Source organism: Argiope bruennichi, chromosome 3, assembly GCF_947563725.1.
Source record: "Argiope bruennichi chromosome 3, qqArgBrue1.1, whole genome shotgun sequence".
In the NCBI taxonomy this organism is placed as follows: domain Eukaryota; kingdom Metazoa; phylum Arthropoda; class Arachnida; order Araneae; family Araneidae; genus Argiope; species Argiope bruennichi.
Window position 1 is genome coordinate 73,115,079 of NC_079153.1, and position 124,006 is coordinate 73,239,084.

A 124,006-nucleotide genomic window follows, 5' to 3' on the forward strand; every position below is an offset into this window, starting at 1 on the left:
CACCGGTAGCAGAACTACAGTGGAGATCAATATAAAATTTCAAGAAGATTAATTGAATTTAGAGCATTGGTTTCTTTATGGAAAGAAATAAACTTATATTATTGCATTGCAGGAGAAATTGTTGCTGGGACATTAAATAAAGACACTTAACATTTTTTTCAACATTGCTTGATTCTGATGTTAAACCTTATTTGTAAATACAAAATAAATAACTACACAAGTAAAAATTTAAAAAAAAGCCAAAGAATTTATTACAGGGAACCTAATACTTAAACCTATTCAACATGGAAAAATAAACCTAACCTTCATATCCTGGTCACAATAATAGAAAAAAAGTCAAGAAGAAATATTAGTAGCAACATTGAAAACGGTTTTGAGTTTCTTTTCATCAATGAAGTATATTGTTGCAAAATATGTTCTAAAATATTTCAAAAAAAATTATTAAATACAAAAAGAAAAATTATATGGTAAAAAATTTGGTATCATTAAAGAAGATAATGTTTAGAATTCCATGATACAGTAAACACTTTTTTCTACTGAAATTCTTTTTAAAAGTTATCATGGCAAAACGCCACTATTTCGCTTAATTTTTGATTAATTATAATTCAAATTAAAAATTTTAAATTGCTCCCAAAAGCACATTTTTACCCTCCAAAGTATATATTTGCCAAATATGCTAGATGTAAATCAAATGGTCTGGTTTGTACAGCGCCAACACATACGCACTCAATCAAATATAAGTTTTTTTCTTATATTTCAATATCAAAATTTAGTTAAAGTACCAATGCATTTTCCCGCCAAACATTCTTGCCAACAGTTAATCTGTTTGTAGCAAACCTAGACTAATCACTCCTTACCCCCTTTCTTCAATGAGCTTTGTATCCCATCCGGAGGAGTCCCATGCCGTTTTGTGATACTACGGCGGCAATTAGTCGCGCACTTAAAGAAGGTTCATTTTGGAAATTAATAGGTTCAATTTATGCTCCTATAACACCTAGAGTGCGCATCTCCCATTAATATTTGGAATCCATTAAGCATCTTCCACTGTTTATTAGTATTGTTAAAAGCAATTTTTTCGAGCTAAAACTTAGTCTTTCATAATAAACAAATGATAAATAAAATAATAATGAAAAAGAAAAAAACGAGTTTTTAATTTTAAATCTTTGAAAAGAGAATCTATATGGAAACACCACACCATGGCAATTTTTGGAACTGTTTTCTCTATCTTTATATTGTTTTTAAAACTTACTTTTAATAATAGCAATGATGACTTTGTGCATTGTAGAATGTATTTCATATCATTGCCACGCGCATTTATATAAACGCAGTTACTGAAATATTTAAAAATATTTTACGAAATATAAAATATTTGAGAACAATATGATCACTTCCCTTTTAAATTAAAATTAGGATGATTGCAGTAATGCTGAAGAAATGGAAAGCTTGTGGCAATTATTATGATCTGTTCATTTTAAGTTTTTAAAGAATATCTTTTCACTTCGAAATTTAAAATTTTACTAGATCATTTCTTTTTCGAAGATATGGCCAGTGAATATAATTCAGACATTCTCCCATTTTTCTCAATTAATTCATTTTAGCAGAGTTTTATTTCAACTAAGAATATGAGATACTTAAATAAATAAGAAAATAATAAAAATAAAATTTAAAAAAACACAGAATTTTATTAGTTTTACAAAATATAACATTTATTTCTATTTCAACAATAACAAAAATGAATGCTTATGTTTCGGCTTCTTTCTTGACGTTCTACAAAACAGAGCAGCAGACTCTGCGTGCGAATCTATGCCTGCAACGGGATAAAATGATAGACATAGAGATATAACCTAGACCTGGAGACTTAAATTATTTTTCCATTAGCCGCTTTGGCAATTCAGTTGATTCGTAATGATTTACGATTGTTAAAATTTTTATTTAAATACTTCCCGTAACTTGCACTTGATGGCTTCTTCAGCAAAGTATTTATACATTTTATAAATATGTAACACTTGCTATTTTTAAAGCCTCCCACCGTCCTCTTCATTTTGCAATGCATTTTTCTAATTTTCCTTCACACTTAAAATATGAATTTTCATTTAAAAATGGAAATATTTAAACTTCAACTAATACATATTTATTTAAAATATTAAATATATTTATTCAAGCAATTAAATATATTCATTCAAAATATAAGAACGTATAGAAGAAACGTTCAGCATTGAAGCAATCTGTGTGCTGCAAAATAATTTTCATAATTTGTGCACTAATTTAGAGAGTAATCCAATAAAAAAATTATTTGATGTAACAAAAATCTTTAGTGCATTAAAATAAAAAAAAAAAATTCTCAAGCAAAGAGAAAAATAATATATTTTTACACATCCAATCGTATTACATTAAAGGGTAGAAATGTTTAAAAATGAACGCATTTTGAACAAATTTCATTGTTGCTTATTTGTGAAATTAAATAAGAACACATTAATTGTAAGAATAACACTTTTCAAAAAGTAGGATAAAAGCATACTTTAAATAGATAAATAATTATGGAAAAATATGCTGTAACTCCATACTTTTATCATTAACAATAGGGGGTAAGCCAAGAGAACTAGCAATAATTTTAGTTTTATTTCAACAAGAAAAATATATAACTGCAAGATACAATTAAACTATTTTTTTTAAAAAAATAATTAAAACTTAAAAAAAAATTATACTGTAAAGAATTGGTATAATAGAAAAGATAATTTTTTGAATTTTAAGATGATGTAAAAACCATTTGTGCACAATAATAATTCAGAAGTTGTCGCGGAAAAATGACAAAATTTCGCTTAATTTGTAATTAATTAAAATTTTCAAAAAACATACATTCTCACCTTTAAAAGTATTTATATGACAAATTTGATAGATCTAAGCAAACATTTTGGTCTGTAGAGCTTCAATGAACACACACGTACACATTCTCCTTTTTTATTATTAGAGATAGTTGATTGTTGATGTGTTGAATAAATGACGTTACAGCTAATTGGTTCATAATTAGGATGTATAAAAATGTATTATCCTTCTTATTGATGAAGCATTTCTTTCTTATTGCAGTGCAGTGAATTTATTTTGTTAAATAAGAGAAGTTTTTTGAATAACCCTCTGAATTATTATACAAATTAAGAAAAATATTCTGTAATATAAAAACTTTAACGTTTTTACTTTTGTCCTAACATTTTAAATAAAAATGTTTAGTTTCAACAGGTAATTTTTGTTTCAGGACTTTAATTAGTGCCATTTTTAAAAAATTAAATTTCAAGTTTTAGGTGTGATAACAGAAAATAAGAGAAAGTTCACAGCTGATAGAATAATGTTTTAATATAGTATTTTATGCAATTTTAAAATACTTTGCTGAAGAAATCACCAAGAGAATAATGCATCAAATATTTAATTGAAAATTTTAACAACCATTATACCCGGTGAACCAGCTGGTCGCCACAGGTAGCCAGTAAACAATAAGAAAATGAAGTTGCAGTACCAAAAATGTTAGCAGATAGGTGATACGAGCAGTTAGTTTTTAACAGCACTATGATCCATTGTGCTCCAATGTGACCACTTGTTTCCATTAGAATTATTTTTGGGCGTAATGAATTGGGCACAAGTAAAATTATTAAGAAAATTACGTTCTTTTTGTACAGCCTGATGCTTAAAATTTTTTTCTTGAGAGCATCATTGATAACAAGCAATGTATAAAAGATTTAATTTAAGTAAACACAACCAGAATTCTAATGAACCAGAAAGGAAATGAGCAGTATATTCCGTCGAAATGTTAACAGAAAACTTTATTAAATGTTGTAAAAAATTTAAATGATCAAACAGTTTGAAATAATCTAAAGAACACGAGATATGTCAGTACAAAAATAAAAATATTCCTGAATTTTGAATAAATAATAGCATGTAGGAGTTGCAGTCACTTGTAACCATATTTTTATACAATTATGGTTATGAAAATCTTTACGATTCAGGAAGCACAATAAATGTTTTACGAAAATCCGTCATATATTATTCAAAAGAATAAAAAAAATACATCAGATTCATTTCAAAAATTCAATAACTACGTACTGAATAAATATACCTTTTCCAATAAAAGTTTAAACTAACGCTCAAACCATACAAGAGCCATATTAGCAACACTAGTCGTATTAATTTCAGATATATAATTGATAATATATTTTAAGAAATTTATTAAAAAATAGTTTTATGGAAATAAAATTGCTATAATTGGAAAACTAATTTTTGAATTTTAAACTAGGGTAAAAATGGTTTTGTGCGCTAATATATTCAGAAATTAAGTAAAAAACTAAAATTTCTTTTCATTTGGATTTTTAATTAAAATTTTGAAAAGTACTTTATTAGTAGACATGTAGCATCCTAGATGTAACAATATCCCCCAAACTTGGGAGGAAAAACAGAACCCCCTACTTTTTTTATGATTTTAGAGCATTCCAACTGCTGCTTTAAGGAAGATCATCTAATCAGTGGACTCTCTTTTCTCGAAATGTCTGTTATTTGATCTAAGATAATGAAATTCAAAGATTCATAATTTAAATCGTTTTGTAACAGAAGAGTGGGACATTTTTGTTTGAAATATTACTGAATCAAGAATATTTTACTAAATGATTCATGAGATTGAGAGATTGTGTAACTATTCAGATTTCATAATTTTTTTCCAACAGTGCATCTATTAATGCAAAAAAAAAAAAAAAAAAAAAAGGTATGATTATTTACATTACTTAAAGTACTGTTTCAGTTGGAACTATACATCTATCATTAACAATTTAAAAATAATCTGTTTGTCCACGATCAGAGAAAAAAGTCTGTTAAAAAAGGCTCTGTTTAAAAAGATGTATTGCTTATAAATACCAGCGGTGTAAGAATGCCCATATTTATCGTCACTATACACGCTCAGGTGATTTAACATATCGGAGCCAAATCTGATGCCCTCATGGATCATCAATACAAGTGAGAGCTAACGCTTTAGATATTATTTAAAATACTTATAAATTTTTCCATTAATTAATATTAAGTGATAAATTCACGTGTTTTTTTTTTTTTTTTTTTTTTTCATATTTTTGGACATTTTTTACTTAGATTATTATTCGACAGCTGTAATATTCATATCATTATAAAGTCCAGAAAATTCCATTTTTAACAGGTATATTTGAATTGCCGTGTGACCTTCCTCATTTTTAACGCTGTTTTAAAGCTTGTAGAAGAAACTTTTTTCCAAATATCTAAAACATTTTAATTTTTAATATAACCCAAGTCGTGCGAAACAATTTTCATAATGATTATTGCCACATGTTATATGTAGAGAGATAGATACGATATGATTGTTAAACGATATAATATGCTACAGTGCTTGAATTAATTCGTTGTTCCCCCTCCCCCCCTGCTTAATGCTTTGTTTTATAACAGTTACAAAATATACTGTTGAAATGCTTTGTTCATTCTGAAGACTTTAATTTTCTATTTTTAATCAGATAAAATTAAAATTTTATTATTTCCTTCATCACTTTTACACATAAGAGAAAATACAGCTTGAATATAGTTGCCTCTGTTTCTAAAATCCCCTAACTCTAGTCTATTTACAAGAAAGAGTTGAAAGGTCCAATTCCATAAGAAAAAAATTCGAAGGAGATTTATGTTTGTTGGGGGGAAGTTATCAATAATATTTTCAAAAACCAAACCACACACACAAACCAAACAGAGGACTATATGAAAAATTTTTGACCTCAGGCAGCATCGGGTTATCAACTACTTGTATCTAATCTTATCTTTCAAGATAAGGGTTGGGGATTTTAAAGGATGCCGCCTTAAGCTTTTATTTTCCTAATGAATGAATTTTATCCTGTTTTAAAGTATTGTGTTACAATGATTTTATCAACACGTTTTTGATAAATGAGTAATTCCAGGAGCAATGAGTAAATTTTGTATAGTTTAAATTAGTATGAAATAACTGTTGAGATCTTAAATTCAAATACTATTTAAAATATATTTATTAATTAATTAAATGATACATTTTCATTACAGTTTAATTAAATAACATGACGACGAAAATACAAATGAAATTGAAAACAAATTAAGATTAATTGTTAATAAAAATGAAATACCTTTTAATGAAAAAAAAATTATGTTGAGTGACTTTTATATTGAGTGATTAAATAATTTTTTTCTTCACTTTAATATAAAGTACGTGATAACATTTATTATCACTCTACCAAATGACAATAATTACCAAATGTCTTGTGTCTTTTAATTAATAAAATAATGGCTTGCCCCATATTCGAGGCAAGTTGTAATAACCGGCAAGTTTTGAAAAAAAAAAAAAAAAACTTCTGTTAGAATCAACAAACTTTTCGATTGTTTTTTAATACATATTACGAATGGATAATTAAGCTATTAAAAAGTAGTTATAATTAAGGAATTGGAAACACATTTAAAGAAATAAGAATTTTTCCAAAGATTGTTACAACTAGTCAATCAACCTGTTCTCCTCAATACATGATATAATTCCTCTCGCTAAAGGAGAGTAACAACAATAGTTTTTAACGGTTAACTGAAAAATCTAGCTGAATTGGACTAAATAGCCAATAAAATACCTGAAGTTTCCAATTTCTCACTTCTGTTCGTGAAAATTTTGCTGCAAAATTTTCCCATTTATTCTCTAGACAAAATTTTCTTAAACAAAAAGTCTTCTATTTGCTTACTTCTTTCAGAACCTTCAACATTTATAAATAAAGATAGTGAAATGAAAGCTTTGAGAATACTTTATTAAAATTTGGGAAATAATAAAACATATTACATTTCCTTTTATCTAAAGTTTATCGGGAAGAGGGGAGGGTAGATATGAAGAATTAAAAAAAAAAAAAATTAGAGCGAAATTGGCGGGAGGGAATTTTATTTTCTTCAATATTAAAGAATTTTACTATAATAAAAGAATTAAAAATGCTTTGCTCAAAGCAATATCTCCGTGGAGAAAGTAGCAACCGTATTTCTTAATGGAAAGACAATATTCAAGATAAAAATAAAGTATTCAGATACTTAAGATAAATAAAAAAAGCGACCTCCCATCTATTTTTATCAATGTAGATCTATCTAACAGATAAAGACTTTCGGCTACGACCTAAGCAGAACGCTTAACTTATTGATTGACATTTGTTTCGGCGCCGATGGAGGTTAATCGCATTTCCTGTTATCCGCATACCATAACTAATACTACACGCATTCATTCAGAAATAGTTTCCTGATTATATTACAACTTCCGCACATCTGATAATTTAAGAGATTTGTGCCTCCATCATTAATGATTAGAGGGGTAATTTGAGAAGTTACTTCCGTTTGATAATGAGTGCTAAATTTTTGATCACACAGCTGCCTCTGAGCTGAAGGGGGAGGGGGAGGGAGGTGCGGGAAAGTGAACTAAAAAGTGTCATTAGCTTAATTAACAAACAAATAAATTTGTAAAAATACAAATTCTATAAATTATAAATAATTAGGATAACATTAGCATTTTTTCAAATATAAGTGATTGGGTTTCCATCTGTTTCATTACTTTCAGTTAGTTATATTACAATAATTATAAACACAGAGTGTCTACATTAAGTAATAATTGTATACAAATAACATGTGTGCAATCATGAATCGTAGTAAATAAATAAATGCATACATTTTCGTAAGTTATTAAAATTTAACATAACATAAACAATGAAAATAAATTGGCCATTTTATTAAAAGAGAAGTCTCATACTGTGCATTATTCAGATACGCAAACTGCCAAAAATTGTCGCTGAGGGTAATGCTTTCTCCAAGAGTCCTTAAACAAGCTCAATTCCCACATAAGAAGGGAATTTCGAACAAAATAACTGATGATTACAGATGCTCGAATTCAATAATAATATTTGAGAAGTGCCTAATTACAAGCATTTAGAAATATCGAAAAAAAAAAAAGCATTTTTTTTTTTTTTTTTTTCAAAACTAGATTTGATTGGGCCTATTATTAAATTCTAAGTCCCAAACTATCTACTAGAATTTGGATTCAATATTTATAAATTTACAATGTTAAAATCGTATTCAGAAATATCAACGGTATACTTATTTATAACTCAAAAAGACAGATTTTAATAATGGCATTGAGATATATTATCTAATGCGAAAGAGAACAATTACAAACAATCTTTTCAGTCTTTCAAAATGTAGTGATATAAATTGAATTTCCAGTGGCATAGTGAATTTAAATATACTATCTCAAAATTTAAAATTTATAACTGTAACAGATATGAAATGAGCGTCAATGTGATTGAATTAAAACATGCATTGGCAAGTTTACAACGCTTCACGGATAAGTGTTGCGTCTTAAATCTCATTACTTATTTAGGGAATATTTTGCTTCTTTCTGAAAATGAAGACAGAATAACTATAATGAATATAATGAGTAGTTGAGACATTTTTTTTTAATGTAGTTGTTTTAATTAAGAACATTCGACCGACTTCTGAAAAAAATTAAACTTTTGAATGAATTTATTTCATTTTGAAATGTTTTGGTCATTTTCATAAAAAACAGGAATCATACTATTAAACTTAAAAACATTTTTTTTTTTTTTTGGAAAACGGCATTTAAGTAATTGCGTTCAATTATTAAGTTTATTGTTTTCTAATCATTTTTTAAAACTCATGATGAAGTACATTTGTTTATTATAGATTTTAATCTTTTTAAAACTTTTTCCCAGAGTAATGAAGATATAAATATCAGAAAAACTCAACTGCATATCCTTTTTTTTAGGTAAATTCTTTCTATCCAAATAAAAAAAATTGCATCATATTGAAAATTTGAGAAGGTTTTATGCTAACAAAATTAATTATATCAACAAGCTTAAATAGCACTGTTTTCCTCCACTCTAATAAAATGAAAATAAATGCCACGGAATTTAGTAACTACAATGACTTTCCATGAATTAATTATTTTTAATTGTATCATATATTAATATGATACAATTAAATAGTTTACGTATTGATATGGTTGCTAAAAAATATAAACGATTAATTTATAAATAGCCACTTTAACTATTTATTTTGGAAAAACTGTAACTTAACGGTTGACTTTTTTTAAATTTTACTTTTTAAGCTTAGGTATATTAGTTTTCAATTTCCAATTATATATATATATATATATATATATATAGATATACAAAAGTATTAGAATCAAGTTAATAGGAAAAAGTCTTCAGGCCGGATTCTTTTTTTATATTTTTTTAATAACTTTTTTGATTTAATTTTTATTTGATTTTTGTTTTTCCTATTAACTTGATTCTAATACTTTTGTATCAATTCATCTGTGTTTTAGAAGTAGCTGCAATTGCGCTCTCTAAATACTATGAAGTTCTTTTTTGGTTTTAGTTTAAATAGGTAATAAATTTTAGTTGCGATTTCAAAACTGTTTTGTTTCGTTTTCATTTTAGTTTCGTTTTCAAACTTTTTCTTACTTTAGATTGGTTACTTATATATATATATATATATATATATATATATATATATATATATATATATATATATATATATATAATATATATATATATATATATATATATAATATATATATATATATATATATATATATATATATATATATATATATAATATATATATATATATATATATATATATATATATATATATATATATATAATATTTACTGATATGCAATTATGTCAGTAAATATTAATGAATATTTCTTTTGCTAAAGGCAATAGTAGATTTAAGTATTGTGCGGCCATAGGCATCGCGCATTAATTCATTCTTTTAATAAATTTACAAATTTTGTTTCAAATTTCGAAACATATTATTGACTACTTAAAAAGTTAATTCGAATTCATTCATTCTATGTTTGTATGTACAAATAATAATAAAAAAATAATTTGCTTCACAAGCAGTTAATCAACATGTTAATGATTTATTCTAGGTAACTTTTTATTTTAGCACTTTTGATAGTACGCATATGTGATCATTAATTATCACGCATAATTATGTGGCAGTTACATTTGTTCCAATATTATTTAAACAGACACTCAGTATTTATAAATGCTATAATAAAGTGAACATCATGAAACAGTTAGAAAACAGAGTAATTATATTTGATGAAGTGTTCATATCTTTCTAATAATTATTAGAATAAGCATTTATTACAAATTTATTAGTTTGGCAAGTAAACCAATAACATTCTTTTAATTAACTTCCCCCGCCCCCCATGACTGACGGCCCTATTCTGCAGCCTTATCGAAAATTCGCCGCTGCCTGGGGGCGCCAAGAATTGTGGGGTCAGTCTGGATAATAATCACTACCTTCTCTTGGTGGCATCTTACTTACTAATCGTTTTATGATACGATCATCCTCCATGCCCGTGCTTTTGTACACGCGCCAATCGATTTCGATTTCATCCAAATAAATAGGGGTAAGGTGGAAGGGACTATGTTTATTTTTTTATAAATCAATATTTAGGAACATCCCTTGATTTTCAAATTAAAGGAGGTGTGTGTGAACAACACGCTTTTTTTTAACACTTATATTGTTTTCCAGATTGAAAACCTTATTTATTTTGATCATACATATTCAAGATCTTTTTTTCTCGTATTGCGACGTTTTTCAATTCCAGCCTTCCATTACTTTAAATATAAATTTATCCTTAAAGCTACAATTATTCAGGTTGATAACTGTAGCATTGATACTACTTAATAAAAGGAGTGATATTTACTTTTTAAAGGGATTAAAATAGAAGGGAGTTTAAACTTTCTCATTAGACAATGTTTATCAAAATGTATTTGAAACTTGTAAAAATTCAATTATCAGAGAAATGTCATAGTTATGTCCAGCTTTAGATATATTTCTTAATTCCATTTAATTTTTAGAAAATCTTATTGCTTCTTTTATTATTTTACCCTATTTAAATGTTTTCGATGTATTTCAATACTTATCAAACTTAATCTGAACATTCTAAGACGTCTAATAGGTCATTTTACTCTTCAATTATAATACACTTCACATTTAAAAAAATGTAAACAAAAACTATATATGCAGATAGCATGAAAATCTATGCAAAACTAACTACAAAAAATATAAGATTTTTAGAAGCAGAGTACTCAAGTTATAAATTTTAGAGCATTCTACACACAAAACCATTGTAATTTCTGTTTCTTGATCTAAGAGATAAACAAAAGCTTTATGTAATTACATTTATAAGATTTACTTTTTCGGATAAACATTTAGAAATTTTCCACAGTTTATTCAATATTTATTTAAATAAATTCTGGCTTTATAATTATTGAATACAATAAACAGTATATGATTAATCATGAATAAGATTTATGTCCAAAATATTTGTTTCAGAAGTGTACAGAATAAATAAAAGCCGTAAAAGTATCACAGTTTGAAAAAATGTAACTTTTTTGAGAATATTTAAAATCACATACTTACACATACACATGCCAATTTAGTTGTTATAAAAACTCCTTAGTCTAAATTTAATTAACTTTTAAACATATTTAAGGTACAAAATAATTCATTGTTTAAATATATTCATTGCTTCATACACAATATTCATTTCACAACAATAATTTCATTGCTATGAATAAAACCGAAATCATTTTCATTGTTTCATCAAAGATTTGATCGCTTGCTTTCCTTCCATTAATGAAAGCTGAACAAGGATAGTGTTTAATATCTATACAGTTTACAGGACTAATAAAAAAGTGAAGTTACGACACCCCTAAATAAATTTAGAAATTATCCAGATATAATAATGCTAAAAAGTCACGGAACCGGTCTTCAAGAGAAAAGTTCTATGTACAATGAACACAACATGTTTAACATGCAAGATTATTAAAATAAATAAATGTAATGATATCTTTTAACCTAATTTAAATTCTAATTAATTTCCTATTTATTATTTTAATTTAGCCAATATTAACTTCATTCTAAAAGGTTCTTTATTACTCGATCAAATTCTTACTTTTTATTTCATTAATTCTACACATGCTCAATAAAATTTCTAGTCTCAGTATTTTCTCACACTCCGAGTGAAGGGATAAAAATCCCTAATGGTTACAACATTTGTTTAAAGATACCTAAAATTTCTTTTCCTAAATTGACACATGTAAAGGAAATTCCCATCAGAATCTCATTATAAAACCACCAAAGAGAAAAAATTTAGTATCTTCTGCTCTTGTGTCGCGATGTAGACTGACGTATTTCTTACCACTTATTCTATGTTCGTAAATTATGACTCCTGGGGTGAAATAAATCGAAGTTTAAAATTTTCAAAAGTTTCTTCTTCTCAGCCATGCAACTGCTAAAATTTTTTTACATACATATATAAGACTATTAAAATAGCATAGCTTTAATATCCGACAATTTGATGGAATCATGGACATGAAGTTTTATCTAATCAATTTAAGAAATTAAACATAAACAATATCTCAGGTGAATTAATTCTTCGGGAAAGGCGAGTAGTAAATAAATAAAAAACGCAAAAAAAAATAATTATTAACTCTCTCAAGCATGGTGGTTTATTTTCTGAACCATTTATATAAAAGTATTTAATTAAAAAAAATACATTTTTAAAGAATAAAAATACTTTCTTCATTAAGTGATTTAAAAACAGAATCATTATGCTTTAAATATTTTAATATAAGTGGCTCAGGAAATAAACCATGATGCCTGAAACAGTTAATAACAAATCTAAGACTCTTCTGTTATAGAAAAAAAAAAAAAAAAAAGAAAAAAAAAAGAAAGAAAGAAAGAAAGAAAAATCCGTTTAGCAATCATATTATTATTATTGGCAGTTATGCTCAGCTATGTATTTTTCAAATTCTGACCATAGATATTGCTGATAAATGAACATAAGTAATGAGGTATTTAACATTTGCAATGATCTAAAGAAAAAAGCATAACTTGAGATAACATTTTTTTTTCACTCATCAAATGTAAGAATTACTAAAAAATACAAAATATTGTATAAAGTATATTAAAAGGCATTGTTTTCCTTCGAGAATATATAATTTATACCCAAAATGGATAAAAATAATAGCAATTTTAATGACTATTAAGTAATTTTATATTCATCTTACAAGTATCAATAGAATGAAGTTGCAACTTTCTTCCATATGTGAATGTAAATTTCTGTATGAGGATAAATAAAAAATAATTAAACCACAATAATTTATAAATAATCCAATACTTTATTTGTATATGAAAAATATTTATTCAACATTACATACAAAAATAGATTGCTGCTTTTATATATAGGGTGTTTGTAGGAAATAAAGATGAGAATCGTGGCCTCCAAAAATATTTTTATGACTTTATCCTTGAAGTCACGAAATATTAAAATTCCGAAAATTTTAATCTGATATATTTAAATAACTGCATAATAAACTTTTAATGATAATTCATATAACAATAGTTTTAAAGTGAAATTAACATATAACAATATGATCCATTCTGCATTAAAAATGCAATATTTCCTATAAGAAAAATAGTAGTAGTAGTTTCATTAAGAAAAGTTTTCTACTTTTCTTATAGATTATATTCTATAAATTATAGATTTTAAATTCTTTACAATAAAAATGAATTTGATAATATTAAAACATTTGTTCTAATGGCTGCTGATTTTTCTTGGAAGACAAACATTATAGATTGGCATTTTTTAAAAATCCTTCAATTTAGATTTTTCTCCCCTGTGATTTAGATCTTTTTTTATTTAATGGAACGATAAATTGTAGCATAATATTTTTTAGAATTGTGGTGAGGAGGGGTAAAAGTGTGTTACAATTGATTAAAATTTCAAGCCAATAAAAAATTGGCAAATTTCAGCATACACAAACCTTATATATAAACAAATACATTTAGAATGCAACTAAATTTCACTTAGACACTTCTTCATTTACTTCAACCAATTGAGCATTTTTTGTTACATTGGCACCAACATCAAAATTGACTTTCTGGACAGTTCCATTGCAGTGTGATTTGATAACATACTGAAATAAAAAAAAAAGTTCTAATTTAAATATACAGAAATTCATTCACAGCTTTAAAGATGCTACAGTATAACTAAGTAATAAAAACAGGAATTACACATCTAATCTTTATGTGTTTAAGTTTTAAGTTTATATTGATAAAAAATATTAAACAATTTTCTTAAGACACATGTTTAATTCTAAATATAGCAAGAGATAGCAAAGATGAATATATATATATGACCAAAAGGGAAAACAAAAGAATGATAAATTCTTATAGTATATGAGTAGTTAAATAAACATTTATTGCATTTCTGTAAACACAATAAAAAATGTTTTCTCCAAATATAGGTTTGTAATTTAAAAAAAATATCGGAATAAATATTTACAGCAAAATTCAATTACAGTAAAAATCCTTTTTTTTTTTTTTTTTTTTTTTTTTAAATCAACAACAAAAAAAAAAAAAAAAAAACTTTATGTATACATAAAACAGCTTCTGGTTCTGCAGAGAAAACTATTTAAAAAATAAAAACACATGCATATTTTTTCTAACAACTTAATTTCAACTTTAAAAATCATTTTTATTTCTGATTTGCGGGGTTTTTTTCTTCGGATTTCCCACAACATTTCAATGTTTAATAACTAACTTTAATCATCTGTCATGAAAACAATTCTTTATTTTAAATTTCAGTTTCATTTTCGAAATGGGGTTCTCAAAACCAAGCTGACAAAGTTTGCTAACTTAATTTTTCACTCGCTTTCTACTTTAAGAGTTTCACCAGTGAAACAGGCATGTCACATTTCACTCAAATTCTCATAGCTCAGATTCACTAAAAATTATTTCCTCTGAAATACAGCAAGAGACTATGCTTTATCTTTAAAATAAACAGCTTTATGACTTTTCCTCTTGATTATATTATTTTCAAATAAAACTCTTTCTTTTCCCTAATTTTTTTTTCTTTTTCTTTCCACTAAATTTTAATAACTTACATTTTATAATAAGGATAGAATAATTTTTAGATTATCAATTAAAGCATTTTATTATTCAATAGAAAAAAATCAATTAAGATAACTGTTTGATTATAAAACAAATACCATTTTCTGATTTGAATTTTCCTTACAAACTTGGGACTCCATTGAGAATGTTATGGTGGCAGAAGTAGATATATCCAGGTAGTTTTTCAAATGAATATAATAAATCCCTTAATAATATATCTATAATTAGTTTTATTAATCTATTTATAAGTAGTTTTATCAGCAGGATTGTTAAGATAAATTAATTTGGAGAAATATTCTATTACAAGAAATATGCAATCAGGCAAATTCTCTTCCAAGCATAAGGAGGGAATGGGGGGGGGGGACCGAGACTGCATTTCATTGTAGTTGTCCTCAACAAAATGCTGGAGCAGTGAAACTTATCTTTCGCCCTTCCATGTCAATAAAATGGCCATGCCATAATATATTATTGTTGCAATTCCAATACATATGCTTCCAACATTGGATGCATTTGTGCATAAAAAAGAAACATATGCTTGCATATTTTTATGATGTAATTTATTCATGAATTAATTAAAATTGTCACCAATTCATTAAATACATCAATAAAGTTTCTTTCAATATATGACGAAATTCTTATAATATTAACGGCATAACAATTTTTTAAAATTTGAAATCCTCTGGTTTAGAAAGTGCATGAAGCTATAATAGTGTGGTTCCTCAAATATGGCACATTACATTATTTTTGGTAACATAATATTTACACAGGAGATTCAACTTAATGTTCGAAAATGAATATAAAATGATGTTTCTTTTTAAATTTTACTTAAATTTTCAGATTTTATATATATATATATTTTATTTTTTACATCCCTTTCCCTTAAATAGGGGCTTATGGCAGCAGTCACACTAACTATAAGTTACAATGCTGGGAAAACTTTTTTTTTTAATTTATAAAAAGATGGGTCAGAAATTTTACTATGGATACTGTGTTACATAATATTTTAGTTCAGGAAAGATATCAGTTTTTAATTATTTTATGTGATAGAAGTGCCATGAATGTTTTAGAACAAGATTATTTATATGAACTTTTGGTTAAAAAAAGGCTGAATACAAGCATATTTCCGAAAAAAGCGATTGCATTTCTAATGTTTCAATAATCACACCTTTGTGGAACTCAGTTTAAAGCCATGTTTTTAATTAATAATAAATATAGGACACAATTTCTAGAATTTCTCAAATGTAAATAGAACCTAATTTACATTTGAGATAAATAAAGACAAGATCCCAATATATGGAAACTGATTACAACAAACTAGCCTCATTTCATTCTCATTAATAAGAAATCTTACTATTTGCTATTATGTATTACTTACTCTAATATATAAAATACTTGTGTATTTTATAATAATTTTCATTTTTTAATAATACATTTAAAATGTTTTATTTTTTGATTACGAACACTTCAAAATTTTATTATGAATGCATTGGTTTTTAATCAAAAATTGTTTTTATGATGCTCCATATATTTTTGATTCATATTTATGTGGCTGGATTATTGAAAGTGGAAATTCCTTTAATTAAGAAGTGTATTATTATCAAAGCAATTGCATGAACATAAATCTCACATACCTACATTTTGAAAGAAAAGATTAAAATAAAATTGCATAAGCATAATTTAAAGAGTACATAAGCTTAAGTGCACAATATTTACCTCCATTTTCATGGCTATAAGGACCACAAGTGGATCACCTTTCTTGACTTTATCCCCCACTTTTACATTGATTTTTTCGATGACTCCAGGCATGGGAGCAATAGCCCCTTTATGCAAAGTCTCAGCAGCAGATGCTGACTGGAATTTGGGAGTTGGCAACAAGAACTGGTAACTAGAATCCTAAAGATGTATTCATCATTATTTATACTGAATGAAGCATCAGTATATTCAAGAGAAAATACGAGTTTTAAATTATTTAAAAAAAACACATCCATTTTACATTTTTTTTTTTTTTTTTTAGAATCCAATCTAAATGTTCAGAATATTTTTGGTTGATAATATACTTTTAATATACCATATCTCAATCTTAAAATATGCTGAGATGTTATTGATTTAATTTAATTAATTTTCTATATGATTTTAGAAACCAAAGATTTAATAACTATATATACAATACTTTAATCTATATATATATATATATATAAATGTTGAAGTGTCACATTTCATTCTTAATATAAAAAGTAAACTGTTAAATTTTCTCTGTTAACTAAGAGCACTTTTGTCATTCCCATAATATGAAGATATATAAAGAGAAACACTGTACACTAACTGGATTAATCAGGAAAAGTACTAACTAAACTCCAAGATTCTTTATTGTATTAATTTGTAAACATGAATTTATGTAAAACAAAAATTACGGAAGGCTTTATAAACAAAACTTCAGAAAGTTTGCTTATATGAATCAAGAGTAAATATTAAATAATAATATTAATAATAAATAAATAAATAAAACAGAAAATCAGATAAAAATAAATCAAAGTTTTATTTTATCAAAAAAAAACAAACTAATAATTATCTATTAAGTAATTAAAAGATTATTTGAAAGCGTAAACTTTTAAAAAAATTAATGAAATGGCAACATTAAAAAATATGTATTTATATTCAAACTTGTTTTCTAAATAAATACTCACTTATAGTTAAGTTATTTATAGTAAATTTGTTTGTAGTTATTTATAATAAGACACACAGAAGTAAAGCACATTGTTCTTTTCAATATACCTTAGAGAATAGATGAATTTCATTGTCATGAATCACTGCTCGAACAGGAAAAGATTTATTACTTTTTGTACAATGTAGTACACTTGGATCTTCTTTAGATGGAGCAACTTGCATTGAATACACCTTATCTTCAATGAAGAAAGAATAAATGCTATTTCCTTCATAATGAACATCTAAAGAATAATCTGCAAATAAAAAAATAATTTGATTACTTCAATCTTCAAAAGACAAAAATCTTATTTATTACACATTTACTTTGAGGGGAAGAGGGGGGGGATTACAGAAGCAATTTTAATATGCATTAGAAACTAATTCCTGTTCTGTTACCTGTTGCATTTTTCAACACTGTCTTTAATATTCAAATCACTGTTTTTTTTCATCTAATTTGCTTTCATAATTTAATTGCAGTCAAAATTATCTTATGGCTTTCCAATAGATTTCAAGCAACATCTGACAATGTAGTTGTCACTTCAAATCAATCCAAATTGCTCTGGATTCCAATCCAATCCAATGTACTCCATACAAAAAAATGTTAAACTCATTCTATGGAAAAATGACTTCCAAATATTTCCTTACAAGTGCAGCAAAAAGTTCCACAAGTGTCAATCATAAATTCTGGCTTAAAAATGATTGGTCAATTATCTATTTCAAAATGACGTCATTAAATAATGTAGAGATAACACAATATGAATATTTTTAGGTACAATTGAATACATCATTTTGAGATCAAAGGATTTTGATAACAAAATGAATGATGACATTAATCACGGTCAAATAAGTGATGTCCAACGTATTTTAATGGGGACAATCAATCAATATTATACATGATATTTGCCCTCAACTAATATTAATTTACCAGCACTTCATTTGTATTTACTTCTACCAAAATATTTAAAATGGCTATCTGTTTAGTTACTATAGCTGTATTCACTTAAAAGGAATTCTGATAATTTATTAAATTTTGAAAATATATTTGCTATGTACGAGATCAAATAATTCAACCGCATAATTTTTTTTTACTATTACCTTTATCTTTGAACACAAGCTTAATTTTCTTCGTGTATGTCAAATTTGGTACCATCCCATCTAATTGTGTAAATGGAGAATTTTTGTCTGAAAATAAAAGAAAGAAATTACTAAAATATACAGAAAAAAAACAAGAGCAATTTAAAAGGGGGAAATCAAAAACTAAATTACAAAAAAAAAAAAAAAAAAAAAAAAACAATATTAGGAATTATAAACTATTAAATTAATTACCACGATTTCTTTGACTGGCATCTAAAGTAATGGCACTTAACACAGCAGTACATACATCTTGGTGAGATGGTTCTTTAAAAGTCAATATTTCCTTTTCATGCTGAGGTATGAAATCAGTATGAACATTTCCAAGAGCAAATTCTTCATGTTCAGCAAGTTGCATGAGGAACTTAACATTAGTTTTCACTCCAACTATCTGTAAAATAAATAAATAAATAAAACCCATATATGTCATAAAAGTGAATGATAGTTAAATTACACAGACAAAATAAAAAGTATTTAGTTTGAAAATTGTTAGATATAAAAAAAAAAAAACCATATTCCAAAAATAGTTAACAAAAACTGGCTTTATCTTTTTTTTTTTTTTTTTTTTTTAAATTTTAATCCTTATATTTGTTGTTATTCTATTAATCTTCATGATTTTTAGATACAAACCCAAGTCTTTCTAAAGACAAATATTTTGGATCAGAGCCTATCCTGGGGTAAAAATAATAATTATAATAATAATAACTTGGTCAAATAAAAAAAACTGTTACATAAAAAGTACAAACTATAGATAAATACCAAAATATATAGAGTTTCATGTTTAACTGATTATAATGAGCAATTATTTAAAATATTTAAAGCCATTGCTACCATCACCATTCTAAACATTTATTAAAAATTATTACAAACATTAAATTACTTAAATAATGCCATTGGAATCAACAAGATAGATTGATATCTAACCTCTTAAAAAATAAAATGAAAAGATGCAAGATACAAATTTGTATATTTTAACAAACAGATTCAGTTTGTTATTCGTATTTTTAATTCATGAGAAATAACTCAAAGTAAACACACTTTCATTCTGTCACTAAAATTATGCTATTAAATATAACAGGTTTATTAAAAAACACAGAGAAATTTCAAAACCAACTTAATACATCGATTTATTCAAAAAATTTTAAAAACTATTAATTTTTGAAAAAGATACAAAAACATTAAGAAAGTTATTAAGAAAAGAAATACTTGAAATAAGAAATTATCTACAGTTAAAAAAAAGAGAGAGAGAGAAGAAGATACTCAAAGTTGTGTAATATTCCTCATCACGTTATCCCAGCATTTGCTCATATTCCATATCAAACTTCAACTGCTAAGTACTTTTAAGTTATTTTGTTCACAGAGGCAGACATAATGCCAAAAATGTGTTTTTCAGATTCAGTGAGGTCTCAAACATGGAGATTCGTCAAAATCTCGAGTTAAAATTGTTTGACGATTATGAAACTTCTTTTGTACTTTACTAATGAGAAGAAGAAAAAAAAGAAAAAAAAAGGGGGGGGGGGCTAAAAATTTTATAAAGAAAAGTATTTAATTTATAAACCATTAAACGATTTCCAATTTTAAAGCTTTCAAGAGATTGGATCAGCAGGGGAAATAATAATAATTAAAAGCATTAAAAAATAATCAGCATTTATTTAATGTATAAAGAAAATTTTGTTTAATAACATACACTGTGTATAAATAATATTCACATAAATATGAAAATAGTTTACAGTATTATGAATTTCTGCTGCCTGTTTTCAAATATGGAAATTCTGTATTCTTGAACATCAACTAGTCAGCTTGATTTTATGGAAATAGAAGCATTAAAGATGATGATGATATTTACTTTGTACTAAGCAATATATAGAAATATTGTACAATATGGGTATTTGAAGGAAAAGAAAAAAGTGCTCAACAAAAAATTTATGCAAAATACATTTCCTACACTCTGTATATAACATTTTTTAAAAAATGATAGTAACAGTTTTCTGAAATGCACAGTAGTTCCCATTTCTTAACAACAAGAATTATATATATCTCTCTTCTTTTTATCATGTAAATTTCAAATTATATCGGATTCTATAAGCAGCATTTAAAATAACTAAATCTAGCTGGATATTTCATTAACCTTGTGAGAAATGAACATTTTTTTTTTTTTTTTTTTTTTTTTTTACATTTTCTTATTTAAAAAAAATTATTTATTAATCATTTTGAAAAATTCAGTATGTATCATTAAAACAACAATCATATCAAATCTATTTAAAAAAGCATTACAAGATATATAGATTTAAAAGTAGAAAAACAATATCAAAATAAAATACATATTTACAAGCTATTTTGATTATATGAAATACCATTAGTAAAGCAGTCATTTGAATTTAAGTAGATGAATGTTTCTGACCAACTTTGTATTGATTTAATTTTGAATAAATGCAACAAAAATATGGGCTTATAGATAATTGCTCTGTAAAAATAGTAAGTGAACAATGAATAATTTAAATAGATACAGCATGCAAATTTTTATGAATTAAGCAAACACAAATACCTTAAAACTTTGAATTGCCATTTGTTCAATTATATAGCAGTGATATTTAAATATAGTGTTCATGCACTTTCTAAATGAAGCATCCAGGAAAAACAATTAGGTGAAAAAAAAACAAGGCTTACATTGTATTCAGATAATGCAGAATGAAGTTTCATGAGTGCACACCTGCGATCGGGACCCCAAACAACCAGTTTGGCAATCATTGGGTCATAATGTACAGATACATCATCACCTAAAAATGCAAATATTGCATTTTCATAAAGACTTGAGCAAAATGAATTTTACAATATATATATATATATATATATATATATATATATATATATATATATAGAGAGAGAGAGAGAGAGAGAGAGAGAGAGAGAGAGAGAGAGAGAGAACTAATTGAGTTTCATAGAGAATTAATTGTCATGAAACATTCCAGTTCACTTCTATGATTCCCTTCAATCTTTTAAAAATTGTATCTTATTATGTATGTGTATTTTCTGTAGATGATTCAAGGTCACATTTTCTACCTCATTACTGGTTGTCTGCCTCGCAAGGATAACAGTGTCACTCTTTTTCTTACACAGCTGTTAAGGTACTCTGAAGGTAAGGTATTCCCAAAAGTACTGGTGTGGAAAAAAAAAAAGCTTTGTCGAAACCATGGCAATGGAGAAGGAGAAAGGGTGAAGAGTAGGGAAAACGAGTGTCCTTGAAACGCCTACAGAAATTACACAGACTATAAATACATCTACCCTAAGTTACAATATAATTTTTCTGGAATTATTTCATTTAATAATTATTTAATTGCATTAATTTAATTGCTTATATTTAATTGATTTTTATTTGTAATTGGTTCTATTTCTTTGCAAGCTGTCCATTGTTATATTTTCAGACAAAGCAAAAAACACACTATTATAACGATTATCAATTACCAAGAGTTATAATCTATTCAAAGAATTAATATAGCTAAGCACCTTCAGAGGAACATCAGCTCTAGATTTAAAGTTCAGTTGGCAACAGAAGAAATATTTGCATCCGTGAATTCAATGCTGAAATTTAAATTATTAAGCTTTTTTTACTAAACGTATTGATATTCTTTTGTATGAGAATAGATATTATTGGTCTTACTTTATATGCAAACAAACTTTGGTTATTTCATGTTGATATGTGATATATTCACAATGTTTTTATATAGATTTTTACAATCCCCCCCCTTTTTTAGTCAAATGAATTTTTCTGAAGTATTCCTTTTTCTAGTAACTATAAATATTCCTTGAAGCTGAATGATCATATTCACTAAAACTCATTGAAGCCTTAGTGATTTATGAGGAATCTAACTCTTGAGTAAGCTAATTAGCAATTTGTGTATACATGACATATAGGATAGGAGTTATATCTCTTTTCAAAAATGGAATTACATATATCTGTGGATTTTCGAAAATGCTGCTCAGTTTGAAATAAAATTAGAAAACAAAGATAATCAAACACTAAATAATCATAAAATTCAACCATTGTGCATTAGATATCAAAAACCTGCATTCTTTTGATAAATCATAAAATTTATTTCCAAAGTTTTAATTTTTGATATAAATAAGAGAAAAACCTATTTAATATCATTTCATAAAATTCTGTTCATAGTAATTCAGTCATATGAGTTATGATATAAATTTTTTGTTTTCCATTCATCGACGAATTTATGCCCATAGTATTTAATGTTTTTATGCAATAAATAGTTTCTTGAAAAAATTTTTTATAACCAGTTGTTTAGTAAAGTGGGGGAGGTAGGGAAAATAGAATAACACTAGTTTTAAAAGGCAAGGAAGAAATTTTGTATGTGTGTGTCATATTCTTAAACCAAAATAGTAAAAGGAAATATATTTATTTATTTATTATTTATCTTGGCTACTATTTATTTTCCTTATGATACTACCAAATTTACTCACAAAAAAAGTCATATGATCACCTATCAAGAGGATTTTTTTCAATAATTAAGGATAAATAAAAGGTTAAAATAAACAAAACCCATCTTTACAATATAAAAGGAAAAGAATTTAATTAAATAACACAGATTGCAATATGCAGAAAACATTTAATTATGTTATAAAATATTGCTTTACACCAGAACACAGCAAAAAGAGAAAAAAAAAAAATCCTTAAAGGAAATATTTGGTAAATGATGTCATTTTAAATAATGTAATCAGTTTCAATAGTCAAATGTAATTTTGATAGTAACATAAAGAAAAATCTTAAGATAAAGAGGGGTTTTAAAAATTGGTAATGTATGGAATAATAAAGTTATTCATCTCTTTACAAACCTTTTAACTGAAAATATTTTCATCTGTGATTAATTTATGGTTTTTAAGCAACAGAAAAGTATACTTTAAAAAAATAAAAATAATAAAAACACAGTGCAAACAATTTTATATTCTTTTTACATTAAAAAAAATTTTTATATGCACTGTGAAGATTTTAATTTGAAAGACTGCCTACATGGAATAAAAATACTATTTAGAAGCAACTGAACAATTAGATTGTGAGATACTTTATTATTACTAAGCAAATTTTATATTTCAGTAAGAGATTTTATTAAAAAAGAAAGTGTAAATTAAGCACATAAATAAGGCAATTTACCTTCTCTAACACCGGTTTCTATCCTAACATCTTCAGATGCCTGTGGAGTAAAGAGACGAAACAAATGACCAGCACCAGGCATAAAATTTTCTTCAGGATCTTCTGCATAGATTCTGGCTTCAAAAGCATGACCTCGGATTTTCAAATCTTCTTGAGTTACATGAAGCTTTTCTCCAGCTGCTATCTTCAGAAAAAAAAAATCTCAATAATAATTTGACTGCTTATTTTATTTAGACACTATGGAGCATATTTATGAATATTTTCACAAACTGATCTGTCTTATTGAAACTATTAAATTGATAAGATTTAAACTAATTCAAATAAATATGACTTTAATCCATTTTCTATAAATGTTGAATTAATTCTGTAAGTAACTTTGATTCAACGATAGAGAAAATTTATTTCTTAAAATTAAATATTCTTAGATATCCACTTAAAATTTTCAAAGATTTAAAGAAGATTTGATGTATTCTCTCTAAAAAATATCCTTAAAAATTTTGTTTTGAATGGAAATATCACAAAAATGTAAATTTGTTTTAAGGTATTAGTATGTTCCAACTTCAAAATATGTTATTATGTCATTTGTTAATAAATGGAAATTTCTAAACATATAACCTAATTGTGAAAAAACGATTTAAAGTTTGAATGTTTAGTTATTAGAGAAATAATCTGCCATACCTCAAAATAATTAGTATTTCAAAATCTGTGTTAAGAAAGGAGATTGTTCTATTTTCATAATATCTGTTTTTTCTGGAACTGAGAAAAAAAGGGCAGGGCCTCGTTTTTACCTGACAGCAAACCCTAGTATAATTCTTTCTCTTTAACATCTTCAACTATTACTTAGAACCCATTTTTAAAAGGTAAAAAATATGTTTCCAAAGAAAAAAATTAGAGCCATCTCCTATTAGAAAAAGGTTTAATTCATTCTATTTATCTGAAAATTTAGTTAATAACAATATTAATATAGGAAATCATAATAATCAGAGGGTACATAATCTCAATAATAATAATTTTTCTGCTTCTCTTAGTTTTCAAAGCATCAGCATGACATCTGTAACATTGGGTGAGGTTAAAAATTTCTCCTCTCATTTTGTCTGCATCAAATCCGAACTTTTATTTCAGCATCTAGCAGCCCAAGCAAGTTTCTTTAAATATTTAAACTGCCTGATTTATCATGATGCAAATGTTACAACATATTTACATCTAAATTGTGGCATAAATTATATTTTTTTTCTTTTATTTCTTTAGCATTTTGCCAACATGCATGTTACTTTCTAATACAACTTTTATTAGTTAATCTATAACTATCAGATTTAAATAATATTAACAGGATAATAGCCCATCTAAATGAGCATATCTCTTAATAAAAGATCGTCAACATATATATCTCTGATTTTATTTATTTTACTTCATTTTTTTACAGTAATTAATTTAACACAGAAAGAAAATGAAATTTCTTGACAGTAATCTGAGGAATACTTACAAGAATTTAAAAAACTGAACTTACTCGTAACTGCCACTCAACTAAATCAGTGCCTGTAATCATTTCTGTCACTGGATGTTCTACTTGTAAGCGGGTATTCATCTCCATAAAATAAAATTTCCTGTCTTCATCCATAATGAACTCAACAGTTCCTAAAGAAAGAGATCATCTTAAATTTATTCTATTTTATTGGAATAAAATATTTCTTTCCAATTATAAAGACTAAAGCATTATATAATATCGGGGAAAAACATATATGAATGAAAAAATAAAACATTCTGAATTCATCAAATGAATTAAATTAAGTAAAGTTATTTTGAATATATCATAGGGAAAAAAAGCAAACAAATGAACATTATTTCATATTTTTGAGTTATAGGGCAACTAGAATTAAAAAATCCATATTTTATCTTGTCTTGAAAGGTTTAATAATAGTACTTTCTTGTCATATAAAGTAAAAATATATTATAGTGCTTGAATTTTGGCTTTCTATCTAGAAGGCATTTACCTTTTTTTTTTTTTTTTTTTTTTTTTTGAATTAGTACACAAAAATCTTCTGATATACTGCATAAATTGAGAAAAATATTCAAAAGAGTATAATAAACTTCATGCTGAATAATTATATTTATGTAAGTATGATTATCATGCTAAATGTTGAATAATTATTCTCATATTTTTATGCACATGTTTCTACTCATCAAGCAAGCTACTGGATTAATTCAAGTTTAATCATTTCTTATTTTAAATTAAAGTTCAAATATTCAATATGGTTGTAAAGAATTATGGAAGAAGATGGTACATCTCGAACAATATAAAAACCTTGTCACAGTCTAAAATTTAAAACTATATTGCTGAAGAAGTTATTAAAATTCAATTTGATATGAAAGTTTTAATAGAAGTCTTTCAAAATAAATAAACCTAAGATAATTATTGGCTGCCAGAGGCAGCTTGTTAAATAATAAGGTTGAGAAACACAATGTTACTTATATAAGGAGAACAATTCTAATAAATAGGTAATTGAAATGGACAAAGGAATTAAAATTCGTACCTGCGCCAACATAATTAACTGCTTCTGCTGCTCTAACAGCAGCTTCACCCAATGAACGTCGAGTTGCTTCATCTAACCCAGGCTGATGAATAGTATAGAACCGCATATAAATATATTAAACAATTTTCCTAAATCTCTTTTATTAGAAAATGAAAATAAACAAACAATGGGGGAAAAATTACTAAATGTAACAGTAATACATCAAATTTTCAGCATAATAATATTGATTAAAATACAGATAATACTTGAATGTAATTTAACTGCAATTCAAGTGCAAATTTCTTGGGGAAATACTGGTAATTCTAATTCCTAAAATATGGAAAATTATAAAATCAGATGATGTAAAATCGGCTAGATCGATCAACAAGTAACTTAATGAGTTAGCCAATATAAAAAAAAGCATACCAAATTTTTAAAACAGAAAACTAATCAAAAACTTAGTCAGAAATCATGCATAACAAATTTATCAGATATTCTAAGTTGAAGTCTACAGATAATTGACATATAATTTGAAAAACGCAAACTAATGATGAGAATACTAATCTTTGTAATACCTTCACTAGTAATAAATGAGAATATGTACATTAGTGCTCTACAGGGCAGACTGTTTAAACAAGAACTACCAAATTTATCACAAGTATACTTTAAAATTTGAGAATGTGCACCTAGGGGCAATTTTTGAAATTTTTAATTAGAAATTGAATTAATTAAAAAAATAAAGCAAAGTTTTGGCATTTTTCTGCAATAACTCTTGAAAACATTATTGCATAAAATAAATTTGTATGCTATTTTAAAACCTTAAAAAAATTGTCTTTTTAATTATACCATTTTAATTGCCTTGCAATTTGTTTCCCAATTTCATTAATGAATGGAAATTTAAACTCTTATCATTGCTCCAGCAAATATTTAGTCACCTTATTTCTATATTTGTGCAATTTACTTGAGGAATAAAATAGAAATATCACATGTGAAGATACATTATCAGGACAGGTTTTAAAAGTAATATAATGTGATAAGACGATAAGACTTCACCTTATTAGAACGGTTCTTACACACAATGAACAGAATAAGTGTAAAATTAAAATAACACCATTTTGGTGTCTGTCTAATATAACACTTAAAAATATTTTCTTGGAAGAAATCCAGAACCTTAAATTATGAGTAAGAAATTTAACTGAAAGTAAACGTAACCAATATTTCAACCAATGTTAATATAATCATCCAGTCTCCAAAGATTGCTAATAATGAATAAATCAATGCATTAAGGAAGATGCAGAAAATTAGTAAAAACCATACATGTGCATAACACAAGCAAATAAAAAAAATTGATAATCTCTAAAATTTACTATTTCTGGCTTTTACTTACATACTCTTATTTTTTTACACACAAAAAGAATCAGTCAGAAAAAGATATTTAAATTGAATATTTATAAAAAATAGAAATTTTAGCTTAATACTTTAAAATATAAGATAAAGATTCTTCTTAATAAGCAATATAAAACATTTGAGTAACTTGTCTTATTCTGATAGTGCCAATAAAAAGAATATCTTCTTTTGAATGAAAATGTTAAAAAAAGTTTTTTTTTAAATGATATATCATTTCATGTCTTCTCTCACTATTTAGAGTACAAATAAGTTTGAAAAGTTTCGCACTATTTTGAAGAACTCATCATAAAATGTTTATATATATATATATATATATAATTTCCAATTGTATATATATGCATTTATATATACTTCATAATGCTACTAAATCTTTTAGAGATTTCCAAGTCACTGAAGCTTATAATATCAATGAAATTATAAAATAATATCAATGAATATTATAAAATAAAAAGACACAAGTGAAAATTATTTTTACAAGTAAAACTTACAGCTGGAGCTTCTTCTATAATTTTTTGATGCCTTCTTTGAACACTACAGTCTCTCTCAAACAGATAGACATAATTTCCATATTTGTCACCAAACACTTGAACTTCAACATGTCTAATTTTATGAAGAAAATAAATTATCAGTACAACAAATAGAAATAGTTCATGCTCTTCATTATTAATTAAATATATATAGTCTTTATGAAAATTGCAGCCTTATTTCAAAATTACAGTCCTACATTTTTCTCTTTTGATAGTTAAAAAATATTTAAACATAAATAAATAGCAAATTATTGACTTTGATAAGATATAATATATAAAAACATATAAATAATGATAAAAAAATCAAATTAATTTATAAAATTAAAAAAAAAGGAAATTAAATCACAATTGATATACACCTAGGTCTCTTTACATATTTTTCAACAAGCATGGCATCATTGCCAAAAGATTTTTGAGCTTCACGTCTAGCAGATTCAAGCTGTGCATCAAATTCTTCTAATGAAGATGCAATTCTCATCCCCTAAAATAAGAACATGATAATTTAATTAATAGCAGATGAAAGCAACAACAATTAATAATACTCTGAATCATTTGCAGAATTACCACATTAAATAATCTTTACAAAATATATGATCATTAACCTACTTCTAAACAGGATTAAAAAATTAAAAGTATCATCAGAGTTAAAATCACATGCATTCATTATAAACATATATACATGCCCTAATTGTATATTATGGACATTTTTTTCCATTTGTGGTTCAACAGCTAATTCCTAAATTGTTAGAATAAACATATCCTTCCAGTCAGTAAAATGTTTCAAATAAAATAAAGAATTTAATGTTGTGTTAATTGAATCAATAAATAAAATAGTTGACAAATTTAGCAAATCTAAATTTTTATGCATATTCTTAATTTTATCAGTCATTTTTAGCAAAATATTCTTTATAAACTAAATTTTTAACTAAAAAAGTTATATCTCCAGATATTTATATTGACTCATAATCCTTTTCTTATTATTTAATTTTACTGGGGGGGGGGGGGGAAGGAAGGGACAGAAAAATGAATATGATTGTCAATTTCATACACATTATAAAAAAAACTAATTTGATAAACTGTAAGCAGGTAAAGTTTTGCTTATTATTTGTGCATACAAAAATAAATTTAAAAAGAAAATTAAAGAGATCCCCCCCATTCAAATTGATACATTTGTAATGCTATTCATTTCCAGATATTTTAAATAAATCCACCAGTCATGAATGAAATTGATGAAGTTGAATATAAGGAGTATTTCTTATACACATACTGTAATAAACTAATTTAGTTATGTATTCTTTTTGATAGATAATATATCTAGATAATTGTTTCTTTCTTATATACAAAATAAAACCTCAAAAATATATATCTTCAAAGTTACCACACCTTTCATATAAAAATTCCATAAAACCAAACTTTAAATAAATAAGTTGAGCAAATAATGAATCAAAAATATGAGGAATTTCTAACATACTTTTCCACCACCTCCCCTTACAGCCTTCAGCATTACAGGAAATCCAATTTTCACAGCTTCATTTTTGAGACGCTCATCACTCTGGTCTTCTCCATGATAACCTTTAATAATAGGGACACCAGCTTTATCCATAATGTATTTTGAAGTACTATAAAAAAAAGGAAAAAAAAACAAACAAACATTACAAATATAATTATAGTACTATAAATTAAAAATCACAAATATAATTAAATTGATTTAGTTAAGATTAAATAAATTCTTATCTGCTATTAACTATTATTTATTCTTACTGATTATTTATTTTTCAACAAGTCTATTAATTGTAACATTAGTATTTTACTCTATGAGATTTTTCAGCTTTTAAACTTTTGAAATCAATATTACAATTTTTATTATCTTAAGTACTTAATAATTCATTTATATTGATTTATACTATAAAAATGATATTTTTTATATAGATAATGAAGTTTTTAAATTTGCATTCTTTCACCCATGTTTTATTTTTATTATCAGTAAGAATAACAGCAAATTAAATGAAAATTCCAGAAGAATAAAAATCTGATATCAAATCATTTTGTTGAAAGTAATTTATGCTTGCACACTTACATTTTTATATAATTTCATCAACAAGGCAAAATATTGACTTTTTAAATTTAATGAAAATTTATTTATATTTTAATAAATTATTACTGGAAGATAACATTAATATTTCTCTTAGTTTATTACTGGTGTTTATCATGGAAGTATCTGCTATATTGTTCAATAATTTTCTAATTTCTTTTCTAATAGGATATAGAAAGAATTTCCTGATCCATAAATGTAAAATGTACTTTTGTTTAATGAGAACAAATAATATTTCACAATAAGCATGAACATCAAAATTATTAGTGATTAAGGAAGTTTAATCTTCTATTATAATATTATCTATAAATTAATCTCATAATGTATCTGTAAATGATGCATTTGTCGAAACAGGAAATTCGAGAGAGATAGGAAGTGTAGATTTCACAAATACTGAATTTGAGAAAGTAATAATAATAAAATCTGTCATTCTGTTAATATTCAGCTCACAACAACTCATTTCACTTTAAATTCTAAATATTTGTAATTTCAATGCATATATTAAGACAGAGTGCATAGACGAGTTTTACCTTACAAAATAAGTACTTTTTAAGCAACTTTAGAGAAAGAAATAAAAACTAACCTTAACAAAGAATTTTTTTATGCAAGTTTCATATTTTGCAAATTCTTATTAAAAGTCTTTTACTGTATATCATAAATTATTTAATTATACTATAGTTAGTAGTATAAGAAAAAAATATATACTGCTACTAAAGTTCATACTATTATCAACATTCTAATGCATTCAAAAAATAAGTTAAAAACTTAAGTAAATAAATCTAGAGTATAAAAATCATGCTAATTTTATTAAATATGTAAATAAAAAGTTGTTTCTTTTTAGAAATTTTTTAAACAATTTCAACTTGTCCAATTTTTTCACTAAAAAAAATTCTGGACTTATTGGATTTATTAGTAGTGAAAAGTTCATGGCTTTTCAAACAAGTGTATAGCTTTATATTCAATTTCAGCCAGTTCCTTTGCTAAGAGAAATTTCATTTTCCATAAAGAGGCAGCTTTTTTTTTTTTTTTTTTTTTTTTTTTTCCATCTGTTTCAAATATCAGTTTAAATACAATAAAACAATTTCATACATAATATACTCTATTACATATAGCAGAGCATATACATTCCTCACCTTTTGCTTGTGATATAGAAAACAAAGTACATTCTTTTACTTTGGGAGATTGAGGAATTAACCAAAAAAAAAAAAAAAATCGTGAAAATAATATTCTATAAAATGTTATGATTATATCTTTCACATTTCAAACTTTTATGTAATTTAAATTTCAAGCCTTTGATATTTATTAAATAATAATTCAAGGAAGGCAGAAAAGAAAAGTAAATGTTGACCTTTTGATACCCATATCTCTGATAGCTGAAGGAGGAGGACCAATGAACTCCACTCCTTGTTTCTGGCAGAGTTCAGCAAATTCTGCATTCTCTGATAAGAAGCCATAGCCTGGGTGTATTGCTTGGGCACCTGTTTCTTTTGCAACAGAGATGACCTTTGATTGATTCAAGTAACTCTCTTGAGATGCTGCAGGTCCCAAACAATATGCTTCATCCGCCTAAAAGAGAATATTTTCAGATTAGTTTCAATTAATGCCGCTTCACTTAAATTTAACAACAACAAAAATGTTAATTATAAATGGAAATCTTATTCACATAGAGATTAATATATTATAAGCAAATAATTTATGATTAAAAATAAAAAAAAAATGAAAAGTAGCACAAAATTATGACTGAATGCATTTAATCTTGCAAATACAAAGGGCTGAAATGAAGAAACAAACAATAAATCTTTTTTGCCATTGAGAACTTATTTTCTTACAAATGAAACTGTTATACTATTGGCATTGTGATTTACAATGGTACACATAAAGCAAATATCAATGCACACACAGTGCAAATTAATTATGATAATTACAATGGTATGCACAAGTAATTACAGTGACATGCACAATGCAAGTAAATTACGAAATACAACTGTAATATAAGTACAGAAACTAGTTCTAGTACAATAAATATGTATCAGCGCTTCTAAATTTTTTCAGAACCAATTATAAAAATTAATAGACAATATAACCAGAAATGAACATCAAATGATCATATAAGTTTAAGAGCATTTGTGAGTAGAATAAATGTTTTAAAGAATTTAATTCATTCCTTGATTACTTAAAATTTTATTGGTGTTGCATGAAATTCTTGAAGATTTAAAAAAAAATAATCTTTAAGAATAAAAGGTTATTTAATTCTTGAAGATTAAAGCATATTTTGTAATAATAATAAGTAATAAGCTACATAAAAGAAAGAGCATAGAGTTTTGCTAGCATAAAACTAGCAAAACTCTACATGACGTTACCTATGACATACTGAATAACCAGCAAAATCAAACTGTAAACAAAACTTGGTAACATAAAGTTATAAAGTGAAGGGAAAGAAAAAAAGTAATGATTTTGCATATTTATTTTTCTTCACAGTAATGATATTGTGCACAGATAAAAAAAAAAAATGGAAATATTGATACATCAAAAGAAGAGAGAATGAATGAAATTAAAATGTTTTGCCACAAATAATGCAATTACCATTTAATGCAAAAATCATATAGATTATTTTTACAATTGTGTAAAAATAATATATATGATTTTTAGAATGATTAGCCCCCCCCCCTAAAAAAAAGAACTAATGATTCAAATAAGTAATAGCAAAGTAAAATCCTTGTACATTATTTAAAGTAGTTAATTTATAATATTAATTATTTTGAATTAAGTCATCTAACAAAATTAAGACAAACTGAAGTTACCATACAATTTCAACTACGTTTTTTATTATATGTTTAACTATTGTATTAAAAACTTAATCATGTTTCAGCATTAATTAACAATTTAATTTACACATTATGCATAAGGAAGAATAGTCTCCCCTCATAGAAAGTAGTAAGAACAAGAGACAGTTATATACCAAAAAAACATGAGTTTTCATAAAAAGAACAAAAGTCATGAATTTCTTTAATTAATAAAATTCAACTAAAAAACTTCTTTCTTTTCTTTTTGCCATCAAAAGAAAAAAAAAATATTTTTCTAGTGAAAAATAAATTTTTTAACATACTTTTTAGTTTTAATAATAGCTTTAGAAAATATTATTGAAATTACTTTCGTCCATAAAAAAAAAAAAACAGCTCAGATGAAATAACTGTATATATTACTGTTAATGTGCGCCCTTCGAAATAGCATTCAGAAATCTATTTAGCAAATGACTAATTCTCTATTTCTCAATCAAAAATAACTTCTTTGCATATTTTTCTTGTGAATAGATGTACAGTGCTACATAGAAACTCTACTTGACTTATCAAATTCAGTTCCAAATAACAGATAATAAGTTGGATTTATAATTTTCAAAATGGTTAATGATATTTCTATTTTATTAACCATTTGCTATTATTTTAAAAAATGGGAAATAAAAATTCTTTATAAAAATTCAATCTATTTGTATAATTGTAAATAAAGAAAAAAAAAAAATACAAAGAATTTAATTTATTGCAAATAATGTAAAAAAATGCAACTTGAAACTTTTGTAGTCTACATTAAAAAACATATTATTGCATTCACTTTCAAATAACTTAAAGACAAACATTTAAAATATTATTTCCATTTTCCATGTGGGCACATGTCATTGAGATATATTTCATGGCACATTAATTTTTTAAGTTTGCATTTCTTGCACACAAACATTTTGTGTGTGTGTGTGTGTGTGTGTGTGTGTGTGTGTGATTTCTCCATTTAGGGTTGCCATAAAGTGAAGGCTATTTAAGCTTTCTTTGTTGTTTCTGGCAGATTTTAAATTTTTTGTGATATTCGTGTTTTGATTTTGTTAACCCAGCACAAGTTAAGAATTCATTCAGGAGCATACACCGGAAAACAAACTTCCCTTCCTTCCTTTGTAAATTTAATATATGCTTATTGAACTTGTTAATTAGTGCACAATCATATATGCTAAACTTTATATTAATGTGTTTCACCCAGTTACTACAAAAATTGTCTCTAATGTTAAAACTTATAGAATTCTTATTGTGTTACAAAACTTTTATTATTTTATTATGGATATTTTTAAATTTCTAACTCTATCCTTAATTCATAAGATTTTTTTTTATATATTTAATAGTTGAATAAATTAAAAAAAAAAAGAACTGCAGCTAAGTTAGCATTTTGATTAATGAATTTCACATGTAAATAAATCAAGATGATAGATAATCTAAAGACAATTTTCAAATATAAATAATGATGAACATAAGAAAAATAGTAAGATATTACATTTCATTTATGTATGCAATCAGATTAAATAATATTTTTTATGGAACAATATGACTAATATTTACATTTTATCTGAGAAAGCAATTTTTGTGAATTATGATAAAAACTTAACCAATTGCTGAGTTACAAATTTCAACATTTACAACTGAGTAAGAGCATTTCAATTATATGTTTGGAATAAAATTTCACTTGTTCACTAGTTATATCCAAGTAAATATAAATTCCAACACAATTGCAAAGTAAAAAAAAAAAAAAAAAAAAAAAAATCTACTTTTTATTCTATTATCTGAAGACAAGAACTATTTTAATACTTGTTCCACATATTTTAAACTGCCAATTTATTAGGTAATAAAGCATCATTGCTAATTTGGATTTTATTCTTCATATGCCTTTGCTTTATAAAAATTATCAAAATGCTAAACTGAATTTTAAAAAAAATACAGAGTTGAATTTTACTATTATAAGACAAGACAAAAATTATTATAAAAAAAATTGATTTACATTAAATAGTTTTCAAAAAAAAAAAAAAAAAAAAAACCCTGGTATAGTCTATACAAAAAAAAAAAAAAAAAAAAAAATTGAGATAGATAGCACTTTTAAAAATGTTTTTATAGGCATCACTTCAATAATAAATGACTTGTTTTCATCAGATGAATCAGGAAAAATTGGCATTTTTTTAAATATATAGAACAGAAAACAATTGCTATTAAAATAGTTAAAAACAAAATCACATTTTCACAAATGATATAGTATGGAGTGTTTTCAAATTATTACCAGAGTAACATGCAAGGCATTTTTGTCAGCTTCACTATAAACAGCTACAGTTTGAAGTCCTAATTTCTTAGAAGATCGAATAATACGACAAGAAATTTCCCCACGATTAGCAATAAGAACTTTTTTCAAAGGAATTATGGAAGCTAGAAAAAATTTAAAGATCAAATAATATGAGACTACACAATGTTAGTTCGGCCTTAAAATATTTATAGTAAAAAAGTTAAGTTAAAGTTAATATTCAAATTATAAATACAAAGATAATATCCTCATTAATCTTTAATTCTTTTCATATAAAACACTGAAAAAGAATCCATACCTAGTTAAAATATAATAAAAAAATTAGGTACTGAAATATATAAAATAACAAGAACAATAATAAGTATAGTGATAGCAATAAAATACATGTAAATAAGATTGATCTTTCATATATTACATTTTAGTACCTCAAAATCATATGAAGTAGGCAGAAATGGCAAAATTCAATATAAGATTCACAAAGAAAATTGAAGTTAACTCCACGGTATGAAGTTACTAAACTATACATATATTACAATTGGATTGTCATCTAGTAAACAGAAAAGTACCCCTATACATTTTTTAAATATTATAAATTAATAGTATGTATTAGCATTTTTAAAAGAGAACAAATAAATAATGAAAAATTACAGGCATTAGAAAAGGAATTGCTTTTTCAGCTGGCAATATAAAATTCTGAGATGCATGTTACTTACAGGATGAAGTATAACGGCAACATACTTTCCTACAAGAAAAAAAGTTCTTGTTTATAAATAAAAAAATTGAAAAAAAAGCACATTAAAAACTATTATAAGAAAAAAAATGGCTGATATTATGAAATAAAATAAAGTAAAATTGGTTCCACTCTGATTAGAGAACTGATTTATAGGAAACAAATTTTTTCATTTCACAGATTAAACATAGAAAAAAGAAAAGAAATATAAATCACAAAAGAGACTAATTAATAACATGCCATATCAAAGATATTTGATGGTATAATAAAATAGATAAGAATTCTAAATAAAAAATATTTTTTCTTCGATTAAAATCAGAACACCTTTTTCAGCAAAATTATATAAACAATGATATGGAATTTCTATTTAAGATATGAAACAATGATAAAATCCTTCATTCACCTCAAACACCTAACTGATAACTTTCAAGGTTTTTTTCCCGTTTTCTTCATGGTAAATCCTATTTCATCGCTTTTAAAATCAGCAGCATTGTTTTAGATTTCATTTGAGATTCATTTATTTTTCACTTCCTCATCTTATAATCATTTCGACTTTATCGATGATAATTTTGCTGCCTTCATCAAGAAGATTTTATTTCCATATCCCTCACATGGCATTCTTTAAATGAAATGAATCAAGAGAAAATATTAAAAATTTTATAAACGGAGTGCAAATTATACGAAGTTCAGTTTACGAAATTTCCTTCGTTGATTTATGCCAAAAAAAAAAAAAAGAGAGAGAGAGAGAGAGAGAGAGAAAGAAGATTAACTAAATAAATTTTTATCTTATAATAAAATTTATTTGGATAAAATTTTTTTTAATTATGTCTTTATTTTTACCTAAAATCAAAACGTTTTACGCCAACTCTTATCCAGAACATGTTTCTCCCGAGAAGGACGTCTGTTTGTTTACATTATTTTTGACTTGGTAGTTGAAGTTAAAGTTAAATTTAGCAAATCAAATATCTCTACATATTTATTCACATATGTTAAAATTTATAAGAAAAACTTATTATGTAGGTTCTCATTGCAATTTAAGAATAAATAATAATCACACTTTTAATAATTACTATTCATTTATATTTTGAAAGTATAAAGATTCAAATCATTATTCTGAGCGGCATTTTATGCTTCTCTTCTTCCCGGCGACGAACTTTATTAGGTTTCGAGCGCAATTCTGCTCTTGTCTGCATGTTTCGCGGGCTTTTTCAGTGGGCTCGTCCGAGTTTCGTAATGTGATTCGTCAAATTTTGTTGCTATCGTACCTCATGATAGTCGTCTAATTTCCGAATACTAGAAGTTATTATGACTTGCTTACTATAAGAATCATCGAAGAATACCATTAATATTTAAATGCTTTGGAGAACTTGGGTAAGAAACGAACGGAAGGAAGTGTACCATAATACATTGAACTAGTAAAATGCATTACGGTTCGATTTTTTTCAGATGAATAGTTTTCAAGGTTTTTTGTTTCACAAGTTAATTTCATACATTAGGGGAGAGGGGTGCATTCCGTTTTGCTCTATCAATTATAATTATTCTCTTCTTAATCATTTTTTTTTGTATATGCTACTATAATTGATTTCAATCTTTTAAAACTATTTTTAATTTTCATAAAATATTCTTATTTTACATTCAGGAATTTAATTTATGGAATTATTTCAAATTCTTTTCATGTGCAGTTAATCATGAAACTATGTAAAATGAAAAATAATAGCAAACTTGGTCAATTAGCCATCATTAAATGATAATGATCATATTTCACTGTTTTTATAGCTATAAGCAGATTTATGTATTTTAGTAATTAAAAGATTTTCCTTTACACAAAAATATCAAAACCGATTTTATGAATTTCTCTTTAAAAGGAAAAATATGTTGGTAAAAAAAATAGTTTTAAAGAAACATTTTTTTTTTAAATTTGTCATCTGATTTTTTATTTAAGGAAGATGAATAATCTTCATTTAAGTTTTTAATATAAATATTTTTTATATGTATTTTAGTTTCATTGTTATCTACTTGAATATGGAGACTCTCATTGAGGAATTTCAACTTTTTTCTTTTGACCTGAAACTTTCTTCTGCTGTGAATGATAGTGCAAGACAATTTTTGCATGATGTTATGCCAGTTTATCTTAAATGTGGACAAAAGGTTTGTTATTTAAAAGCTTTATAAACTGAAAAAACTATTGTCATATTTGTTTCTGATCTGTTTTTCATTTTTTGTAGATTTCTAAGAAAGCTTTGTTGGCATGTGCAGTTTTTGTGTCAGTTCAAAATAACTTGTAAGTATAATTAAATTTTTTTTTCATAGGATATATGATTGATTCAATTGATTAAAACCTCATACTTTAATAAATATATTTTGTCAGTCTTGAATATCATTTAGATTGTCATGGATTTTTTAAAAATTTAATTTCATATATTAGAGTCTTTGGTTTATGCTTAAATTATTGGTTTTTAAATTAAATTCAATTTTTTGTGATGCATATATTTTTTATATACCATTGTATAGATATTTTAATTGTTTAGACTATATATATATATATATATATATATATATATATATATTAAATGTGAATTCATTCAGTAAAATTACATTCCCACTTAAAATATTTCCTTTAGCCTTTTATTTTTCTTTAATCAATGAAGAAATATACTTATGTTTTCTTTAGTTTCCAATATTTTTTTAATTATATGTATACTTTTTTATTAAAGGAAATTTGAATGCAGTAGTGGAATTTCTTTTAATTATGCTAAATTTACTATATTAACTAAATTTTTTTCATCAATAAAATTTTCCATTGTTAGATTGAATATTTTAATATGGAAATTAAATACTATTTTAGTATTTGACTTATCTAAATCCCTCATTACTTAAAAATTTCTTTTTCAAATTTAGTTCAAAAGATAAAAAGTGAAATAATGTTTTGAAAATAATTTAATAGTTTTCATCTGATTCTGAAAAATTAATCATTTACTTAGTATTCTATGTTACAAACTTTCTCTTTGCATCTCATTTGAAAGTAATATTTATAATTATTTATATACATATATATAATAATAGTATTTTATTGTATATATATTTTCAAAACTTTAATAATAATAATTAAAAAAGAAAAGATTTTTGGATACAGACATATCAAATTTTACTTTTAGGAATATTAAACTACATGTATTATTTTAAAAATAAATCTTTAAAATAAAATTTAAAAAATAAAAGATGTTTTGAATTAAAATATATTTTAGCCATTCCTTTCATGTGGACCAAGAAGGAAATAATTCACAACCAGAAATCACTGTTTCTCAGCTGTTGGATAAAGCTGATATCAAGTAAAATTATTTCATTTTTCTTATAATTATAATTAATTTTTATTTATTTGTAAATGCTAAAGTGTTTGAGTATTATACATTACAACACAACTTATATTAATGTTTTGTTAAATTAATTATCATTATTTCTTTTAAAGGTATGAATCTGTGTGAAATTGAGTGTAAAAGGGGTTTTATTATTTTTATTTCATCTTACTTTAAATGTCCTTGGCCCTTCCCTTATTTTTACTATATATATATTTCCAGTTACAGTAAATTTCAAACTTTTGTCAGTGTTATCTCTCATACAAAATGCTGATTAAAATTTTGTGAAGCTTAGTAACTTAGATGAAACTATATTGTTCCAAAGATGAAAAATTAAAATAGTGCATTATATGTTTTGCTTTGAGTATTTATGTAGTTGTCTGGCTATATTTTATTTAATTTTGCCAATAGGAAATTTTGTGAATGAATATTAGTTTCAGTATGTGTTCATTTAAATAGCTTAGCAATAAAAATCAAGTGAATTCGAAATCTGCCACTTATCATATATTGTCATTTAATGGGAATCACAGATATACTAATTATTATTAGTAATATTATGATCACCATGAGGAATTTAAGAAGAGATCATTGGTAAATTTTGGAATGGATGCTAGCTGGCAATATTTGCTCCTTCTGAAGTGTTGGAATCTCCTCACCATCTGGATTTTAGAATTAGATCTTGCTTTGTTTTTAAAAAGAGAGTCAGTTAGAATTTTTCATTTTATTTCTGACTAAAGAAGTAGATTGAATTTTGAAATTCTTTAGAAAATGTAACCATGTTGTTTTCGAGCAGAGAAACACATTACTTTTTTTGAGTATAACTTTAACAAAATTTCCTCACAGTTGGCCTTCAAAGTGAGGTTTATATTAAGTTGATATTCATCTACCTAGTTTTTTTTTTTTTTAATAATGTTATTGAAAAATAATAGATATTTTTAAATAATAGATGACAAAATCTATAATAAGAATCTGTATCATGTCATCTGATATATTTAAAAAATTTAATTATTCAGCTAACATAGATTTGAGATTCCTAATTTGTGCTGTATATAGGTTTTGCTTTCTAAATGAGAACTTTAAATTTTTGCAGCATTTAGAAAATTTATTATCAAATGGAGTATTTAGGATAGATGTTTGATGTTAGTTTCTTCATTATTTTAATTCATATTACTTTTTTGTTTGAATAAAATTCTTCATTTTGTATTCTATCATATATTAATGTATAGACTGCTTTTTTCGGTAACCATAGTTGTTGAGGTTTCAGAGCTTTATATATATATATATATATATATATATATATTAAATTTAATACATTACCAATGCCAATATAGTTTTTACCTATAGCTTTGTAATAGTGATGCAGCTTTAGCTTATTGTATATTTACAATCTTTTTAGCTTTAGCATGATGCATTTCATCTATTGACAAAACATTTTTTGTACTAAATAATAAAATAGAAATGCGAGAAATGGATGTATCTTTTGCATTTCAAACTTGCATCTTTCGATTTACTCTGAGCTCTATCGTATTAGCTTGAGTGTAGTGAATGCAGTACCTACGGAGACTGGAAGTTTTTATCTGACGAAAAAACAAGTAGTTTTGGAATATAAAGTTTTGAAATATATCCTGTATAAGCTGGATTAGTGAACTGTAGAAGCTTAGAAAAAAAAAATGAATGTCTAAACAAAGGGTTTAATATTCAGAAAATTGGACGAATATTTCTCATAACTAGGGTGATGACAACTTGAATTATTTTCGAGAACAATGGCCAGCCTGATTTTCAAACCCCAAGAAAATATGCAGTTTCTCTGTCTCCAGCTAGTTAATCACTTATGTGGGTGATACATAGAGCAAATTCTGAAATTATGGCTTATTTCCAGATAACCAGATGATTCCTTTTTGATGGGTCTTATTGTTGGTAATTTAAAGGTAAATTAATAGAAGAAATAAAAAAAGCAGAAGATAGAAAGAAAACTTAGTTTGAGAGGTGATTATCTTCGGTTCATGAATCATTAGCATATCTTGGAATCATGAATTGCTCCTTATACCTAAGAAGAATTTAAATCATACATGAGAAATGATATTATAATTTGAAAGTTTTTTTTATTAGATATTATAAAATATATACAATTAACTTGTCATAAAAGAAGTAATAACGTTTTTTTTTTCCTTCTCTTTCTTTTCTTTTTTTTTCCCCTGATTTTTTTTATGTTTTAAATCATTTTTCATCTGCAAATTCTCTTTTTAGTATCATGGAATTCTTCAATGTTACATGTTTCTTGAAGAAGAACTACCCTTTAAGTGATAATGTGAAGCAAAATCTTATTGCATTGGAACGGAAGTATCTTATTGTTTCAGCACTCTTTGATAAGTTTGAAAGGTATAGATTTTAACTATGATAAAAATATTACTAAAGTGTCTGCCTCTTTTTTATCCTTTCCTAATAGTATATAAATTTTAATTCTTTTACAGTTTTTAAATTAAGAATTACTATGAATAATTTAAATTTTATATTGGAAGGAATGGACTAAATTTTAAGGTTCTTTAAATATAAAGTTTCATTCTTTAGCATTATGTTTTAAAACAAATTTCAGTCAAATGTTGCAAATGTTAGTTTATTTTTTATTTCAGTATTTCATAATTGTTTATTGATTTTATAAATGTCATTTATTCTTTATCTATAAAAATTAAAACTTTAAAACTTTTTATTCTTTTAACTCAAAATGTTATATGATATAATGACGATGCTGTTCTATAATCTGATGCATGATTTTGTGAATATAATGTACGGCATTTTGTGCTAATAGGATTGTGGTGAATAGCATATAAGCCAGTTAACAACTACTCTGCACGAGCAATTGCTTTTGTCATAATGGTTTAGTTACTGGACTGCGAACCACAAGGTCCCAGGTTCTATCCTGGGACCGCTAAATTGGTGACCTCGAACAATGAACCTTGAACCTTCGTACAGCTGTTGTGTCACTTGACGCAGCAAACCAAAGTCGTCAGATTCACTTGACGCAGCAATTCAAAGTCGTCAGACTCGCTTGACACAGCATCAGCAACCACTCACCACACACGCTCGCTGTAACGCTTGGCGCTACTCAACTAGGTACAGGCCCATTAGACAACAGCTAAAAATTCATCGCCACTCAACAGTCATATCGTTCGTCTCACCTCCGACTGACTGGAGGGAGAGTCTGTAGTGAATAGCATATAAGCCAGTTAACAACTACTCTGCACGAGCAATTGCTTTCGCATAATGGTTTAGTTACTGGACTGCGAACCACAAGGTCCCAGGTTCTATCCTAGCACATCACATACCGCTAAAGGATAATGAAATGGAAAAAGCCAACATAATTTACGAGAAGTAAGAATACTAAGGCAATGCCTTTTGTGTGAATTTATCAAATATTTTAGGAATTTCCCTCCATAATTAAGGTATTTGTAATAATTTTTTTATAAATATATATTTACAATTACATTTGTACCGAATTTATAGATTTCGATTTTTTTTTAGATTTACTAAGGCAAAGATATTATAAGATCATTTTACAAATCTCCTTTTTCAGAAGAAAATTATATTTTTTGTCTTTCCTGTGAAAACTTGAAATAAAATTAAAGTTCATTAGGGGAGCAAATAATTAGTTCTTAAAGAGTTTCTAACCCATTCTTTTTGTAGATTTTGGATGATTCTTCTTGAAATTCAATGATTTAATACAAGAAATACTATTCATTCTCTGCATCTTCTGATTAAGGCATTTGAGATTTTTTTGTTTTAAAGCATTTTCTGCTCTAAATATAGTTTGATGGTTATTATTTTTTCTAAATTAAAATTAGAGGCAGGTCTCATTGTTTATAAAATCGCTGGTAAAATGTGATAATGTTAGATTTTTAAAAATATTAGATATGGTATTTGTTTTAAGATAAAATTAAATAAGTATGAAAACATATGACTTTGGATTTTATTTGTTTTATTATTATTTTTTTTAATTTCTGGAAACATAATTATAGATTTAATTTAGAAATTAAATATATGCATTGATTGTAACTCAATAGAATTCTTTCTGTTTCAGCATGTCAACAGAAATTTTCCATCTTGACACAAGTTCACCTACTCCATCAAATCACTCCAATCCAGAAGCAAATACTCTCCTGAAAAAGCACAAAACTCTGTGCTGGATGCTGTTTTTGGTAGCTAAGGCTAAAGTGCTGTGGCATAGGCAAGAACTTCTAGCCACTTTTCATTTATTGCTCTGCTGCATTGGAGAAGTCATCAGAGTCACTCCTTCTTTCATGCTTTTGCCTCCTTTTGGTATGTTATTGCTATGTAAAAGTACAATTATCTGAACATGTTTTTTAGTTTGAAGTATATATACCAGGATTCCTATGATCCTTAAAGTCTCTTTGAGTCTCCTCTTATTTATTTTGTTTGGGACCCAGAAAAATTATTAATTTTTCATTGGGCTCTTAAAAAATAGGTAAAAATATATTTATTAGTTATTGGAAGAAGATACTGGTTTATGACTTGATTTTGCTGTGCGAATTCCACTGATGGAAAAAGATGCTGACATGGAGATGTTGTCAATTGCTAATCTTTTCTTTCTTTGTGGTTTAGAGGAAGAGGGAAGAAGCAGCATTCATGATTATCTTTACAAGTGGAAAAAAAACTTCAACAGATTCAGCAGCTGAAAATAAATTTATTACATTATTGTATCTTCACAGCATTTAAATGTCAAAGTGATAGTCTTTGAAGTGTGAGGAGAGTTATTATTTATAAGATTCTTACAAAGAATTTTAAGCTTGTTTTCAGTAATATTGCTACATTGTTGAAAAAATTTAAAAATTTCTTTTTCCCTGCCTACAAAATGAATGCTGTTACTTAATTTCATCTAGAATTGCTTTATTCATTAAAAATATTTTATTTAAGTGTCAATCTATCTTTATGTAAATAATCTAATGTTCAATGAAACATTCAACAAAGTTTTGCAAATGGTTTTGTACATCAATTTTGGAATGGAAAAGAAACCCAGAAGATTGGCTTCAATTTTTGTAAGTCATTTTATAGCTGAACACATTTAAAAAAATGTTCATAATTCTAGAGGAAAACTGAATTAGAGAAAGACTATTAAAGTAAGTTATTTGGAAATTTTTTTGACACTCAGTGATGAAAAAAATATATATATATATATATTTCAAGCATAATGATAAATATAGATAGATGTAGATTGCTTGTTATCAACAACTTTATATAGTAGTATCCATATGGTATGTTGAACTTTTTTGATCTAGTATGTATTATTTATTCAAAGATTTGTTATTAAGAGAAGATGGGAATACATAGAATTTTCAGAGATGGAGAATTTTCTTAAAACTTGTCATATATTCAATTTACTATGATTGTTACAAAGGATGCACTCGGAACATTGAAAAAGACAAGTTTCTTACATAAAAATCTAAATTATATAAATTTGTTTCAAAATGTAAACCAGATCTTACTCTACCTGTTAAATTTTTTTTCTTGTTAACCAAAATAATTAAACTACTTTTAATATTTTACCAAATAAACTGTTGATTTTTACTATTTCTGGTGCAGAATATAAAAATGATGCCCTTTAAAACTTTTGGTGTTGTGATAAATAATGCTCTTGAGGATATAATAACTGTAAGTAACATATAAATTTGATTTTCAAAAAAGATATATATGCCAATATCACCAAAGCTAATATGAATTTTTTGGAAACAAAATGCTAAGAAATTTTTTTGATAAAAAAAAATAGGAACATAAATTCCAGATCATTGTATATACCTTCATTCATATAGTTTTGAACAAGTCATCAATATATTTGCTAGTATTGTGAGTAGTTTAGATATAAGGAAAATGATCAAACTAGCCCAGAAAAACATCAATAGGATGAAAGACTATTTTTTTCCTTGTGTATTGCAAATATCTCTAAAAATAGATTGAATTTTTTCATGTGATGCTCTGTATATATATTTTTAAAATAGGGCTTGTAATTCTGTAAAATTTGAGGAATTTGAAATTTCAAATGCATCAATTTTTTATCAAAATATTCAAAAGACCAAAGATGTTCATAAAAAAATTTTAACAGCATTATTTCATGGCTAAGTTGTAGCTGAAAATGAATTTTTCAAGCTAAGTGATTCCTTAGATGGAAATATTGTGTTAGAAAAGTGTAAGGACGAAGCATGTTGTAAAATGTTTATTTTAATGAAATTGAAAAAATGCAGCGAATTGAAAATTTCCGAATTTGAAAAGATTTAGATTATATGCAAAATAAAATGCTCACTCTAAGTATGTAATCCTTGCTCATTTATGCTTTTGACAATCATAAAACTATGAAAACAAGAAAAAAAGGAAACATATTATACTGGACTAAATGATTTAAAATATAAAAAAAGTGAAAAGTTGTAGAGATGGTTTCTATATTGTAGAAACCTGTAAATAAACTAATTGGAAAGCTAAAGAAAAATAGAGGTTTTAGCAAAATCAAATAGTTTTTTAAATTAAGGTTTCAACAAAACACTGCAGATTATTTGTTCAAATATAAATAAATAATATTTGATTTGTCTCTTATATTTTCTTCTTTATTGCACTATCAAAGAAGTAAAGAATTTTTGTGAGATTAACATATTTTTTAATGAATCTTGTTTCAGCTCAAGGATGAATTTAGTAATGCAGTAGTTATTTGAATAAAATTAGTAGTAGTAGTATGATGGATAGCAGTAAGGATACTTGCATTGTAATCTCAAAATTTGCTTTAAACTGTAAGTTCTGGAATATTAATTACGAAATGAAGTGTACTCATTGCTGTTACTTTAGCATCTATCAGTAGTAAGTTAGAATACAATGTTGCATGTGAATGTTAATGTTGATTGAAATTTACATTTTGCATTTTTATATTTAAATTATAATATAAATTTTTATGGCTTTTAAGTTAAAAAAAAAAAAAAAAAAAAAAAAAAAACTTTTTTTTTTGAGAGTTTTATTAAACTGAAATCAGAACTTAAACATCTAAAAAAAAAAATTTCACGTTATTTTTAAAATAAAAAATTCTATGTGTGATATAATATCTTTAATTTACTTAAAAATATCTTTGTGAATATAGAACATCAAATCTTTTTCTAATTTATATTCTGTATTAATGCCAGATTATTATTTGTAATCACAAAAAAATAAAAGTATAGATTTATTTTTTAAATATATGGTACAAAATATCCTATAGGATGAAGTAAATTTTAAAAAGACCTCTCTAATTTCCAAAATAATTTATTGTGTTGAATGATATTTGATAATAAAATAAAATAAACTATTGAAATTCTATTTGTGATTTAAAATATTTTTTACAAACATCATTTTTGAAAACTTGGCAAAAACCAAATCTATTTGAGGAATGTATTTTATTTTGACGTTCCTCAGAGCATCCCCAGTGCCATATTTTCATTCTAAAGATTTATTCAGAATTTTTAGAACTTGATTTGTAAATTTTTTAACAGCTGAAGAATTTTCAGTTTCAACACATTAGAAACTTGTGAAGGAATTCAGATATTAATAAAGCAAATACATAACAATGAATTTTCAATACAAGCTGATGATATATTATTACAGCAACTTGAAAAAAAAATAGAATTTAAAACCATAGGTGTTGAGATACTATTATGGACTGTGTATAATAAGAATAATACAACAGAATTTAAAAAAATATATTATAAGTAAATGAATGATTATTTTGGAAAGCAATTCTTGAGATATAGAACAATTGAGCTTCATATAAAGGATGAGTCAGTTAAAAAGAAATCTGGTTAGATAAAAAGGCAGGAAGTTTAACTAAATTAAAAAAAAAAAAAAAAAAGTACAAATAAGCTTTTTTAGTCTGGTAGATTATTTCTTTGACTATTGAATCAAAAATGTTACCAGTGGCACAAAAAACAGTAATTGTTGTAAAGAAAATGGATCAGAATATGAAGTAGTAAAATAGCAATATCTGTATATTGGAAGGTGTATGTGTGTGGAAATATATTCTTCTAGAGTTGAATAAATAAATAAGTGCAATTAATATGAAAAACTACAATCATTTGAGCATTATAAAACAAAATATTCATTAAAGATACATACATATTATTGGACTCCTTATCTTGCAATCAACCCAACTTCTTTCTTGCATGAATATCATAATATTTTTACTATATAATGATTTCAGTTATATCTAAAATATCTTAAGTCTAATACAGCAACTTTAAGAAAATCTTGGTTTCTAATTTAAACATTGTAGCTGAAGCACAGCAGCAGTAAAAAATAAAAAAAAAGCAGAGAGGAAGAGAGTGAAATAAAATAATTTTTAGAAACATTAAAGCATACTGGTTACAACCCCAACAGAACATATTTATTTTATTAACAAAGTTTGATAAGGTTAAAAAAAGTTACAACATGATACATTGTTTTTCTTCTCTTTTCCTATAGATAGCATTGTTGCAAAGAATGAAGATTTATTGACCATTTTAGACGTTTTAAGTAATCATTTTCACACAAAATCTGAGGAAGTGAGTATTTCTATTACTGTTTGAACAATTACGATTATTTTTATAATTATGTTGTAAAATTTCTAAAGGAAAAAATTTTCCTAAATTCCAAATTTCAGTTTTCTTAAATGGTTTCTTTTTTAAATTGTGTTTTTTCTATTATTATTTGATAAAATAACGATTGCAAAATTGAAAACAGTTAAAATTTTCTTTTATTATCAAATTAAAAAATCATGTTTTTCTTTCAACTTTTTAAAGGTGAAAGCTGTGTATGATGGATGGTTGCATGTTGCCAATGAATTAAACATTGGTTCTAAGTTTCCTGAGGTTTGTGAGATATTTAATATTATTTATGTATGTTATTTATATATGTTATTATACATTTATTATGATTTTTAGCTTCATGTAAATCATTAATATTGCATTAATAATAGAATTGCTCGAGTGTATTTGTGATTTCATCAATATTTAAAAATAAAACTATCTATTAAAACAGTTTTTTAATATATTATTAAAAAATTTTTCAGTTAATTTTGTTTTGATTAAAGAATTTGTTTTTAATAAGAATTATTACTGCCGCCTATCTCTTACATATCTAGAATACTTTAGATAATTAATTTTCAAGTATAACTTTAAAACATTAATTTTAAATTATTTATTTTCCTATTGTTTTATTTTCAACTTTTGCACCCAGAAGTTAAAAAGTAATATAGTTAAATATCAAGCAAATTAGTATTAAAATTGTTTAATATTAATGTATTTAATTATTTAAATCATTTTCTCTCAGCTTTAATAACTAATCTTCTCCTGTGGAAAATAAAGAAAAAAAAAATCTCCATCACATAATTTTCACTAACTTTTTACTAAATCATTTACATGAACTTTATCTTTTAAAAATTGTTCTTCCATAGGTTCAAGATTTGCAGTTAATCTATCTTCAATTGTATATTCAAAGTGGTGATGTAGATGAGAGTCTCTTTTTAGAAAAAGATTGGCATTTGTTACCATCTATATCTGAAAAAAAGTATATATGATTATTGAATATATTAGTTATATGTATTACTCCTAAAGAAATTGCATGCACATCTTGTATTTTTTTGTTTTATTTTTCCATTTGTATTATTAATTATTCTTTTTTTTTTGTTTGTTTGTTTTTTCCCATTTTAATGATGTTTTATACTTTTTTCTTACTGAAAAAAGTTTGAGTACCACAAGAAAAAAAAAATTCTTATTATGACATTTCTTTTAATATCATATGCATATAAATAAAATTTAAGAATGAAGACTTATCTTAAATTATTGAAGAAACTCTTTATTTAATCATAGCGATTTCTCTTCAAGCTAATGCTAAACTCTCATTTAGTTGCCCGAAGGGGGGGGGACCCCCCCCTTTTTAATTGCTACTGCAAAGTGGAATTTCATATTTTTATGAGATACAGTATCAAATTTTACATGTTAATTCAGAATTCTCTAGAAAGATTCATGATTATTTCTAAATCAGCCTAGTGTTTTTAACTTTAAAAAAATCAATCAAAGCTGACTTGATAAAAAAAAGTCTGAAAAGGAAGTTGCTGAAACAATTATCATGCATGTATATATGCAATATATTATAATTGGTTTATTATAAGGAGACTGGTTGAGAATACATATTTGAATATCTTAATATAATCGACAGTTGCTTCATTTTTCTCTTTAATGTTAGTTAAATTATCAACTAGAAAACAAAAGAAAAAGTTAGTTGTAAGAAGAAGGTAGGAAAGAAAAGTAAGGAAAAAAAATGTCAAATAATGAAAAATGATAAAATTGGCATGTATGAGAATGTGATATGCTTGAATGTGACTAAATGCTTTATTTGTTTGTTGTTTATTTTCATTAATATATGGTTGTACACATTTTTTTTTCATTTTTATTGATAAAATTTGAATTAAGTGAATGTGCATAACATTTTTTTCTTCTTATTTCTTTTCTAGTCATTCTCCACGAAAATATCCTTTAACTTTGATCAGGAGAACCCTTGACACATCTGAAGCTCTCAATACCATATTACTTTCTGCACCAGATGATTTAACAGAAAATCTCAGAAATACTTTACAAGTAATTACTTGAAATATTTACATACTTTATTTCTCATTTAATATCTATATTTCTACTGACATAGTTTTATTTGATTTGATTCAGATGATTTGAGGATTAAGAATGGAAAGTGATGTATCAATTATTTAATCTCTTAAATTATAGTTTACTGTTATGCTATGTACTAAAAGGATAGGATATTTTATAAAAACAAATCCTCTTGGGTTATCTGTATCCAAAATCCGTGCATCTAGAGTTTGATCTTTTCCAAATAAGTAAATTCTTTTGTTTCTTACTAGTCAATTATTGTCTAAAGAGCAATTTGTATTAATTGTGCATGAAAAAGCATTAAATTATTATCTTTGGATTTAAATATTATATGCAAGATTAAATAGTCTTGTATTATATACACTTTAAAAAGCAGAAAATGCTCTACACATTACCTATATTTGAATCAGTTCTGTATATTTGTAACAAAAATTTCTTTACAACTGCATGTTTGGGAAATGCAAAAAAGGGACTAAGAAGATAGTTAAATTTTGTTACTCAAATCCATACTCCATTTATTTAAGACAATTAAGTCAAATATTTTTATATTTGTTTAGACTGCAATATTATTCTGCATTTACTCTGTTACCCATTTGAAAATATGTTTTAATTAAATTTTACATGATTTAAAGAATTTGCTGTTTAACAATTCAACTACAGTTCCCCTGTCTCACTCCAGTAATTGCATCTAAAGACAAATAATTTTTTTTTTGTTATATGTTATGTTATTCAGCTTTTTGTATTAGAGTTATGTAATCAGAAGATTTATTTCTATTGGATATATTTCTGTCATTTTTTTAAAAAAATAATACTGGTTAAAGAAGCTTACTCATGATTTGAAATTTTGACATTATTAAACTTTGATTTAACTGTTAGCTCTTCATATGATTGTTCTAGGATTCATTATTCAGAATGAATGTTTATACACATTTATAAATAGGGTTTATATGGATTTGAAACAGGAATTTAAATATTTATAGGATTATTGTGGATTTTAAATTTTTGATAGTTCTTATCATTGAGACCTTTTATATTTGATTTTAATGCCAGTCTTGTTATTAAAATCGAAGTTATAAATATTTTTCTTTATTCTACTGAAGATTCACAATTAGTTCAGTTATAATTCTTATTTAATATTTGAAAGTTTACCAATAGTCCCAAATTATATCACTTTATATTAATATTTATACTGAAACCTGCTTAATTAAAAAAATTGTGAGATTGATTATATGATGCAAAAAATGGATTTTATATTGTTATTAATGTTGCTTCTTTTATGAATCTTTCAGCTATTTGTTTTTATCAAAAAGAAATCCAAAAAGTGGTTTGAACATATTTGCTTATTCTTGTAAAACATTTATCAATATTTAAACTACTGTTTTGGAAACTAACTTATTTTTTAAAATTATTTTTAATTCCATTATAATTTTTTCTATTTCATTCTGATTCTAGGAGTGCTCTGTAGATGCATCAAATGTTATCAGAGATTTCCTAAGTCAATCAAAAGCCACATTTATTGCTGAGTTTATGCAAGCTCATGAAGGTAGTGATAAAAGTTTAGCTGAGAGGAGATTTCAGTTGGCTTCCAAGTATTATTATCTGATGCTGGATGCTTTGCTGAAAAAAGTAACTTTCTTTAACTATATTTGATATATACTATGAAGAGTAACTTTGAAAAATATTTCAGTATTTTTTTTAAAGATTTTATATATTTATTTTTAGTTTTAAGAACATTAAATGTATTTTTTTTTCTTTTTTTTATCATTCTTATTTTACACACTTAAACCTTTAAATGAGCAATGAGCATTGAATCTATTTATAATAAAAGCTAATGAGAATATTCAATCATTTCAAAATACTATTTTTAATGAATTTTTTGGTTTTATAAGCATATTGTAGATACCAAATTATAATAAAGAAATTTTATAGTTAGTGTATTATTTTTTAATATAAGCAAATTTATAAAATTCATGTTTGTTTGTTTTTTTACAGGAAGCAGAACGTTTGTCTGCTCCTGAATTCACCTCTTTTATACAAAATGTTGTTTTTCATAAATCTCTCTTAGCTTGTTGTTTGGAAGTGACTCTCATGTCTTGTGGCTCAATAGGCAAGCATAAAGTGTTTTATAATTGCCATAGTTAATTAAGTTTTAAAAATATTTATTTTTTGTAATTTGTTTTTATTGTCTTCAAAATAAAGTATAGAAAAGCTCTGTTTACATAGTATGTAAGATTGTTTATATAATCTAGATTGTATTTTGTTCAAGAATAAATATTTACCTGAAAGTCTATTTACATTTCTTGCATTAATTTAATATTGTTAAATTTCTTAGTTACTCATATTTTATCAGGAAATAAAATTTATAATCTCTGATTCTTATTTATGATATATTTAATAGTATTATGTTGTATATTAATTCTGATATAAATATCCCTTTTTCTCAACGAATACAAATTTTACAGTGATAAAACAATTACCTGTAGACAGAATTTTTTACTGATTCAATTTATATTGAAAGACATTGTTTGTTTAAAAATTTAAATTGATTATTGTATTTTATATTAGGTATTGTATGCAAAAAGGTTTGATTTATGAATAAATTCAAATCAATAAATTGTAATTTTAATCTTTATATAATTTTTTCTGCATTCTTAATTTAAGCAACCTAATAAAAGACTAAATAATTTTTTGGAGGATCAGAATGGCTAGGAGATTGAATATATAAAAACTGCACATAGATTTATAGATCTACTATATTTTTAGTATTGCCGATTTGTTACTTTTTCATATATAAAGTTTACAGGAAGTCAAAAAAATTCAAACTGTAAATTTTGATGAGTCTCCACACTTATACCTTCCTGAATTGAAAAAACGCATTTTTGGCACTATGTCTCTCTGTGAAAACGATAACTAAAAAACGCTTTGAGCTTGACAGATGAAATTTGTTAATGGACTTGCTACCAAATTTGTAGATTTCCATCAAATTTTGAATACGTTCCATTTACAGAAAGTCTGTTTGTCTGGTTGGATTCCCGGGTGCAAGTAAACTCAATAATTGCAAAATGAAACAGCTAAGTAGATAAAATTTGACTCACAGGCTTAACATTTAAAATGCAGATTTTTTAGCAATTTTGTGCTTTTAGACTAAACCTTTTCATGCATGTAAGCACAATATTTCATAAATACAATGACTTAAATCTATAAAATTTGATATATTATCTTGTGACTCCATCTGTAATTACGTGCCAAAATTTTATATCAGTTGATCAGCAAAAAGACATCCAAAATACATATTCTCCTGATAGATTCAGTAAAAATGCTAGATCCATGCCAAAAACCTTTATTGGTAACTTACCAATGGCATGTAAAGTATTCACTGTCCAGAATTTAGGAAGGGTTTGGAGGTAAAAGATTTAATGGGAAGTATATAAGAGTTTTGAGAATACAACTCCCGCTGCCCCCCCCCCTATACTGTAATTGTGATTACATTTATTTATTTTCCCTTGTCCTGTTTCAAAAGGTGAAAATGCTATTTTTAAAAAGTAAATCATGTAAATAAAATTGTTAAACTTAAAGAAAGCAATGAAAAATGACGAATGTTACTAAAAATTAAAGATAATCTTGTTCCACTAAATTTTACTTTTTCTTAGCTACTATTTCTACTATCATCACTAATTTTATTTTTCTTCATCATTAAATATGGACGAAACAAAATGCTTTCTTTTGATGAAAGGTTTTTGTGTAGATACCGTATGATATCATATATGCATATGATTATAAATGCATTATTTTATTATTCATGTATAAAATAATTTATATGTTGGATGAAGGGAGGAATGAAGAAAAAGTGGCATAAAAAATTGTGAATAATAAAATTTTGAATAAAAAAAGTTAAATTATTCTTCCTTCTTATTCCTGTTTCCATTTGTACATTTGTCAAATTTAATTAAAGGTGTATTTATTAAATTTTAGGTCCTGTCAATTTTACACCAATTCCTCATGCCGGGTCTTTTCAAGCACAAGGTGTTGGATTTCCTTGGATTTTGAAAGTATTTAATTTAGAGGCTTTTGACTTCTTTAAGATCATAGAATGTTTTATCAGAGGTGCTCCCACCATCACCATGCAAATTATCAATGTAATGTTATTTTTTAACATCATTAATTATTTTTTTAATTCTCATTTTGTACCTAAGGCTTTAATTGTTTTTGTATATTTAGCATCTGAAATTTATCGAAGACAAAATCCTTGATTCTCTTGCTTGGGTAAATGTAAGTTAAAATGTTATTTCATTTCTTAATTATTTTCTTTTACAATGAGTCTGTATTGCCAATACAATTCCATTCTGAGATTTAAAAAAAAATCTTACAGGGCTCTGCTGTTTTTGGTGGATTATCAGGAAATGGTTGCTCTCCTTGCTGCAAAGCAAAATATTCCCCTGTGCCTTCTAAAAGGTAATTGTTGGATATTATTAATTTCTTTTAGATATTTTTGTAGTTTGGCACTAATTAATATATCCAGTGTTGTTCTGGATGATATTTTCCCATTTAGTATTTGTGAAGAAAATTTAAAATGTTTATGCTGTAATCCCCTAAAAAAATTATAACAAAAAATTAATTTATCTTATGTTTAACACATTATTTTTTTTTTATGTAAAATGTTGCAATGCACAAAACCTTTCTATCATCCTGAACTTTTTTTTAGCATAGAAAGAAAATGTGTTGCACTAAAGAATTTAATATATCATGGTTTCTCGATAAACCATGGACTATCTTACAGAATTTTCAAAAACTGCAAAAAGCTAATTTTTCCATAAATTATAAATAATTTTTAAAGAATGCTACAAAATTTAGTTAAACATGAATGATTACTCAAATATGTGTTTACAATTTGGAATATGAAAGCAATAATTTTCAACAGTGAATTTCAATCTTCATTGACTATTGAAGGCAGGTAATTTTTGAATCATTATTTAAGTGATAAGAAATGTCAAAATAATTTTCAAGTTAAAAGAGATATTTAAATTGATATCAAAAAGATAAAATACATCTTATGTTTTTTCCTTATGCTTCATCGTAATTGGGAGCAAAATTTTAGGAAAATTTTTTTAATAGTGTGATGAATTTTTATAAAGCACAACAATGTAAGTATTTCAGTTTTATTTATATGAATAAATTTTTGTGTGTATGTTATTTAGCTACTGGTCTCCCAATAAAGATCCTTCTCAGAAAACACCTGGAACTCCCCATGCTTGCCATGCAGTTAATTTATTTCTCAACAAGGGTGTGTTTCATTTCTTTATATTTAAATATTTATCTAAATATTTATATATAATAATATATATATATATATATATATTAAATATTTATCTTTATATTTAAATATTCTATCAAATTTAAATGGATTTTTAATTATTGTATTTGTAGACTAAGTAATTTGAATTGTAAAAAATGAAATTACATTTCTGTCACATTTTATGTTCATTATTTATGATATGTGTTAGACATTTAAAGAAAAACTATGCGAAAGTTATTTTCGGATCCGAATTTTACGGTCCTTGTGTTGTTTTTCCAATCCCGTTCCATGATCTCAATGAAAGTAAACAAACCGATGATTCGAATCCGACCTTTTTGCGAGTTTTGTGGTTGGCAACAATCGCAATGCAAATCGAGCGACTATTTTAATTTCGGCTCGTGTCGTAGTTTTTAGAGAAGAGAGGGATATGGAATAGGAGAAATGTGTTTTAGCTCTAAGATAGAGAGCGTCAACTGTTTGGCTATGCAACTGTATGTTGTTTCAACATTTTAACTATGCCGATTAGTTATTTTAGACAGTTCGAATCTGAGGTCTGGTAATGTTGATTTAAGTTTTTATTATTCAACTTATTATTTTGATTGCTCCAGTGACGAGCACATTGACTTTATTCTTGATTTTTAATAAAAGTAATTTTTTAAGAAACTGCTTTCATCTTTATGCCTTCTTGACACAAAAATTTCACTGCTTGCTTTACTAAAGTTTGGGTTAGTTTACCCTAAAGTATAACAGAGTTGATTATGAGCCTAGAAGGATAACAGTTGGTTATAGGCCCAGAAGTTTAACAATATGTTTACTTTGTTTGTTTAAACTAGCTGCTTTCTGTTATCAGAAAGTTTGTTCTTTGTTTCTTCAGCCAGTCTTGGTAATAAAGATTCAATTAAATCAATGAAAAAAAAAAGTGTTTAAATTTGCTGTGTGAATTTCTTTAATTGAATATATTTTTCTATTTGTTTTTTTATTTTTTTAAACTAAAGTATTTATAATTTTACTTCCTTTAATAGATTATTATATTAAAAATTTAATTTATCTGAACAAGGTCAAGTTCCTATTAATCTGAGCTTTCATTTTACATTATAGTATATTTTTAACTTGATATTAAATTTAAAATTCTAAAAACAATTCTTAGATATGATAAAACATTTTATATTTTATTTGTATATTTGATCTACTGAGAAATTTATTTCATTCCTGCTAAAGCTATTTAATTCTGACTTATTTTGTTTAAAATATTAGTCAATGCATACCAAAATTTATACTGATTTCTTTCATATTTTTAAATATGAATTGTCTGGGGACAGCAATTATATCTTGTAATAATCATTTCCAAAGCTTTTCATGAGTAAGGACATTTTGAGATTGTAGGAAAGAGTGTCACAAGCATTTTGATATACATTGGAACAATTTTTATTTTAAAATTGTTTTATAGGATCTGATTTCTTTTTATTTCTCTCTATAGATCTATTAATATTTGAATAATATTTCTTTAAATAGATTTATAAAACAAAATGTTAAAATGTTAGTTTTTAATTATACAATGTGCCAATAGATGGCAGCATGAGCAATTCTGTATGCTATATATAGGTGTGCTCACTAAATAAAATTACTTCTCTTCCTGCTGTCTCCAACTAAACAGGTATGTGATTGATTCATTTGTGTCTTAATTCTTGCTTCGCTGCTCTTATATTTAACTCTGATTTGTTCAGGTTATGGGCCCAGGAGAGCTTTAAGAATAAGATGTTTTGTAAGATAATTATGATAAATATATTATTGAATTAAATGAAGGTCACGTGGAAAGCCACATGGTAGTAGGCCTAAGTGTATTTGATACTATGATTGATGATTTTTTTTTTTTACTGTAATCTTGCATTTTTAATTAAATAATTAAGCAAATTCCTATATGAAAATAAATTAATTTTAATAGAAAATTTATTAAAATTGCTTTCAAAGGAACTTTGTCTTGCTTGATTAGGGTTAAAAATAAAAAAAAAAAAATCAGGATTCAGCATGCCTGGGGGAGAAGGTTCATTCAATCATAGGCAGTTAATTGGTAGGGCTAATTATATGGATTGGAAATTTGCAATGAAAATGCATCTTATTAAAAAGGACTTGTGGGATTATGTAGCAGGCATTAAAGAAGATACTGCTAAGGATATAAAAGCATTATCTTACATTGTTGAGGGGGTAAGTGAGACAATATTTAATGACTTAAGGGAATTATCTAGTGGGAAGCTGGCTTGGCAAGTGTTAGCAGAAACCTATGAGGATAAAGGTATCACAAGAAAGGTCTCAATAATAAAGGAACTGGTTAACACTCGCTATACAGACTGTAAAGATATGTCTGATTATTTGCATAGGGCTATCTCAGCATATCAGCAGCTGAAATCTACAGGCATTAAGCCTGATGAGGAGTTAATTGCTGGGATAATTCTAGCAAACTTACCCGATAGATTTGAGCCACTCATTATGGCATTAAAGAATTGTGGTGAGGAAATTACTGTGGATAATGTAAGAAATAGATTATTAGCTGAAGATGTGAAGCCCCAAGTAGAAGCTAATAGGGAAAAGGCTTTTGTTAATGAAAAGTATAAGAAATTTTTTAAGGGTAAATGTTTTAAATGTCACCTATATGGGCACAAAAGCTCAGATTGTTCTAAGGCTACATATAATGAAAGGAAATCTGAGAAAAGAAAAGATTTTAAGACAAAACAACCAAAGAGGGAGGAAGCTTACATGGCAGATGTGTATGTTAGCGGCTCTAATCCAAATACTAATGTTTGGTTTATGGATACTTGTGCTTCGTATCACATGACTCCACACAAGGAATTAATTGATGACTATACTAAGCCTAATGTAAAATTAATTAAAACTGGGAGTTCAGTGATAGAAGTTGAGGGCGTTGGTAATGTAACTTTCCTCTTGTCTCGAAATGGAGAGAAAGTGCATGTAACTTTTAGTAATGTCTTGCATGTACCCAAATTAACAGCTAATTTATTGTCTATTAAGTATTTAAATAAAACTTTTGGAATGGTTAGCACGTTTACTGGAGAAAGGTGTTTGGTCTATAAAAACAAGCATTTAGTTGCTAGTGGGACAGGTGTTGGTGACAATTTATATTCACTAGATATAAGTAGTGAGTGGGCCTTGATAACTCACAATATTTCAAATGATTTATTGCATAAAAGAGTAGGTCACTTAAGTAAAGCGGGAATGACAAAGCTGAAGGATATGGTCGAAGGCTTTACTTTTAATGGAGAATTGCCTGATTGTACTTCCTGTATCAAGGGCAAGATGCATAAGCAGCCGTTTTCTAAGGGAAAGGCTAAACGTGCCAAAGAGATATTGGGTATTGTGCATACAGATGTATGTGGGCCAATGAATGTCGCATCAATTGGTGGTTCTCAATATTTTGTTTCTTTCATTGATGACTTGTCACGAATGACTTTTGTCTATTTTTTAAAACATAAATCAGAAGTGTTTGAGAAATTTAGGATATTTCAGTCACATGTTGAGAAACAAACTGGCAGGTCAATTAAAGTATTGCGTTCAGATAATGGAACAGAATACATAAATAATGAGATGATGAAATATCTAGAATTGAAAGGGATTCAGCATCAAAAATCTATTCCATATACACCTGAGCAAATGGGGGTAGCTGAGAGGAATAATAGAACTCTTGTAGAACGTGCAAGATCAATGTTAACTGATGCTCATCTTGATAAAAAATATTGGGCAGAAGCTGTTCAAACTGCTAATCATTGTAAAAATGTTTCCCCTACAGTGGCAGTTACAGGTATGACTCCTTATGAAAAATGGAGTGGAGATAAACCAAACTTGGAGTACTTGAGAGTTTTTGGGTGTCGTGCATTTGTTCATATCCCTAAAGAAAAGCGAACAAAATGGGATGCTAAGGCAAGGGAAATGATGTTTATAGGGTATTGCCAAGATAGGAAAGGTTATCGTTTGATAGATCCTGTAACTAATGAAATAATAAATGCGCGAGATGTACATTTTTTAGAAAATCAAATGTATAATCTAATGAATGATGGTAAGCCTAAATTTTATGATGACTCTTTATTCAGTGGGAGTATATCTAATTCTTCAGACAATGAAACTAATGGTTCCAATAATGAAACAGAAAGGTTAAGAAATGATAATGCTGAAACTGATTTGCCAGATAATGTTGTTTCTCATAGTGATGAAGCTATTGATAATAACACAAATATAGGCAATTCAGTTGATAATTCTCCGCCTGTATTGACTCGTCCATACAGAGAGACAAAAATTCCAAATCGTTATCAGGATTTTGATATGGATGGTATGCCAGATTTGCAAATGCCCAATTTAAATCGTATGTGTTATGTAAAAGCTTTGGCAGCAATGACAAACGATTGTTGTCTAGAACCTAAAACAATTGAAGAGGCATTGAAGGGTCCTGATGGGAATCATTGGAGAGACTCTATAACTGAAACTATATTGGGTCATATCAAAAATAAAACGTGGGAAATTGTAGACCAACCTAATAATAAAAACATTGTAAACTGTAAATGGGTGTTTAAAATTAAGAAAAACTCCAAGGGCGAGATTGAAAGGTATAAAAGTCGGTTGGTAGCTAAGGGCTTCTCCCAGATTGAGGGGATAGATTATAATGAAACATTCTCACCAGTTGTTCGTTATGTTACATTAAGAGTTTTGTTAGCATATGCAGCTATTTATGATTGGGAAATTGATCAAATGGATGCAGTTATGGCTTTTGTGCAAGGAACCTTAGATGAGGAAATTTATATGAAAATACCGGAGGGTTTTAATGAATACTATGGAAGAAATCATGAAAAGAAGGTTCTAAAATTAAATAAAGCATTAGATGGCTTAAAACAAAGTGGCAGGCTTTGGTATCAAACTTTGGAAAAGGGTTTGGTTGAAATGGGATTGAGACAAAGTTCTTTTGATAGTTGTGCCTTTATTAAAAGAGATCAAAATGATCTAGTTATAGTAACCATTTATGTTGATGATTTGTTAATTTTTAGCAATTCTGTAAAGCTTAAAAACTGGGTTAAAGATGAACTTAAAAGGAGATTTGAAATGAAGGATTTAAGTAATGCAAATTATTGCTTAGGAATTAAAATTGAACGTGATAGAAAAAATAGGTCCATAAGCCTGAATCAAACTCAGTATATAGAGAGTATGCTTTGCAAGTACTGCATGCATGAATCACATCCTGTCGCAACACCTCTGGACTGTAACATTTCATTAAATAAATTTACAAATAGTAATGTGGATATGAGGAAAATTCCATTTCAAGCGGCAGTTGGAAGCCTCCTTTATGCTGCTCAGGCAACTCGGCCAGATATAAGTTTTGCAGTGAATTTAATGTGCCAATTTTGCAACAGTCCTAGCAAAACACACTGGACTGCTATAAAGCGTATCATGAGATACCTTAGAGGGACCACAGGAGCCACGCTAAGCTATACTAAAGACCATGGTGATAACGTTATTGGATACTGTGACTCCAATTATGGAGGTGACGTAGCAGATAGAAGATCTACTAGTGGGTATGTTTTCATGATAGGTGGTGGAGCTGTGTCATGGTCTAGTAAAAGACAACCCACAGTTGCAACAAGTACAACAGAAGCTGAATACATGGCTCTGTCTGCTGCTGCCAAGGAAGCTATATGGCTCGGAAAAATTGTGACTGATTTGGGAATTGCACACGCTAATGGAATAACTGTGTATTGTGATAACAATGGTGCCATCAACCTAAGTAAAAATAATATGTACCATACACGGAGCAAACATATTGATATCCAACATCACTTTGTGCGGGAAGTGATAAAGAGTGGTCAGATTACTGTGGAACGAATGCCAACTGCTAAGATGATAGCAGATTTTTTAACAAAAACTGTGCCACGAGCAAAACACGAACTGTGTGCTCAATCAGTGGGTTTGACACTATAACTGATCCAAGCTGATATTTTAGAACTTTGGTGGATATAAGTGTTAGATTATTTTATGTTTATAACCAAGTGTTTTTTTTTTTATATGTGTTTTGTAAACATGATTTAGATATCTGTTTGTTAATTTATGTGCATATTAATCAAGTTTCTGGTTTGCTCTGTATATTGTGTGCATAATTTAAAACTAAAGTGGGAGTGTTAAAATGTTAGTTTTTAATTATACAATGTGCCAATAGATGGCAGCATGAGCAATTCTGTATGCTATATATAGGTGTGCTCACTAAATAAAATTACTTCTCTTCCTGCTGTCTCCAACTAAACAGGTATGTGATTGATTCATTTGTGTCTTAATTCTTGCTTCGCTGCTCTTATATTTAACTCTGATTTGTTCACAAAATCTCGCTAATTTAAGCAAAATATTTTCTTAATTCAAGTTAATTTTGATTTGAGTTTATTTTATTTTATTTTTTGCTTTTATTCAATGATCTTGAAAGAGTGTTCGATAATTATATCTCAAAAATGCTTAATTAAATGAGTGTTTTTTAAAAATCTCTTTATTTCAGTAAATGTAATTTGAAATGTCATTATTTTTTACCTATTGAGTTATATTTATTTTTTGATTAAAAATATGTTGCATTCTTTTCCATATTAAATGTTTACCTTAAAAGGAATTTATGAAATTGTCATTTAACTAATCATTCATTGATGTTTTTCCTTTTTTTTGCATAGTGAGTCGATTAGCTGCACAGCGATTAGAGAAAATGTGCCTTCGTCTGCAAATTGAAAAGGAAACTGTAAGTTTTATGAAGTTTTAACTTTGTTTTGCAATTTGATTTTTTCCCTCCTATTTTACTGAAATTTTGCAATCACTGTTTTCATTAATTTTCAAATTCATTTTATATCTGTTTTATTTTTTTAACGATCCTATTAATTTTTTGATTACTTTTACTTTAGCAAAGAGATATTTGGGTTTGCATTGAGCATGTACTTTATAAGAAAACTCATTTGCTTCAAGATAGACACTTGGATCAGGTAATGTGCATTTTCATTGTATTTACTTTGTTGAATTAATGAGTAGAAGTATAAAGCATTGCAAGTGCTTAATTTCTTAGAAACTTGTTGAAAAAATTGAGCAGAATAAAATATAGTGGTAAATATTTTGATAGTTAAACTTCATATTTAAAAAAAAAGTCTCAAAACATTTTTTTAAAAAAAATGTGTATTCTCATTGGATCTTGAAAAAAAAATGTTTCCATCAAATTTCTATTTTTTTAATAAAAAATATACAATTCTAAATTAAATTAAATTACTATTAAATTACACCATAAAGGTAGCTGAATACAAATCTTCGGTAATGGTATACGATATAAAATAATTATTATTTCTTAAAATTTTTTACTTAATAATTCTTGTAAAATATGGATCATAAATTTTAGCAGATCATATATTTGAAACTTACGATTCTATACATTATGGTTTAACCTTGTGAGAAAATTATTTTTAAATCACAATTAATTATAGTACATATAGATCAATTTCATGGTAATTAAAATCAGGTTTCAAATTATTTAAATGAGTAATAAGTACCTTTATAGTATTTGTTCTTATATGCATATATTTTACTATTTCATAATAAATGCATTTTTCAATATACCTTGTGAGAAAATTATTTTTAAATCACAATTAATTATAGTACATATAGATCAATTTCATGGTAATTAAAATCAGGTTTCAAATTATTTAAATGAGTAATAAGTACCTTTATAGTATTTGTTCTTATATGCATATATTTTACAATTTCATAATAAATGCATTTTTCAATATATTTTAGATCTTAATGTGCTGTATTTTTGCTGTATGCAAAGCTAAGGACCAGGAAGTTCGTTTCAAAACTATTCTTTCTTGTTATGATCAGCTGCCTCATTCTTCTGTTTCTGTGAGTTCCAGATTGCATTATTGCTAATTTTGTGTTATTTGAAAAGTAGGAGTTTGCTTCCTATCATTTAAAGTCTTATTTATATTTTAAATAAAAATGATTATTGATTAAGAAAAAGTGTATTAAAAATTTGTTGTATTTGGATGTTTTTTTTAGCAACTATGCATTGAATTAAAAGTATTATAAACTTAGTTTATTACAAATTATCTTATTAGTATTTATACTTTTTCAAATTTATTAAAATTAATTTGTATTTTTGAAAAATAATTATGATTTTATAACTATAAAATATAATAAACGGAAATAAATTAACATTTTTATTAAATTATGTTTTGTTTTTTAGACAAGGTTTATAATATTTTGTAATAGATTACTTTAAAAGTGGTCTTAACTTCTTGTAAAATACTCTTATTTCAGTATTTTGCCATTTTTTTTTAGGTTTATAAACAAGTTTTAACTGAAGGGAGAAAAGAATATATTTTTAGATTTTATAATAAAGAGTTTTATTCGGAAATGACATCATTTGTTCTTAGTCATTGTGGAAACAGAAGTGATGTAAGTTTTTTTTTGTTGTTGTTTTTGATTTAAGTTATGAGGATTTCATTCATCTGTATTGTTATTTCATTCATTAATTTTTTAAGTGGAAAATGTTTGCAAGTTTAAAAAAAACCCATTAAAATCATTAATTTAAAAATTATACTTTTACACGCTTATTTAATTATACTATTAAATAGGTTGTATTAAGCATGAGTATGTTAGACATATTGCATGTTTGTCCTTGAGTATAACTAAAGTTACATAATTCCCTGCAATTAAAAAAAAATTATCTTATTTGTTGATTTGTTTAGTTGTTGATATTTAAATGGTAGGAAAAGTAATAGCATTTAAGTAATATTTTAAGCAATGAGAGACTTTAGAGCACCATAATTTCAGTATAGTGTTTGCTGACTTCCTTGCTCATTCCATTTTCCTGATTTTTCAGTCCCTTTTTTCCTTCTTGCGAGACATGTTAATAGAGAGTGTGTTTGACTATGATAACTTTCCAATGGCGTTATTTGCATAAAGAAAGTTGCACCACTTGCAAGAATTTAACCTTTGTTCTGGGATATATTACAGAATCATTGTAAAAATTACTCCTTTTTACATCAAAGCAACGTACATTTCAAAATTTTATCAAGCATCTGCTATTAAGTCGAAGCATTAACAGTGTATATGTTATTTACTTTCAGAAAAATAATAAATACGTTAATAAGAATAGAATGATAATTTTATAAATTTTTTTCAGTAAATATATAATTTAAAGTATTTATATATTGAATTATTATATTTGTATATTGAAATTATTCATTCAGTTTCGTTAGAATAATATTTTACTTTTAAAGTTTGATATCTTATTTTTATTAATATTTAATTTTATTGAAAGTCTGAAAGCTATATATTTTAAAATTTTTATTTCTTCCAGTATAAAATAATTATTAAGATGTTTAAAAATATGAATGCTTTTATAATGCAAATAGTTAATTATGTTCTTAATATGTTAAAGATAAAGCTCATCTACTCTTGGAGGGATTCGTTTTTAAATAAATTTGTCAATGGATAGCTTATGAACATTGTTTTCTTGTATATGAAACATTTTATGTGAGTTCAAAATTTTTTGTATTTTCAGAGTACTTCACTTATTGTTTCTCAGTCACCTGTGATCTTATCTCCATTATATAGGTTTGTTTCCATTTCACGTTTGATGGGGTTTTTTAATTCATTTTATATTGTCCTTATATTTATTTATTCTTTTAAAAGAATTAACATTGAAAATTGCACTCTTTGTTTATTTTTTATTTCATTTGAAAATTGAAGACATTTGAATTGAATATTTTTATATGTAAATATATTTATGAACTATATTTTTTCTCTTACAATTTATTAATATTAGAATAAAGGATTTTGATTGTTTTGACAGTAACCATGTAGAATCATATTCAAATTTGATGCTGCAATTAGATATGATTGAAAATTTTTTTAGTCTGAGTAAAATTAAAGATTAATTTCTTTAAAGTTGATTGAAAATATTTGATTAATTTATTTAAATAAAAATGAAAGTGGGTTTTCTTATGAGTTAATTATTTCTCTGAATTATTACATATTTCACTATTAAAAATATTTTCAGTATTAATACTTTAGATTGTATTTTTTTATTATTTATTTATATTTGTTTTATTAATTAAAGTCTACAACTTTTTTCAGTCTACCTACCAAAAAGAATATTTTTATTTCTCCTTTGCAAGAATCACCATTTAAAAACCCAAATGAAGTGATCTACCGAAAGTTGCCTTCGTATACATTTGGTTCCTTACAAGTAAGTATTTGTCTTTTTTTTAATAAATCAAGTTTATGTTGGGTTAGATTAAAATTGAGAAGTTATTTTCCTGATTTCTATTGTATTCATAATATATATAAGAATATGGGAATCTTTTTAATATTTATTATTCTCATCAAGTCATTTTCTTGAGAATCATAATTTATGCATATAATAAAGTATTTATACACCTAAATTAGATTTTTCATTTTATGTGAGTGATAACTGGAATAATCAGTCTATTCCTAATCGTAAGGTGTTGTAATATACAGAAGGAAACTTAGTAATTTGCTTTTTTTTATTGCGTTTTAGATACTTGATTACTATTTTGTATGAAAGAAATTACCTCTCCCATATGATATAAAAATATAAATGGTATTTTATTGTTTGTATAAAACCTCAGAAGTAACTGAACTTCATTAATATAATATTAATGGACTCTCTGAATTTTGTTGTGTATTTCTGTTCAGCTTTTAAAAATATTTCATTTTTTAAATTTTAAATTCTTTAAAAACTGATCAAACTTAAATTACAAAAAAATATTAATTTCAGTATTGCTATTTTATAATAAGAAATGTATTTCGCCTTTTATTTGCATTTTTATCCTTGTTTATTAATTATACTGTGATTTTCTCCTTTTTCATTTTTAGTCTTCAAAAATGCTGCAAGACATTAACATTTCTCTGAATAAAATTCCTCCTTCTAAAGAAAAGGTTGAAACTAGAGGCAAAAAACGTCTGACATTTGATTCTGAAGATATTGAGCCCAGATCTGCCCTCATGAGGTAAAAGTTTCATTTTTCAATTTGGCTTTTCACTTCTCAGGTTTGCTGTGGAATTTGTTTCATTGTAATTATAACATTCAAAAAATAAGTAAACAATCTGTGTTTTAAAAATATGACAAAAAATTGCCTGTATCACTGCCTGTCTCTTTTTGAAAAACAAAAATTAGTTGTGGGTAGTTATGGGCATTAATTTTTCTCTATATGTTACAGAAATGTCAGCATCTCTTAATTCCTCAAATGAATGCTAATAGCATCTTAATTAAATATGAAAGACAAATGTTGTTGAAATTGTTCAGTTTTGTCCACTTACATTCCATTTGAAAGTTGTGAAGACTTCCTAACCTTCATTTATTTCCTTCTTTCTGATTAGTTTTTTTAAGTCCCCTATTTTCAAATTGTTCTTTTCTAACCAGCAATATACACTAAAATGTTTTTGCAAATTGATGATCTTATTGAAAAAAAAAATAATAATTTTAGTTAAACATCTCAAGTTAACTTAATACTTGTTGTGTGATTTATTTTTGATTTTATAACTCCATTACTCCATTTTTGTAACAATTTTGAATTCTAACATACAAACTGTGCTGAAATAATTTTATATTAACTTATGATGAGGACCAAAATGATAATTTTTCCTGATAACCAGCTATGTAAATCAAATACAATTTAAATGCAATTTTTGATCATGTTTCATGGAGATGAGTTTCATAAAATTAGAACTGAGATTTAAAAAATATAATCTCATATCTGAAATAACATTTAGTTTATAGCACTGTTATTATTAATATCAAGATTAGATAAGCAGGTCTTTTATGCCAATTTTGCATATGTAGAAAATATTAAATATTTCGTTTCGTTAATACTGAAGTCTTGGGGCTAATCTTCTACGACTGCCTGTAGACTTTCACGCATGCTTATATAAATTGCTGAGCAACGTTTTCTCTCTTTCTCTCTCTTTATGAGTATGTGTATGTATACACACACACAGACGGCATTACTTTTAGATATTTCTAATTGGTTGCACATAGTGTAACAGATATACAGATAATTTTCAAAATAATGGAAATATCTGTGAATAAAAGTGACATAGTTTTTTAATGCCTACATAGCCTAGCAACAATTTTTTTTTTTTAAAATATAAAATGTATCGTGATTACATTAAGTAGCTTTAGTGAAGTTATATGTCTTGGATTTTTGTCACTAATGTAGAAAGTTAGACAATAGACTTTCAAAAAAGCCAAATTGTTGAAGCCCGACTAGTTGGAGCAACTACGATAATTTTAACTGTTCTAGAGGAATGATTTCTAAATTCATGATGGTGCTTGTTAGTTTCGCAATTCTTGTCAAAGCAAAATAGAGTGAGAGGAACCAAATTGTATTAAAGTGGATTGTAATGTCTAAAAAGAAAACAAAGTGATTGCAAAGCTGAATCAACATCTGATTTTTTCTTCAGTGTCAATAATTACAGTTTGGAGGCATCTTCATGAACTAAATCTTTATGGTAGAGCAGCAATTCTTAAGTCACTTGTCACAGATGTTAATGACAAAGTGGCTGTTGAGATGCCATATCACAAAATCTGGTTAGTTGATATGTTGAAGACAATTAATTATATGGTCAGATGAATTATTTATCACGTTTTTTCCCACAACAGTACAGGTATATGTTTGAAGGATACCTGTACAAACCTATGATGATGAATGTTTCCATCCAGCTGTCAGACATAAAGGTGAATCTGTAATAGTATGAGCAGCTGCGTTTTTGTTTTCTGCTGGCCCTGTCATATCCGAAAGGAAAAGATTACTGGGAAGAAGTATAAAGAGTTTTAACTGACAAGGTCCATTCCATGATCCTAATTTTATTTTCGGCAGTAGATGGAATTTTCATGCAGAGGTCTTGTTTGGTTGTGGTTTGATGAACATGAGGATGAAGTGAAACATCTACCATGGTCCACACAATCCCTGACTTCAATGTAATCGAACCAGCGGTCCTTTTCAGAGTATTCAATCTGGAATCGATATCTTCACCACTATCTCTTCCGGAACTTGAGGATTGTACTTTTACAATATCTCTATGAACAATGGTACAATATTCTTCTAAACACTCTTCAGTACTTGTATGATTTGATTCCCAGGTGAATCCAGGCTTATTACTTGCCAAGAGTGGCCCTATGCCTTATTAATAAAAGATTTTTATATTCGTTTGTGGTATTTCCATTATTTTGATAATCACCTGTATATACTACTGGTATAAAAAGTTTGTATTTGAACATTAAGATCTCTTTGAAATACTATAAAACATTTTATTAATGCATTTCATTTCTGTATGCATTTTTAAATTTGTGGGAAAAAATGTTTACATTATTGCTCAGCAAAATAACAGTGTTTGAAATAAACCTTGTTGCTCTTGATCTGCAAAATATATAATTGTGAAATTAGTTTGTTTTACTTAACATTTTTTTCCATAGAATAAATATAAATTTAAAAATGTGTTCTTTTTGCAGTGCCAGAAAATTTCTTCGGTTTGATGATACCGACAGTACCGGCGCCTTTAAAAAGCCAAAACCTGTTTGATTTTTCATATAATTTAGTTAAAGATCTAATAATAAAGAATATATGAAATATTCTTTTGTCCAAACCTGTAAGGTCAATGAAATAATAATTGTACTTGTTTTTTTTCCACTTTTTTATTTTTTGCTTAGTTTCTTTCTAAGTAATTTGGAAGAAACACATTGTTATTATGCTTATTTGAATTTGTTGATGCATAACTGTGTTTAGATCATTAAAATATTGAGTATTTGTATTAATTTATATAGAACATTCTATCCTTTTTGCAAAGCAAGTAATCATAGAATTGTTAAAGAAAAATGAATTTAAATATATGCCTTAATAGTAAATGTTTATTTTTTGTATCATTCTTGATAATTTTGTATATAATGAATGAACTTCTAAAATAGATGTTACTTTTTCAGCCATTTTCAAATGGAACTTAAAATTCAATGCAAAGGAATTTTTTTCCTGCAAATTTATAAAATATTTGTGTTTTTTTAAATCCTGAAAATGTAACATTGAATTTTCTTTAAATGTATAAACAATGTTTCTATTTTATTGCTTGACTTGAAAGAAAAATCTTCACTTCCTACATTATTAATTTTTACTTATTTAGAGAATTCCTTGATCTCAGTTTCATTTAAACTCTATGATTAAAATTAACCAGTCTCCTAATATTTATTTATTTACTACTGTTTGATAAAAAAATATTTGTGTATGATTTAAAAATTAGAATGCTAATTCCATTTATATGTATAGAATTGCATTGTAAGATGTTGATTGATTGCTAGTCTTTAATTTATGTGTGATGTCTTGTGGTTATTTTTCATAGTTAATGTGATATAACATGAAGAAAATAGTATCTCTAAACAGGTAAATGGTTAAATAAAAGCATATGACATGAATTTACAATTATTAATGAATTCAAAATATCAATATTGTTAGTCGTTATTATATTTTTTTAAACAAGTGATCATAAAAATGTGTTTATTATTATAAAACAAAAATTGTTATTTTTCAATTTTTTTCATTTAATTAATTTGTATTATTAACTAAAAATTATTTAACTTTCTTATCTTGTTTGTTTTTGTCATGTTTGTGCTATTTTGTTTATTCATTGACATTTATTAAATAATCCATGCTTTTTCATGTTTGTTATAAACAAACTTAACAAAATGTAGTATATTTTCGTTATATGAGAGTCAACAAAAGTTTTATGTATTTGACTTCAAATTTCTATATTTTTCATAAATATTATTTTTATGAAAGTTTTGATGCAAAAATAATAAGTTCTTAATTGTGGATTCATATGTGAATGAAATATTGCCTTGTTATGAAAAATGTTTAAAACTGAATAGTGAGCAGAAAAACATTAATTCATTAAAATATTTTTATTGTTAAAACATCTTGTCTTTTTTTTTTCTTCAAATTATAGAATCTGCTTAATTATTTGAATTTGCTTAATTATTTGAATTTGCTTAATTATGTAATCTAATTTAACTAATGCTTTTGTTTCAACGAAAAAGGAAATTTGAAAGTAGATTGGCAACTTTGAAAAAAAAAAATAATGAAAATTAGAGAATATAATTTTATTCAGTTAATATTTATGAAATATAAAAAAATACATTACAAGAATGCAGTATTTCTTAGAAATATAGTATTGAAAATAAATAGTTGATTAGAGTAAATTATTATTTTTATTCTTATTATAAATAAAGTATAAGTGTGTCACACAAATATCTAACTGCGTCTCTGAATTTCTCTTTAATCATATACTTGTCTTTAGCCCATTTATATAAATTGCACATTTTTTTATACATAAAATCCAGTTATTTTGTATTATGTTAATCTGTTGAAAATTGTTATAATTGACAGCAAACTTTGGCAAAGACATATGATGTAAATTAGTGTTTCACAATGGTAATTCTATAACTTTCTCATTATAAAAAAGAATGTATGCATGTATCTGTTGTTGCTCTACATATAAGATGTATAGCTATAAAATGCAGCACAAATACACTTTGTAAGGTAATAACATGCATCTCAGAACAATATATATATATAATATAAAACTTTTGAAATTTTTAAAATTGCTTTATTTTACCACGGGAGGCATAATTTACATACAAAGAATAAGTGGTTAGAAAATAAGTAAGTCTACATCGCAACACAGGAGCAGAAGAGGGCAAAATTTTTCCCTTCAGTGGTTTTACTATGAGATTTTGATAGGGATTTCTTTGACAAGTGTAGACTCGCAGTGTGGGAGAATGCTGATATGAGCAGTTTTATAGAGAGTGTGTATAATTAATTAAATAAAAAGTGGGAACTGCATCAGGAAATAAGAGATCATTTTAAAATGAAGCTCATATGAGCTAAATTAAGATAAAAATTAAGAAATTAATTAAGAGATATCATTATACACACACACACATATATATATACACCATGAATAAAAATGTATTTGATTGCTTAGTGATATAAAAAAGAGAATAAAGTATGCACTTTTAATTCTTTTCATCCACTGTTTAGGCACAAAATTTAATATATGTCTATAATTTTTGAGTTAGAATTACATAATTAATAAAATACATACATACTTAATTACATAATTAATAAAATACATACATACTTAATTAATACTTAAATACTACATCCGTTAAATGAAGCTACATGTCTTTTCAAAAAAGTAGACAGATGTTTAAAACCAATAATCAATGGCATACTATATGTAAATTGAAACATGCATGCTTAAAAAGTGTGATATCTGGTCTGGATATTAACTAACCTGACACTGATATAGAGTATTGCACATTTTTAAGTCTCCATATATTGGCTCTTCCTAAACATTGGTGACACAACTTAATGTAAATCGTCATTAGTGGTATTACATTTAGAGCTATTTGTGTTTAACATTTGGTGGGGGGAAAAATGCTTCTAAGAATTCTGTTTTTATGCATGGAAATGGAAATGATAACAACCTTAATTTCATTTTTTTCACAGATTAAACCTTTTTTAATGATTTTTAGTACAGGATTGTCGAAATTCTGTCGTCTACCTAAACAAAATGTTATGTAGCTTATAACGACATAAAATTCGAATGACAGCCACTCTAGATCATGTGTTCAAGATTTATTGAAAAAAAAATTATACAGAATTTGCCAAAAAATAGAGCTGCAATGCACATATTCCTATTTGAGTTCCATGGTTCTCCATAACCCTTCCCATTTGCAAAAATTATGTCACATAGCAAAATAAACCATCAATTCCATGAACAGGCCGAATAATGCTGTCTTTAAAATGTGATAATATTGCGGGTTATTTTCGGTTGGCGTGTTCCTTTATGAATTCCCGTAACGAGAAATTATGGCAAGATGGGCCGAATAAAGAAATGCTGTTTTAAATCGGCGTTTGATCGACCGCTCATCGGTGAAAATTTGGCGTAACACCTATTTAATATTGCGTTGAATATGCGGAGGAGCATCATTCTGCATTAAAAAAATTGTATCATGTCTCTTTTAGCATGAAATCCCCAATAACATTTTTATGATATTTTCATGATGTTTTCCGACATATTAAATATTGAGCTATGTTGTGGAAATATTTTACAATATCTTGTGATAATAGAGGAAGGCGGTTACGATGCTGTGGTTTTGGGATCACAAACGTTGTCCGCAAATCCTGTTGTTGATTCCCAGTGATGGAGCAGGTTTCAAACCCTGTTTGAATCAGCTGTTTAGAAAAATAATGTCCAATGACGAGCATTTCAATAAATCTGTACCATACTTTCTGTATATATACTTTCATAAGGGGTATAGGCTTGATAGACTGCGTGTAGGTTTGGTTTTGCATAAATGCGGCAGTTGTATGTATTCAATTGAGCATTTAGTTATAAATGGGACCCATATGACCACAGGGTACTCCATAGCCAAGTATCATTTGTGAAGGAACGGTATTGCAAAATGTTACCCAAATTTCAGCTTTCCCGTTGGACAGTTGATGCAAATTGAAAATAACCCAGCATCAATTGCCAAACGGTAGAATAATGAATATCAATAGGGCGAGAAGCTATTCGTTCACTAATTACACCAGGTGGCGATTGGATAATGTTACAACAGCAATCAAAGCAATCTCTAACACACGAGCAGATTCTGTTTTGTCTTCTACCTGATAAAATTCCAAGTTGTCCCGTTCTTCCGATTTTTTTTTTTTTAAATGATGTCTTGAAGAGTGTGCGATGTCACGTATGTTCTAACAGCCAGCAATGGAGTTCTCATTCTTTGTAAAAAATTGTAATTGTAAAAAAAGCTACACTAATAGAGCTTTGCCTATTAAGTTCGACATCGTGCATTAGCAAATCTTTTTTTTTTATAGAACTTTTGGTTTGTATGCGATGATTAGACAATTTATGTACACCTCATTTCACTTGTATTATATCACTATATTCTAAAGGAATTTGCATTAAAAAGATCCTATTTGTTCAAAATTTATGCCATTATGATCCACACAGCACCTTGCAAGATCCTCTGAGTTGTGGAAGTTTAAAATCGAAAATCCTGTATTTTAGCAGAACTCAAAATTTTTTCTTTCTACAGCATTAGCATAAATTCGAAAAGATCCTACGATTCTTTCTTTCCTCTTTATTTATTTAATATTTTAAGAAATTACTAAATATTTGAAATTATAATAATGACGATTTAAAAAACAATGACAAATTAAAATCAGTGGTTGTGTAATACTATATTTTTATGGATTTTCAATTAGAATGTTTTAAGGATTTCCCTTTTTTTTTTTTTTTTTTTTCCCTTCCTAAAATATTTAACAAAACATTTTTTAGACATAATTCATTACATAAGCGTTTGAATTTTAAATTTATTAAGGTGATATTTCATATCCAAAATTTTTTCTGCATATGAATTAGAAGAATAAAGATTAAAATTTATTTATATTGCGTTACAGCCTGATCTGATTTCGCTGAAAATCTGAATTTCATTCAAGAGATTTCTATAGTTCTGCGTTAAAAGAATAGATGGCGCCATCAATTTTTTTTTATTCTTATCCATTACCTTCCTCCGTCTCCTATTAAAAAAAATTAATTCAGAAAAATTCAAATGAATTTATTTAAAATTTTGTGTCAATACATATTTAATTTTATTAACGTAATGACAAAGAGAATACAAAATAATAGTCTATTGCCGTGATTAGTGTAATAAAAAAGAAAAAAAAATGAGTATAAAGCACCTACTAAGGAAAAAAAAAGTTATTTGATATTTTATTTTTGATCAAACATTAATAGAATGCATCATCATAATTCTAAAGAATAATTTTCTAAAATTTATTTTAATTTTGATATAGTAAAAGTAAATAATTTTAGTTTAAAAATCATGACATGAATGAATAATATAGAAAATATGAGTGATTTTCAGAATCAAAACATAAAAAGCAACTGATATTTTTAACCTTTTCTCTTCAATCTTTGGCTGTGATTTATTAACTTGAAATACCAATTACATTTTAGAGGTTAAGGAATAAACAAAAATTGCTGTGTATTAAGGCAGGTATCTTAACAATTCTTTTTTATTTATTTCTCTCCCCCCCCAAAAAAAAAAGCGTTTCGACTCTACACCCCTGTTAAAGCTACCACATTTGGCAGGTAATTTGATAGTAGGAACCGGTAGATAATATATGTAAGAACCTTTGAAAATTTTAATTAGATTTTTAGTTAAAAATTAATCTAGACTGAGACGTTTTTGTTCCATTACTTCAGAAGCCATTGTTCATAAGCCATTTTAAAATGTAAAAAATTAACTTTTTAGTGATATCTGTACTGTGTTTGTTCTAATTTTAGTATTTCTAAAATATTTTTAAATATATTTTGCAGCAAAACTTTTCATTGTTTTAGTGACTGGATTTATACTCACGCTAAATTTTATACATAAGCATATAATGCATTTTTTTATTTTTACTTTATTGCTGTTATGTAATTAAGAGCAAATCTTTAAAAGTGATTTTAAAGTTGATTAATTAAGTTAAAACATTATCGTACAATGTCGTTTCGATAAAATTTCTTGGTGTAAATATCATTTTTGAATTTGCCTTGCCAAGCATATAGCGTGGTCTGAATCTTCAAGAGAAGCCGCTGCAGTACTATTTAATTTCAGCTGTCATCTCTCTTTTTATAATAACTTCAACAATTTTCTAAACTAGTATAATAAAAAATTTCGGAGTTTTCTTAATGTCAAAAAATAGAGAAAATTTATTTATGTGTAGGAAAAAAAAGACAATTAAATAATTTGAAAATTTAATTAATTCATCAGTAAAATTATGAATATAATTACACATTTAATTTACTGAAAAAGTTCATGGCAATGAGATTAAAAAATATCGTAGAAAAAAAAAAAACTGAACGCTACAAAAGATTTTGATGATTGTATGCTTATTATTATATTTATTTGTGCTGCCAATTCCTCCGGTAGGCCATACATCTGAGGATAAGAAATATCCCAGAGAGTAAGCAAATTTTTTTGTTTCCCCTGTGGTTACAATAATGATGGGAGTTGTTTTCTTGACATATAAGCGATGATGAGTCGTACCTTTATATAAGGAACATGCACATGAATTGTTTGTAATAAGGACTATTTTGAGTCGATTACAAAACTCGATATTAATTGTAGCAGTAATTCGGTCGTTTATTCCATCCGAGTGCTATGGCAGCAATGGAGTAATTAATTCTTTGAGGTACCAAAATTCATGTATTGTGACATGTCCATTTTCCTTTCAAGCAAATTTTGACATTGGGCAAGAAAAAGCGTGCGTTTTGTTGAAATTGTCAGTTTTCTTGTGTGCTTGACCACCTTCACTCTTGCATGTCCAGCAGGAACGAGGCTATCTGCAGATTAAGTGCTCAGAAAATTGAATATATAAATCTGGTTAGAAATGCATTGTGAAAACATAAATCTACAGATTCAGCCATTAGTTTTAGATTTTAAACAAATGAATTCAATAGAAAAAATTTGAATCAATTTTAAATAGAATATGAGTGGCTTATATTGATTCAAACTTGCTGCCCTAATTTCATCAAATTGTCCACAAATCAAAATAGCTTTCAACTTTCAATACTCCATTTACATAATTACAGATACTAAATCTATATTAATTGAAATAAAGAAAACTTTTTTTCCAAATTTGTAACAATTGTAAATTTAAGAGCATTAAGCTTAAGATATGAAATGTTTATTAAAGTTTGTTATACACTGTTGCAACGATTATCATCAAAGAAGCAAAAATGAAGGTAGCGATTTTCACAAATTTGTTGTTCATCATACTTTTAAAAATACGTACAATTAAAAATACAATGGAAATTGAAATCTTAATATACAGTTTATAAAAAATTTCGGTATCTTGACTTTTTCGCTTTGTTATTCCAGAAGTAATAATCAGAACGCCAAAAGTCTATTTTTTTTATAATCTAAAACAAATTCTTCACGCTTTAGTCTCATGAAATTTTCAGATGCTTTAAAACATTGAATTCTTTTTTTTTTCTGTCTTTTTTTTTTTTTTCTGTATTTTTCTGATGTCTTTCTAACGTTTTTGCATTACTTTTTTTTCTTTCTTTGTAGTCTTTTTTTTTTTTTTTAATTTCTTTGCATTCATTTTATTTTTCCTCTCTTTCTCTGTACATTTTTATTACTTTTTTCTTTCAAAAAGCAATCATTACATCAATGTTTACATCTGCTTCTTGTCCTTCCCTGGAGCGGATCGTCGGCTCCAGACTTTAGAGAAACAAACAAAAAACCGAAACTATTTATTTGCGTAATGACAACGAGACCTGCAATGACCTGTGTCAAGGCTACCGAAGGCCGTTCCAGCACAAATTCAACCTTGCCTGCCAGCAGAATGAGTAGCACGTTCATTACTCAATCAGGCGTTAGATGGCGTTAGTTGAATATGACACCGAATTAAAGGAATGAAATCGAAACCCAATGTTTGAGTGCGCGTTTTTTTATACCCTTCACTCGAAATCAAGAGAATAATTAATCATTAAAATATAAAACCTGTAAGCAATCCAAGGAATGTAATTTGAGAGAAAAGGAATGCAAGGTTTTCAACGTTTAAAGAAGTGTGAAATTCTAGAATTTGTTGAACTGACATTAATATTTATTTTATACCAATCTAATAAATCGTTTAAAAGTAATCTTATTAGACAGTGATACTGATATTATTGGTGAAAAAAGGGATAATAAAATACAAAACACAAAAACAAAAATAACTAATGATTTTTTTTTAAATGTATATTCTATTATACAAAAGTTTTTTAAATGTATATTCTATTATACAAAAGTTTAGTCTCACTGGTAAAAGTAGATAAAAAGATCTGATATTTATTATTTGAAATCCTAAATATTGTTGAAAAAGAAGAAAACCGTTTTATTTCCTTGAAGAACTTCTCTGGTTATCTATCTCACAGGATTTTCTTTTTCTTCTATACTTTCATTCTTTTTGGCCTAACAGGATTGTAGAATATTTATTTATTATAGCCATTTCACTCATTCTCCTTTTGATTCAGCATTTTCATTCATTGCAAATAATTTTAATTTTTTCATATAATGAAATTTTTTTTTTGAAATTATAAATTTTTAATAGCAAAATCAAAATCTTGATATATTATCGAAAATTTTAGATTTATATTAAAATTATTTGAATTCTGATAGTTCTGTTACAGGTATAAATATGCCTTATGAAAAACGTTTTAAAATTGTGTTTCGTATACCATTTTCCTCTGAGTGCTTTGAAAGATAAATAATGTTTGTTTTAAATTAGGGATTGTTTATGCGATGCTTGCAATATTATTATAGTTTAATATGCATTTTTGTTCCTTCATACTGGATTATATTATTTCCTTCATAAATTTTTAAAATTCCCCTTTCTTTAAGATTTTTTTTTTTGTAATGAGAAATAGAGTTTATAAAATTTATTGAAAACTTATTTTTACTAAAAGAAACGCACTCCAATGTGGCAAAGTTAAAAATTTCTATAATGTTTATAATACTCTTAACTTCACTACGAAATATTTACGATAAAAAAAGATAAAAACAAAGAAACATAGATGATTAAAACAAAATGTATTGTTAAGTGTGAGATTAATGGTTTAAATGTATAGTTTGAATTAAAAATTTTGGACAAAAACTTGAAAATTACTTTCATATCTTTATGAATTAAATTAAACATGTCCAAGTTTTGGGATTGTCCACTTTGTTTTTAAAAAATATAGTTTCTAATCTAGTGCAATCAACATTCATTGGGAAAAAAATTCTGTTATAAAGATAAAAATTATATTACATAGGAAAAAAAACTAAAGAGGTAAAAAATCTAGCAATCTAATATAAATACTTTTTTTTTTCTATTTTCCTATCTGTCTAAGCTAAACTTTTTGGAAATATTATTGACTAACTGTCATTTATTGCAACCAAACAAATGTAAGAAAAGTTACAGTAGGAGAATTATCGTATTCAAGACTGACATACGGATACAAGAAAGTACAAATAAATAAATAAAGTGGGAAAAAACTGCATTGTGCACATGAAGCCAATTCTTTTTAGAAACAGGTGATCTGCAACTTGAGTGTTTAATATACGAAGTTACAAAGATAAAATATTGTAAAAAGGAAAAAAAAGCATTAACTTCGAGATTCTGATAAATTTCTCTAATTTGGAGTCACTTTTGGAATTATGTCTGTCTATGAATGTGATAAGTTCAAAACGAAGTAAGATGGATGGATGAATACAATATTATCTTTACAATAAACTTGCATATACATACATACTTTTCTTTATTAATACATACTTATCTTTACAATAAACTTGCAGATGATCATATATTCGGATCTAACTGGTTAAAAAAAAACTGATTATGCAAAATGCATAATCAGTTCTCTTCATTTTATGAAAAATTTAGATCAAAAAGTGACATATTTTGAAACTAATGAGAAATTCGAAGAGGACATAATACTTGCGATTATTCCTATTATGTTAAATTAGTTATCTTGCATCTACTATATCCATTAATATCTCAAATAAAAATTTTGAAAAAGGGGAAGAAAAGATTACTATTAGATAATGTATTGTCTCCTGCTTAGTTGCATCTAGAATGACACATTTTACCGTTTCTATAGAAATTGAAGAATTAGCTGCTGTACGCAATTAATTATTCTAGTATTTTTTTTTAATTAGAAACTTTTTCTAAACTAGGTTCTCAAAGTAATTCTTAAATAAAATTCTTCTTAAGTGCAAATTCTCAATAAGTGAAAAATTCTTCAACAATAGTAGATAAAAGTAATTAAATAATAATGTCATAATTGGTTTCGGTTTGGTTTTTGTGTTTTACTAGGCACAAGAGCCATTCTTGGCTAAACTGCGCCAGACTTTTGTTGAATTAAAATAAAAATCTAGAAAACATTTGATTTAAAAGCAATAAAGAGAAGGCGTAGAGGAAAGTAAACATAAGGGGAGTAAAGATCCTTGGGTACCTCGGGTTTGGGACACCCGTACTCATAATGTCGTAATATCGTTTTCTCGCTATTAATACTGCCGCTGAAATTGCCGAAAAACTCCAAAATTTAACTCAATTTCTATTTACTAAAAATCTTGAAAAATTGATTCCGTATTGCACATCGGTAACTTTCAATGTAGAGCGTGATTAAAATTATAGTTGTGATTTCAAAAAAATTAAAAAAAAAAATTAGTTCCAAAAAAAGTCATATTTTCAGGTTATTATAAAGAAAGTTTAAAAAGGAATATAATATAAAAGGAAAAAAAATTTCTTATACGAATTTGCCAAACGTAAGAATGCTGTCAGCCGAAAGTAAACAATTCTCTGCTAGAAGAAAATGATCATTTAATTGTAAGAAAACTAGCTGTCATTCATGCCAGCAGCGATATTCTTCAGAGTAACACCAAGAAAAGAAAGATCTGTAACAAGTAACTAGAAATTACTCAAACAATTTTCAGTACCTTGAGGTAAAATTATTCTCTCTTCACTAAAAAAAAATTTCGTTTGCATCAAACGTGATCAAGTCAAATGCCAGGATATTCTGACCAGAAGTTTTCAGTTAAAAACGTCTTAAATGTGAAAATTTAATTATAACCCCTCTGCCAAAATCTGTGCCAAATTTAGTATTTATTTAGGCTTCAAAATATCTACATTTTATTCCATTTAATCCTTTTGGGGTCCCAGGCAGTATGCATTGTGAGGCTTCACTTTTAATAACTGGACAGTTTAGTTCTACATCTCAATACACTTTTAACTTAATCAGTATGTTAATGATTTGTTTTAGTATAGTTTTTTTAGCACTTTAATGGAAAAATGACTAAAGTAGTAAAATTTTTGAAAATTCAGTTTTAATTATTATTTGAAGAGTCCTTACTAACAAATAAAATAATTCAATAATTATAATAGATTGTAAAGAAATAATAAATTTTAAACAAATATAACATTAAAAATTGTTTCTTTACAGGACTTATTCAAATGGAATTTAATATAACCAGTTAAGTTAACCATAACCAGTTAAATGAATAATTATTATTACGATATATTATAAATAAATAATCATACATTAATTTATTTAATAGTCCAAATTAAACACACATAGTAGTTCTAAAATAATATATATCATAGAATTAGATTTAAAAAAAATATTTATTTGGAAAACCGGTTAATATTATTTTTTTATCGACCCCCCCCCCCCAACTCAAGGAACTTAGGCAGCTGCCTGATCAAAAATCCCTCACTATTGGGTACCACAGTTTCTGTTCAGTAAATAAATAAATAAAAATTTTACTAGAGATTTAGGAAGTAATATATTTTTTCTTTAAGATTACTATTGAGGAAAGGAGAATTTAATTATGGAGTTAATTTATTTGAAAAGAAATAAACACACGCAAGTGGATATGCACAGTTTAGATTAACATGATTACATGAATTTTGCTATCTATTATATGGATATTTAACGCCCAGATTATCGATGTTCTATAAATCTCACATCTAGTAATATAAATATTACATAATACCATATTACTGAAAAACTAAACAAAAGTTAAAAAATAAGCATTCGAAGCATTAGTATTTAGTAAGTGTTGTAAAGCTATTTATAAATTTGCATACATTTCGAATTTTTTTTTTATGTGCCACTATTCCTCACTTAGGGAAGAATTAAAAAATTTAGATCTAAACGTCGTCACAGTGTAACTTCAGCTGTGGCGTCTCTTTTAATTTGTGTACAACCATTTTGGCAGGTGACAATATCTGTCACGTGAACAACCATAGAACAATCCCTCCACGTGCAGAGAGAATAAATAAACCATCTCAATTCAGCGCGCGCTTTTCGTCTCTCTCTATCATTTTTTTTTTTCCCCGTCACATCCCAGATGAAGAATTTAAATTCAAGGCGCCTTGTTGGCGCCGGTGTCTCTTAATCGGTGTCGTGGCGCCGCGCCAAACACAGGGTGCGCGCATTCCGAGTGGGCCAAGATCAAATTCGATGCCACAACAAACCGAAAAACTAAAGAAATGAGACTTCCGCATTGACCACAGAATGAAAAAAAATGAAAATTTTCATTTCTTTAATTTATTTTAAATACCTGGTTATTATAAAAATACTTTCAAGTCGTTTTATTTTCTTTTTATAGACTAGGATGATTATTTTTAAGCGACATTCGAAATCCGGTTCTCTTTATGTAATAGTTCATTTAACGCAAAATAATTTATTTTTATACATTATAGAAACATAATGAAGTTATAATATTAATCAAACTACGACAGGTGAAAAGCGATGAAATGATACAACATTTTTTATTAATTACATGGAAAATTATAATGATTTATTAATTTAATGAATAAAGAAAAAACTTTTGAGCACCGAAAAACCTGAAATCATTAATATCTTAAAATTATGCAAGAAGTTTATAGCAGTTTAATTAATAATTTATATTTCTATGAAATTAATTATCGTTCAAACTGATACATAAGAACTGCCTTTGCAAATGTTTAATTTATCTAGAAACAATTGAAAAAAAAATGAGAAAAATAAAGTCGGATTCCTAATTTTAAACAATGTTTGGAGATTATAGCACTATGGATAGAGCCATTAATTTTTTTCACTTTCGTTTTTTCTCCTTTTACGTGTGTCCAATTAGTAAATGTAAAAATATTAATAAAATTATTGAAAAACAACAATAACAACAAAGGCGGAAAAAAGTGGTTTGCAAATTTAAATAAAGAAGGCAATCTTTTATTTTCAATCGAAATATAATTTCTTGCCTATTCTGCTACCACAGATTTAGAAGTTCATGTATCGTCCATTTATGTATCTTCATTAATTTTATTTATTTGCTAGCCGCCTTTGGCGACCAACCGGTTCGCCGATCTAAATGCTCATTAAAATTTTAATAATTAAATATTTTATGTAACTCCTATTTTAATAGTTTCTTCATCAAAATATTTTTAAAATTCCAATTTTGATGTTCATATAATTCACTCATAATATTATAAAGGCCTTCAGTCATAACGTAATATGTATCTCTCTAATTTTCTGTTAGCACTCGTTGAATTTATGCTTTAAATAAAAGTGGAAATGATTAAAGTGCAATTAATATAATAATATTTTTTACTGAAAAAAGCATTTTTTTTTAATAATATGATTACTGAAAACAGAGTCACCGAGCATTTAAACTTTATGGGCACTAAAGAACATCTTTCTTAATTTATGTAATATCTCAAGAATTTTCCAACAAAATTTTCTCAGATTCATCGTGAGCAGATCGATTCATTACCAATGTTTAATTTTAAATGCATCAAACACTAAGAAAATAAACAGAATCGTTTAAAATAATCGGTCGAAAACAAGTTAAAAACTACTTATAAAAACGATGTACTTAAAACTATAAGCATATACAAAAAATATATAACTAACATAAATACAATTTAATTACAAAAGCACACAACTAACCTAAAAATAATTTAAATCCGAATCCGTTGAAAATCGGTTGTCAACAATAAGAACACAATGCGCATGCGTGAATTTTCAACGCCAGTTACGGTAACGCAAATGCGTGAATTTTTCTACGCCAGTTGGGGTAACGCTATGCAGATTAGACATTTTTAATTTCCTTTAATCTGTTTTATTTTAATTCAAAAGTACTTCAGAATGAATCTGGAAGATCGATTAATTAACAATGTTTAATTTTAAATGCATAAAACATTAAGAAAATAAACAGAATCGTTTGAAATTATCGGTCGGAAACATGTTAAGCCTAACCTCATTAGCGCGGGAAAAATAACTGAGGTCTTACTCATTTGGCGGTAGGGAAATGAAAGGATTTTTTTTTGGGGGAAGGTTAATTTTTAATTAATAATCAAAATTCTAATTAAAAATTCAAAGAAGGGATCTTAGATGTACATTCCCGACCTCCAAGGTATACATGCACCAAATTTGGTAGCTGTAAGTCAAACGGTCTGGACTATAGAGCGCCAACACACACACACACATTAAGCTTTATTGTAAGTATAGATATAGATATAAATAGCAGATAAACTTTTATTGTTGTCCAATACTATGCCCTATTAGCTGAGAGTGATGGTCATATTTTCCGAAAAATTAGGGATGTTCCAAATTTTACGAATTTAACTCGATATTTCGATAAAATGTTAAAAAGAACCAAATTTAAATCAATCTTTAATGCGTGAAAAAAAAAAGAATCATTAGCATTATTATAAAGAATGCTGATGGGGATATGGCCAAGAGTGATATTACATGATTATGTCATTCTTTGTGTGAAGTTTACTTTAGTCACTAACGTAGCTATTTTTAGATGGACTTAATGACCTTCAAATTAGTTCGAATGACTAAGAAAACAGTTAAGCCGGTAGCGCTCTCCCTCCAAATTTCTCCATCACACCAACGGATGGACATTTGAACTTTGATATCAAATTTGACTAATATTAAACTTATCTGTAAAGCCTTTAAATCTCTTCAACTCAAAACGGCATCTCGTAAAACTAGGAAGTGAGGTGTACCCATATTAAAGTAAAGATGATGAATTTATTGGCAGATTACAGCGCCCCTGGAGGCAAAATAAGAAAACTGCAAAAAAAAAATAGCTAAAAAAATAAAGGAAATGGGCAAAAAAGTTAAATTAGAAAAATGTTCTTTATATCATAATAAAAACACAGGAAAAAGTTTACGTTTTTTTAAAGCTAAGCTAAAATTAAGTAAAAAAATTAACTCCAAACTTCAGCACGTAGAGATATTCATAAATTTTATGAAATTTATATGGTGTGATTTTTTGGAGTAAATGAGTTAATGAAAATAGAATGTTCAATGCTTTTACATAACGACTGGGTTTCTTAAACAGTTCTAGAAATAGAAATAAAATTGATTAAATATCAGTCTATCTGAATTAAATTTTTTCATCTAATTAGCAGGAAACGGATTTAGGAATTTAATGGTATAATTTAATTCACCACGATTTTTATAAATAATTAAACATTTTTCCTTCAGGGCCCTTGAAGAGCGCATTACAATCCTTCTAATAGATAAAAGAAACATTTAAATCACGTAAACACATTAAGATCCACAATGCATTTTAGTGTTTATGCTTATTCAATTATTACATGTTTTTATATTCTGCTGTAAGTGCATTCCTGTATTGTGTTCATTTCCAAATTTTGTCAAGATATTCTTTTAGCTGATGGTCTTGACAGACCGATAGGCAACACATTTCCAAAAAATATGATTTTCTGGCTCGGGGATAAATGCTAATCAAAAATTTTGCTTTTGTTTGCTTTGCCGTGGTTGCTAACCAAGATGTTATTATTTATGCAAAACTTAATTTCTAATAATATATCAATAGCATTTTTTTGAAGTGGTATAAAAAAAAACTTTTGCGTAATTTTTTTTACTAAAAAAAAGTAACGTTTTACTTAATTAAAGCGACACTTTTTTTTTTTACTTAAAAGACTTAAGCGTAATTTTTTTTTATTTAAAAGAAGCGTAAAGTTTTTGCTTAAATAAAGCGCTTTTTTATGAATAAGTTATAAATATTGTGCATTACTGCACTGACCCCTGAAATCTGAAATATTTGGGATCCGAATATAAAGACAGTTGCAAAATCAATGAATGAATGCGAAATACATCCTTGCATAGCTAATTTCGCAGAACTATTCCTATTTTTACTCTCTGAATATAATCTTTGCTTATTTGAATACAATTTAAGACATTTATTTATTTATTTTGGATTTTAAAACGGCGTAAAAGTCCTTTTTGCGCGGAAATATTTTAAAACATTAAAGCGAACAAACATCAAAGTTTAGCTTATTTTTAATTAATTTATTTCATAATTTTAATTAATTAAAAAAACTCTCCCAGATGCGCATTCCCAATTTGGGCCAAATTCGAAAACTCTAGGTTAAACGGTTTGAATTGTAGATCGCCAACACACACACACACACACATTCACCTTTATTATAAGTAGAGATGAAATGTACATATATTTGTTCGTTTATTTTATGACATATTGTTCTTTATTTCGCGTATTTCCTTTTATTTGTATGTATTTCGTGTATTATCGTCTATTAATGTCTTGTTTATAGTACGAAATTTTAATTGGATTTTTTTTCTGCTATGCGCTTTATCAAATAAATAAACACATAAAAATTCATAAAAATCTCAATTCTAATATTTTTTTTCTCTATAAATATCGTGTGTGATAAAAAAATAACAACAACAAAAACTACATACTTCGTATCAGATATCGTTTGGTCGGTGCTAATGGAAAGGAAGTGAATATTCGTCGGAGAGGAATACACGTACTCTGTCGCAAACGGATACTTCCTGAGAAATGACACTTGCCGTCCATCCTGTGATTGCCTGATAATCAATGAAATCGAAATTGTCCAGGGTAAGCGGAAGCTCCAATCTGCTCCTCTTATGCCAGATATATATAGCACAGACTCCCAAAACGATTGGACATGCTGGTGCAGATATAGATCAAATTTTATGGGCACTCTGAAAACCTGTTAACTACCGAGTTGCGAGGTCGGAAAAGATAGTTTCCATCATAGCTTGCAATCCTTCAAATCATTTCAATCTAGCACAGCACAAAAAAAGCTTTTTGTTTCGATTAAGAATAATCATCACCTGATTTAAAAAAAAGATTTCTATTATAAGAAAAAGGGCCATTAAATCAGTAATAATTCATTTTTGTTGACTCGGAATACGCAATGAAAGTTTTACAATAGCTTCGCAATGACGTAGCTAGGTTAAATGCTCGGTCGCTAAGTTCTGGATTTTATGACTACATCGGACGATTCATGAAATATAGACTAAAGAAACTGTTCTTTATTTACGTCCGTCTTTTCATATAAATAATTTTTAAAAAAAATGTTACATTCAAATTTTGTATTTCTATTTTTTAAGATGTTATCATTTTGCTTGGTTTATCTATAATCTATACTTATATATAAAGCTCAATGTGTGTGTGTGTGGGTGTGTGTGTTGGCGTTCTACAGAAAAGACCATTTGACCTACAGCTACCAAATTTGGTACGTGTATACCTTGGAGGACGGGAATGTGCACCTGGGGTCCCTTTTTTGAAATTTTAATTAGAATTTTAATTATTAATTAAAAACTAACTTTCCCGCCAAAAAAATCCTTTCATTTTCCCCACCGCCAAATGAGTAGGGCTTCAGTTTTTTTTTCCAACAGCAATGAGGCTAGGGCTAACATTTTTCGGCCGATTATTTCAAACGATTCTGTTTATTTTCTTAATGTTTTATGCATTTAAAATTAAACATTGTTAATTAATCGATCTTCCAGATTCATTCTGAAGTACTTTTGAATTAAAATAAAACAGATTAAAGGAAATTAAAAATGTCTAATCTGCATAGCGTTACCCCAACTGGCGTAGAAAAATTCACGCATTTGCGTTACCGTAACTGGCGTTGAAAATTCACGCATGCGCATTGTGTTCTTATTGTTGACAACCGATTTTCAACGGATTCGGATTTAAATTATTTTTAGGTTAGTTGTGTGCCTTTGTAATTAAATTGTATTTATGTTAGTTATATATATTTTGGATATGCTTATAGTTTTAAGTATATCGCTTTTTAAGTAGTTTATTTTAACTTGGTTTCGACCGATTATTTCAAACAATCCTGTTTATTTTCTTAGTGTTTGATGCATTTAAAATTAAACATTGGTAATGAATCGATCTGCTCACGATGAATCTGAGAAAATTTTGTTGACAAACTCTTGAGATATTACATAAATTAAGAAAAATTTTCTTTAGTGCCCATAAAGTTTAAACGCCCAATGACTCTGTTTTCAGTAATCATATTATAAAAAAAATGCTTTTTTCAGGAAAAAATATAATTATATTAATTGCAGATTAATCCTTTCCACTTTAATTTAAAGCATAAATTCAACGAGTGCTAACAGAAAATGAGAGAGATACATATTACGTTATGACTGAAGGCCTTTATAATATTATGAGTGAATTATATGAACATCAAAATTTGAAGTTGTAAAATACTTTGATGAAGAAACTATTAAAGTAGGAATTGCATAAAATATTTAATTTTTAAAATTTTAACGAACATTAAGATTGGCGAACCGGCTGGTCGCCAAAGGCGGCTAGTCGTAAATAATTCGCCTGTAATGGATTTTTTCTCGAAAGTATTGGGAATTTCAGACTTAAAATGTATTTTATTTCCATATTAAAGTTTTTATTAACCACATCAAAGTTAATATTTTAGACGTTTTAGAAATATTTTTAGAATTAACTTCTTGAGAACGCATTAAATTTCGCATTGTTTAAACGCATTAAATTTCGAAAATGATTAATTGGTGTTTAATGAACTATAAATTTAATTGTAGCAAAAATTAAAACATTTACATCAAAGAGTTTTCATTACTTAAATATGTATTTTTTTTTTTTTAAATATCGTTGGATTTTTGCATAGAACTTCAATTACAGAATTGTTAATTTGAAGCTAATTTTGTGATAAAATTAATTTTATTATTTTCTTTAGTTATTTCTTGATAAAAAAAAAGTTTATAATATAGTGACACTTTATAAATTTTTAAAATTAAGTGAATTTCCTTGTATAAAAGCAAGCAGAGTCTGTAGATAATGGTGGGAGATGATTTCTTAAACTATTACGGGAAGACGGGATTTCTACACAGAATATTTAAAGAAATAGCTCCATTTTACAATTTTGTTTTAATTTTTATTTAAATATGCGTATATTTTTCTATTTTTGGCGCGTGTCATGGTTACACTGGTTACGTCCCATTCACGATTTGAGGATTCATATTGAGACGAACGGTAGACAAAAATTGAGCTTAGTGACGTGAGCCATAGCACCACTTTACTTCGATTTTTCCCTTACATTGAAATCCTGTAGCTGAATGCAAGCGCACAAACTTTCTCTTTTTATTAATCCTCATCAATTTTAGATCTTAATATTTGTTATTATGTATTATTACTTACTATTAATTACAATATATACTATATTTTATCATAATATAAAAAGTTTATTTATGAAATAACTGAATAATTTAAAATGCTTAATTCATTGATTCCTCCATTTTAGTGATCTTGATTTTCTCTGATTTTCAGTCGAAAAATGCTTTAACGTTGGCATATATATTTTAGATTCTTGTTCATGTTGTAAGAAATTTTACTGTTTGTAAACCTCTTCTGTAAAGATTTTTTTTCACTTTTAAAATGTTTTAGTTGTAAATAGTAATTTTTGTTTTAGTTGTAAATAGTTGTAATAGTAATAAAATGTAATAAAAATTCTTATTTTCTACTTAATTTTATTCAAAATGCATGAGTTTTAAAAAAAGAATATGAATTTTAGAAAACTATACGAAACGAAAAGCGTTACAAAATTGGTTGACAAAATCATTTCAAAAGTTATTATGTTAATTTATAAACACCACATATTTATAACAGTTCAACATGATCACTATGAGAAGTTCAAACAATATCTGCTCTGTATGTAAATTCAATCCATACTCTAAGCAACGATTTGGATGCATTTAGTTATTTTTGTTATGAATTTATTGATGTTTTTCGAAAAGGGTGCTAAAATTCTTTATCCTCCATGTATTCCCATTGGCCGGCGTCCTGGCATAGAGGTAGCGCATCTTCCCCATGATTTGGAAGTTCCGTGTTCCAGTTCTGCTTCGGGCATGGTTGTTCTTCTGTGTTCTATCTGTGAGGTGTGTGAATGTGTCCCCCTATAAAAAGGGGTTATGCAAGCGAATGTGACGTATGAAGTAGCTAAGTCGTACTCTTGACCCTAATTGGCGCTACTGATAAAACAAGAGACGCTCTCTCGGCTTAAATCGCTGACAAATAACTGTCAGCGGTCTTGTAAAGTGCCATAAGTCACAACAACACACATTCCCATTGTAAGAAATTGCAATAGTTAGATATGGGATTCTTGGAAACTACTGGTGAAGAATTAGCTAATATTTAATTTTGAAGCTAATCTGTTACTGCAGCCATTTTTGGTTCAAAGATCCACTATATCTATTTGGCAAACAAATAGCCATTCTAGGAAAAGAAATGGAGGGAATCGCGAGTACGAGAATGAGAAGTTGCAGTATGTGTATAGGCTTTCGATTCCGGCATAATAATGGTGTTTCGGCTGGTTAACGACCTCATCCTCAGTAACAGGACGTGCATCCTTGCAAATACTGGAAATTTGAGATGCTCTTACTGGCGTTATTTTGCACAGTTTTCAGCATCCGTGCTATTTTCTATGTCGGTCAGTTCGGTCATTTTAGCTCACCGGATACCCAATAAGGGGAAGAGGATGAACTTTTATTGTTATATCGTATAGATAATGATATTCTTAATTGTTTATTTGCAGATACCACTTTCCAAAATTTTGATATTTTAGGTGAGGAATCACCCAGTATTTTCTCCGAGAGTAAAAAGATCTGACTGTATTTCTAAAAATTCTTGATCAAGAAAAGTTGTAGCATTTAGAGAAATAAACATTATTACGTCATTATTTCATAATTGTGGAATACGTTACATATACCGTAAGCAAGGTAGCAATTTTCTTCAAAACTGTAAATCTGACAAATAGAAAAGAAGTGGGAGGAAAACTAAAATTATTACGATCGTAACAGAGCTATTAGTGGATTCTCTTCAAAAATTCAGGTCTACGGGGGCGTAAGACAGTAACCCTCCGTTTTATCTCCCTTTTCCCTATGCGACGTTACAAACAATGATGACCTTTCCCTAACTCAATGAAATGTTTGAAATCGCACCGAAATCTCACCACCCACACATCTGATGCATGATGACGTCATTCTCCATCGGAATGACGTCCACTCATTTGGGGTGGGTGTACGGTCAACCCCTTGCCGCAGTCCTTACACACCACCAATACTGCGTGGGCAGAAAATTTATAAACAAAAGCCCTCAACAGAAATGCTAAAAATAGAACCAACTGCCACTGAAGTAGCAGGGAGGGCGGGACGCTACTAAAATAGAAACGACGTTCTATTTTGGGGGCGCTTGAATATCGTAGGAGATTCGAATTTCCGGAAGCTAAATCGGAGGGATAGGAGGGAGGGGGGAAAGAAAGGGGAGCGCGCGCAATAAGACCATTCCCGTGTTTATGTTTTGTTTATTTATTCTTTCATTTGGAATGTTCCAGGGGCAACCTTTAGATGGTGAGAAGATTCTTTAAGACAGGTGGTTCGAATTGTTCAGTTATATTTAGAAGATACAATATTTTTTTACTGATGTCTGTTTTTTATTATGAGATGGTTCTTTTAATTGTGGAATATTAGACTTTTCTGAAGTTTCAGCAATAATTTCACTAATGTTGGTTTAGAGTGCATATGGGTAATAAATCATTTACATCTTCATTTGACATCAAAATAACATTTTTTGAATACTTTAAATTAAATAAATTTTCTTATTACTCAGTAGAGAGAATTTCAGTCAATGTTCAGTCATCATTTGCAATTTTTGTAATCATTGTAACACTCGATTATTGAATTATCTCCAAGATTTTGATTCAAGAACAATAAAGAATTGAATTCCTGAAGTATATTTATTTTAAACAGCGTATATTTATTAATATCATTAAAATAATTTTAAACTAAAAAGAATAAGATTTAAATAATTTTTATAATACCAGCAAGTATCAATAATTTGATGAAAATATTTTCTGAAATATCCGTTACTTTAAATACATGCATATTTTTATTTTTGTGTGCTTCCATTTTTAAAACTGAAGGCACAAAAAAGTAATATAAAATCTTATTTTTTTTAAATGGGTGTTTTAAGCATATAATATTTTTAAACTAAGATAAATATATCTTCAGAAAAAGTTTATTTTCTGCCATGTTATTGCTCCATTTTTAATAATAAAAATACTATAAATACCATAACAAGACACACATTTTGAAAGCTTTTTTTTATCTATAGAAAAATTTATATAAAATTAAAATCCCGAAGGCGGACAAAATTCGAGGATGGCTTGTTAGGTAAACAATATCAATCGTAAAATCGAGAGTAGCAATTTATGAAAGTTTGTATGAAGGTTTGATGCACAGAGAAAGTGGAAATGAAGGCTAATGTTTTATTTTCGCCCGCATAGGTATTATGAAACCAAAGAAATCGGTCTGCGGGTTTTCTGCGTGTGTAGTCAGTGATTGGGAGAGAATTTGTGATTAACTTGGTTGTAAATCATAGCAAAAAGAGTGTATGTCAATAAACATATTATTTTTTAAGATATGAATGAAAGTTCAAAATTTTATTTTAATAGTAGAAGATCAAAATTTTGTTAGCTCATAACTTCGAAGCAATAAGGCCAAGATTAATGAAATTTGGGGTATTTTTGAAATTTGAATCGGGAAGAATTTTCGGTATAGTTTTAAAATTCGATTAAAAAATAGTTATTGCCTATGAAAATTCCGATGCTTGTCGTCATTTTAATATAAGGATGGCCTCTTATGAAATTTTTAATTCAAAAACCTAAGGAAAGCATTAATTTCCTTCGAATGATACCTTTTTATGATTGCGCGATGAACGATGCCTGAGTGAAACTGAGAGGTACCTTTTTTTTTCCAGCGCAACTGTACGTTTAAATTTAAGAAATATAAATTTAGTAGCAAAAAGTTGTCATCCATTAATAATTTGAACTTGTTATACAAACACATTAGAAGGCTAGCCATTATTGTAATACAGGTAATCACAATTTTTACATCATTGGATGAGTAAATGTTACAACTTTGGAAATTATAGTCAAACCTTTCTTCACGAGCACCTTGCAAAACAAAATGCAGGAAACTGACTCCCTTAGGGAGTAATGTTTCGCAGAACGAGTGGCAAGGATTGACCGTGATGTCATATGATATATTGGACTTCATCAATACCCGTTGAGTACTTGTTTGAAGAGAACCCCTTATATTATTAGGGAAGAAATGTTGGCCGGATAGTGTTGTTAAATACATATCCGTGGGGTTTGAGCAAGTACCTTTGGAGCCTTAATAATCGACTCTTTGGATTAGAGGTGGGAGAAACGATATCGATGCACTGGTGTAATAAACTAGCGAGAACTAACGAAGAGCTTATGGATCTGCCTTCTGTGTCACAATAAAATGCTTGGTTAGGAGAGGAAGGAATAATAGAAGCAACAGAACAACAATCTTCCAATGAAATAAGGAAGATGCTGAAAACATGCGAAAATTATTGTATTTTATATTGAGAAGCATAGCCCTGATAAGACAGTAGCACACTACAAATTCTTTTAACAATAATCTTGTGTCTCACTTTCGCTAAATTTTGAAGCGAAGCCGTACAGATGTCTTTAGAAAATTTTCTTGTTAAAAAAAGCATGTATTATAAATAATAAATTACATTGTACACTGTTCATTTCAGGATTCTGAAAACATCATTTTCTACGCTTGCACTTCGCTAAGGGATGGTACGCAGGAAGACGAACAGTTATTACCCCTCCTAATTCAGCAAATTAGAGGGCGTGATAACTGCTACCCTATTGCTAAATGTAAACAAATCCTCCTTTCGTCCTTCCTCTCACCCCTTTTTGCAGAAATAGACTCCTCCCAACGAATTCGGAAAAGCGCGGAGGGTTTCAGAATTCGAGAACGAACAATAAATTTGTTTGAATATTTATTTATTTATTTTTTGGAAAGAAACGCGTTGTCCCATTTTACATATATTTCTACGAGAAAAAAAATATTTCGCTAAACAAGATTTTCCCATTACGAGTAAGATTTTTTCCACAGAGGTGTAAAGCTATTAGCAACGCAATTTCATGAAGTCGTAAATTCATTATCAATGTTGTTGCTAACTTGTTCTCAAGTTTTTCACTTTATCTTAACACCAAGCGTACCTTCTTTTTTGAGCCTAAGTGTAGCTTATCATTAGTACAATGATTAGTGATAAACTGACGCATCAAAACAAAGTCCTCGTTTATGAAGAGTAGCACGTTTCTGGGCTTTCCTCAATATGTATCACAGGGTCAAGATCAGGGCAACTCTGAGAATACAGGGATCGAATCAGATGCGCAAACATTCTTGAGCCTCTTATCTGTTATGATATAGAATGTGGTATCTTCTTATTTCGAAACGTTATCTCTTACCTCTTTTCGCGATGATTGATGAATTGCGACGTGAAAATTTTTCTCACCCTGATCACTGTAAAATTCTCTCTACGCATCAAAAAAGATGCCGAAATCATGTTCTGAAATTCGATAATAACATCGATGGGATTATGAAATTCATTATTTGTTTCGTATGTTATTCTCAAGCAGATGTGAGTGTTATCTTCATTTTAAGAATTGATATACAGCTGACAGACAGGCCTTGGTGACGTGTCATTTGGACAAAACTTGAACTTTCCTTTTCGGGCTCTTTTGCATAAGAGAACCCCACTTAAATGTTTCAAGTTGAATGATGAAATTTAAATAAATGATAATGATGAAAAACAAATTATCCATTAATTTGAAGAGATATTAACATTACTTCAACATATATGAAGATATATTTTACATAAACCATACGAAAGGACAGTAGTAAAATTGATGTTTTTAAGTAGGTTCTAAATTTGAAGTTGCTGAAATGGAAATGTTTATGGCGCTTTTGTAAATAAGGCGAAGAATTTGAAGAAAATCAAGCTTAAGTTCAGTCAATGAATTTATTCAACAACTAGGAGAAACAGCTCAATATATTAAATAGTTCTATTAGAGAATTAATTGGTCCTCTGGAAGGAGGCTAAAAAATAACAGAGTGAAAGGATGAATAAAATTTATAATATTTCAAAGATATAAAGATTCTTGAAGAAAACTAAGAAAAATAAATTTTAAAATGCTTAAAATTTAACAGAGTTAGACAAATTTTAAACTACGCAAATATGTATTAATAATTGTGCCAGTATATAACAATATTTACTAATAACAATAAAAATGTGTAAAAAATAGATACATTTTGCAGGCGTTTTGATAGTCTTTATATAGTTACAAAAAATGAATAAATAAACCCTACTAAAATTGTAATAAGGGGAAAAAATTGACACGAAAATCGCAAGAAACCTGTTTACAACAACGAAAATTAGACGAAATAAAAGTTTGTCCAAAATACAAAATTTATCAAACTAAATATTAAAAATTAAATTTTTTTTAAAAAAAACCACATAGAATTAGGAAATATATGCCCACGCATGAGCAATTAAGAAAATAAAAAAAGCAATAATTATATCAGGGATCGAGGTACTTGCTTTACTCCTCTTAATGTGTTTAGGATTTCGCATTGATATAATTCCTTTAAAAAAATAACACTGAATATCATTTAAGGATTTCTAACCAAAAATGGGCATGAACACATTTAGTCTTTCACACACTGCAATGCATCAAGCTACATTCAAAGAATTACACAGAGAAATATAGTTTTAATAATAGTCAATAAGTCATAATAGAGAGGATAATTATATTGGAAAATGAAACTTTTGTAAGTTAATGAAATATAATTTAAAATTTTGCATCTTAGAGGAAAAAAAGTTGAAATACATCATAAATACCCAGGAAGCATATGATGTTACACATTAGTGAACAATATTGTCCGATATTATATTATTCAATATTCAGCAATAGTATATGATATTTGAATATTGTTTAATATTATATAATATTGCACAATTTATGTGTGCTGTTAAAGCATTAGGTATAAAAATAAATAAGCTGGAACATGTCATTTTATCGATCATCTTCAAATTAAATTTTAAAATAATTAATATCTTAGAGATATTTTTATGCATATTTTCTTTCCGTGTCACATAATTATCAGCAGATTCATATACTTATAACCGTCATCAACAAATTGAATGCAAATGGCCGTTAGCACTTGGCAACAAGCAATAAAACAAAATTCTACTAAGGTATACGATATTGAAGGTGATTGTAGCAAATGGAAAAACAAAACGAAATGAACTACGTGACTATCGGTACGTCTTAAGTGAGGTTTAAAAAATTTCATAACTCTTAATCTGTTTTTTTTTTAAATTTACTGAAAATAAAATATTTAGAATATCTCCTATCTGTCATATCAGTAATGAATAATGCAATAAACAAAAATAAAACTTGGAAGTCATGTGTTGCCCAGCAGTCTGGCTGTATCAACTTTTGCTCTCAGACGTCAAGCCCAAAGTCTCTCAGAATGAACTCTGTTAATGAAAAGGCGATTTCACGGGAATCTTTACACTTTGGCCAACTCAAAAAAGAGCAATAGATCGATAGTATTTCCGAAGTGGCACGTTATTTTTATCCTGAATCAAACATAACATTCATTGTTGCTAGGAAGTTCAAGAAAATTTTATCTTCAAACTGTATATTTAAACTCTTCAGCAGTTTGAAATCAGATGGATATCAACAAAGAATTTTATTTGTTGCTACCGCTTTTAGCTACCGGATGATTCACAGATTAATGGTCTCTAAAATTTTCAATTAAATATTTTATGTACTCTTAATAACATTTTCCGTAAAATAATTTCAAGCTTCAATATTTTTTCATACAACTCACACTATTTTAGAAATTTTATACCGTTCTGTTTACTGTATTACGAATTTTCTATATGTTCCCTTAAATTTGAACTTTAAAATGTTATTGCTGAAACCAAACATGCGTTTTAAAAATATGAGTACGGAAGGTAGAATCGTTCAACATTGAAGTCTTACATGTATTATAGAATTTTTTTTAATTATTATTTATGCAATATTGCAAAGGATTATTCAAAAAATATTCTTCTAATTCTATATAAAATTCAGTTTCTTACATTTAATCAAACTTATTAAACACAGATAATAGTATCGAGGGTCTGTATAAAAATTTAAAATTCATAATTCATCAGAACATTTATTGATTATATAAAATATTATTCTTTTCTTCATTTAATCCATTTTTCCTATTAAATGTTTATGCCTATTACTAACAGTTCAGAAAATAATAGTTGGGTCTCGATAAGAGTGGATATCTTGTATATTTGCCTTAAATAATACATAAGTATTAAATCAATATTTTAAAAGACACTGAGCTTTTTTTTTTACATTTATTCTTCCAGAAAATATTAGTCTCATATTTATTTCATTTCATTCAGGCATGCTAAAAATTATATTTTTCTGGGTTTAACTTAAAAGTGTCAGTTAACTGAAATCTTTAATTTGAGTTTTTGTCAGCGTGATGGCAATACATCGATAAAAGCTATCTTTTTCATACACGTATAATCTTGCCGTGAAGGTTCATTTTATTTTTATTATATGATATATATCGTTGGAAAATATACATAAAATACTTTTAAAAATTGGTTAAAATTTGTATTGAAAACTAAAACTTACACTGAAAGGACAATTTTCTGAATTTTAAGATGATGCAAAAATTATTTTTGTATTATAGTATTTTCAAATTTTATTGTGGAAAAAAGCAGAGAGCTACTAGAGGAACTGTTGTCTCTATAATGACTGATAGATGTTTCTTGCATGGACAAATATACACAGCAAAGTCAAAGGCGAAATATCTATCTGCATTTTTCATTGTCGCTGCAGAGTAAACAGAAGGCCAAAAATATTGTTTATAACCAAGCCTTAAAAGATATTTGAAATAATAAAATAAATAAAATTAATTACAAACAGTAGAATTAGTTGGAATCTATAAAGCATGAAACCGGGTAAGAAAGCTAGTAAGTTATATTTAAAGAATTCAGATTGTTCCATTTTTTTAATAATTTCATCGAACTTTATTTTACAGTTTTAGTTATAAATATGAAAGCCATACAAACTCATTTACAAATAATTATTTCAGAGGATGTTTCTTGAATTAATCACTGTAAGAATAGTATCTTTTTTTTAAAAAAAAAGAATGCTACGAGATTCCCTTTATTGAAAAGTATTCCAAGTAAACATCCATTTTAACCATAGTTTTTCTGCGGAATACATATTTACTAACGATTCTATTTCTGTTAATCATTATACATCTTTAAAAGAAAAGAAAATCTTAACAAAATGTTGAACCGATTAACTTTCCTAAATTACCGATTTTAGGGAAGAAACGTCAAAATTCGGAAAAATCAAAGTTCATCCAGTGAGTGTATAGTGACAAGTCTTTCAGGCTCAGTAAGAGATTACGATGCTTTATTTTGCAGGGAAAGCAGCAAAAGACAGCCAAACAACAACAGTAAAACACAGTAGTGAAAGACAGCCGAAGTATACACAAAGACAGCATAAACAAATAGCAAATCGCTATTAAACAACCGCATCAATACAAAGAGAAAACTAACTGGAGGTCAAACTCATAATTGAGATTTCGCTCAAATATTTTCGTCTCTTGGATCGATTGACTGATTCTTGTCTACACACCATCATTTCTTATTAGTCTCGTAACAGGTTATCGGGTTTTTAGTACAAATTTTGGACTAGAGTCCTAATAAAACTAATTTTTGTTGGCAAATTCGTGGGCAATTCACCGAAAAGATTGTTGCCGAAACCGGGGGTCATTAAGAAGGCAACCATTTCATTAGCCATTACTATCACCGAAAAACTATTTTCCTTACCAAAAGACTTATTGTGCAGAGAAACAATGTTACAAATTCGTAACAGTCGGAGTACGACTAATGCTTTTGAAATGAATCAGAACTATAACTAATTTATCATCTTAATTTTTTGCAATAATAATCCACTCGGTTTTCATACAATGCAGTTTATGTCATCAGTTTTCCGAAAAATCGGTGTGATGTTTGTATTCGGCTTTTCATTTTAACCGCTACTGAATTATTTTAATCATTTGTCTGACACAACTTAGGCGAAACATAGCTCTTGTGACAATAAAATTCAACAAACCAACCAATTCATATGTTTTCTAATATGAAAAATATAATAACAATTAATAAATTATGGTCATTTTTATTTCTATATTTACCCCCCCCCCCCAAATTGATACAAATAAAAATTAAAGTGGAATTGAACTTTTATGATTCCAACAGACGCAATCGAATAAATATGTGCTGTTTAATGCCCGTTAAAGAAGAAACTTGAAATGTCAACCGAGCTTCAAAGTATATTCCATCGCATTAATCTGAGAAGGCTGAAGTTAATATGGGTCTATGATATTAATAATTGATCTTAAAAAAAGCATAGAAATAATATAGTTCTCTTCCAGTGTAAGAAATGGATGCTTGAGTAGCTAATTCTAATATTTTTAATATTTTCCTAAAGGGTTTTATTTTTACACAAATCCTTCTTCGAATAATTCAAACTCTGTAACTGAATTCAGTTACACTAAGACACCATTTAGCGAACCGGAACTATTGACATATCCGATGTCTGAAAACTTTATTGTATTACAGCAAATATAATAAATGAGACTTCTAATGATAAAGCAGGAAGCAAAGCAAAAATTTTCTGAAACAAGGGAATTATTTGTTTTGTTATAAATAAAATATATAATGTCAACGGCAGATGTTTTGTCTGATTTAATTCTTTTAGCTATTTTGTACCATTCTGTCATTGGTGTAAAGGTTGATGAGGGAAATTCACTACTCATTTACACCTACAAGCTAATGATTGGCTACCTACTGACGCCACATCAGCAAGGAAGACATTGCAACACAGAAGATTTACAATGTAAAGATCAAAAGATAAATCCCATTGTGTAATTCAATGAATCGTGCGATGATAGTGAATTAACACAACAATGGCCAACTGCTTGTCAGCGAGAAAGTTAAGAATGGCACCCTCTTATTCCAAAGCTTGTCAACAGAAGGCAGCAGTGGCCCACCCATCATTAATGGGAGTCAGGTGAAATGGCAGATAGGACCGATTTGTTGATGTTCTCCCTCGAAGGGAATTCCCGCTCGCACAGCTCAGGCCCCAACAATCCCGGGCTTCTGTTTCATGCGGATTCCGTTTTGGGACAGTCAGGGCACCCGCCCAAAATGAAGCAGAGACGAGCAGAGAAAAAAAGGTAAACGTTCTCATCGTCTGTAGAATGAAGAATGCTACCGAAGGTGATTCTCAAATCTATTTCTGGCGGAAGGAGAGAGGATTAATGTGTATGCCGCGCCTCGAATGATGCCAAGTGATGCAAAAATGCAACTCTTCTCTCAGTGTCAGGGTATCACCGTTACGCAAGCCTTTGAGACCCCGTAGAAAAAGGGGAACGAAGTGATAAATTTATTGAAATGTGCTGACATGGTTAACTCGCCCGCCTTTCTTACTTTTTTTTTCAAGTAGGGCGTGAATATTTCAGCATTCCAATGAGCTGACGTGTTTTCTGTACGATATTAATTTTGTATTTCACTTTTTGTTATTTTGTAATACATTCAAGATGTTTGGATTTAAAGTTTCAAATGCATTGTGCACTGATGATGAGATAAAAAATAATCGTTTTGATAAAGGTACTATTTTAACTCTTAATTTTGAAGATGTAAAAAAATTATTTTTTCTTTTGAAATATATTTTATAATTTATTAATATAAATAGTATAGAATCTCGTTGACAATTTTATTCTAAATTTCGCAACCAGATGGCGCCATTCGTATGGATTCAAATTTAATTTATATTAATCAACTATTGATAATTTAATTTTGAAATCATATTGTTACCAAGTATATTCAACTGTATAAAGTTTCAGAAATATAGTTCATTAAGAAGAAAAAATTTGGGTATTTCCATCTGCACAAACATGGAATAAATTAAGTTAAATAAAATTCTATAAGAGACCGATATGAGTAGTAACTGAAATCAATGGAGAATTTCTAGTGATATGAGTGAGAGCAAAGATTATTTTCCGTTTAGTGATTGATTAATAGCAATTTAAATAACTCCATAAATATTTCATTCCGTTGATTATTGCTACATATTGTGCATGTTTTGAATTTTTGTAACAACTAAGGGTGTACCGTAACGAATACACAATTCCGAGCTTCATATAATCCTGCAGTTTTTTCCAAAAAAATCTAATCATCGGATAGTCAAATTCTACAATTTTGCCGAAAATTTGCTATTCTATACATTCGTTTTCCGATAAAGCATCATTTTTTATAGTTACATCCACAATAAAGTCTTATGACATTAATAAGTAAACCAGCAGAAATGGTCTCCCTGAATCTTTTTGGTATACTCTCCAATAATGGTTTCTCTCAATTTTTCTGACATACTCTCCAAAAAATATCTTATTCCTGTCCCTACACACAAAACTGTGGACCATTGGTAAGGCTGCTAATGCCTTGTATGACATTGGCTAACATTAAAAACAAAATATAGATCTTTGGCTTGAATCTAATATTTTTTCTGAATTTGTCGTGTGAATGTCTTTTTTCTGATTAGTTGTAACCAAAATTTGACACGGTACTGCAATTGTATTCACAAGATCTTATACCGAATTTCATGGATTTAAATAATTGCATCTATAAGTTATTATGGTTTCATGGATTTAAATAATTACATTTATAAGTTATTGCGTTTACATGCATGCAAACGTATAGACAGACATAACTTATTTGACAAATTTAGTTCAAAATTTAATAAGAATCCATGTTTTAGTTGGTAAACTTGGATACCAAATTTTATTTATCTAGTTCTTTGTGTTTTGAACTTTCTTAGTTCACTTATATTTGAATAGCCAGACTAACAGATTTCCTTTGAATAGATTTCGCTCAACATTTGATAGAAATCTCGAAAACTGGCCTTAATTCCATATACCGAATTTCATTTCTCTAGCTCAAATCGTTTTTAAATTATCGTGTTCACAGACAGACATATAGACATTATTCCGGAAATACGTTTTCGAACTCAGGAGAGGTCTGAAACTTGAAGATTCGTCAAAATATCGTTTTAAATTTTTTGGACAATTACTGTACTTTCTCTATACGTCGTATGCGAGAAATAAAAACAAACATCATGTGCACATTTTTTCATGCTTTTGATTTTTAATAGTGCCAATTCTGATCCTATTAATAATGGAAACAGCAATAATTTTTTTTGTCATCTCCGAGTAATTAGAAATTAAACATCCTGAGCGTCTTTGTCAAATAATGGAATATACACATTATACAATCTACGATCATATTTCATTGTCATGCCACAAGAATTTATTTGAAATAAATACATTTTAAAAGTCCAAATAGCATTAAAACTTGATTCATTTTGTTTTCTTTTAGAAAAAGGATCTGATAACCAAGTTATAAAAATAACTCTCTCTTTCTTTACACCTGACAAAGCCATGTGATGTATCTGGCAACTAGAAAGGCACGTGGAATATAAAATATAAATAGCCGAAGGAATTATTGATTTCATATTTTAAGGCATTTTTATTTCAGCTGTGTTATTTATTATTTTAGCTCTAAATATCGGATGGAATTTGCAGTCCAATAGCACTGAAAATAGTTTCATATTGAAAATGATTTTCAGTTTTAATCTTGTAGAGCTTCAAACTGTTTCATAAAAATGAATTAAATGCTCAAAAATCATTTCTGATTTTTGAACAAATTCAAGCGAATATTAGTAACACTGATAATTACATTTTATTAATTCTTGCTTTAAAAGCGTGATCAAATTTGCAATTCAATTGAAATCACAGCTTTTTATAAGAATAAAAAAACAATGCTTAAAAACATTTAAAATGCATAGAAACATTCAAAAGCATCAGAATTTTAACATAACGTTAATGTTCGATCAATAGAATGCAAAAATACAACATATGTGAAAGTTCTTAATTATCTTTATCATGTATTTTTATATGACACATTTTTGATACATTACTACCAATACAATATGAATAGCGGTGAAAATTTTATTCGCAATTAGTAAAAGGAAACAATGAAAAAAAGTTAATTGTACACTAAAAGACTACTCTGCATTAAAATTAGTTTAAGTAAATAGTAATTGTTTTTTTTTACTTCGTTGTTCCGAAGTGAATTCAAGTGTTTGAAGAACACAGGTGGAAATTATCAGCTGTCCTTCTGTTTTCAAATAGCAAACTTGAAATATCACTCACGGCTACAGTTTGTCAGGGTTTTTTTTTTTTTTTTTTTTTTTTTTTTTTTTGGTATCGTTCCAAAGTGTCTGCGAATCATGGATTATACCAATTCCGTTAGAGTCTAAGTTTATCATTTCATTTTTAGTTTCGAAATGAAAAAAAAAAAAAAAAGTTTACAACAAAGCCTGAATGATTTTTTTTTCATTAACTTAGTTTCAAGTTCAGCAGAATTTTAATTACTTTGTAGGTTTTATTAAGTTAAAAAAAAACTTATTCATTTGAATTTGTTTAGGGAGTAATAGAAAGATATATTATACATTCCATAAAGAAAGCGCAGACGAAATAATCGGCGCAAACTCTTTTAAGTGTTTTGATATTATTATTTAAAGATTTCTAAGAATTCTTTAACACAGTAAACCGATATGTTATATCATTAAATCACATAGATATGGTTCATTGGCTGATATGTGTATAATAACGATTGATGAGACAAAACCAGTGAATACATCATTTTTTTATTTCAAGATTGAATTAATTCATATTGCATTACGATCGCCTGTACTTGTCCTTTGACTTCTTATAAACTACGTCGTCTTATACATTGCTCTGACTTCGCATATTTTCCCGTTTTGTATGATGTTTATGGATTCCAAAATGAAATTGGTGCGGTGCTTCTGACGCGTATCATGTTCACATGAACTGACTACATTGTTTTGTCAACTCAATACATCCCTTCATCGGATACAGAAGGTAAAAAAATTTACTGTTAAAGGAAAAAAAAATAAACTGCCATTTTCAGTATGTTAAGTTATGGTTCTAATAATTAATACATCAGCTGAATAATGATGGGTCACTGACCAAGCAGCATAGACAATATTTGTGTAAACACGTTGTTACGAATTTGTAATATCTCTTTCCTGCGGAGTAAGTCTCTTGGTAAGAAGATAGTTTTACAAATATAGTAATGGCTGCTGAATTGATGACTCTCTGACCTTAGAGATCATTTGGTGACAAAAATCTCGAATATTCTTGAAGGATCTCGAATATTCGGGAGCGATGGATCCATTAGGACTCCAGTTCCGACGTTTTATTCTTGAGCGTCAAACGACAGTTGTCAGTCATTTGAGTTGAGCTAAAGCGAGTAGTTGAGTGAAATCTTTCTTTGGGGTGTTGATCTCATCATCTATATTTATTTTATTGTTAGAACTTTAAAAATAAATAATCGAAAAGTATTGTTGCAAAATATGTTTTTAAAAATAATAAAATTTGTAAGGAAATAAAATTGGAAGGAAATAATAATTTTAAAAAAAAACTTATTCTTTAGTTTTTAAAATGAAATTTTTTCAATAATGTGCTGATAATTATTGAGGGAAACAATTCGATTAAGTTTTAATATTAAAATTAAAAAGAAAAACATTGTACGAAAATAAATTTAGTATCATTGAATAGCATTTTTGAATTTTAAAATTATGAGAAAATGCTTTTTGCAATAACAATACACTCTGAAGTTATTAAGAAAAAGCGTGACAATTTTAATTTTTTAAGTGAAATTCGAAATTTTTGAAAAATCCTTTCTTAGTGAACCTATATCACCGAAGAAGTAAAATCATAAGAAATATGGTAGCTTTATGCCCAATTGTCTGCTCTGCAGAACATTTTAAACAATGTTTGCATTATGCATGCTGTGATATGTTTGACATAATTTGCAGATATTTACCAATTTATAAACATTATCTAATTAAAAGAATATAGTCAACTTCAAAAAATTTGAAACAAATGAAATATAAGTTGGCGCTTTTTTACAATTTAGAATTATTTAAAACTCAGTATAAAATATAGTCAATTTTCGATCTTTTTTTACCGTTTTTTATAGTTTAATTTACAAATTTCTATTTATCGAATTATTTGTAGAGCGAAATTTCAACGCTAAAATTTCGTTGAATAGAGACTTGATTCCATATCTTAATGCAGAAGATGATAGCGTAATGCTATAATTTATTGCATTGTTTTGAACTCTAATCATAGATTTATAAATTTATATTAAAATTCTGCATTTTTGTTTCCTACGTGGATTTGATCATGTGTTCATGTCAAGTACAATATGTGTATGAGGGATATCCTCAAATGACAAGCGATGTGTGAAATAAAGCAGGAGAATTGCGAAACTTACGCAGAAGTGATGTGATAAAATGGCTCTTGTGGTTGATATATTTTGATCGATGCTCTTGCCATAAAGATGGTCAATTGCTTTACCCTGGGCAAGGTTAGGATTGGCGTCAGTGGAATCAATCATAATAAAACAGAATATTCTTGTCGCATCTGGAAAAATTATGGTGTGATGTGAAGGCGCGATCGGTAGGAAAAGGGTTATTAACCCAAAAAAAAAAAAAAGGTTTAGAATAAAGCACATAGAACAAAGGCAATAAAAAAAGCGATTTTAGTGAAGCAATGAAATGAGTAAGTAAGATAAAATAGAGTTTGCACAAAACCCACCTTTCAATCAATTTATAAAATATGAATAAACCATATTCCATATTATTCTTCTATATGAAAAATTTGATTTGATTTTTTATATTATTTTTTTTTATTTGAATTAATTATTAATTTGATCTTTTTTCACGGGCTCAAATTCATTTAAAACAGAAAATAATTCAATTAAAAAATTTGTGTAAATGCGTGAAATTGATTTGAAAGATTTGTAGTATATTATATAATATTTTTCTCAAGAAGTGTAAATAATAACAATACTTTCAGGGCACGAATTATTAGAATTTTGTTTGCTGCCCAAAATTGAGAAATATATCAATACACACAATCTGTATAATTTGTGTATATCTGCGGTGTTTTGTCAAATCTTTCGTACTTAAAGCCATGAAATTTAGCACTTAGGTAGTCGTCATGTCGACTCAATGCTCTTAGAAACACGAATTTAGAATTCAATGAAGACAATTTTTTTCAAATGAAGAAAAATCTGTGATGTCTTGGATACTTTTTTCACACTTATTTAGTTGTAATATTCTTTCTTACGATTATAGAAAAATAGCGCACCTTCGAGGTGTACAATCACTTGTTGTTCTAAAAAAATTTCCTTTCATCTTTTAAGAAGTTCAACTAATTTTGAGAAATTTTAAAGAAATTGTTACTTTTCCTGAAAAATTTTAAAACTGAAATTGACATTCTGCATCCAACATTTTAATTCTGTTATTTTTGTCAGATTTTTTGAAGTATCAACTTGAATATATCTCTCTAATTGAAAATAAGAACGACTAAAATTTGTTTATTTATTGATTTTTAATTAATTATATTTCTAATGAGTTCAAGATTTTCTTCGATGAACCACAGCAAAAAAAAAAAAAAAAAAAAAAAAAACGCGTACTTGCTGCGAGACGTTTTACTGCTTCGTTGATTTGGAAAAGAGCCAAATTAGAAAACCAAAAATAATAATAATAATAATGAAAAAAAATTTTTCGTTTTATATAATTTATATTTATGGTTTACAAGAAACTTTCTAATTCCATTCTTTCTCTCACTTTTTTAGCACGTCTTCATTTTCCTTTGTTTGTGGTCGATTTTTATCATCCATAGTTTATCAAGCGATATTAACTTTATGAAGAGAAATAAACGTGACAAGTCAATATTATTTTTTTTTACTTCGTTTTCAGATTTTTATGTCATTGTGGTTTTCATTTCATTGACATTCTTCAAGTCAGGAGTAATACCGTGCGTGTTCTGTTAATAATACTATAAAAACTGACTTGCACTTGTTTTATTGATGGACTTTTTGTGTCAGAATAGATTCAAAGAACTTTAAAATGCACGTTTCTGGAAGTGTGTACTTCTCGAGCACGTGCTAAACTTATACATAAATAGTACATTTATTGACTGAGGACAAAAAGTTTTTATATTATGGGCATTTTTATTATTTTTATTGTCTACAAGCATGAAAGGCTCAAATCTGGTAATGCCTCGAAAATGCGTAGATAGCAAATAAAGTTTGTAACTTTACAAATAAAGGTAATAAAAAACAAAGCTTTGAACTTTTCAATATAGAAGTCCAAGGGAGTGGGGCTAAAAAATGCACACCTATATAAACTTTTTACAATTTTTTTAAAAAAATTTCGAACGGTTTATTTATTTATGTTCTTGAAATATGCGCTCGCCTATGTTTCTATTGATGATGATGATGTGGTGTCTGCGTTACCACAGAAAGAGGGTGCAGTAGCTTCGGAGGGTAAAGACCCCTGAGTACCCGAGGGCAGAAGTCTGACTTCTAGCTCATATGCAGATGAAACTCACACATTTGCTTGCACAACCCCTTTTTACAGGTGGGCACATTCGCACACCTCACAGATAGAACACAGATGAAGAACAACCATGCCCGAACCGGGATTCGAGCCCGGGACGCCCAGGTCACGGGGAAGAAGCGCTACCCCTATGCAAGGACGCCGGCGTATGTTTTTATTATTTAAACAGTTTAACGCGTAACATTTCATATGAAAAGTTTTGATATTATAAATCTTATGTTTTATGCACATATTATATTTTTAATTCAGCAGGATATTAGTATTAGACAAAAGAAAACAGTATTTTATCTGATTTTTGAAACGGTATGGATGCAGATATCAGTTAGATTCGATGATTTGAATGTCCATCATAAATATCGAGTTCATATTTAGATGCAATTCGAAGATATTAGAAAGAAAGTACTTACAAAAATTCTTGGTATTGCTCATTACTGTTTCATGATAGTCATAAAAGCAATAAAAAAATTTGCTTAACCCTTCCTAGGGCCGTGGGAAGTATGCTTCTCACCAAATTTATCAATTTTTGTATGGAATTATGTAGTTTGGCATAAGTTCTGACAAATTTTTTTAGTAAAACGGAAACTAAGATACTTCAGTTCTTTTTCTCACACAAAATGATGTGTCTAGATTTGTACTTAATTATTAATAAACCAAATGAATTAATTAATTAAATTATCTAATAAGCTAAATGAATCCCTTTTCTTATTTTAATTTCAAGCCTCAAAATATTTTAACATAATATGACTAGAAAAAAATGGCCCTTTAAAGGGTTAACATAAAAAATGAAAGTGAATCACATTTATTTTAAAACTTGCTGTTCAACGAAACATCATCGAAAATTCAAGTATGAATAGAATTATATATTTTTTAAAGAAATGATTTTCCGAAATAATTAATTGGAAAAGAAATAAAATCATAATAAATTTTGTCAAAAAGCAAATTAAATACTGCAAGTGCTATAATTCAGCTAAACCAGTAGTTATTTTATTTTACAATATCATAAAAATCAAATACTTTTGTTAGGGACTTTTTTGTATCAAATTTTTAAATTACATTAGATTATTGATTTATTGAGGATTTTAATGCAGATCTTTATGGAATAAGACTTTTTTAAAAATTGCAGTTCGAAGTAAAGTTGTTTTTTTATTTGTAATCTAATTAATGGCAACATAATTTGGCAGTTCGGTTTAAAAAAAGTACGCCTATACTTCTAGATAAGAGATTAATGTATTATTTAAAAAATTTTATACAGTTAAGTAGAATTTCATAAACACACTCTCTGATTTTTTGAATCAAAAATGTTCATATTAGGAAAGATTAAAAAAGTACTTCATACATCTCTTTTCGTACTTTAAAGCCTCGCAGAAATGTCTTAGTCGCATGTCAGTGATTCGACATCTCTTAATTTTCTTAATTGTTAACTTTATTCTTTACAAATATTTGAAATTAGAAATATCTTGAAAAGGAATGAAAGGATGTTATCGTAGGCAGTCTTAATGGTCTCTGAACATTAAGTTATACTGTAGTGAGAATTTTTTGCTTTCAAACCTAACTCTGATATCGTGTAAGGTAGTTATGAAATCGAATTTCATGAATTTCGTTCTCAAATATCCTTAGAAGTTGTCTTACCTGTCACTATAATTTTTGCATTGAATGTAAGAATCCAACATAAATTTAATTGATTTCATGTTAATTATTTTTAAGAATCTGCTTGGATTAAAGCGAATTTTTTTAGAATTATATTTTACCCAATGATAATTTAAATTTCGCTACAAACTTGAAATCCCTCTTTCAAAACTTGGCCGATTATTTTAAATATAAATATTTTTTTATCTTGAAATTGCTACGAATGCAGTTTACATCGGTTATAGTGCAACTATTTTCTCATTCTTTAGCGGTATTTTAAGTTTTTCTTCATATGACATCACAAGTTATGTAAAAAATTTACCCGCGTTTGCCATATAACATTGTCTTTAGTTGTTCTGAGATGTTCAGCTTAATTTTTTCCATTTAGTAATTCTTTCTTTTAACGAGGAAAAAATTAGTATTTTTTTCACGTAATCGCTAATATAATATATTAAAATTAAAATGTTACATAATCATAATTTGTAAGGATAAATTGATCGATTGTTATTTAAATGGGATTTTGAGGGGCTTTATTTTATCAATCTAATACAATTCACATAACATCACAAATCATTAAAAAATGTAATGGCGCGTGCCATATAACACTGTCTTTAGTTTCGCCACAATGATCCAATATAGTATTTAAAATCCGTTTACCTTTCATTTTAACAGGTCCAAAACTAATAAATTTTTTGTAATCAGTATATTAAAATTTCATTGTCAAAAGAAGATAGTTTTTAAAGACAAATGAAAAGAAAATTATAATAAACACGTAAAGTGTAGAAATGCAAAATATTTATCTAATCATCAAATATTCCATTTAAACTTTTTTTCATGAAATTTATTTTTTTGAGCAATTTGTATTTTTCCCTTTTTTTGGAGCAAAAATAATCCAAGTTACTTGAAAATGACCAAAATTAGAAATAAATATTAAGTTAATAGTCAAAGAATCAAAAAGAAAGATTAACTGAATCCGGCCCGAAGGCTTTTTCAAGGGTCACCCTCAGGCAAGGATTCAAACCAGGGATTTTTTCTGTGATTGGTCTGACTTTCGTCCAACAAACTGACCCCTCGTGACCCGAAAATCCCAGAAAATTGAGGTTTTAGAGATAAATTAGTATCACAAGAATAAAACAAGTAAAAACACTAGCAAAAAAACAAACAAAATAAGACCACAGCAAATCAAACCACAAAATACATGAAAAAAGAACCAAAAAAATTTGGTTTGTTTTTTGCTAGTGTTTTTACTTGTTTTAATCTTGTGATACTAATTTATCTCTAAAACCTCAATTTTCTGGGATTTTCGGGTCACGAGGGGTCAGTTTGTTGGACGAAAGTCAGACCCCTCACAGAAAAAATCCCTGGTTTGAATCCTTGCCTGAGGGTGACCCTTGAAAAAGTCTTCGGGCCGGATTCAGTTAATCTTTTTTTTGATTCTTTGACTATTAACTTAATATTTATTTCTAATTTTGGTTAAGTTCATTTGTGTTTTAGTTGTAGCAGCATTAGCGCTCTCTAAATACAATGTATATTTTATATTTTATTATTATATAGATTCAGAAAAATTATATAGGTGTTTTTGCACATTGTTTATTTATGGATTGATAGTTTCTTACTTGAAAATGAATTGTATTACCATCACATGAGAATCGCATTAAAAAATAAAAGACAAAAAGACCTTGAACCACTTTGTTTGAAAAAAATAAAAACAAAGTTCGCCACTTGAGTTGAACATGTTGCTCATTTATATATATTTATAAACTATAAAGTGGTGGATAAAAAAATAAATGAAACGCCAAGCAAAATTAGTTTTGTCATCTTTTTAAGTGTTTCTAAAATCATCGTCTACTCCTGAAATTCCGTAGTAAAACCTAAAAAGAAAGAACAAGAGGGGCAAAAAAGAGCAAAGACAAAAATCCCTTAGTATAAGGGAAAAGAAGGGGTGATCGAAAAGCCCCCAAAATAACTACAAGACCTTTTAATCTTTCGTCGTGCCACAATGGCGTCGCTCTAAGATTAGTCCGGCGAGCAATGTTTGAAGTTTTTCCAAAAGGGTAGCGGATCTCTAGCGCTTCCCAAAAGGGATGCAGAGAGCGAAACCACTTTTCTGACTGCTCTTTTTTCATGCGCGTAACTATCTCTGCAATCCGGCTTGCGGAGGAATATCAGGGAAATCCCTAAAAAGAAAAGTTACTCCGAATTCCTGCTTCGCAAGAAAGATAACCGATGAAGCAGGCAAAGGATCCCAAAATAATCCAGACTTCCTCCCGCAAGTGTCTCGGTCTTAGAGCACCGGTATTTAGAGCAGATACAAAGGATTTCCTTTTTTTAAAAAAAAACAGCTCCGGTCATTCTTTTTCATGAGTTTCGACACATTAATAATAAAAGGTAGCAAGTCCAAATAAATGAGATATGAATTTTAAATGTTTTTTCGAAAGTCTAAAATTGACTTCAGTTTTCTTTTTTTAAAAAAATAGAAAGTTGCTATAAAAAGGAATGATCTTTTTCATTTATAACTTCATATTTACAACAATTTTTTATACAACATGATTTATAACGACATGACAACTTATGTTTCGTTGTTATAAATAATTTTGATCGAATGGTAACGCTTAAAAATAATATACACCGAACATACTTTTCTCTGTAACCTCCAGGTTTATATGCACCTAAAAAGTAATAGAAAGCAAGCAAAAAATTTCTCATTTTTTTTAAATATAAAAAAGTTACTTTCATTTCCTGAGGGATTTCTCTTCAGACCAATTTAATCAATTTCTCTTTATTTAAAACTCAAAATATCATTTAAATAATTTTCTTTTTTCTTTTATTAATCATTTAAGTTAAATGTGCAAAACTTAAGTAATAACAAAGGTCGAACAACCGATATATAAATTTATATAATGAGGATATATGAATATAAGATAAAGAGGGGGATTTTTTTTAAAAATAGAAATGCTATTTCCAGTTCTTAACAGATTTTTATTTCTTCTCATTTAAAGCTCTTGATAACTTTAAACGTGTTTAATTATGATAAAAATTTATGTAAAACACAAAGATAAGCACAAGAAACAAAGAACTGCGAGTTGCAAGGAAGAAAGAATTAAAATTTTTTTTAAATATATAAATATGTTTTGAACTAAAATTTTGTTATAACATTATATGTAGGAAATTTTACTCCAAAAGAAACATTAGTGTTCCTTTCTGTGTTTTTTTTGTTTGTTTCTGTCTTATATTAACATGATATGGTTAATAGATTGACATGTTATCAATAAGTTACGGTATGCGACATGAATGATAATTTTTAAAAAATGCTCAAAATATTCGGTGGAGCATACAGTTCCACTTTTTTACTACTTGGGTAGCAGTAGTAAATTATTAAAATTTTTAAAAATTTAATTAAAAATTAAAATAATCATAAGTATCTTCTTAGCATATTGTTGTCCTCGAAATCATATTTACACCCTTTTAAAATTTAAATATAAGCTTTTCAATGATGCTAAGTTTATTTCCATACAATTTATTTTTCATGATTTCAATAGGTTTAAAAATATTTTTAAATATATCTTATAATAATATTTTTCATGAATTATACTCATGCGCTTTGCGACGTTATTAAATATATTGTTTGTGTATATGTTATCGCTGCTATGTAAATAAGAATACATTTTAACAAGATAAGGGTAAATAAATCAAACCTAAAATATTATCATGTTAGATATGTCAGACTAGAGGTACGAATCTCCTTTAATTTTTGTGCCTCAGATATTAAAACTGAAATTATTTCAGTTAGAATGACCCTTGTTAGATTGACCTCTACACAAAAAATATCTGGGAAGTATTTCGCACCGTGCGCAAATATTTTCCATCAACAGAGGCAGGATTTGGTGATGTTGGGGTGTGTGATATAGATCCTCCAAATGTCGTTTTACGAACCACTATGGAGACAAAATATTAGAGCTTGAATTCCACTTTTTAAAGACAAATATGATGAGAGACCTTAAAAAGAAGGCACCATTTATTCTTTCCAAGTCATTGCTGAGACTTGTGGATGAAAAAACCATATTTTGCATTGGACTATGGATTTTATGTGAAATCCATGATTCACCGATCGAGAAATCGAAATTCAGCCTCATAGGCGCCAATATCACGATGATAATATTGTAGACAGGAAAAAACACACAATATTCTTACTCTTTGTTTAAAAAACTTTCGCTGAACTCTTAACAGAATGAAATTTTCGTGCTTGAAATTGGATTAAAATACATACAGAACTCATTTTATTCTTCTTAAAGGTTTATCCATAAAGTATTATCTCTTATAAAATGTAAGCTTTTCTCGATGCATTCCTAGATGATGTCAGAGCCAAAGCATGGGCCTAGCTTTCAAAGTCATGCTGTAAACCACGTGCTTCTTGTTTAACCCGTTGCCTTTCGAAATACAGAACTGCTTTGTTCCAAGACAAATAGCCGATGTTTTTTCAGAGCTGACACATCCTACCCGAAAAAAAAAAAATCCAAATGCTAAATAAAGAGTTCTAGAGAGGGATAGCGTGTTAAATGTTGAAAGCTTACCATTCTTTTTTTCATTTTCATTCATCTCACAGCTTTAACAAATGATTAAGCTACCACATAAATTAGTGCTCATTGTACTTATGAATTATATGCATTTTCATCAAACTTCGAATCGAATTAATTTTTCAACATTTTTATGTTGCAGTTACCATATTTAATAACCACCTCCCAAACAACTTCAAATGGGAATAAATCAGAAAGAGTGGTATTTTCGAAATCTTCTCGCTTATTCTTTAATAAATGTACTTATATATTGGTAACCGTACTTCATTGGCAAACGAAAATTACGAAACAGCCAATAGGTGCGAGATTTTTGGCAATTAATCTCTGCAGTACACAAGTGTCAGAATATCAAATGCGCATTTTTCGACATCTTTTCTTTTGCTACTGATTAAAACCAAAATTTGATACAGAACTATAATTATAGTCACAAAATCACTTGCCAAATTTTATATATCTAAGTTATTACGATTTTGAATCTTTGCGATTACATACTTGTGAAAGTTCATATAAAGTCAATCCCTTAGCAGATTTAGTTTCAAATTTGATACATATTTACATTTTAGATGTTAAATATGTATATCAAATCACATCCATCTATCTGCAATACAAATCTAAGAAATCAAATGAAATCTTATCCATCTCTTCGTTTGATAATTATCCAGCTAACTGGTATTCGGACAGCTGGAACGAAAGACTTCTAAATGAATTTCGTTCAAAATTTAACGAAAATCTAAAAATATGGAGTAGAGACCATATACCTAATTTTGTCTGTCTAATTCAAAGCGTTCAAAGAGTTACCATTTTCATAAACAAATAGAAAGAATGATCAAAACATTTTCTTTTTTGTCTAAGGGAGATTTTAAACGCAAAGAGTTACCATGTTCACAGACAAATAGACAGAAAAATCAAAATATGTTTTTTTAATTTCTTTTTTTGTCTAAGGGAGATTTTAAACGCAAAGAGTTACCATATTCACAGACAAATAGACAGAAAAATCAAAATATGTTTTTTTTTTAAATTTCTTTTTTGTTTAAGGGAGATTTTAAAAGCAAAGAGTTACCATGTTCACAGACAAATAGACAGAAAAATCAAATTTTTTTTTAATTTCTTTTTTTGTCTAAGGGAGATTTTAAACGCAAAGAGTTACCATGTTCACAGACAAATAGACAGAAAAATCAAAATATGTTTTTTTTTTAAATTTCTTTTTTGTTTAAGGGAGATTTTAAAAGCAAAGAGTTACCATGTTCACAGACAAATAGACAGAAAAATCAAAATATGTTTTTTTTTTAAATTTCTTTTTTGTTTAAGGGAGATTTTAAAAGCAAAGAGTTACCATGTTCACAGACAAATAGACAGAAAAATCAAATTTTTTTTTAATTTCTTTTTTTGTCTAAGGGAGATTTTAAACGCAAAGAGTTACCATATTCACAGACAAATAGACAGAAAAATCAAAATATGTTTTTTTTTTAAATTTCTTTTTTGTTTAAGGGAGATTTTAAAAGCAAAGAGTTACCATGTTCACAGACAAATAGACAGAAAAATCAAATTTTTTTTTAATTTCTTTTTTTGTCTAAGGGAGATTTTAAACGCAAAGAGTTACCATGTTCACAGACAAATAGACAGAAAAATCAAAATATGTTTTTTTGGTCTAAGGGAGATTTGAAACGTTGAGATTGATCAAAGTCTGGATTTCGAATATTTTAACGACTGCAATACTTAATATATGAGAAAGCAAAAGTTTCTATATGAATTAAAATTAACTTTTATGCGTCTTTATAAAAATTATCAATCTTTCAATGCATTTAATCTCGAATTATAAAAATTTTTTGCTTGAATATTTTTTTTGAAGTGTTTATCAAATTTAATTCTCCACCGAGAAGTTTTTTACAAAATAAGGAACTTCTAGATCTTCTCGCAATAATTCACTGTTCTTTTCCAACTGATAAAACGTTTCTAAATATCAAGGAAAAAAAAATCTAAAAAATAATTTGCTAATTTTTAAATGAAATAATGCATGATTGCGATGCTGTACTATAAAATGTATATGAGTTTGGTAGTGATTAAAATTTGTTCCAGATCTCTGACTTTGAAAGATTAAAGCATATATATACTTTTCTGTATGTTTCATGTCTAGGCATTGAAAATAAATTTCGTTCTAACCGCTTTTAATAATAATATACAAAAAATACAAATAATATAAAAAATAAAATACAAATACAAAATTGCAGTGAAATCAGGTTTCGAAAACATTTTGTAACTGCATTCAAATTTTTACATCAGATCTAACAAACTTTCAGCTATTTCTTTAAATTCAGAATGGCAATAAAGGTATTAACATCAATGATGACAAAACGTTTTGTACTATAGAAGAAAGAAATAATTAGGAATTTTTAAAAAATTAGCTTTAGAATATGACTTATTTTAATGTACAATTGTAACTAAGATATAAAACACACGATTCTGATTCAAAATGGCAGTCGAATTTGATGTTTTTTTTTTCATTAAAAATTATCTTGTCTAGCTTGTAAGAATGTTTTTAATTATTTTTTTTAAAAATTCTCAGCAATCTTACTCACTGAGTCAAATAAAAATCAAAACCAGGCATCCAGTCAGAAAGTATTGAAAAGAAACTTTACAGGTTTCACGGCTTTTATTTCCCTCCTAATTACCAAGCAATCACTTCAAAAGGAGCATTTTAAATAGAAAAAGAAATAGTTGCAAATTTACTTTTCTTATAACATGGATTATAAACTTGCCAAAATTTTTGTACTGAAGAGTTTTTTTTTCTAAACATCAAGATCATAGCATTTATTTTATAAAATGTAGAATATCCAAATTTCTGATAGTGTTATATATTTTACCATATCTCTATATATAAAGGCGAACGTTTATTTCTATGCCTTTTATACAATCTGTAGTTTTTAAAGTTTTTTTTTTGTCTCATCTTGATGAAATTTAGCACACTTGTTCTTTAAGGCAGGATAAAGGTCACTGCCAATATTTCAAAATCCAAAGTTTAAATAAAACACGTCAAATAAAATAAAGCGAGTTTTAGATGACATTTTAGATTCAGCTATACATTCCGAATTTTACAAAAAAAACTTCTTTATTATTTCTTATTTATTTTCTTTAATTATTTTTAATTTAAAGCATGCATTTGTAATAATACTTACCTATATATGAAATTTCTTTTCTAATTTTAATAAATTTTCTAAAATTTTATTGATACATGATTTGTAACATTGCTTTTAATGTTATTATAAATTTCGAGTCGAATTCGCTCAGCTTTGTCCTCTAGTCAGTCTTTTTCTGTTGGAAAATTATTCCCAAAAATCATGCGAAAAATATTTGAAACATTTTTTTAACGATATGTACAAAATAATTTAATTTAATATATTTATTTTAAAAATTCTGCTTCATGAATTCATATTAAATTAGCTTCTTATTTAAGCATATAAATATATTTCATATAAGTACGTATTATAGAAATATTGTACAAAAGCCAAGAATTTTAATTCGTTGCTGAATAAGACTTACTTCAAGAATTTAATTGCTTTGTTTCTATATTTTTGGATAATTTGAAAGAAAAATGAGCCAATAAAAATTTCTCGGGCACAAACTGTAAACACTTGTAAAAACAAATGCATATAATTGATCGGCTTATGAAAAAGTAGTGACAATGATCTCCCCGAAACATTTTTTTGCCTACTCCCTGATTAATGTATTTTCCTCGCTCTGTGTGTGTAAAAACGGAGGTCTTTGAACAAGGCCGTGAAGGCTACGAATGCTCAGATTGCTAATTTTAAAATCTGGCACAAGAGAGTTTTTTTGTACTTTATAGTAAAATGAAGAAAATTGAGCATGACTTTTGGTGGCCTTCTAATCGATCGATTGAACCCAAAATTTGGCATAAAACTACAATTTAAGAAAAAGACTACACGGATTACGAAAGCTGAACTGGATTCAAAATTTGATATAGATTTACGTTTAGATTCTAAAACTGTGTAAAAATTTTATTCATCGAGCTCTTCACGATTTGCAGTTCGCATTTTCACTTTTGGACAGTGGATAAAGACAGACAAACTTTCATAAACTGAAAAAAATCAATAAAGTTGATGTAAAGACTATATGCAAAATTTTAAACATCAAGATCAAAGTATTTTTTAGTTACTGTATTCGTAGATAGATAGAAACAAATGCAGGGTGTTTTTTATTGCATTTTATTACATTTATTGTGCAATGCATCTCCCTAATTTTCTATTATCTTCTTCAAATGTGAGCTTTCATTTGAAAAACGGAAATGTTCAAATAATATGAAAACTTACTCGATGAAACTGCACATTTTTATTTAAAATAAAAGAACATACAATAGGATCGTTTAGAATTGAAGTTCTATGTGTACTACAGAGTCTTTTTCCAACTATGTGTAATACTTCAAAGGATTATTCAATAAATTTTCCTCATTCAACAAAAAATTCATTGTACTAAAATAAGAAAGCATTTGTCAAGAGACAATATATTTTTATACTTCCTTACTTATATTGCATTAAAGAGTAGCACATTTTAAAAGCAGACACATTTTTACAGAATTTCATAATTACTTATTTATGAAAATAAACCTCCATTATAAGTCAAGCAAATTTCAATAATATTATAAAGCATGCTCTGAATGAAGATTTATTCATGATGGAGAAAAAAAAAAGGCCCCAACTCTATATTTTTATAGTCAGCAATGGGAAAAAGCCAGGATAAAATATCAGTATCAACAATGAAAATTGATTGAGTTTCACTTCAACAATGAAATATATTGTTGTAAAATGCACTTGAAATATTTTTAAGTAATTGATTAAAAATGGATTTAAAAAAATATATGGTAAAAAAATTGATATCATTGAAAAGATAATTTCTTAAATTTTAAAATGAAGTAAATTTCCGTTTTGTACTATTTTCGGAAATATCGCTTAATATTTAATTAATTAAAATTCTTTTTAAGATTAAAAAAAATTCTAAAGATGCGAATTTACACTCTTAAAATATAAATGTTCTGAGTTTGATAGATGCATGTCAAGCAATTTGGACTGTAGAGCAGCAAAATGCACACAGACAGCCCATTCTCCTGTATTATTAATAAAAATAGAGATTTACAGTGCACATTGTATTCAGGAAAATTCTACTTTAAAAATTCATTTAAGTTATTAGACTCTGGAGGGTGGAGAGAAAAACCGATTATCCTATTAAAAGGTTGTAAGCTTGAATGACTCCATGAATTGCTTTTCGAATTAAGTGCAATAGTGTTTTTCCTATTTCGAAGTTATCAAAAATTCCTTAACTGGTTTGATGCTCTTTTTATACAATTTAGCATTTGATTGGAGACATGTGTTGTAGTTTTGTATCCAACATTCCAAAATGGTCAAGGATCTGTAATTTGATAAAATTTGAAAGAAAAGATATTGGAATCTATTTTATTTAGTACTTTTGATTTTAAGCCACACAAAGTCTACAATAAATATAAACAATGTTTAATCCTAAAAGAAACAAACGAATTCGTAAGCAAACAAACAAAAAAATTCAATGTAAAACATTGGATAGTCAGTAAATTTTTGACTCTGCGAATTCTACTATTCGATTATCAACTATCCGAACTAATTAAAAAAAAGAAATTATCTTCCATAAAAAATTGAAGAATGACATACTTTAATGAGGCGTTTTGAGTGGGTTACAATATTAAAAAAAATATATCAGTTTTAATTCGCTCTTTTTTTTTAACATTATTATAATCATTTATTAACGAACAACAAAATAAGTTTAAACTAATCGCCTTTGGTGATCAACTGTTCGCCAATTATACGTGGTGGCCACAAAATAACTTTCCCTGCTTGGCGGCTTCTAATGCTAAAACAAATGAACAAAACGGAAACACATTTCATATCCAAGTTGTGGAAGGTATGGGAAGATGAATTCCGCATGATAAAAACTAGCAATAAAAGTTGCAGATAAGAATAATATCGGTGCTGCTGCCACGTACGAATGAAGAAATTTGCATATCGAGATGGATTATGTAAAATTCCTTGTGAGTGCGTGAAAGCAGAGCCATGCATTCCTTGTAAAAAGGAAAGAGCAAATGACCTGTTAGCAGTTCATTCTTGACTATTGATGTGTTCTTGAATGTTGTTCGTGATTGACTGTCGACGTGTGCTTAATATGGGCCCTATCTTACCTGGTAAAACTGTTCTACACTTGACAGTATAATGTCGTGGCTGTTCTTACGCAAACCTGCATGTCTTGAAACAGAACATAAAAAGGGCTGTTATGAACATCGAAACTGACAGTTTACACGTAGCAGTGGAAAACGTCATATACTGTATGGAATATGTTGTGCCCAGAAAAGATCAAAATATTGAAAATGTTGCGCAGCTTCCAGTGGACCTTATACAGACGAATAAAATATTATTTTCCATGAGTTTGCCATGAATTCATTCATAACTGTACTTCCACAGCGCCAGTATTTCCCCTATCGGCAACTTTTGACACTAATTTTTTTTTCCTGCGGAATTCATCTTCCCATGCCTTCCACAATCTCTATATGAAATGCGGTTTCATTTCGCCCATTCGTTTTATCTGCAGATGCCGCCAAACAGGGAAAGTTATTTTTTCGCCACCCTGTATTAATAGTGTTAATTTAGAAGTGCCCATTAGCTCTGATGAACTATATCTTCAGGCATCAAATGAAAGTTCAGTTCTAAATTATACTTGCAAAATAAACATAGATAATTTTAATTTGTCAGCCATACAAGCAAGGTGATTAAATTATTGTGAGAAACTAGTTCAGCTGTTGATGAAGAGGCTCTGTCAAAATTTTATTTTCATGACTCTCGAAATGGAAGGTAATGGAGGACGAGGCAGGCGAACATTGATGACACATCTGAGTTCATGAGCTTTTAAGTAAAATGAAAATTAGCGAAACTGTTATAGTAGCAGTGGCCTGGGAACTTTGCTACGGTTTTTCTTCATACAGACGATATGGGTGAAATAGTGTTTTTTCAATTTCTGTTGAAAATAGAGGGTGACAGAGGAGACCGACTATTGATGATATATTCAGAGGTCGTGAACTTTCACCTCTTCTAACAATAAAGAATTCATACGTTTGACTCAGACCTACCAAGATTGGTACACACATGCTTTGAATCCACAAAGCAGAGATTTTTTACAATTTCAATTAATTCGAAATTATATGAATTTTTGGTGATTTTGTGTGATAACTTCCTAAAATATTACAGCAAAAAAAAAAGACTTTTATATCACCTTAAAAATAAAAAACAAAAACCTTTTCAATGATACAAAAGTTTTTGCAATATTAGTTTTTTTACAGTTTTTAATAAATTATATTTTTTAAGCGTAGTTTACAACAATATATTCCATTGTCAAAATGAACTTCAAATCTTTTTCTTTGTTGCTATTAATATTTCATCCTGATTTTTTTTCCATTCTTGATGATTGACATGTGAAGATTCGGTTTATTTTCCATGTTGAGTATGTTTCAGTAAATGAAATGCTTCAAAAAAATTTTTGTATCCTTTGTTGTACTTTTAATTAAAGTTCAACTTCAAAACTAAAGAAGAGAGAAAAGTTTTTAAGTGCGTCCCTGTTTAAACACTCTTGCTCTCTCTATGATGTATTTAAACATGTAAAGTTATAGATTGAACAATAAGGAAATGCTTAACACAATGAACAGGATGGTTTAAGGTTTCTAAAACAGTATCACTTATATACCTATCAGTACTTTAATAATAATTATCTGGGAAAGTCACGAAGACCAAATTACATAAAATATTTATTTAAAAATTTTAGCAACTTTTTAGCTTGGCGATCAAGTAGTGCTCAAAGAGGTTAATGCGAAATAAAAACTGAAGCATCCGCATCAATTTTTGAGAGCGCCATATTCATAAATCTGGTATATTGTTCATAATAATCTGCATGTTCATAAATACATTTATTTCACTTTTAAAGCCAAATAATAAAACAGTTATACAGCTCTTTTGGCGCCCTTTACACTTACACAGCCGCAAATAACATTGGGGAGGGAGATAAAATGTAATTTCTGGTGCGCCACTTATTCTAGGGCTATAGCTTTATTGTTATAAGATTTTATATTGCCTGCATTTAAAATGCTTACTATTTTTGTCTTCAATTTCGTTTTTACTTTTTCATATACGTAGTATAGAAAGAGAAAATATTGTACTTTTCAAAGAAAATTCGAACCCAGGATTTTCGACGAATCTCAATGTCTCCTAGAGTTAAAAAAAAAAGATATATATTTAAAATTGGTCTGTGATCTCGATGACTGAAAAACACTTTAAATTAGTCGGTATATGATAAAATTTGTAGATTTTTTTAAAATAAAATTTTGAAGAAAATCCATTTTGTAGGAAATTTGTTTGTATGGCTCACCAAATATAAACGGACACTATAACTATACAACGTAACAAACTAAACAGATAAAATTTGATACATAGATTTAAATCTATAACGTTGATTGGTAGCAAATATTCATTTTCGTATTAATTACCCAAGAGACTGACCATCTGTCGGTCTGTACTATCTCATGTAAGCCAAATAACTCAAAACCGCAACAATTTAAATGAATAATATTTGGCGCACAATCTACTTTCCAAAATTTTAGTTGTGCTAAATTTTCTTTTTAATCGGTCGAAAAAAAGACATTCATATTACACAGTCTATTACATAGAGATAAAATAAAAATAAAATCATTAAAATTAAAAAAAATATTCTTGGTTGAAATGAGGTTTTAAAGCTACTTTACATTCCACAAAACATTCATAGATTTGCTTTTTAATTAAATAGGATCCATCAGCAAGAGCAGGCAACCGACCAAAAGGGAGGCGAATTTGAAAAAGATTTGTTTACATTACGATGCTGCAATTAAGAACAGCGTTGGCATAAAATGTGCTGCTTACATGAAGATCCTTCAAATAAAAATACATAATCGAGGTTAAGTTAGATCAGTTGTGTGGTTGCAATGGCCTAAACTATAAATAAAGTCAACTAAAGTGCATTAACTTCGCTTTTTACTGTGTTTTTAACTAGAAAAATCCTGTTCATGAATCAGGTTGGTTAAACATCAGGGGGAAATAATTTTTATTTAAACTTCGAAGTATAAGATGCTTTAAAATAATTGAAATTTTTAGAATTTTTAGAAGTGGATGAAATTTTTTAAATGTTTATCAAAAATTTGCGAAAGAAAAAAAATAAGAATGGAGGTTAAATGTATGCTCAATTTCAATATTTAAAAAAAATATCTAAATATTTTTTCTAAAAAAAAAAAGAATAGTTTTATTAAATCAACTAATCAAAATTGAACGAAATACTAAATTAAATAAATGACAAAACAAGATCTTAGCATCCATACTTTATCTGTTAAAAAATTGACTACTTAATTCATTTGCCAAAAGCGTTGTGCTATTTTAATTTTTTTTAATCAATGCCGCATTTTACCGAAGAAAACGTTATATGGTAGTAGCAGTACAGAATGATATATCGAGCAGGTCCATGTTAGGCAATACTATCCTTTGACAGTAAAATCATCTGAATAATTCCCATTTGATAATAAAGAATATTTATTAATTCACTCTTTAAAATCAATTTCTTCTTCGGGACATATATATATATTTATATCTAATTTTTATTTTCTTTACATCTTAATCTTCGCCATATATTTTTTACATCTTAAACTTTCCCATATATTTTTTATACTTATTTTACACAAAATTACTTTCTCAGTTGCGAAATATCAAAAAAAGTTAAGTATAATATTCATTAAAAAAGTTGATCCCGAGATTTTAATAAACTTTTTTTTTTGTTAGACTTTCCTGAGTTAGCAGAAAACATTTTGGGAATTACTTGCATATCACAAAAAAGAAGAATTTTTAAAATATACTTGCCTGTGTGTATATATGTCTACGAGTACGATAACTGATAATGAAATGAGCTAGGCTAATGAAATTTGGTATATGAAAATCTTGTAATTTTGCATGAAATTCTTTGAAGTAAATACGAGTTTGTGCGCTGAAGAGAGTGTAAACACGATAACGCAAAAACGCAAAAATCTAGATAAATGAAATCTGGTATGTTGGCTTATTATTTGAAATGAAGATTAGGTGCAAAATTTAGGCCAAATCCATTTAAGAATGGATTATCTGTCGATCTGCCTATTTATCTGTATTTAAAAGTGATAACAAAAATGTAAGCCCAAAAGATAAATTTCAATATATGAGCAGCAAGATGGTTGTACAAATTCAAATGTACTTAGCACTAAATGTACTAAAGAAAGAAGAGAGTGCATTTTACAAAACAAATTTATCGGCAAAAATTGGCTAATGCTATTAGCCAATTTTGCTACAATGCTAGTTTTCTAGGCGCAGATAAATCAGAGTGTCTCCTAAAGTTCTTGGGAAACTTAGGTTCATAGTCCTTGAATTTTTTTTAATTACAATGTAGTACTTATCATTATAATTGCCGAAGTTTTCGAAAAACCTGGTGGACAAACTGTTGTAAAAATCATTAATGGCGGAAAGTTTAATGTCTTTTCGTACATCGTTATTATGAACATGTTACTATTATGGC

General features: G+C 27.4%; 2 protein-coding genes across 2 annotated transcripts; one reads left to right on the forward strand and one right to left on the reverse strand.

The window, feature by feature from the left end:
- Positions 1-13,257: 13,257 nt before the first annotated feature.
- LOC129963688 (methylcrotonoyl-CoA carboxylase subunit alpha, mitochondrial-like) lies at positions 13,258-37,361 on the reverse strand. The gene is made up of 16 exons (XM_056078195.1): positions 37,235-37,361; positions 36,378-36,406; positions 35,647-35,789; positions 31,913-32,130; positions 29,944-30,091; positions 28,832-28,953; positions 28,434-28,545; positions 26,560-26,641; positions 25,536-25,663; positions 24,029-24,212; positions 21,535-21,644; positions 19,063-19,258; positions 18,832-18,918; positions 17,806-17,990; positions 16,747-16,926; positions 13,258-14,057 (listed from the first exon to the last, which is right to left on the reverse strand). The coding sequence occupies exons 1-16, from the start codon at positions 37,273-37,275 to the stop codon at positions 13,944-13,946; spliced, it is 2,079 nt and encodes a 692-aa protein (XP_055934170.1). The 5' UTR covers positions 37,276-37,361; the 3' UTR covers positions 13,258-13,943.
- A 216-nt stretch (positions 37,362-37,577) lies between these two features.
- On the forward strand, positions 37,578-70,515 carry LOC129963105 (retinoblastoma-associated protein-like). Its single transcript, XM_056077178.1, has 24 exons — positions 37,578-37,765; positions 38,395-38,542; positions 38,620-38,675; positions 39,640-39,723; positions 41,995-42,126; positions 43,823-44,061; positions 48,229-48,308; positions 48,546-48,614; positions 49,199-49,311; positions 50,258-50,381; positions 51,861-52,034; positions 52,401-52,515; positions 54,381-54,544; positions 54,627-54,677; positions 54,778-54,860; positions 55,604-55,689; positions 62,403-62,467; positions 62,628-62,705; positions 63,505-63,609; positions 64,048-64,164; positions 65,276-65,328; positions 65,851-65,962; positions 66,613-66,746; positions 69,248-70,515. The coding sequence occupies exons 2-24, from the start codon at positions 38,417-38,419 to the stop codon at positions 69,315-69,317; spliced, it is 2,430 nt and encodes an 809-aa protein (XP_055933153.1). The 5' UTR covers positions 37,578-37,765; positions 38,395-38,416; the 3' UTR covers positions 69,318-70,515.
- The last annotated feature ends 53,491 nt before the right edge of the window (positions 70,516-124,006 follow it).

What these genes read in the sequence shown, in the direction of transcription:
- LOC129963105 (XM_056077178.1), top strand. Translation starts at nt 38,417, where the DNA reads ATGGAGACTCTCATTGAGGAATTTCAACTTTTTTCTTTTGACCTGAAA. An exon ending in TTGGTTCTAAGTTTCCTGAG is followed by an intron (nt 48,615 to 49,198) that starts GTTTGTGAGATA and finishes GTTCTTCCATAG; the next exon opens with GTTCAAGATTTGCAGTTAAT. An exon ending in TGCAAATTGAAAAGGAAACT is followed by an intron (nt 62,468 to 62,627) that starts GTAAGTTTTATG and finishes CTTTTACTTTAG; the next exon opens with CAAAGAGATATTTGGGTTTG.
- LOC129963688 (XM_056078195.1), bottom strand. Translation starts at nt 37,275, where the DNA reads ATGTTCTGGATAAGAGTTGGCGTAAAACGTTTTGATTTTAG. An exon ending in AGAAACCGGTGTTAGAGAAG is followed by an intron (nt 21,645 to 24,028) that starts GTAAATTGCCTT and finishes TTGCATTTTTAG; the next exon opens with GTGATGATGTATCTGTACAT. An exon ending in GCTTGTGTTCAAAGATAAAG is followed by an intron (nt 17,991 to 18,831) that starts GTAATAGTAAAA and finishes TTTTATTTGCAG; the next exon opens with ATTATTCTTTAGATGTTCAT.